This window comes from Cyprinus carpio, chromosome A3 (genome assembly GCF_018340385.1).
Source record: "Cyprinus carpio isolate SPL01 chromosome A3, ASM1834038v1, whole genome shotgun sequence".
Taxonomy (NCBI): domain Eukaryota; kingdom Metazoa; phylum Chordata; class Actinopteri; order Cypriniformes; family Cyprinidae; genus Cyprinus; species Cyprinus carpio.
In genome coordinates, this window is record NC_056574.1 from 14652226 (window position 1) to 14796404 (window position 144179).

The 144179-nt window shown below is 37.4% G+C and overlaps 7 protein-coding genes across 21 annotated transcripts in view; 3 read left to right on the plus strand and 4 right to left on the minus strand.

Moving 5' to 3' along the window:
- The window catches only part of LOC109108020 (heparan sulfate glucosamine 3-O-sulfotransferase 3B1-like), a 13168-nt gene extending 12442 nt beyond the window's left edge, over positions 1 to 726 (minus strand). Inside the window, exon 1 of the mRNA XM_042719917.1 lies at positions 1 to 726. This exon is cut by the window's left edge and continues 9 nt beyond it. Within this exon, the coding sequence (XP_042575851.1) occupies positions 1 to 479 (479 nt within the window). The 5' untranslated portion in view covers positions 480 to 726.
- Positions 727 to 13875: 13149 nt separating this feature from the next.
- Positions 13876 to 63891, plus strand: LOC109048154 (rho GTPase-activating protein 44-like). 12 transcript variants are annotated; one of them, XM_042719965.1, is made up of 23 exons: positions 13877 to 14259; positions 33352 to 33391; positions 33519 to 33638; positions 33730 to 33806; positions 35499 to 35610; positions 36305 to 36381; positions 36473 to 36590; positions 36783 to 36851; positions 36943 to 37024; positions 37171 to 37298; positions 38424 to 38535; positions 38870 to 38951; positions 39579 to 39659; positions 40312 to 40425; positions 41667 to 41758; positions 41876 to 42059; positions 45201 to 45218; positions 46313 to 46495; positions 48455 to 48985; positions 51896 to 52041; positions 53161 to 53538; positions 57177 to 57228; positions 59147 to 59285. In XM_042719965.1, exons 1-22 carry the CDS (start codon positions 14207 to 14209, stop codon positions 57182 to 57184), a joined length of 2805 nt encoding a protein of 934 aa, XP_042575899.1. In that variant the 5' UTR covers positions 13877 to 14206; the 3' UTR covers positions 57185 to 57228; positions 59147 to 59285. The 12 variants fall into 12 exon arrangements, with proteins under 12 accessions (XP_042575881.1, XP_042575899.1, XP_042575905.1 ...); XM_042719971.1 differs by having other exon boundaries at positions 59150 to 59285; XM_042720002.1 differs by having other exon boundaries at positions 13878 to 14259; positions 53161 to 53235.
- Positions 63892 to 64374: 483 nt separating this feature from the next.
- LOC109048153 (RING finger protein 222) lies at positions 64375 to 67035 on the minus strand. Its single transcript, XM_019065841.2, has 2 exons — positions 66923 to 67035; positions 64375 to 65951 (listed from the first exon to the last, which is right to left on the minus strand). The coding sequence occupies exon 2, from the start codon at positions 65761 to 65763 to the stop codon at positions 65173 to 65175; it is 591 nt and encodes a 196-aa protein (XP_018921386.1). The 5' UTR covers positions 65764 to 65951; positions 66923 to 67035; the 3' UTR covers positions 64375 to 65172.
- ndel1b (nudE neurodevelopment protein 1-like 1b) lies at positions 66906 to 77839 on the plus strand. Its single transcript, XM_019065840.2, has 9 exons — positions 66906 to 67036; positions 70203 to 70297; positions 72266 to 72419; positions 74259 to 74407; positions 74598 to 74734; positions 75443 to 75616; positions 75979 to 76070; positions 76217 to 76362; positions 76534 to 77839. Exons 2-9 carry the CDS (start codon positions 70212 to 70214, stop codon positions 76616 to 76618), a joined length of 1023 nt encoding a protein of 340 aa, XP_018921385.1. The 5' UTR covers positions 66906 to 67036; positions 70203 to 70211; the 3' UTR covers positions 76619 to 77839.
- Positions 77840 to 79517: 1678 nt separating this feature from the next.
- Positions 79518 to 88058, minus strand: LOC109048151 (monocarboxylate transporter 6-like). Of its 3 annotated transcripts, XM_042720018.1 has the most exons (6): positions 87878 to 88058; positions 86827 to 86917; positions 86237 to 86609; positions 83203 to 83346; positions 82247 to 83110; positions 79518 to 79922 (listed from the first exon to the last, which is right to left on the minus strand). In XM_042720018.1, the coding sequence occupies exons 3-6, from the start codon at positions 86586 to 86588 to the stop codon at positions 79669 to 79671; spliced, it is 1614 nt and encodes a 537-aa protein (XP_042575952.1). In that variant the 5' UTR covers positions 86589 to 86609; positions 86827 to 86917; positions 87878 to 88058; the 3' UTR covers positions 79518 to 79668. The 3 variants fall into 3 exon arrangements, with proteins under 3 accessions (XP_042575952.1, XP_042575950.1, XP_042575961.1); XM_042720016.1 differs by lacking the exon at positions 86827 to 86917 and having other exon boundaries at positions 87878 to 88056; XM_042720027.1 differs by lacking the exons at positions 86827 to 86917; positions 87878 to 88058 and adding an exon at positions 87701 to 87840.
- A 2194-nt stretch (positions 88059 to 90252) lies between these two features.
- LOC109085541 (ATP synthase subunit d, mitochondrial-like) lies at positions 90253 to 94656 on the plus strand. 2 transcript variants are annotated; one of them, XM_019100077.2, is made up of 6 exons: positions 90253 to 90391; positions 90607 to 90738; positions 92809 to 92905; positions 92997 to 93068; positions 93521 to 93583; positions 94364 to 94656. In XM_019100077.2, the coding sequence occupies exons 2-6, from the start codon at positions 90617 to 90619 to the stop codon at positions 94493 to 94495; spliced, it is 486 nt and encodes a 161-aa protein (XP_018955622.1). In that variant the 5' UTR covers positions 90253 to 90391; positions 90607 to 90616; the 3' UTR covers positions 94496 to 94656. The 2 variants fall into 2 exon arrangements, with proteins under 2 accessions (XP_018955622.1, XP_018955623.1); XM_019100078.2 differs by having other exon boundaries at positions 90253 to 90387.
- Positions 94657 to 110426: 15770 nt separating this feature from the next.
- On the minus strand, positions 110427 to 121675 carry LOC109072424 (meteorin-like protein). Its single transcript, XM_042720067.1, has 4 exons — positions 121200 to 121675; positions 117830 to 118218; positions 113016 to 113075; positions 110427 to 111282 (listed from the first exon to the last, which is right to left on the minus strand). Exons 1-4 carry the CDS (start codon positions 121295 to 121297, stop codon positions 110969 to 110971), a joined length of 861 nt encoding a protein of 286 aa, XP_042576001.1. The 5' UTR covers positions 121298 to 121675; the 3' UTR covers positions 110427 to 110968.
- Between the last annotated feature and the right edge of the window lie 22504 nt (positions 121676 to 144179).

Sequence of the window (144179 nt, forward strand, 5' to 3'; positions counted from 1 at the left end):
TCGAGTCCTTTCTCGTAGTTGCGATCAAAAAAGTGCGGCTCCGCTCCCACCGCGCGGATATCAGGATGGAGGCGCAGAAACTCGAGCAGCGCGCGCGTCCCGCCCTTCTTCACCCCTATTATAATCGCTTGGGGCAACTTTTTGGTCTCGGACCCGTTCAGGGCACCTGCTACTCCCGAGTCCTCGTCATAAACAACATCGCCCTTATTTTCCTCCCAGCCGTCTCCTTTGCTGTCAGCATCACTCTCGTTGTTTAGTAGGTCCCTGGACTGGCTTTTGAGGAACATCTCCAGGTCTTGTTTCTGGAGGGGTCTGGGTGGGTTCCTGCTGTCCCTCTCTTCCATCATGAAGGTCGGTGTGGTGCAGCAGTAGCCCGCACAGCAGTACAGCATGTACACCCACAGTGACAACATGATGCAGAAGACGAAAAGTTTGTTTTTCACCGGCTGAGTTGAGTGACAGTGCGGACTATATTCCATAGGACTCTCCTGTGTGTAATGTCAATGTCCAATAGGGCATATTGGTAAAGTTACTTACTCCTCCGCATAGGTCCCTGTAACATGGAGGCATCTCCGCGGGAGAGGAAAAATAGGAGCACGATGTTGAATTCATTTCATTTTGGTGTCTAAACGGTGCCGGAGATGTAGAAAGTCACAGCTGTTACAGTGGCACGAGCGCGTCTTTGCGCATCACCCCGTCGCCTCCTACTGGTTCACGTCATCTGAGTGAACGACGGGCCATGCACACTATATAAAGAAGAGGGGCGTGTGATTGGCAGCGGGATTAACCAATCGGAACACTTGCACAAGCCCTGAAGGCTTAAGTATTGTTTTTTTTAATCTAAGTTAAAGTTTCTTTTTTTTTATTTTTATGATTTTAAAAGAAGTCTCTTGTGCTCACCAATACTGCATTCATTTGATCAAAAATACAGTAAAAAGAGCGATATTGTGAAATATTATTACAATTTAAAATAATTGTTTTCTATTTATTTCTGTGATGGCAAAGCTGAATTTTCAGCATTATTCAGTCTTCAGTGTAATATGATCCTTTATTTTTTTATTTTATTATTATTATTATTATTTTATTTTTATTTTTTTTTTTGCAGTGTGTATATTTTATAAAAGGAATTTAATATGACACAAAAAGACAGTTACAATAACTTTAAGAGCAATAAGAAATATGAGCCCACTTTCATATTTTCAGATTTCATATCTGTTTTTTAACAAAATGTTACAAGGATGTGAACACAAACATGCAATTTTGCTCATAATTTCTTTGACAATTACATTGGCAAATGTGCCTCTGAAAAGCAGAATGATGAATGACTTAAAGAAACATAAACCAATCCTTCATGCAATGAGCTGTGCAATAAAAATGAACAACAGTTCTGTTTGCTTGTTTAAGCGTTGTGAGAGTAATGACAGCCGTCTCACGGAGGATTCCCAATGCAGAATTGTTTAGGCATGATTCCAGCAGATGTTTGTACTTCTCCCGCTGCTCACATCTCGCTCTTGGCTAGAAACATGTCACGGTGGCATCAAACACGAAAGCATGAAAAGAGATGTAGGGTATGATGTTATTCTAGTGTAGGGAGGTAAAGTTAAGGAACTGTTGAACTTGAGAACTCACTGCTTGTGTGTGTGTGTGTGTGTGTGTGTGTGTGTGTGTGTGTGTGTGTGTGTGTGTGTGAGTGTGTGTGTGTGTGTGTGTGTGTGTGTGTGTGTGTGTGTGTGTGTGTGTGTGTGTGTGTGTGTGTGTGTGTGTGTGTGTGAGTTTGGCCTCAGGTCAGGGGCCTTGGACCTCCAGCACCTGTAGCATTCTACAGGATTATCAGGATTACGCCAGAGCTGCCATGCCAGCCCAATAATCCCTTTATCTCATCTACCACACGGTGTGTATGTGTGTGAGATGACTGTATCTGCACTTCCTGCATGCACTGGTGTCTGCGAAACACATTTGCTTCCTGTCAGGACAACCCCTCTACAAATAAAAAGTGACAAAAAAACACTTACATCTGTCATAAACACAAGCATAACAGATACAAAAAGATTTTTCAAAGTTGTAAATAAAATACTATTACAGTCTTTCATGTGTTACTTGCTGTATATTTCCATTTAATTGTGAAATTTAATACTTATTTCTGAATGAAAAAAATTGTTTTTTGTTAAGTGAGAACTGTGAGGTGAATCGAATGACAGTGTTCATTTCCAGGAAAGGTGTACAAATCATGACTGATGTGAAATGTTTGATTCTGGTCAGTAAATCCATTTAAAATGCAAATTCAAATTTCATTTCAAATCCAACACAGAGCTCAATTTTATTTTAACAAAATCTCTTTAAAATCAAACTTTGAAATGTATTAAGTTTTACAAAGAACTAATAACAGACAATGTGAAAAATGATTTAACTTTTAATAATAAAGGTTCCAAAAGGGGGGTTTTGCAGTGATGTCAGAGAAGAACCATTTTTGGTTCCTCAAAGAACCTTTCAGTGAACAGTTCTTAAAAGACTAAAGGTTCTTTATTGGTATCTGGTTCCATGAAGAACCTTTTACATACATGGAAACTTTCCATTGGACAAAAGCTTCATTCGATTATTAAAATGTTTTTCACACTGTGAAAAATAACTGTTATTTTAACCCCTTGTGCGCTCCTCATTTGAGAGTCACACTCATGGTCTTCATGGTCAAAAGTGACCAGACACCTGAAATGTAACTTTTTTTTCTTTAGTAAAATCAATCTGATATATTTTTGTTCAATAATATTTTTTCTTTTGTATTTTGAGAGAATTTCATGGTACTAATTAATATTTATGCAATAATTATGACAAATTTGTATAATTTTTTACAATAATTTTTCAGTTAATGCAGTATTTCAGATTAAAATAGAAACTATGCCTTTAAAATCACCTCCTGGTGAGAGTTAAAAAAGAAAAACCTGTAATTTCATGGTGCAACCACCAGATTATACGACTCTATAGAGAGGCTTGTGAATTCCCTAGTTGTTTTTATACATAATCGTTTACTTTTATTAGGTTGTGGATTTAAATGCATATTAAGGCATTCTCGAAGACTACTTTTTGTCAAGGTTTATATTTTTTGTTGTTTTAAATGTTGATTTGAAGTGTCAGTTTTTAAATCATTAAAAGTAAATTTTGTACCATTCTGGTGAAGCTACGATTTAAAAAAATTCTAAATGTAAAATTCTCCGGTCAGAAAATGACCTAAAACCGCACAAGGGTTATTAAGAATTGTTCATCTAAAAGTTCTTTGAGGGACCCAAATTGTTCTATGGCATTACTGAAAAAAACAAATAAACAAAAAATTTTTTTGAAACCTTTATTTTTAAGAGTGAATTTCATGGAGTTCTTTTACCTGCATAGTTTTGTTCATGGTTTTTGAGGAAGGATGTCAAGCAATTTTTTTCATGTTGGCACAGATTCTAACAAGTGCCTTAATACCCTGAGTTTTATCGGACATGCAGTAATAAAACATATGGGAAATGTTTTCTCCACTATTTTAAAATCTGAAAAGCCTTCTTATTTTTCCATTAAAACTATGCTGGAACATGTTAGTTTAACTCTATTTTCACATTTTGACTTGTTTCATAACCCTACCAGAACAGATCTGCTATTGTCATACAGTTACGTTTGTTATGTGCTGATAATTCTATTACGTATTGAAGAGTTTGACAATGTGGTAAAAATACACACATGGGCATAGAGCAGCAGACAAAAGAAAAAAGTCATATATTTTGTGGTAGCGGTTTGTCCTCCTTTTGATTTGATTGGCATTTCAAAGTGACTAGAAGGGAGGGACACTGTGGTGGAAACAAAAGACACCTGAGGGGTGGGAGTGCAGAGATCCAGAACATAGACTGCTCCAGCATCCGGGAGACCATATGGGCAGATCAGTTTAGTCCGTTATGCTTCATGATGCATAGACACACACACACACACACACACACACACACACACACACACACACACACACACACACACACACACACACACACACACACACACCAGTCGCCTGTGTGTTTTCAGAGAGATTTAGGAGCTGTTCACATCAAAGGACTCGTGGTCTTGTTCATCTCCCTCAATGGAATATCTGTAACTGTACCATGTTAACGTGATCCTCTGATCTGTCATTAAATCACATACTAAAATCATTTCTACACCATTTGCAATGCTCTTCTATCAGTTATGGCCAAAAAGCTGCATTCATAACATTGTTTAACTGCGGAACAATACATGGAAATAATTTACTTAAGTGTTTCCACTCTTTTTGACCATTGAATTTCAACTGCCTTTACATTCATTTGCAATTTAAGATTTTTTTTTTTAAATAATAAAAATTCTAAATTTGAATTTGAACTTCACAAATCATTCTGAATTAATCACAAAACAAATCAGACATTTCTTTGATGAGCAATATTTAAGAGCAGAGCGTAACTAAAAAAAGTAAAAAAAAAATCATCCACATAAATTTTATTAATTTATTATTTTCATTATTTAATCTATAAATTGTATTTATTTTATGAATCCTAGAAAATAAAATTTAAATTCCCTAATTAGAATTTGTCCACATTTTTTATGTGTTGGAAATTTTCTTAATTTTAAATAACACTATTTGATACTTGATCTTTAGCTTTCTCATACCCTGTCTTAATCATTTTCATTATCATTATCATTATCATTATCATTATTAAGGGGGAAGATGTGGCCTAATGGTTAGAGAGTTTGACTCCTAACCCTAAGGTTGTGGGTTCGAGTCTCGGGCCGGCAATACCACGACTGAGGTGCCCTTGAGCAAGGCAACGAACCCCCAACTGGCTGCCCACTGCTCCGGGTGTGTGTTCACAGGGTGTGTGTTTACTGCTGTGTGTGTGCACTTTGGTTGCTGGATGTAAATGTTTGTGTTTTTTGTTTTTGGTAGTTTTACTTGGCTGTAAGTCATGTCACTTCATAATGTGTCTCTGACAACATCTGAGGCATTTTACATGTTTAATTTATCCATTAGTAAAGTCTTACAGCATTATGAGTGACTCAGATAAAAGATGGCATTAAAGCAGTCTGTGCCTTCATAAGCTGCCGTCTTCAGCAGAAGCACAAACAGCACAACAGGAAGAGCAGATTCCAGTGACACTAATGATAGACTCATTAACTATGCAGAAAAGCAGATCAAGGCACTGTTCAGGGTCCTTAAGTCATGCTCCAGAGTAATTTTCTCAGGCTAAGACTGTTTTAAATGTCTATAAATTCCCACCGGCCTGCTGAACTTCTGTCTTATCTCCTTCTCTGAGGTCCAAGTCCACTTGGATTTCAGGGCATTACCCTTTAGTGACAGCTTCATCCAGCTTTTCTGTCCTTATGTTGCCACTGGCAAATGTTATAAAGCAAAAGGCCACTTAACCATTTAAGCTTAGAGGCTCTTCAGCAGGATTGTGTGTTCAGTGTCTCTGACCTCTGACTTCTGCCCTGGTTCTCTTTCTCAAAGGCTCCACGACGACTCTATCAACCCCGATGATCCAAATCTCCATGAACACTATACTGCAAAACAATAATACACAGATAGACAGACAGATATTCAGATAGAAAGAGCAATCTATAGATAGAGCAATCTATAAACAGACAGACAGACATACAGACAGACAGACAGACAACTTTTAGTCAGCTTCAGGTTTACAATGGACCACAATCAGTCTCAATAACCACTGTGAAGTCCAGATGTAATTCATCTACTTGATGTGATGGGGCTGATTTAAGGAACACTTAACAGGCTAAATACACCCAAAGGCGTCTCAAAAGTGACATTATCATGCACTTTAGGGATGCAAATCAGCATTATTTTATCAAGGCATGTATATTTAAAGAACATGTCTGGAAAGCTTGATATTATTTGATTAATGTCATATTTTTCCCAAATAAGGGGAAAAATGAACATAGTATCCGACTGTGGAGATCATATTAAAAACATTATTTCTGTAAAGCTCCCTTGGAATAAAATGCCATTTGCTTCACTAATGAGAGTTAATGACCAATTCCTTTATACGTAAAATGCCATTGTAATGGTGTAGTTTAAAACACAGAAACTGATCATTGATCTTATCCAACTCTTAATGCTGTACAGATCTTACAGTATTCAAACAAAGCCCTAAATAAACTCCAAACTTGCAGGCGTTTTCAAAACTTTCAGATAATTCTTTGCCAAGCCAACATTATAGTTTGTCTTGGCACACCTTAGTTTTCTAGTTTTCATTGGTTGTTTTACAACTGTTCTATGTTGGCTGAGACTGTGATGAATCCTGAGATGAGTTTGACCGTTTTGGAAAGGTTTGTTGAGAAATAGCTCTGCAAAAGTTGTGCCAAACTACTCCAGGAAACTGATCAGGATGTAGAGCATAATTTTGACGTTGAACAGCCTGTCTGCAGAAGACGTTCCCTGCCAGGAAATTAGGCATCTGGGTGAAAGATACTGAGGGGCCAGGGCGAATGGATTGGGGGAAGGGGACCATAAATGGTCCCCATTATGCAAGTTACATTATCATACCTACTGTATTGTGAACTGGTGAAATGTTCAAATGCAAAATTATGGGTGGCTTTAGTGCAAGGAGTTGTGGTGAGTTCCCTCACAGTCCTGTCTCACCAACAGCAATCATCAGAGCGGAATAATATTGTTCCAAAATAATCAGTGTTGAAGTCTGGCATCAGAATCACAGTGCAATACCAATTCCAATGATTATGGCTGATTGCATTAAGTATTCAAACTCTTCCAGGATTCTTTACTGCAACTCAGGTAAATTATGTTATGCTTGTTTGGTAAATTGAAATGAATTCATGAAGCCACCTTTTTTCTGCATGTGCTTTTCTTTTCTATAGTCAATCGTCTTACAGTTTCTATGGTGGTGGGTTTTCTTCAAACTGAAGACCACCTTTAACTTCATCAGAGGCCAAACCTATTGTTCTCTTTGATCTGGACCGAGAAGAGAAACCTGTGAGGTCTCTCACCCTAAGAACTCAGCCGTCCCCAGTCAAAACATGGAAAACGGGGGCTGAGGGACACATACAGATACATAAAACCTCTCTTCATCCAGGACCATCAAATATTGACAGCTGTTTCAAGACATCTGCCATCGATTTCCACTGCTAACATGATATTAGACTCAGTTTGTAGTGTTCTCTCTAGCATTTACCCCTGCTGACATATCATACCCTGAGGTTTGTGACCATCAGTGAACCGTATGTCCCCTCAGGCTGGAAAGAGAGAGAAATGATAAGAGGCTTCCTTAAATTACAGACTGTAGTCTCATCTAAACGGAGTTCAACCAGAGGCTGAGGGAAACAAGGTCATCCATTAATGCAACACAATTAAAGCTGCAGCCTGCATTCTTCATGACAAATTTCAGTAGGAATAAAGCCAGATTATTACTAGCATTCAAGAGCCTTCCAGCAGGAGAGCTTTCATCTCGAGGTTTTTAAAAAGATGTTTTGAGTAGGTACAGCAGAGCTGGGTTATTGTGGTAAGGAATATTTCTTGAATACTCGAGTCAACAATGACCTTTTTACCCGTAAACAGAATATTAGAAGAGAGGAACAAACATAGGTCTCTAAAATGCACATTTTACTTTTACATGCAATTTACATTTTATGTTCTACCAATGATAAAACTGGGCTAAACTGGGTTTTTGTTTTTTTTGGAGGGACACTGATAGGAAGACTTTGAGCTCCTGTGAGCTTCTTTATGTAAACAGACTGTGTTTATGATTACATCTATATATTAATTTTGAAGTTGAAATCACATAACAATGATGGTAAAATATGCATTTTAAATATGGGAGTGGCATATTTTGAGTTTTCATATAGGGTCACTCGTTTTGATTGGCTACAGGACTAGTTTTGTTTGCAGACCTGGCAACACTGGCCTGCTCTAACCTCTTAACATGGGTGCAAAAAAATATGATAAGATTTCATAAGTCCTAGTAGCAGAGAATAGCACATAAACTGTATTTTTAAATATCTTTGGCTGGCTTTTTGTCCTTTTTGGAGCTTAACAATCACTGGTGATTGCAGGATTTAATTTTATGAAAAATAGGAGTCTAAATTTTAAAATGCCTTCATAGGCAGTACCTCTCTATCTTCATTGAAAAGTGTGTGGCCAGAATATGCTTCAGAAATCCATCTTTTGTCTACCATAGAAGATTTTCAAGTTTCAGTGATCTTTAAAATACAGATCTAAGAAAGATCCACATACACTGGAAAAACTACTGAATCACTTCATCCATCTTTCATTCATCTAATCAAGCATGATCCAAACACCTCTGTCTTTGTGTGCAGAGCAGATGTCTGGTACTCATCATTGGTGCTTTGGTCAATCTGGACTCAAATGGTCTTATGTATAGTTTAATGAATAGCCTCAGATGTCATCATTAAACAGCCAAACAAAGAGGGCTTTACTTTGGTTTTCATTTGCTCTCCTCTGTGTCAACATGATGGTAATGTTTTAGTTTTTCTGACCAGCTGCCCTATGTCACTGTTTTACACTTACAAACTGCACACACGCTGCCGTACACCTTCGGTCATTCCTCTTCAGGTGTGTTTTAAGGGTATGCTAGACGCTGCTAATTTAAGAAATCTTAAGCTGAATGGGTGGGCCTTGCCTGAGGATAGTATCTGTCACCTACAGACTGATTTTGGCAGTCCCAGACTGCTTTAAATTGCTCCTCAGGAGGCCCAAGTGACAACAGTGTTAAATGTCTGAAATAGATAAATATAGACATACAGATTCTTCCTTATCTGACCCTTAAAGATAGATTACTCAAAAATAAAAGTGTTGTCGTTTACCTTCAGACCCAAATGATTTTCTTCTGTTAATGAACACAAAACAAGATATTTTGAAGAATGTCCCAGCTGCCCTTTTCTATACACTTAAAGTGGAACGTTAATCGTTTTATTTCCAATAACAATAACATACTGCACCACAACAACAACTAACTGAATGAATCTGATTATTGATTAATCACAATTGCTGCATGCTGAAAACTGAAAACGATGCATTTCTGTGAACAAAATGCATCTGGAAAATAGCGAGGAACACAGACTGAGCTGCTGCCAGAAAAGTGCACCACCTAAGTTGTCCTGAAGATGTGAATGCTTTATATTAACAACTTTAAACAAACATATTTAATTTAACGCATCTTACCCTGTCAGGTGCTCTGACAGATGTGTGTGATGTAATGCATCAGAGACAAGTTTTTTCAACCATCTCGTGGCAATTTGTAAATATATGTTTTGGTGAAATGCTAGATAATTAGTATGAATTCGTATGATCTCATTCGAACATTTTTCTAAAAATTCAGTTGCATTTCCCTGTGAGTCATCAGTGCATAATTTATATTTTAAGGTTATATTCTTATATGTAAATGCAGAGCCACATTAGTATTTCCATTTTGCATAATGACAGCTAGCAAGTCTTTACAAAATGCACAAAATGAGTGCAAATATAAGGTGGTGCAGTAATTCTGACTAAAATATAAATTTTGCTATGTTAAATATACTTTTGGTTGGACATTAAATGAAGGTTTAAAATGCTAGATGTAACACAAGTAATTGTATTTTTATGAGAGCAATAAACCAAAATTCTCATATTTTGAGTTTCCAATCCATAGGTCCATAGGTTTTTGTTGCTTAATTTTGCATATTCATCCTCACAGATATTTTGTGCTTATTACAAGCAGGAAAAGGTGATAAATACATGTCTAGAGTGATGCCAAGAGCAATCCAGAGGTGACTTATCAGGTCCATCGTCCTGCCCTGCGTTTAGCGTCTCAGAGCTGTGGAGACAGCCATCATTTTCTGTTACCCAATCTGTCTAGAAACAACCTTTCCAGTTTAGACTTGCAAATAATTCTTAACGCTTCTAATTTCACAGTGTTTTCATTAGGCACGGTGAGAGGGATAGTCATGACTCCAGCACCTTTTAAAGATTGGTCTCTGCACTTCTCCAGTCTGGAAGAGCATTTAAAGGCATGTGCCATGCACAGACAGGTTAGTAATAACAGTGCTTTTGGCCTCTGACATTAGATGCTTTAGAAGTCAGTCTATGAAGCAACACACTGTTAATGAAGTTCTTAATTGGTGGTAAGAGGCACAGCTTCAAACACAACTCCTCCTCAACAGATAGTAAAATGACACTCTTTGTGAAGAAGCCGTGGTCACACATGTTTTGTATGAACTTCCCCTGTAGACGGTGGGAGGGTCCAGCTACAGGTCACAACCTGGATTTGATACCTTTAACATCACCTGTGCCTGTTAGCCACAGTTAGCTTTGTTCTTAATAATGCAAGCAGAATGAAAAGGGTATAACATTACAACATTTGCATTTCAAAAGCCCCATCATAAAGAGAAGGTGAGATATATGGTGTAAATACAGGGATTAAAGACGCTCAAATTTAGTATTATTTGGCATTCTGTCCCACTTGTGCTATACTGCATTGAAGGTCCACTTGTCAGATAATATATTAATTAAATAAAGGACACTTAATAATACTTATTCCACCCCAAAATGAAAATTTTGTCATTAATCACTGACCCCCATGTTGTTCCAAACCCGTAAAAGCTTTGTTCGTCTTTGGAACACAATTTTAGATATTTTGGATGAAAACCGGGAGGCTTGTGACTGTCCCATAGACTGCCAAGTAAATTACACTGTCAAGGTCCAGAAAAGTATTTAAGACATCGTCATAATAGTCCATCTGTCATCAGTGGTTCAACCATAACATTATGAAGCGACAAGAATACTTTTTGTATGCAAAGAAAACAAAAATAACAACTTTATTCAACAATTCGTCTCTCCACATCACCGTTGTGATTAATGACAAAATTTTCACTTTGAGGTGGAGTATCCCTTTGAGTACTCCTTTGAGTGCCAACTGAAAAATAAATTTTACTTTAAAGTATGTTTTAAATCAATTAAAAGTATTAAATTACATTAAAGATGTACTTAATTCCTAGTGGGTAAGAAGAGCACTCTAAAGTTCAACTGCATTTGATATAAATTTAAACTATCATGCAATTTAATTTAATAACAGTTAACATGCAATTAAATGTCCGAAGTTCAGTTTGTACTTAATTATATATATTTTTTTTTTACGTAGTATATTATTTCTGTAACTGTGTATGTACACAGTAAATGCTATACGTCTATATCCATCGGTAAGAAAAAGATTTCTACATAACAATGAAAACAGCAAATTTTTGCAAGGACAGGTATGTAAAAAACACCCTCTGTATTAATCACCTGAAGAGATAGCAGTTTGGCTGCTAGCAGACTTGCTATAGTTACATAATCTTCTTAATGTCAGGAACACCTTTATGTTCAGAAGTCAGCAATATCAAGCAGAAATATCTTACAGGTAAGTTCAAATGGAAAAGCAGAACACTTTAGTACGATCAACAGCAAAGGTCAGGGGTACTAAAGGTCATGAACTTTGGGGAAACAGTACTTTGAGACAATCACTAGTCACCAGACAGCAAAGTCAGATGAAGACATAATAATAGCTTGACTTTAAGGTTAGTATTTTTCATGCCATTATTTGTAAATCATAAAGTAAACGCACAGTACCATCTATGCACAAATGAAATTATTATCGCGTTGTTTTCTTGAGCTTCACGTTTTCAGTAATATCTTCACTATATGCCTTTTCCCCTTTGACCTCTTCCATTCTTCCATTCCTCTCACTTCTCAGTATGACAAGGGCATGATGAAGTGAGCTTCAGAAGGAAATTCAGAGGAAGGGGTCTTTTTAGGGAATGTACATGCTTGGGAGCCCCTTTCATATTGATTTAAGACAGTCAGGAGAGCATCCAAAACGGCTTGTTTGCCGGTGCACGGTTCCCGCACAAGTCTGGCAGCACTAATAGATTCGTCATCGATTCTTAGATGTGATTAATATTTGTCTCCAGACTAATAAAAACTAATGACAGAGTTGGGGTCAGAGGGTCGAGATCAAGGCTTATAGGATGTCCTCTCAATTTCCAGCCACCCAGATTAATGGGGCCCCTGTGGTATAGGAGCAGTGAGTGGCTATTTTTCAGTATCACTTACTCAATGAGGCCTCTGAACCCTTAGGCCTCAGTGCACTGCCCACCTGTTGCCCCATTAACTACTAATGGAGTGCACAACCGCCAGTTTGCAGGGAAGTGGGGGAGTTAGTTTTGTAGTTGCTTTGAAAAGCTTTGATTGTTCTATTTGTAGTTGACAAATAGCATGACAATGAGGTTCCATTTGTTGTGCAGAGGACTCGTTTGGTTCTCATGATCTTGTGCAATACGAGGAACTGAAAACAGACATGAGAGCAAAGCTTCACGATGAAACTTTTAAGCAAATGTGAAAAATGGGAAAGTTGATGGAGAGTATCACATCTCTTTTTTCCTGCAATCAACAAGCAATAGAGAGTGAAAAACGGCGTTGGCTATTTTTGGATATTTTTTAGTAGGCTAAGAGCTATTTCACAAAAAGAGACAAGCCGTTTGACGTGTGATGCACAATATGCTGTTGTGTCGGATGTGTGAATCAATCTTTTTTTTGTAACATTGTTAAAATGACACCATATGGTAGCCTGTCATCACCATTTCAACACCTCAATCTCTATTTTTATACTAATTGTCTTATACTAATTTAATGTTTATCATTCTGATTTCTACATCTGACAAGTTTGATTTCTCACCTTCCCCAGCATCTTCACGCTGAGTTATGCAGCTCCTTAAAGCATCTTTGAATTCATCTTTAATCAAAAGAGTCAAAATTATGTAAATATTTTTGGATGTACAAATTAAGATAAACAGTTCATGGTGGTGTTTTAGTTCACAAGATTAAAGCATAGCCTAAATGCTGTTTTTTTTTCTTTGTAATGTGTGAAAATATATCGTTGTCTAGGTACAACAAGGCTGCCAAAAGAGTTATGAATATAAATCATATCAAGCTTTAAAAGAATTCCCCAAAATTTACTTGAGATACAATCTGTTGTCTCTTGCAATGGACAATAATGCAATTGCTGGCTGTCAGAGAGCCACACGATGGCAGTGTCATCTTTATAAAGCCCCAGATTTCAGCTCGTGTTCCCAGTGGAAATAACATTCGCAAAATTTGTTCAGTTCCCAATGGGAATAACCTTCGCGAAACTAATATGTAGTGTTGTTGTTTCTTTAATATTACAGCATCTAACTGACTTGGTTACTACTGTGGTTATTTTGAGTGACGTTGGTGATTAGTTTGTTTACAACAAAAATTCCATAAAGAAAAAGGGCACTTCACATGCCCGGATGATGCACTTAATTAATAAAATAATCGTATAACTACACAAGACGGTTGAGTATAGTGCTAGATTAAGTGCATATAGTGCGTCATTTGGCACACAACTGTCTCTCAACGCGTTATGGTGCTTTCATGCAAGATTTTTCACCATTTGTGATTAATAACCTCGACAATGTGTAACATTAAGCTATGTCATATTAAATGTAGTAAATTGAAAAGGTCAGAATCTGATTAATCAAAAATAAATACATTTAAAATGTATTAAGTTGCCCTGCATATAATAAACAAGCTTATAATAAAAAAGCTATTTTTTAATTAATATAAATGCGGTTTTCTTGCGTCACGAATTTAATGAGGTAAGAACCGTGGCTGTGTTTATGATTGGTTGTCTGTTGTAAAAATAGTTCTCCCCGCTAAAAGCGCTCTGCTCAGTATTAGAATTTCATAGTAACGGTTTCGTCCAGCTGCTGTTTAAGTAGTTTACAGTTTTTTTTTTTTGTCTAAGAGCGTTCTTTATGAGTGAACTGCTGCAGTGCGAACTAAACGCCATCCAGCTCCACTGCATACCTGTCTGTCCACCGAACTAAATCAAAAGCGCTCGGCACATGGATCGTGTGTAATAAGACTACACTTCCCATGCTGCACCGCGCTCGCGTCGTTCCGCTACTGTCACTTTGCCGATGTGAGAATCGCCCAGCAGCATCTCAGCCGAGCAGCAGTGCAAAAATGCACTGAAATACGCATCTTAGGACATTTCCACCCTCTTTCGGTTTGCCATGAGGGCGTGTGATAGGAATAACGGGGATGTTCGCACCGGATTACGTCCCTTTATTTTGAGAGAAATGCGGATTGTTTTGCGCTCGAGGTGTTAACGCAGGAAAAAAAAATACAAAAATGAAGAAGCAATTCAATCGGATGCGACAGCTCGCCAACCAGACTGTTGGCAGGTGAGCGCTATGATCTTGAATGCGATCGTTTTACACCATGACGAAGTTTATTTATTATTTATTCACTTATTTATTCGCAGAAAAGAATCCCTAACTGCAGTACCAATTCACATTTATTTTCCCATTCAAACTTTAACTGTTTTCTAAATATATAAATGTATATTTAAGCATTTTTAGTAGCCATTACCACAAATAGCATCTAGCATCTTGATTGCGCAATGCATCTTAAAATAGCTTTATGCATTATCACACCCATGCAATATTAGGCATTATGATTATTATAAATGCATAATTGGAGGTTGTGCATCCGTGTTCTGTGCGTAACGGGATCACTGCAGAGGTATTTCTTCCAGCAAAATGCCTCTCGGAGGTTCCCGATGGCACTGACACTACACCCCCTGCACAAACCTCCCGGATACATTTCCATCAAATGCAGCTTAATGTAGCACTGCTGTATAAGCTTACATTGATTTAAATGAGAGGTATGAGAATGACATGTCTCCAGTGCCAGCTGATGCAGATGGATGCGGTGGATGGATGCGGATGGGAGGAAAATGGCAAAGGCGCAATGTTTTCATCGCACACTGATCTATGGGGGAAAAAAAAAGAAAAAAAGAGGAGGAGTTGGGTGCAGTACATCAGCAAGATCTGTCACTGATGGAGAAGGTCATCACTGCTTCAGAAAGCACAGCTTCGAATTTCCAAATCCAGTGCATTATAGTGCAGATTGCGAAAAAGTTGCTGCGTGTTTTTTTTTTGGTTGCTGCTGATATGCTTGCCCCATTTATCTTGTTTATGTTGGAGTGGGTGTGCGTTGCTTGACCTTTCACATGTTTGGATTGTTCTTTACATTCTTCGCTCACCCACCTCTCTTCTCACATGGTAAGGAGGGCAGCTTGTCATGCATTGTGAAAGGCCAGAAGGTGTGTGTCGCTATCGGGCAGCTCCTTGCTGGGTGATTATGCCACAGTGTTGTGGGTTATCATTTCAGATACATTCTCTGTGGGTGGTTAGAAGGGAAGCTTCTCTTTTACTGCCTCTGGCTGGCATCAGCAGGCCAGTGGAAAATGGCAAGCCAGCTCCTCCAAACCGGTTCCAGCATTGCTCGGGGCATGAGATTGTGTGTGTGTGTTTGTGCGTAAGCCCTGCATTAGTATTCTCTACCTTTCCCTGGTAATGTCCAGGGAACTGTGGCAGCGGCCCTCTGTGGCATTCTGTCTATAGCTGTGCGGTAATGAGAAACAACCTGTTTCCTAAACACCACAGATTCCTGACTCATTAATAATATGTTCCTGGGTCTGGGAGGGCATGCTGGACTGATGTTTGCTTTGGAAAAAGATTTGCATGTTCCTGTCATGTACTGTTAGAAGTACAGAGCTGTATCTCCTAATATCAGCTGAGATTTGCACTTCGATACTGTGTTGATGACCTTGACAGATTTGTGCAGAGGTAATGCAGTGTAGGAGATGATCCATGACTCTTGCTACGTCACTGATTTTTGTTATCCATTATCAACACCATTTTTCTTTGTGAATATTTAAAGTCAGCATGAAATCAAAATAGACATTATTTTCTTAATGTGTTCCTGCTCTTATTGCGAACAATTTTGAATGCATACATATATTTTTGACCAAATTTGAATCCGAAAGTCATCACTTATTTTTCTTGTGACTAATGTAGTCAAGCCAAACATATTTAGATCTGCCTTCATTTTGGTATTCAGTACTTGCTTTTCACATTATAGTCGACATGAAATGGAAATTACAATTGCTGTGTTTAACTGATAATTTTATATTTTATATTATGACACATTTTTAGTTATTTGATTATTTTCTGTTTTTATTCTGAACTTGATGAACGATTATTAACATGAAAGATAAATATTTATTAACGTATGAAGGATAAGTCTTACATTATATATTTCACTGACTCAAAACAGTGAAACCAACATTTTTGAAGCCATTGTAAAATAGCTGATACACAAAATAGTTGATAATCTACAGTATATAAATCTACAGTATATACATTTTATATAAACTGTAAATGACTAGTGTGTACATTTGTATTTATGTGTCTGACATTTGTCCAGATGCATTTATTGCTGTGCCAGTGCCACCCAGCCTCTCCGCTGCTTTCATTTCTCATCATTTGTAAATCACATTTCCTCTTGCCCACTGTGATAAAAATGACTACCCCCGGCTCTGTGTGTATGTGTTCGTCTAGTTCAGGGGCCAGTATTTGTGCTTTTTCTCCTTGTTCTCATTGTGACTATATTTATAGTCTTCTCATTCATGTTTTTGTGGCAGTGAGGGTTTTTGGTGGGGTTGAGTACTGCCTGTAGTGTTTTCTCTCTCTCGGGAAGTATGGCAGCCTCCCTTTTCCTTCAGAACTGCTGGATTGTTGTTACTGGGGAACAGTACATTGTAAGTGCTTATGGAGTTGTGTGTGTTTTTCATCGTCAGCAGAGAGGTTGGGAATAGTGTGTATGTTGATTAATGGCCCTGCGTAACAAAGGTGCTCACACAACAGTGAGTGCCAACACATTACAGGAGAATCCTTTCTTATATATACACCAAACACTTATGTTTTACTTTAGAGTGCGATCATCAGTAAGTGGTAAAGGTCCATTTTGCACATTTCTTTCCAATGAGTCTAACGTGATCCAAAATTTCAAGCTACAAAAAAGTGTATAAAGCCATATTAAAAGTAATTAAGATGAATCAAGCAGTTCAATCCATTCCTTTTGTAGAGACACATGATTGCTTTATATGATGAACAGATTACAGATTGATAAACATTGAACAGATTGATAAACATTGATCAATTCACATACACAGAGCACATCAAACAGGCACTGAAAAAATTTAGTGTAGAAACAGTTTTCACTCAGAATGAATTATGAAATAAACATATGTTTTACACATTAAATTTTGAAGTAGAAAATAGTATTTTTGTACAATTACTGTATTTTCTTGAAAAACATACTTCGAACAAGTTTTATTTACAACTTCGGAAGAAAAAAAGTACACAGTAATTGGAAGTATATAAAACATGTTATTATGAACTCTCCCTTTAAGTCATCATAAGGGAGGCAAATGTTGATATCTTTGACACCTTGTTTTGGCCAAATTCAAAGCCAGCATCCCAGAATGCATTGCGTCAACCACATTGAAAAAAAAATTGTGGGCGGAGTTGAGAAGCAAATTAATAAAAATAAATTAATTCAATACAGACAAGTGACAATAAGAACGTTCCATCTAATTGAAAAGTGATTGTTTCAGCCAGTATTTGTGTGTGCAATGCATATTAGTGGTAATTGGTGTTAACTTATAGCATAATGCTAAGCCAACTGTGAGCCTTGAGTTGAGCGGTTAGTCTCTCTCAAATATATTTCTCTTCCCTATAGTCCAGTGGCTGACTTTATATATTGTTTCTCTATGTTATCATTATTCATGCCTTGAAGACAATTTGACGCCTCCAATTTCAGATTCTTTATTGTTTTGCCAGATCTAAACTTGTGCGAGCCTGGGTTCAGAAGCCGAGTCTCTAGCCCCGCTACTGTAGCGCTATCATTAGCCGAGCCTATATTTGATGTAAGTCACAGGGACAGTCTCTTTTTTCACACATCATGGCATCTCTTCGTCTCTGTATCTGCAGTGGCCTAGTTTTTAATTAGATGGGAAATGCTTCTATAAAGAGGTTCTCCTTCCTTCTCGTCACTCCTCCAGCCTCCACCCCAGTGTCTCAGGGGGCGTGCAGGTGTGCAGTGTCAGCAGCAGCAAGACCAAACTCATGCCAGCTACTGGTGTGTGTTCAGAATGAAAGAAAAAATGATTTCCAGAAGACTAAAAGCAACTTAAAACATTCTGCTGTGCTGTTCTGTTCTACTTGTGATCAGACCCAGTAGTGAGAGACGGGATGACTGATAGAAGTTTTAGAAGTTCTAGACCTTTAATTTGAACTTGCTCTAAGATGAATACTAGAATAATAGCATAGTATTAGAACATTTGATTAAATAAAAAAAGTATACTAGATTCATGGCTGTAACAAGGGTTTGAAAATGAGTGAGGTTTGGGGTGGGGTTAAGAATTGTGCTATAATTACCCCTACAAAACTTATTATATACACTGAACACTATAAAAGAGACACACATGTAGATGTTTGTGAAAGATGTTTTCTGTTTTGGAGGGATGAACATTGTTAAATTATACCATATTTACCATTTAATTACACCATCAAAATTTGGTATATTTTATTTTGGAATATTTTACTGTAGGTTAGGGGTGGATAATTCAATCAGTTGTTTATTATTCATACAACAATAAATACTACTATCATAGCTTTCATTATTAACCGTTGCTATACAGATGATAACCTTGTCTACTGCTCTTATGGATGTTTTAAGCATGACTTTGTGAAAATTTAACTACTACATTGAATGAAATAGCATAGACTTGTGTTTGCATATTTCATTTCATTCTGTAAACTACCTGTTCTACAGATCTGTGTAGTGTTAAAAGCTACTGTTTTTGATGGTGTTTGATGGTGTTCTGACAGAATAGCACGATGCTTTTTTGCGTTATTCGCCTTACCGAATGTGGTATCCTGTCAACAATAACGAGTCCATGGGATTTTTTCAGTCAGTTTAAGTGCCGACAATGCAGTGTTGCCAGATATGAAAACAAATGAAAACAAATAAAAACCGAAAAATAAAATGAAAAATAAACCAAAATTAGATTTTTGCAAATAACATAAGAACGATATTGCTAACCCTAAACTGCAATGTCCCACTTTATTAACTTTCTAAAGTGTCAAATTAAGTGGAAAAGACAAGTCTAAAGGCACTTATAATCCCAGACGCTAAACATTAAAATACGTTTCCATGAAAATATGAAACAGCGTAACTGTTTTCAACATTGATAATAATAAGAAGTGCTTGTTTATCACCAGATCAGCATATTAGAATGATTTCTGAAGGATCATGTGACACTGAAGATTGGTGCAATGATGCTGAAAATTCAGCTTTGCATCCCAGAAATGAATAAATTACCTGGTTAAATATATTACAATAGAAAAAAGTTATTTTAAATTGTAATAATATTTTACAATATTACTGTTCTTACTGTATTTTACCGAATCACTGCCTAATGGAAGGCAGAAAGAAGAAAGAAAGGCATACCTTTTATTCTCGTTGTAGTATTTTTGTTGCTGCCGCCGCCATGTTATACAGACGCTGTGTGTTTCACTGTGAAAGCGAAACGACTTTGTTTGGCCTTCCAAAAGAGGACGATATCCGCTTCGTCATGCCTGGGGCTGATCCGTGCTGGTCGCTGAGGAAATACATCAACTTTGAATTGTGGATCGCAGAATCGGCTTTCACCGTGGATGAAGTGGAGTCCAGCCCGGGGTCGTCACATGTGGTTGCCGCAAGCACAAGGTACGCTACTTCGTAGAATCTGCCTCACTCTAGACCGTGGCTCACTCTAGGCCTCCGGCCTCCGCTCACTCGTGTGTGATGCTGTTTCACTGAGAAAGTGAAACTACTTTGTTTGGCCTTCCAAAAGAAACCACAACTAGAAATCATGTTTATATCACGTTTATAATGGGTTTTATGTTTATGTCTCGTGGCTCTGGCCGGACAAGGCATCACAATATGTTAAGAGGCGTAACATTTCCGTCACACGCTTGATGCATTCGGCCAATCACAACACGCTGGATAGCTGGCCAATCACAGCACACGTTTCAGAAGGCGGGGCATAGAGAAGAAACAACAATGTACAGTATGTGGAAAATAATGTGTTTTTTTTAACCTTAAACTGCATAAACACATTTCATTACACCAAATACACAAAACAATGTTCTTTTTAGCAGCATCATATGACCCCTTTAAGGCTTCAATTAAAGGGATACTCCACCCCAAAATGAAAATTTTGTCATTATTCACTTACCCCCATGTCGTTCCAAACCCGTAAAAGCTCTGTTTGTCTTCGGAACACAATTTAAGATATTTTGGATGAAAACCTGGAGGCCTGTGACTGTCCCATAGACTTCCAAATAAATAACAGTGTCAAGGTCCATAAAAGGTTTGAAAGTCATCTTCAGAATACTCCATCTGCCATCAGACGTGCAATCTGGATTATATGAAGCGACGGGAACACTTTTTGTAAGCGAAGAAAACTAAAATAACTATTTCAATAATTCCTTTGTCATCGGTCTCCTCTGTGTCTCTCCATATCACTGTATGCTGTGTATGCTCTTCTGTGTCATCTGCGCCACAAGGATGCGCTGTTTCTACGTGTGTTTTCAAAGCAGACCTTCTGGATGAATCCTGTGATGACATCAGAAAGCAACTTTGAAGTGTAATTGATAAAAATAGTACATCATGACTCTTTCTACGGATTCCAGAACATTCTGGAACAGAACATAATAGCTGAGACCTCTAGCGTCAAATCCTTGCACACTTTCCACTTATGTCTTTCTGTCTCTTTTCCCCTTGTCTCTCACACTCCATGCTCTTGTTCCAAAGACCAGGCCTTTTGAAATAATACTCGTTGCTGTGCAGTAATAGATGTCTGTTGAGCAATTACGGGCAGGCAGCCCCTCTCTAATGCATGGTCCAATTACTTGAACGAATCCACTGTTTGGAATGGACTACTCTTTCTCTCTCGTTGTCTATGTCAATCTGTCTCACCCCTCTGCCTGGCTCACGAAACACACACTCTCAACCCGGAATACATTATTGCTCAGTTGGCACATAGGATTCTCATGACATCTTTCTGACCACAAGCAAGCATTTGCAGTTGCAAATCGAACCCAGATTGACTAGGGTTACAGAGCAGAGACTGCTGCTTTCTGTGATGGGTTTGTTCATGGGAATGTGTGAGATTTCTCAAGGCTGTGTCAGAGCGCATGCCCTCTGAATGATAACTGTTGAAATGAGGTAATACTTGACACAGTATAATGAAGAATGGACAGAGTACTTCTATAAAAGATGATTGTGAAAAAGTGCAACACTCAATATGGCAGCTGTAAGAAAGGAAGTTTGATTAATTATTTGATTTCCAACCAGTGATTAGAAAACAGAATTAAACTCAAATTTGAACTTATTATTATTGTTTTTTTCCACTATGAGCTCTAGCTATGTATTTGTATGTAAATGTATTTATATGTATTTTTATCGTTTGTGGAAGGCATAGGACCATAAAAAGTATGTCCAATCATTTCTTTCGGTCTGAGGGCTATGATAGGCTGTTCTGCCTGCCTCTCAACGTATGTATTTGCATACCTCTGTGCACCCTGTTCAGGCAGATATGATATGTCATTAGCGCGTTCCATTACACCATTGCAGACCGAGAGAGAATGGAAGGTGTTATTATTGGAATATTATGCACTTTGTACTGTACGGTGAGGAAATCTGACAGCGTTGCATTCAATCCTCCACCGACGCCATCTATCATCGTGTCGCTGGTTAGCCTCTGGTCTGTCTGTGCGCGTTCATGTGTTTTGGAGGAGGCCTGGCTTTGGAGAGTGATTTGTAGGGAGGTTGGGATCTTATGTTTCAAGGCTAGTTGATTTCATTTTGATGCTGTGAATCACAATGTGATTACAGATTATGCAATGATTCAGTGTATCATCAACAGCATAGCAGCGCAAAGACATGCAGTATACCCAGTAATTCATGCTCAGAGCTTTTCTGTTTGGCAGCTCCATCAACACGATGTTGTTCCTTAAGCTCTGGGTGGACGCATCCCAATTTGATCTGGAGTGTTAAACCAGTTTTGGTTTGCCAAATTAAGATGGATCGGTGCCACCTTCAAATGTAGGAATGCTTTCCTGAAGCTCAAAAAGTACAGCATGAGACTAACAACGGCAAGTAAACGGGTTTGATTCCCAGGGAATGCATGAACTGATTCGAATGCAATGTCGCTTATATTCAAAGTTGTAATGGTTCTGTGTAAATGAAGTGCCACATAGAGTCACCTGAAACTTAACTTTCCACGTCTCTTCTTGTGCACAAGAACTTCAGCTTTGTGCATCAACTTTAAGCATGTGATTCATTTTTTTCTAGTGGTGATGAGCTGTTCCGAAACAGCAGAGGTGAGATCACTTCTCAGTCAGGAGTTCTTGCATGATTGGATGTTTGGTTGAATCAGGGAGATGTCACTACCGCTCAAGACTCTGCAGGACTTTTCTTACCTGCATTAGCAGCGCTCATTATTAGACTGACTCATACATTTCTCATTCGCTCATTCTGAGCACTTACAGAGCATATGATTTATATAACTGCTAAATTTCCCTTCTCCGGTAGCTAACTTGTCTTGAGGGCTTCAGGATCATGCAGGCCACAGCGGGGGGCATATTCTGTTGGTGATAAAATTGTTCAGAAGGATGAACCTCATCCACTAACTATAGTGTAGTTTGCATGCCTCAAGTTGCATGTGCACATATTTATTTGTATCGCAATAAATTTAGAGGGGAAAAAGAATAGCTTTTTAAAACTAAAAGCACAACATGTTCTCCCTTACCAAAAAGTAGTATACTTCAAGTTTATTTTATAAGTATACTTAAGTAAAGTTCAAGTATATTTTTAAGTATACTTTATGTAGCAAGTATACAAATATCAGTGTTCTAGTAGTATACTTGGAAGTGTACTGTTTCAATACTCCTTGGGACAAATTGGCCCACTTTCTAGTATATAAAAGTATACTTTTATGTATACTTTGAGTATAACAGTAGCAAACTTTGAGTACACAACTAGTTTACCTCTCAAGATTTGAAGTATAGTCTCAGTAAACTACTAGTTTAGTAGTTTTATACTGCAAGTATACTCATAAGTTTTCTCATAAGATGGAGTCGATCAACACGCCAGAGCTGGACTGTAGTTATTACCTCTTCATCAGTGGACGTTTATTCAATAACGTTACAGTTTTGATGCTGTTTCATGTCAGATGATCGTGTTACATGTGTTAGTATCTGTTGTTTCTTTTTCTTCTTCACTTGTGTGTTTTTGGAAATTCTGTACAGAAGATGTGTACTAGCGCCCTCAATCGTATAACAATGAAAACACGGATTCTAGGAGTTACTCAAAAAAATAAATTAACTCAAATTGTCCTCAAATGTTCTTTTTAATTTTAAATTAGCCAAGTTACGCAATCCACACTCATTTTAAAGGCTTTATATCTCTACAATATTTACTTTTTCAACAGTTCTTGTTTATTTATTTTTTATTTTTCTGAAATAGAGGTTTACTGTATCTACTGTATAATTCAACAATAAATTAGTCTGTTTCCTCTTGTTTTGTTAAATGCTACAGATCTGGCAGAAATCCTTCTTCATTTAAAGCTACATTTTGTTTGTTCTTAAGACCAGATTCCCCCTCCAGATCTGTATTCATCTCACTGTCACTGTCCATTTTTTTCAGAACTTTGTCTTGGCAGTTAATGATATAGGAATCTCACATTTGGTTGCTTAGTAACCATGCATCTCGTTTTTTAAGCCTGTTCATCTACAGCATGCTGCCTACTTGATATTGGTAATTACATCCTGTTATTTCAGGAAGGTGAAAAGACAAAGTAGAGCCATGTGCTTTTAGCATCCAAGGTCCAAATGCACCCTACAGAAATATGCTGTAATTAAATGGCCGCATACTATTTGTTAGGGGACTTAATTTGTGTAATGTGCAGCATAGCCTTTTAATCAACTTTTGGAGCTGTGTTAACCATAAGAAAGAAGTCACTTTGTTGATGTTTTTAATATCTCAGTTGTTTTCTTGCACTTTAATGTTGGCATGAAAATTTGTAAATGCATGTTATTAATCTTATTGTGATTGTGATTCATTCATGCATAGGTTAAATTCTTTTATTTATTTTTTAATTGACTTTTTAATCAACATTATTTAATATTTAATCTCTGGTGATGTTCTTTGATCATTTCGTCTGCTTAAAAAATTCTTTCATCATTTACTCAAGTTCCACAAAAGAAGATACTTTAAAGAAAGTTGGTAAACTGTTGACGGTACCCATTTAATTCCATAGTAGTTTTTTTTTCATACTATGGAAGTCAATGGCTACCACCAACTGTTAGGTTTCCCACATTCTTTAAAATATCTTATATCTTTGTGTGTTCAATAGATTAGAAACCAGATGAGCCATTCTGCTCAGATTTACATAATCATAATATGGAAGAAAATATCTGTCATTTACTGGAGACACCAATGAGATTTCTTTGTTAGTTTTCTTTGGATTGAAGAGATCTCAGAACTTCTCAAATGGTGCTCAAATTTGCAAAGATACAACATTATTTCAATATGAACTCAGATCAGATTCAGATATCACCAGAGTTATGCTATCCACATTCACTTTATAGCTCTGTATCTCTCTAATATTGTGATTAAGATGATTCTTAAAACATAACTGAGAACCCCATTACGTATCCTAAGCTGTGAAAGAGCAACAAAACATTCATGCTTTATCTGATGTTGTACCTTTAGGTCAGACATCTGGGCATATGTTATGTGCTGCAGGGACAGGACGGTTCAATTCTATTTTTATAAATCAGATTTTACACTCCCTGAATGAATGATGTTTCAGAATGTGTTTGTGTGTGTTCCTTGCAGTTATTCTTGCATATTTAACAGAGTGGTGACCTAGTTCACTGCAAGGCCCTAGTAAGTGGGTTTCTCTGTTTTACTCGTCCTTCAGTCCTATCATCTTAGGATAGCATTTATGTCTCTTGCTGCATTTTGATGTAGAAATTTTCATAAATATACTCTGTATAGAGATCCTCTAAAAGCAGGTCTCGCATGAAAATGCAGTTCACCGCCAACGCTCCAGGCCTGCTTCTCTTTCTCTCACACACTCTTCCTCTCCGTTTCCCAGTTATTAAAATGTAGCATCTCTTGTGTGAGAGGGAGAGTGGGCGGCACAGTGGGATAGGAGTATTACTCTCTCTAGATCAGATATACTCATCTTAGGTGAGGAGGAGGAGGAGGTATTTGAGCAGTCAGTTTCCTCTGCGCCATTTTTCTTACACACTTAAAAATAAAGGTCCAAAAAGGGGGTTTTCACAGCAATGCCAAAAAGGAACCATTTTTGGGTTCCTCAAAGAACCTTTCAGTGAACAGTTCTCAAAAGAACCATTTTTAATAATCTAAAGAACCTTTTTTCCACTATATGTAACCTTTTTGCCGTGGAACGATGCCACAGATGTTAAAGGTTCTTCCTGGAACCATCAATTCCAATAAATAACGGCTTCATAACCGCACTGTGCCGGGAGGTAAAATGTCAGCCTGGTCGAATGCAGACTAATTGCAAGTGTGACCTCTAGCAAGAAATGTTCCTCTGAGCCACATCATCTCATATTTGGTTATGAAGCTGAACCTTCTTAAGGCTGAAGTCTTAAAATCACCCCTGGGGCTAAAGGCAGGAGCTTTGAGGAGCTTATTAAAGGACATATCGTGGAAAATAGGTTTTTCTTTGCTCTTTTGAAATATATGAGTTTGATGTACTATGTAGACGTACTCTGACAATCAAAATGCAAAGCTCCTTTCCCACTCCACACACATCTTTTATGGAAAATAGTCCACAAAAAAAACAAACCGGGTAGTATTGCCATGACAACCATGAGCATGTGAACATACAGTATGAGTGCCCACGTTCACATATCAGTGCCTATTCAGTATTCAGAACGTGGCCTGGCTTGATTAACAACAGTGTGAACATAATAGAGGTCATTTACACAGAAGTCTTAAAGGTACATGAGCAAAAACGTGGTTTATTTAAAAGTCTGAGAGAGATCAGAAAATGGTCATATAGAATTGAATTATTGTTGGCGCAAGAAACCTAACAATGTATCGTCAAAAATCCTCTAAAGTCTTTCATTTTATCTGCTCATGTTTTGATTTATGAAACTGTGTACTGAAAAGTGCTGTTGTATCCCAATATTTCAGCAAACTAGTAGTGATTTAGTCACAATCAGCAATTTTTTAGCCAATATGAAGTAATTGTTTTAGTTCACTTGCATGATCCTGCCTATGTTTGAGGTCAATAAGACCACAGTATTTGGGTTTAATCCTACCCTGTCCAGAATGCAATTGGCTTTTGGCACTTGACGGGATGGGCAGACCAAATGCACATCAGATATCTCGGGAGGAAACTCCTCCCTCTGAAAATAAGGAGTGTAAAGTTTGTCTCTGTAAAGATCCATGCTGATACAGACCCCCGGCTTTCATCTTGTGTCTGGTAACAGTCCCCTCTGGCCTCGTATGTTGGAGGCTGTGGAAGACACTCAAGTGTCCTCTTAAACATATGCTTCTGTCATCTTGCTGGCTCTCTGGGGCTCATCTTCTGTCCGAGACATGGCAGCAGGGGAATGACTACCTGTCGGGCTCTAATGGCTCTTTGAAGCAGAGTTGGTAGACAAGTGTAGCCGCCCAGTGAGTAGGATGGCTTCACTTGGCTGGATATGTCTGCCTGCTGGACCCCTCCATGTATCAGTCTCTCGCAACCTTAGGGTGTCTACACACCACTGGTTTCCAGATGCAGAGGAAGAGCACAAGTGTTTGTGGAAGTGAAACTCTGTGAACTCTGTGAAAATGAAACAAAAGCAGGAGAAAATTCTAATTCAGAAGTGGATAAGAAAGAAAGTTGACTCTAAGTACTTTCTTAATACATGTTCCTGGCCATAATTTGAAAGGATCTGAGGGACTTTGAAGAGGGCCAAATAGTGATGACTAGATGACTATGTCAGAGCATCTCTAAAATGGCAAGTCTTGTGGGGTGTTCTGGTATGCAGTGTTTAGTTACCTATGTTTAGTGATTAAAGGAAGTGGTGCAAGTGAGGAGGAATAGTGGTCATGGGTGTGCGTGATTGGTTTATGAGTGTGGGTGGCGAAGGCCAACTCGTCTTGCCGATCACACAGAACAGCTACTATAGCTCACATTGCTGGAAAAACTAACACTGGGCATGACAGAAAGATATCACAGCACACAGTTTTCCGCGTAGCTGCAGACCAGTCAGAGTGCCCATGATGACCCCTATCCACCTCCAAAAGCATATACAATGGGCATGTGAGTGTCAGAACTAGACATGAAGCAATGGAAGACTGTTACCTGGTTCGATCAGTCACGTTTTCTTTTAGATCAGGTGGATGGTTCAGTGCGTGTGCGTTGTTTACCTGAGGAAGAGATTGCAGCAGATGCACGATGGGAAGAAGGCAAGCTGATGCAGGCAGTGTTTTGCTCTGGACAGTGTTCTGCTGGGAACCTTGGGTATTCCTGCATTCATGTGGATGTTATTTTGACACCTACCACCTACCTAAAGATGATTGCAGACCATGTTCACAATGACACTGGTGTTCCCTGATGGCAGTGGCCTCCTTCAGCAGGATAATGCACAATGCCACACTGCAAAAACTGTTCAGGAATAGTTTGAGGAATATGGCAAAGAGTTCAAGGTGTTGCCTTGGCTTACAAATTCCCCAGATCTCAGTCCAATTGAGCATCTATGGGCACCAGTTGATATATCTAATCATATCCATGGAGGCCTTAAGAATCTTGGTGCCGGATACCACAGGACACGTTCAGAGATCTTGTAGTCCATGCCTCGACACATCAGAGCTGTTTTGGCAACACGAGAGGGGCATACACTATATTAGTCAGGTGATTTTAATGTTGTGGCTGATTTCTTTCCATCAGAGGCTCCATCAGAGCTTTCTATAGTGTGTAGACACCCTTACTCTGCCTCACTGCCAAGGGCTGTTTACACACATGCAGGATGACAGACCCACAGCTGCACTGCTCTCTCTATCATGGGTGTAGATCTGTGGAGGATATATCGGGATGAAGAAAAATAATGGTGTAGAATACCAGTAAACATAGATTTTTGTTTGTTTGTTTGTTTGTTTGTTTTCATAGCCCTGTGTGCACACCTGTTAATTTCCAAATTTGGCATTTCGGTCTTTTGCCAGGCAGACAAAATTTCTTATTTTTTGCTCACAAGCTCTCCATATTATAGTTCAGTGGCTGCATGTAGAACATCCTTAAGAAAGAGGTGGTCCACTTCTGTGTGTGATGCCCCAAATAACTGTCCTGATATTCCACTATATGCGACTTTAAGAGACTGCTTGGATGCAATATTCAACTTAAACACACAAATGTAACCTTTCTTTCTTGCCTATGTACATTATTAGTATATTGTCCTTTTGTTGCTCTTTAAAAGGATGCCTGAAGCTTCAGAAAAACTAGCACTTTCCACAAATGCAGAACACTGGCTCCATTACTTAATTTTGAGTCATTAATCCAGCATTTGAAGCTTGTTGTTTTTAGAGCTATTAAATGTTTGAAATTAAGGTCAATATAAGTTTATTAATTACTAGTACAAACCAGCATTTAGTCTTATGCCAAATTTACACAGCAAAGATGGCACAGAAGCGCTTCACAAGTGGCATTTAGGTTTCTTTACACAGACTTTTTAATGCAGGGTTGAAAAATTTTATGCATAAATAACAGGTCATATAATATTTAGTTTGAGCACCTCTTTTCACTGACCAATTAAAATAAAAAAAAACAACTCCTAATTTTTTAAGAGTTTCAGGCCCTATTTTGTACCCTATTCTTGGAAAGTGCCAACTGTTGTAGGCCTGACAAAGTGCTTGAAATAAGATGGAGGAAGAAGTGGAGCCAAGGAACAGATGGCAAAAACAATCCCTCCACCACAGGGCTGTTGGCATCAGATAAGAGCCCCGACAGCAGCACTATTCTTCTCTGCAGTGATAAAGTCTCATTCTGTCTTTAAATAAAAGCAGTAGAATGGCTATTATGTGGATCGGATCGGCCCGGCAGCGGCGTGGCTCTGCTCGAGTCACAATTGCAGGAAGAGCTTTTACAGACAGGACAGGAAGTGGGTAGGAGAAAGGGTGTGAGTCTGTGTGGCCGCTGTCCTGACTTTTCTGAGGTCTGTGATTAGGGCCGTCCGCACACACATTGTTCCTGCGGTCCCCTCAGTGTCAGGCACCAGCCCGCTCACACAGGAAGTGCTGTGTGCACAGATGGAGTTAGGAATTCTTTGGCTGAGATTGGACAGTGCTCATAACAGACCTGAATGGCAGGGATTTCATTCACTCAGTTTTCCAGCAATTAGAGAGACGTGAATAGATTCTCATCTGAACCCGTCATGCATAAATTACCTTTTAATAAAGAAAAACCCAACTCAAGTCCAACGTGATGAAATTTTTTACGGCTCAAACTGAACCCAAATGTAAAAGGCAGCATGAATAGAGCAAAAATAGAGATGACAAATAAGGGTTATTTTAGCCACAACACTATCTGGCAGCAAAAAGGCATCTTTCTCTATGAAAGCTTTTCATAATTTCCCCTGTATTTTCTTGTGACGACTTCAGCCAATCAGCATTGTCATGATGTCATTTCCCTGCAGGAATGGGTGAAGAAATTATAAATGGCAAGCATTCCATCAGTCCAATGGAAGATTTGAATTTTGAAATGTCTTTAAAGGTTTTTAAAGAGCATAGCTGAAATAATGTGTGTGTCTGTATGTAAAGCACTGAATTAATTTCAGAAGTTTAATACTTAGGAATGAGGAGAGACTGGAGGAGAGCTTGTGTGAGTCTCCTGATGGGCCGAGTAGATGTGTGCGGGACACTCTGGGCTCTGAAGTCCCCGGTCAGTGCCTCAGCTCTGGCCCGGCCCCAGCAGGCCTGTCTTATTGAGCACTAGGTCATTCACATGCATCATCTGTTCTTCTCTGCCAGGCCGCTTGTTTGTATTTGTCTTTGCCTTGGGAAATTTGCAGTGTAGGAGAGCGGTTCAGTTTGAAGCATCTGTTGTAGGCAGCCTGGGTTTATGGTACTTTTTTTATTTTTTATCAATCAACCTGAAACAGGAGGATACTGCTGTTCAAAAACAGAAGAGGGAGAATTTCATAACACTGATTTTGTTTTTGAGTCTGTGTATTGCAGTCATTTTATGGCAACAAAAACACCTTTGTTCAATAATTTTTTAAATGTGGAAATGTAATAACTGAATTAACTGTAGGCTGTTTATGATTGGCATGCAGTGTAGCATCTTGTCTCATTCATGTAGTATGTCTGCTCACATTGGTTAGTTTAAAATGGATATGAATGTGGCTATTCTAATCACAATGCGTAGATGGAATTATTTAGCTGTTATTTTTAATATTTAGTATGACTTGGTTACGTCAGTAGACGAGAAAAGACCTTGCAGAGATTTTTGATGAAAGATTATGAAAGCAAACACTTTTTGTCTATATAATAATGTGCACTGATGAATCATACACAGTAAGACTAGGGGCATTTATATGGCAAGTCAATAGGGTCTGTTTCATGTCATCTTAAAAGCGAACAGACAGACTGAGTAATGAGTCACCAACTCAAGGAAAACCAGCATACTGATTTTAGAAAGGGCAAAATGGCATTGAAAAATGCTGTTTAGGATGATAGTCTTTTAATTATTAATTGCTAAAATGAGTCATATGGGAGTGGAGGGAATAGACCAGGGGTCACCAAAAATTGGTCTTGGAGGGCCTGTGTCCTGCAGAGTATAGCTCCAACCCTAATCAAACACCTGAACCAGCTAATCAAGGTCTTACTAGGTATACTTGAAAATCATATTTGTCGAGGCAAGTTGGAGCTAAACTCTGCAGGACTGTTTGGTGACCCCTGCTTTAGACTTTGAAAAGTCACGTATGGCCTTTTTTAACCTTCAGAGACCCTATGGAGTAAAGCTGAATGGAAAAAGGAAAAATAAATAAAAATAAAAATAGCTTAAACCTACATATAACAGCAGTTTATTATTATTTTTTATTTAATTCAAAAATATTTTAGTTAAATATTAAATGTTATATTAAGTTTTAAATAATTATTCAAATATGAGATAATTTTAATTAAATATTTAATTTAGAATATTGATTTAATTAATTATGGATAAAATTTAGTAGTCTTCCAAATAAACCTTTGATGTATGGCCAAACAATATGAGCTACATTAAGTATGATTTTTCTCACTGTTGCAGAAATACAAGATTATGTTGCAGGTCAGTTTGATGCGTTTTTTTGTTGGAAATACCGGTTAACCGATGATGCTTTTCTTACATTTTTGAGAATTTTTTTTTTCTTAGGGTCATGAAAATGCTAACTTTTTCTAATCAAAATATTAAAATGTTTTTTAAAAATGTTAAGAAATAGTTACAATATTCTTTATACACAGCACATTATAATATTCATTAGCATTTTTTTATATTTTGAATATATAATGTTTATATAGTTTTTATTATTTTTCTTTAGTAAAAATATAATATAATATTTGAGTATTTTTTTTTTTTTTTATTATATTTTTTTTATATATTTTTTATTTAGTATATGTATATATATAATCAATGCCCCAGTACTTTGTTGTTCAGTGCAGCCTAACGAAATGTCATTTAATATTTACTGTCAGGCTTCTCAGGAAAGTCAAAGTGTATGTGCAGTCTAAAATTCCTTTTTTATTTTAAACACGCACACTGAGGTCTCTGCCTTGGATATTAAATGCACCTCTTTCTACATCAAGACCCGCTTTTTTTTTTTTTTTTTTTTAATTTAACAAGTCATAGTCATCGTGGATGGGAAGGAGATGTGCTGGTGTCTATTTTCATTCGTGTTCGGCATTTGCTGCCATGGCAACCTGCTCTTCTGTATGTATGTGAGCGCCATATGGGTCATGCTGCTTATCTGAGGCTCAGCAGAAACAGAACCTGCTCTGCATCCTCGCTGTGATTCATCATGAATATGTAATGGCCAGAGTTCAATATGGTACATTCATAGGGCATCGTAAAAGTTGTTTTTATCGATTTTTATAGCTCATGATTGTATGTGGGCTGAAGGGGGTGAAGTCGACCCTCCACTTATTTGTAAAAACTTCATCTGCCCAGTTTGAATTACTCAAAGATTTTGACTCTCAGTCAGCCAGTTATATAGGGACTGTTGATTTGCTATTCTTATCATATTCTCAGTATTCAAGGCAAGATTAATTTTATGGCCTGGTATCGAATGACAGAATGTTAATAAGGGAAGAACCAGTGATAATTTTGTTTTAGTAGCTGATGCCTAGTAGTTTGTAGTTTCTTTTAGAAGTTTAAGATGTATTAGATGTATTAAGTTACTTAGTTATGTCTCTCTCTCTCTCTCTCTCTCTCTCTCTCTTTCTCTCTCTCTCTCTCTCTCTCTCTCTCTATATATATATATATATATATATATATATAAAACAAAAATTATGTTTTGTTGACATTTGTGTCAAAAAGTCATATGTGTTTTGAATCAATTTAGATATACTCTACCATTCAGAAATCTGAAGTCTATAAGATTTTTTAATGTTTTTATAAAGACGTCTTTTATGCTTACCAAGACTGCATTTAAATTAGCTGTTTTTAGTTTGCATATATTTAAAATTGTGATTTATTCCTGTGATGCAAAGCTGAATTTCGGGCATCATTCTGCAGTCTTCAGTGTCACATGATCCTTCAGAAATCATTCTAATATGCTGATTTGCTGCTCAAGAAACATTTCTTTTTATTATCAATGTTGAAAACAGTTGTGCTGCTTAATATTTTTGTGGAAACTATACATTTTTGGGATTCTTTGACGAATAGAAAGTTCAACAGAAACATTTATTTGAAATAGAATCTTTGTAACATTATAAATGCCTTTACTGTCAATTTTGATCAATTTAATGCATTCTTGCTGAATAAAAATATTAATTTCTTAAAAGAAAAAGGGATACTGACCATGTCTGATAATGTAATTTAACTTACAAAACAATACAACTTTTTTTTTTTACTTTTCTTTTTTTTACAACTCAAATTAATTATCACATTTTATGAGGTTGCTTTCCAAAGCCATTCAAAAATCTGCAGAGCATGTGTTTCTGCAGAAAAGTGTTTTATAAAGCTTGTGTTTAATTAATTACTGAAGGGATTTATAGTCATTCCCCAGGTAGAGGTGCTCCCATAAAGTGTGTTTAGCAAAATTATCCAGCCTCTTGCTAGTGCAACACCTAAATGCCTGTTCTCTCCTTTAATACAGAGCAGAAAAAACAGAGGTACTGAGTGAAGACCTGCTGCAGGTGAGATGAAATTAGATCGGTGTGAACAACTATGTATACACTCTGTTTATATTTATCTACTGCTCTAGTCTGCTCTTATTTATACTACACTGCTCATATGTTTCACATGTGTCTATTTTTCATTCAGGTGGAGAAGCGTTTAGACCTGGTAAAGCAGGTCTCTCATAGCACACATAAGAAGCTGACCGCTTGTCTGCAGGGACAACAAGGCACCGATTTAGACAAGAGATCAGTCAAATCTCCCTCGGTATGTCAACTCTCAAACCTCAGATACTTCTGTTTTCTGCAGTGCAATTAATTACACTCATAGCAACTTGATTTTGATTTTCCCTAAACAGAAAAAGTTGCCCCTGACGATACTTGCTCAGTGTATGGTGGAGGGAGCGGCTGTGCTAGGAGACGACTCTCTTCTTGGGTGAGTTTGTCTTTGTATTTTGATGTCGAATCAGATTTTTCAAAGTGTGTCCCTTGGGCCGCATCCTTATTTACAACCGGATGGGCATCAATGGAGAATTATGCTTTTAAACTCACAATGGAAAAAGTGATTTTCTTAGTATTTTCTCAGTGTTTGTGAACGTGAGGTGGAGTCACAGTATCAAAGTCCCGTCAAACGTCCCCAGACCCAATCACAAGCTCACAATCCATTTTTATAGCATCAAATAACTAATTAAAAGCAAACTTATTAGAAAACCGAACACTTGAACTTACATCGGCATGATAAGAACTACCTAAAATGATGGACACCATCTTTGAGAAAAATTTACTTGAAGTGTAATTTAAATTAGTTTGGCTCACGTCCCATTCGTTTACATTGAAAGGGCGGGGTGTATGATTAATACTGCAGCCAGCCACCAGATGGCGATCAAAATGTTTTTGCTAAAAGGCTGGAAAGTCACAATAAATTAAAATTTCTACCTATTAGATTGTGTTTTATTAATGTATACACCTACGCCTTACAATAATGCACATACAGTAACTATTGTTGTTCAGAGTGGCAAAAATCACGCAATATTGATGTGAGCATGCCCAGTGAACGTAGCTGTATCCCTTCTAGCCTCAACCGTGCTGAACACTTAATTTGCATACAATACAAAATATTCTACAAAATTACCAGCAGCAGGTTAAATGATAAAATGTTATCAAAGTTATTTGAACAGTGAACGTATAGGATATAACAAATCATCTTTACAAACCAGTTGTCATCCAGCACAATAGGTGGTGGTATCCATCTAATTAAGTTGGTTTGCAACCTGCCAGTAAACCCAGTGGAGCAGAAGAAAGATGATTTTTTTTTTCAGCCAGGTGGTGTAATTACTACAACCCACCAGCAGGGGCTAATGGGATCATGGTAACCTTATTCAGACTAATTGTGGTCAAGATTTGGTTTCTAAATGTTTCTTGTCATGCAACCTGCATTGGTTTGCATCAAATTAATTTGGATAGTTTCTACCAAGAGACACAAAAATATCATAGAGTTTGATTAGGCACACAGCCTTTGATGTCAGCATCAAAAGATGTGGGTAGTTTCTCACACATTCAAGCTCTTGAGATATTTCCAAAGACTATAGAATACCCAAGATGTGTCACTCGTATAGTTTTGAATGGGGAAAAATACAATGCTCAATCGCAGGAAGCCCCGCCTTCTGAATGAAAGAGCCAATCACTAATCAGTAAAGTCAGGGCGTCACTGCAGCTGCCGTTAGAAGCGTCCTGGTTGCTATAGAAACAGTCAGCGCTCTGAGACGTGCGATTAGGACTGCGCATGCACACTGGCTGATCTAGCCTGACAAATAAGCTTTTTATAATGCTATTTAAACAAAAGTAACAACATTTATGATATAGTTGTTGTCAGATTTCTTTGGTGATTTCAAATATGAAATTTAATCGTAAACGTAGTGAACAGTTTTGGAGAATTTGATGTTTCCCCATTCAAAGAGATAGGAGTTGCACTTGCGTGTCCGAGTGGCGTTTCAAAGATGGCCACCGAGTCACATGACTTGTCTTAAAGGACTTTGATATTTCATGATATTCACCAAGATGTTTGTGAATTAGGATGCAGCCCTGACTTGGTTGACTGCTTTGGCTAACCTGTGGTCTCCTTCTGTAGCAAGATGCTGACGCTCTGTGGTGAGACAGAGGAGAAATTGGCCCAAGAGCTCCTCGTGTTTGAGTTTCAGATTGAAAGAGATGTTGTGGAGCCTCTGTATGTGCTGGCTGAGGTGAGCATGTTTTTCCTGTCAAAGTTACTCTGTAATACACATATTGCATTCTTTTGCATCTGCATGTAACCATGTAAAGCCTGAAATATGAAACAATAGTCAGATAAATCTTTTTTATTATTTTTATTGAAAGGTTTATTAAACCTTTAGACTAAATAAAATCTTTCTAACAGTATTACTTACATTAAATGCATATAAATGTCTATTGTCACTGTATATCTCCCAATAATATAATAAGTCTTAGTAATATGATATTTAAATGCTTAGTTTTATTATCAAAGCTCTGTAGTTTTTATTATGGGACAGAAACATAAAATGCAATGTAATACAATGATAATTCAGAGATGTACATACAAATGTTCATCAAATGCCTGATGTATTAAAAAATAGTTTATCTTGAAATATTAAAAATCAGGGTGTACAACAACCTGATGGGGGACATTTTTACTTAAAGGACTTTTATTTGCTAAAAACTATAAACTATCAATCAGAAGACTAAAGGAATGTAGTAGATTGTGTACAGCAGGTTTTTCTGCAAAGTTTTGATGATGTTCATAATTTAGAGGCCTTAGAAACTTGTGTTTTAAATATGATACAGTAGACTTTATAGGGTTGGAAGCTAATTCCTAAGTGCTTGCGGTTTTCATGCATGAAGGTTGTATTGCTTCTCATATGGACACGGTTTTCTGTTTAGGTGGAAATTCCGAACATTCAGAAACAGCGAAAACATTTAGCCAAACTCGTTCTGGACATGGATTCTGCAAGGACACGGTATGGACTATAAGCAATATTACTATTGATCCCTTGACCTGCATTGACCGCCACGTTCTCTGACCGCGTCATTCGTCCTCCTGACCTCTAGGTGGCAACAGTCATCCAAGTCTTCAAGTCACCCTAGTAATGTCCAGCAGGGCGGAGCCAAGTCTGATTCCCTGAGAGAGGAAATGGAGGAGACGGCCAATCGGATGGAGATCTGCAGGGTGATGATTCCTCTCACTCTTTCTTCGATTATTCCTTTCGTCCACGTTTAATTAAAATCTTAACCAAATGCAAAGCAAAACTAACATGTTACTTTTACTTAATAGTCTCCATCTCAAAATGGTTTTGCCTTTTTTTATTAGAAATTTGAAATATTTGTGATAACGTAGACCTACATGTCTTCCTTTCTGTAGGACCAGTTATCAGCGGACATGTACAACTTTATGGCCAAAGAAATAGACTATGCAAACTACTTTCAAACGGCAAGTACCTCTGGGCACTAAAGGTGAAGTGTGTAATTTTGGTTGGAATACCTTACAATGTGTGTGTGTCCTCTTATTCGTCTTGCTGTAGCTCATAGAGGTTCAGGCAGAGTATCACAAGAAGTCTTTGGAGATACTGCAGAGTGTGCTGCCACAGATCAAAGCTCACCAGGGTGAGACTCTCCACTTCCTCTTTCATGTCTGAGCGTGCAAGTTTGGTTAAGTGGTGGCTTTCAAGTGCTTGTGTGGGTCTGTCAGTAAACTTGTTTCTGTAGCTTTTAGGGACCTGCATTTTAACGTCCATCATGATGTGTTTCAGAGGCATGGATAGAGAAACCATCGTATGGAAAGGCCGTAGAGGAACATCTAGCCATCAGTGGCAGGGAGATTGCATTTCCTATCGAGGCGTGCGTCACCATGCTGCTGGAATGTGGCATGGAGGAAGAGGTGCGAGACTGCTGAGAAATAACACAACATGCCTTATTTACTGTATACCTGGAAGCGCAGTTTGTTTCTACAAACTGAGGGATGAGTCGAAATTGTTGTTTGTGGTATTTGACAGCATGTCATAGATGCCGTTCATAAACATTATGCTGTAGATAACCTGAAACATTCTGGAAAGATCTCTTTGAGTTCACCTTGACAAATTATTATGTACAATGATAGTATCATTGACCAGGATTGTTGTAGTCTCAATGTCATGTGGAGTGTCCAGAGAACATCTACAGTCTGTTCACTGATCAAATAGTTGTATTAATATTTTTAATATTGTTGAATACTTCCCCTGTGTTGAATTATTTATTTAAATGCCATTAAATGATGCATTTAAAAAAAAAAAAAAGATTCATAATTGGCCGCTTTATATGTCATTAATGAAGTCTGTATTAACTATACAAAATTATTAAATTACCCAAAATTATTATTTTATTTTTTTCAGAAATTAAGAACTGTTATTTTTATGTTACATAATTTATAATTTATTATAGGTATTTTATAAGAAATAAATGTAATTTATTTAATTCAGTTTATATTAATTTAGTTTATCTAATTTAGGTTACGGTTTGATTATTTTAATATATGAATAATAATTTAGCTAATTAAGAGGATGAGTTGCATCTGTACTTATAATATACACTTTTCTGTAAACATTTGTCATAAAATTGGAATTTTTGGAAAAATTGATTTTTTACACTTTCAGTATAAAAACTAAAAAAAAAGAATGTTTATTATTATATATTTTTTATATTGTACAAGTGTATTGTTTTTGTAATGTGTTTTTATTTTTATATTTTTTATATATAAAATACTTTGAAAATGTATTTGAACTTTAACTGATAAAATTAATTAACCATTATTTATTAAATTAAACAGCTTTTAGTTATCTTGAGGCCCCATTGGAAGTTTGCTGAGACCCCCTAGTGGGCCCCGGCCTCCAGGTTGAGAACCACTGGTCTTTTGCAAAAAATAAATTAATTAATTAATTAAACCACGAGGGCCAAGGATGCCATTTGGGACAGGGCTTGGGATTTTATGGCCAAAAAGGTCTAAACTTTACTCTTCTTGTCACATAAGGGTTTATTTCGGGTGGCTCCCTCAGCCTCCAAGCTGAAGAAACTTAAAGCATCTCTGGACTGTGGGGTTATGGATGTGCAGGAGTACTCGGCCGACCCACATGCCATCGCAGGTGAGCATCGTAGCTTTTAAAATGTTCACTGAACTGTCCGCAGTGTCCTTTTAGTGGATCGCAGCTACAAAGTCTCAGACCCCATGGAAGTTCACATTAAATTATGTCCCAGGTTAATTTGATCTCATTACACTGGGCCTGAAGCGTGACCTAGTAGCCACCAGTTAGAAGGGCCACAGCCGACAGGTGGTACACGCTGACTGTGGCCATGACAGCTCATTTGTCAGGCTTCTCTTTAGTATTTCAAGCAGAGAATATCACACGTGCTGTGCTTCCCTCTTTCCCGCTCTTGTCCTTTCCTCTGACCTCTTTCCTTCCTCATTGCTTCCCTCAGGAGCTTTGAAGTCTTATCTTCGTGAACTTCCCGAACCTCTAATGACCTTTGAACTCTATGATGAATGGATTCAAGCCTCAAAGTAAGTATCAATGGTCTGTCCCAACACACACTCCATTACCCAGTACTAAAAGCCATTTTCAGATGCATGTAAGACATTTGGCTCGGTTCCAAAACGTACCCTGATCACAGAGTTTTCATCTGGAAGATGTATTTTTAGAGCATTTGCTTATCTGCAATATGTCTCCTGTAAGCCTCATGTAAGATGTTTCCTGTGTTGAAAAAAAAAAAACCAAATAAACAAGCTAAGACCAGCCTGAAAATCTAAAGAAGTGGACTAGACCAGCTGTTTGTACACACAGATGCTTTGCAGATGAAGCTCTCTGTAACTGAAATCTTGGAAATGTACATGTGCTTTGGGTGGTGAGCCGTCTACCTGGATTTAAAGGGATAGTTCACCCAAAATTGAACACTTTCGAGGCCCAGAAACGTAGTAAGGACATGATTAAAATAGTCCATGTGACATGCCTAATTTTATGAGGCTACAGGAATAATTTTTTTATTTATCAAAAATAATGACTTTATTCCACAATTTCTTCTTTTCTGTGTATTATAGTGTAAGAGAATGTGTAGCTGATGAACATAGAGCAGTATATTCATATAATGTATACTGTACCATAATGCATCTCTCCCTGTGTCCTTTCTCTAGTGTTCAAGATATGGATAAAAGGCTCCAAGCCCTTTTGTGTACATGTGAGAAACTACCAGCAGACAATCTGAACAACTTCAGGTGTGTGGTGCTTGTTATTTGCTTATTATTTGTTATTTCTGACGAGGCCTTTGTCTTTGAATGAGTCATGAATGCAAGAGCTCATTAGAAGAGAGGAGTGTCAAATCTCTGTCACATCATGAGCGCTGCAGCGGTTCCTTCACTGACAGGAAGTGGGCATGTTTTTGAAATAAAAAGTTCATTAGTCCTACTGAGAATATTTTTGAGTTTGGAAATGTCCTTCAGCCTAACCTGGTTAGTATGCCAACTATATCTCTGGCAAAGATAAATTCAGCCTTTTAATTTCACCCTGACTGATTTGGCCAAGGAATAAGAGCCACATAATAAATAATACATAATCAATCCAGGATTAAGTTTAAACAAAGCTTCCGTTTAAGAAAATAAGGGTGCCTGTTCATATTGATTACGCATTTTATTTACAAATCCTATGCATATTTGGCACGTCTTTACTTTTAGCCTATATTTAAAGGTTTATAGATATATGCTGTGAGTCTTTGGTTTGACTGCACCTGCCTTCTGTCAGACCTACTGAAATATTGATAATAAACAGCGACAGGAATAGCAAATGTAAGAATGAATGCCAGGGCTAAACCCTATGGTCAAACTGAGATTGAAACTGAAGTTTTCTTTTTCTTTTTTTTGTTCTAAACAGATATTTAATCAAGTTCTTAGCCAAACTCACAGAGCATCAAGATGCTAATAAAATGACGCCAGGTAATATTGCAATAGTTCTTGGACCCAACCTGCTGTGGACGCATTCAGAAGGGTGAGTGCATGTCTTCCGTTTGGATTATTTCTCACATTTATGTGGAGTGCAGCAAATTCACAAAGCAATTTAAAGGGACAGTTCACTGAAAAATGAAAATTCTGTTATTACTTAGAGTATGACTTAAGACTTTAATATTTTTCTTCTGTGGAGCACAGTGTTGTTAATGGTAACTAAAACACACTATTTTTTTTCTTAAAGAAATAAAATTACAATAAAATATAAATAAATATTCGATTAAAAACTTACAATTTGAGAAAAATAGAAGTTGCTTAACAGAAGCAAAAAAATAATTAAAAAAAAAAAGCACATAAAATTATTTAAGCTAAATGAAATCTAAAAATGTGCAAAAAAAAAAGTAGACAATTTAAAATAATGTAGACAATTTTAATATGTGACACTGGACCACAAAACCAGTCTTAAGTGTCAATTTTTCAAAATTGAAAAATTCTGGCATCTGAAAGTTGAATAAATAAGCTTTCCATTGATGTATGGTTTGTTAGGATCGGACAATATTTGGCTGAGATACAACTATTTGAAAATCTGGAATCTGAGGATGCCAAAAAATCTAAATATTGAGAAAATCACCTTTAAAGTCGTCCAAATGAAGTTCTTAAGAATAGATATTACTAATCATAAATTAAGTTTTGATATATTTACAGTAGTAAATTTACAAAATATCTTCATGGAACATGATCTTTACTTAATATCCTAATGATTTTTGGCATAAAAGATAAATCAATAATTTTGACCCATATAATGTATTTTTGGCTATTGCTATAAATATACCCCAGCGACTTAAGACCGGTTTTGTGGTTCAGCATCAAATATATGATTAATACAAAAATAAGCACTTTTGAAGAATCCATACAAAAACGGTTCATAGTGACCACGTCTGTCAAGCTTCAAGAACGATAAAAACACACTATAAAAGTAGATCATATGGCTTTTGCACTGTATTTTTAAGATGTTTGAAGTCAAGGTTTTCTGTAACTTCTGACTTACAATTAATTTGTTGGGATCTCTGCAGATGTGGTCACTGTGAAATATAGTTTTATGGAGAAGAACTGCATGAGGATTGCTTAAAGTGTAACATTTTGTGTTCCACAAAAGCAAGAAAGTCATACAGTTTTGGATCAACATAAGTTAATGACATTTTTAGGTATACTACTTCTTGAAAGTATCTAGTAGATTTATATTTTGACTTATATAATGCTCAAATGGGTCATTTATCTTCATAGGAACATGACGGAAATGATGACCACCATGTCCCTGCAAATCGTTGGCATCGTTGAGCCGATCATCCAGCATGCTGACTGGTTCTTCCCTGGAGGTTCGACAGAAAGAGTTGTGAAAACATGTTCGCGCACACACACACACACACACACACACACACACAAAAGTGTGTTCTCCTGCGAGATTTGGACTCATTTGTCTTTGCTATTCTTAGATATTGAGTTCAACCTGACAGGCAGCTACGGCAGCCCGGTCCACACCAACCACAACTCCAACTACAGCTCCATGCCCTCGCCCGATATGGACCAATCAGAGCGCAAGCAGCAGCATGACCAGAGCCGACGCCCACTCAGTGTTGCTACTGACAACATGATGCTGGAATTCTACAAGAAGGATGGGTAGGTTGTTCTGCACTCATGTCTCTGTCAGCCACCTCCATCTCTCCTCTTTTCCTTTTCCCTCCCACACTCTTCCATTAGCTTCTCATACCATCCTTACTTCTTAAAGGGACAGTTCACCTAAAAATGAAGATTCTGTCATCCTTTACTCACCCTCCAAACCTGTGTGAATTCTTTTTTTTTTTTCATGAAAAGATTAATTGAAATAAAACCAAAATCGCAATATGGCTTAGTGTGAATATCAAATCATAAAGGCTGCAAATTAATTAAATACATATATGAGCTGTGGGTTTCAGAGTGAAGCGCAGCACTGTGTTTGTTTACACACGAGCAGCTCATGATCCAGTGTTTTCAGTTTCTCAAAGCAGCTCAGTTCACAGTAAATGCATCTGCTTGTAGTTTGGGTCGCTTAAAAGGGGCACTCGGGAAAACAACATGCGTTAACCATCTTCAAACAAATGTTGATGGTTTAATGTTTGAATGTTAAGAAATTAAGACAGCCATTAATATAAGTTTTGCAATTTTACAGCAGTAATGTAAAAAAAAAATATTTTTATATTGTTTTTCTTAAATACTTAAAATTGATTTTTTTTATTTTACAGTAAAATATTACAATAGTAATGTATATTTTAATATTTTTACTTAATAATAATATGAATAATATTATATATTTATATATATATATATATATATATATATATATATATATTTTTTATATTTCTTATATGTATATGTACACACACGTATATGTACAGTATATGTGTGTGTGTGTATTTATATCATGATTATTTTTTATCTTTTTTTAATTTTTTTATAGTTATACAGATTCATAATTGCAACAATTTTGGCCAAATTGTGCAACCCTTTTAAACAAGCACAAATCTGGAGCTTAAAAAAAAAATTCAAATTAAATTAGAAAAACACAATTACATTTTCCCCCAAGATCATGGAGCAATATTTTTTATTTTATTTTTTCTCCAAAATGAGGGTGACCACAAGTGTCTTATTACTTCAGAAGACTTGCTTGTGAGTGGACCATTTATGGTGCTTTTAAAAAAAAAAAAAATAATCATTTTGGAGCTCGTCCTCATCCTCATTTATCTTAATTATATAGATAACAGTGGCCAGGATATTAACCTTTAATGTTGCATGAAAGAAATAAAGTCACATGCGATTTGATCAGCATGAGAAAATGACAAGAATTTTCTTTTTCCTGTGAACTATCCTTTTAAATGAATCATCATTGCCTATTACTGACAGGACTCGATAGTGCTGCTTAAACTAATTAGCAGTGGCGGAGGAGACAGCAGCAGATAGCTAATGTGCTCAGCGACTAATTCACTTAGACTGGGACGTCAGTCACTTCGTTATCCAGTAAACTTTCAGAGTCATTTGTTCTCAGTTGGAGTTGAGCTCTTGAAACATCTCAGTGACTCCAGCAACCTGCCCTCATTTGAATAGAGCTGGTCTCTGGCTGATGGGCTGCCACGGTCTCTATGGTAACGTGGATGGAGTGTTGAAGGAGGGCCGCGGCTTGCTTATCATTCACTGAGGGGGCTAGATTTCTGCCACTATCGACTGAGACATGAGGCAGATGTGCCAGGCTCTGACTCATGCCACCTGCAATGCTCCAGCAGGTGGAAAAATACCGCATACGGAGGAGGAGATCCAGATTTCTGTTAGACAGAGTCCTACTCCAGACTGGCGAATGACAAATATTGCATTCTGGCAAATATTTGGCAAACGTTGCTGTCAAGTTACCACATATTAAATGCAGGGCTGTGTGGAATCATTTTTGCAAGTGCTTTAATGAAATGATTTATGGAAGAAGAATGTCCACACTACTTTGTTAATTTCACTCGCCTATACTGTAAAAAATGGTGACTTGGAATTTTTTTTTTACCTATATTGGCACCTAATTTAACTGCTAAAATCTTATGTATTCATGTATTTAGGTTGATTTAGTGATATTAAGTAATATTTTTGACTTTTTTGATGAAATTTTTGATTACCTTTTGTTACCATTTTTTTCAGTGTACACTTTTTTAGGAGGTTATTTTGCTCGGCTGCATTCCAGAGAAAAGTGATAAAGTCAGAAAATTATGGAAGCTTGTTTCCACCACGGGATAAACATTATTATTTTTTTAATCTCACAATTCAGAATATTTTTCTTGCAATTCTAGGTTTATGTCTCACAATTCTGTGTTTTGTTCTTAGAATTGTGACAGAGAATTGTGAAATATAAAGTCAGAATTGTGAGATGACATAAAAAATGACATAAAAAGTCACAATTACCTTTTTAAATGCCTGTAATACTGTTGCAACAACATGAATATTAAAAAATGCATAGTTTTGTAAAAGATGCACATTTTAGATTTTTCCCCCTGAATTATTAATTTAAATGTTTTTTTTTTCCACAACAAAATAAAAAAATAAAGGTAACTGAATTTCAGACTTTTTTCTCTGAATTCTGAGTTTAAATCTCACAATTCTCAAGTTATGTCACAATTCTGACTTTTTTTCTCTGAATTTTGACTTAAAATCTCACAGTTCTAGAGTTTAAATCTTGCATTTCTGACTTTTTTCCTCAAAATTTCCTACTTTACATCTCACAATTGGTTTTTTTCTTAGTTACTGACTTTTTTTTTTTAGCTTTAGCTTTTAATTTCATATTTAATATTATATGAGTATTTCCATGACAACTAGTCATTTCTAATGTATTTCCCTCACATTTCCTCATGTTAAAGTGCCCCTGATGTCTGCTGTCATTTCAAACGCACAGACATGTTTTATAGATTGCATTATTAGAGACTCTGGTCCACTGTTAAAGGGGAGGCTAAGTGTCTAATTGTTTATGTCCACAGCTCTCGGGGTAAACACAATTAGAGTAAATGAGGCTTAATGGTGTCGCAGCAGGCAAGAGTGCCAGTTGTTCATTTAGGCTGACATGTTCTCACCTCTGGACCGCCCTGATCCCGCAAACACTGTCAAACTACATACATCCCCCACTGCATGCTACACAGTTCTCATTTAGCTGTCCTCCTCGTGTCATTTGCTTTTGCTTACTCTAAAGGCATTACTGTTAAACGTAAACTCACTGTGTTTCCTCTACACTCATTATTTTATCCACACTTAACGCAGCATTAGGAAAATTCAAAGGTACCGTCCACCTTTTCTGTTGTCCGTGACTTTGTTTTTGGTAACACTTTTTAATAACTTAATGAACAGTCATTATATTTCTGTATTGTTTAACAGGACAGTCATGCATGTATGTTTAAATATAAAAACTCTTCCATTCAAAAGTTTGTGGTCAGGTTTGTTTATTTATTTATTTATTTAGTTACTGAAGAAGAAGAAGAGAATATATATTTATTAAGCAAGGATACATTAATCAAAAGTGACAGAAAAAAAAAAACATAATGTTACAAAAGATTTCTATTTTGAATAAATTATATTTTAATATTACAAAAGTATTATATATTTTAATATTATTACAACAATTATATGAAAACAAATATTAAGCAGCATATAAGAATGATTTCTGTGTGATGCTGAAGACTGGAATAATGATGCTGAAAATTCAGCTTTACCATCACAGGAATAAATCACATTTGGAAACAATAAAATTGTAAACAATTATTTTTAATTGTAATAATATTTTACAACATTACTGTTTGTACTTTATGTTTTATCAAATAATGCAGTCCTGGTGAGCTTAAATATATATATAAAAAAAAAACAAACGAAACAAAAAAACTTACCAACCCTAAACTTTTGAACAGTAATGTGTATGAATCAAAATTGGAATCCAAATCATATTCTATTGTCTAATTATATCTTGTAACAATCACAATAATTGACGTTGATTGTAATGATGTAAGTCACTATAAAGTTTGTTTAACCCTCTGACACATGAATTATTAAATGACAAAAACAATTTATTTTTAAAAGGAAAAAAACAATATTTTTATAATAATCATAATTTAGAGAGTTACACATCTGACCTCTCTTTCAACTGACCTTCACCACTTTTGTCAGCCTTTTTTGAAATGGTAATATCACATCATAAATAATAATAAAAAAAAAAACACATGACATAGGGAACAGTTATACAGCATCATGGGTAATGGTCAAAGATAATCACCCAAGGTGGCATTATGCATCAGAGGGTTAACATTTCTGTAAAGTACATCTAGATGTTGTGTTTTCTGCAGTGGTTGTGATTGATGGTTTGTGGGTCTTTATGTGGGCAGTGTGGGTGTCAGAGTGATGGACACATCGTGGGTGAAGGGCAAAAGTTCCTCTACACTGACCCGCAAATCCTCATCCACGCCTCCACAAGCGCCCGGCTCTCCTGCGGACACCCTGACCACTGAGCAGCCCGGTGAGCTGGCCACATCTCCAATCCCCACTCCCCCTCCTGGAGACAGGGGCAGGTAAAAAACAACAACAACACATGATTCCCATCATCCTCAACCTGTTTTCCATTGTCATTTCAATGTACTGTATGCGTATTCCACAGCAGAACTAGTTGCATCAACTAACTTGTGACCTCATTGTTTTCCATTCAGCAATTGACTCTTTTGCTTTCACTGCATTTGTGTTTTAATGACATCATTTCCTCTGCTCTTCCATGCTTTCCTTGTTCTACTTAATATTTTATTTTTTGCTTCACTGAGTCTTTATCTATAAATAGAAGTGTGTATTTTTATTTTTACGTACAGTAGTGCAGTCAGTATGGCCATGTACACACTGCAGATAAATACAGTTGTCAGTCCTCTTTTGAGTTCTTCATCCTGTTTTGTTCACACAGACTTCAGTTGTGTGACATCCGCATTCTGCAACCAAATTAACCGCATTTACATTAAACAAAACCAAACTCAGCAACTAGTTCTTGCAATGTACTGTAATTAAAAGCCCATGCAAGTCTCCCTTCTCCTGATGCGAGGCAAGAAGATTTCGGAAAGAGCTATACGAATGTTTGAATGTTTGGGGTCAGTAAGACTTTTTCATTTTTTGTTCTTTTGAACTTGATCAAAGAATCCTGAAAAAAAAATGCATCATAGTATTTTTTAGTTGATAGATGTATGATTGTTTGAATCAATATTGATGTTTATAAGACATGAGCAGGAAATCAGCATATAAGCAAAGATGGGAAGGTTACTTCTGAAATGTAATAGGTTACAGATTACAAGTTACCCTATTTACAATGTTTAGCAGTCTAAATATTTCAATGACTTTTTAAAGTAATATCAAAGAATCCTGAAAAAAAAATGCATCATAGTTTCCAGTAACTGATTAAATTTGATTACTTTTCTACATTTCTAACAAGTGTTGTTTTATGTTTAATGTTTTTTTAAAATGTAATTAATGCAGACAGGTGCTGAAAATTCAGCTTTGCATCAAATGAATATATTACATTTTATTTATTACTTATTGAATTTACACTTTTGGCAGGTTATGAATATATTACTTTTCATTTATTGATTATTTTATTTTTTATTTTTTTTTTATTTAATTTTTCACAATATTACGTTTTTTAAAATAAATACCATTTTGGTGAGCTTATTTGAAATTTCAGGAGTGACTCCTGTACTCTGTTCATACCCAGAACAATAACTTGGAGGATTCACTACCGGATTTGAATGCAGTTGTCACTTTTGCAGTGTGTACAGGCCTATATGATCATTTAGTGCAGTTAAACCATCACAGTTTGGTAGGATTAGTCATTCTTGCTGTGGCTTCTTATTCATTCAATTTCACTAATAATCAACCCATAAGCCCATATGCAAATCATACATTAATGAAGCCAAGGTCATGCCATGGTTCAGTCATTGTATTTACAGTTTGCAGTGGCTGATGATTTGATTGGCTTACCTCCCCCCCTCTGAGACTCTTTCAGGCAATGAAAGGGTTTTTGTGTCTGTGTTTAACTGCTCTGGGTTTTCACCATATTTAGAGACCTTGGTTTCAGTGCTTAGCTCTTGTACAGTATATTAATGTTTGGTTGTTCAAAAAGATTTTTTCTTTCCTTGGTGCAGTGCGCAGACACAAGGTCATTTTCAGTGTAATTTTCTGTTTTCTTTTTTTTTTTAAATTTTAATGCATTGCTGTGCTTTTCCTGCCAGTGGAGTTGGATGGTGCCTCTTTTTCGTTGCTAAGCTTTGTTTGCTAGACCTGTTGCTCATTGCCGCGTGCTAAACTGGCTAAATGCTCATACCAGCTTGAGACTAACATGCAGACCAAAGGATCCTGAGAGTATTATCAATATTGTATAACGCTAGCGAGCCACAGCTGGAGCTAAGCATCCACTTTCCTGTTGCGCTGTCATGCGTGTGCAGTTGACCAGAGCTCTCTCTCCTGTGTTTGCTCTTTATTGTTTTCAATATCTGCAGCTCAGACGACGTGTCACCCAATCGGCCGGATTCCTCACATGTCTATTCGTCCCACGTGGAGGAGAGGCCACCCCCTCCGTACCCTTCCTCGTCCACATCTTGCCATCCCGGTCCTCACCACTTCTACCCCAAACCCCCTCCCTGCGCGCGGCCCGTCGCCCCCGGTCCCGAGTCCCAGCCTCCCAGCTCCCCACCTCCACCCCTGCGCTGGGCCGGCTTCGGCCCACCCCTTCCCCTTCCCCAGCCCCAACCACCCCCCTCCTCTTCTTCCTCTTCCTCCTCCTCTTCACTCGATATCAACTCCAACCCCAAGCCTATCTGCCTGTACTTTCCCAAACACGGGCCCCTGTGTGACGCAGCGCATGCCGCTCCGCCTGACGCCAATGCCTCGCCCCTCTACATTAAATCCCCTCTCGTGCTGACCCGCCACGACATGTCCCTCGGAAACCCCCCTAGCCTCCCCTCCTCCGCACCCCCGCCGTGGGCTGCCTGTCCATGTGCCCGTGAGAGAGGACCCCCCAGGCTGACTAGGTAAATACCACCTGCCTGCGGCCACCCCGCCTTCGCAAAACACATTGTGACGGCCATCAGGGCTCCCCACACTGTCTGAGCGCTCACCTCAGATCACTCCATACTGGCTCCCACTTTTTCCATCTTGTTTTTGGAACTTGCTTGTAATGTTATTGCTTTCTCAGTCCCATCACGCAGATTCCGTAACATTCTCATTGTCTGGGAAAGCCTGAGGTTGCCTAGCAACTGAGGATGTTACTGGTGTTTAGTGAAAGTGGATCCTTCAAGCAGAAATCAGTGCTGTCACTGAGTTTTTATTAATATTTTGAATCAGTTCATATTTTCTGTTATTATTTTAATTTTAATTAACTTTTTTGTATACATATTTTTTTATTTTTAGTAGTTATTTTAATGACTGTTTATTTTTATTTCAGTTTTAGCTGTTTTAGTACATCAAGTTAAACTAAATTAAAACATTGCCTTTGCAGCTAGCTGGAAAAAAAAAGGTTTTAAAATTATATTGAATTTCAGTTAACATTTGTTTTATTTCAACTAACATTTTTTAATGGTTTTAGATCCAGTTTTAGTTTATAACTATAATAACCCTGGTAGAAATAAATACATTGATGGAGCTGCATATGGTGACATGAATGTATTATGCTTACGAATGTATTGCTTGTGAAACTGAGTCATGAGTTGTGTTTGCTCACTGGGATAGTCGCACTTGATGTGCATGAACATTTACACCAGCTCTGTTCCAAACCCTAATGAGCTGCCCACCTAGGCATCTATTTTAGTCATCATAGGCGCTCCCCCAACACAAAGATTCCTCCAAACAATAGGAAACAGATTTATTCTGGCCTTATGTGATAGCTTTGGAAAATAGAAATTAAAAGACTTCCCAAAATTAATTGCAATGATATAATCTGATTGCCACTTACATTTACTCGGTTCTTAGAAAGTCCATCTAAGTAAAATGCATCCATTCTGTAAATGTCTGACACTATAGAATGCTGCAGTGATGAGTATTTTTGTGGGCCAACTTGTGGGCTCGCGTCATCCTGGTTAACCTCGACAAAACCCCAATAGGGTTTTTCTGTTGGCTTTTGGATTATTGCAGAAAATAAGCCCTAAATATTTTGCCAGTGTTTAAAAAAAAAAGTTGGGATGGGACATATCGAAGGGCTTGTTATGAATAGCTAAAAGGCTTTAGCTTTTCTATCTCCATCTTAAGCCCAATGTAGACTCACCATGCATAGTTTTTCTAGTATGCATGTGCACGCTATCAAATGAAGTATACTAAAAAGGCTTTGTGTTTGGCTTTACGCATACGCTAAGCATTTGCATCATAATTATGCGTTGGGCTTTAGCTGGAAACCATTATAAGCTACTCCCTGTGGCTAGTCAGTAATAGATGGTTTTAAAAGGAAAGATATTCTTGTTTGAGAGCAAATTAATTGCTCTCAGATAATCAATATTTTTAGTCCCGTACTTAATTTTCCCTGAAGACAAAAACTAAATTTTCAATGTATATCTACTTAAAGTTTGTTAAATTTTAGGAGTACACCAACATCTGAAAAGCTAAAGTTATGGTCACATTTACCATTGTTTGCCAAAAATCTAAATACAATTTAGCAAATGTGACCGCATCTTAATAGACATTGACTAAAAACCACAAACTATAATTTCATTGGTTTACAGAGCTGGTGCCCATGAATAGCATTTCAGATCAATCACTTCCAATGTTCATTTCAGTTACAATGCTGTGTAGCTGCTGATAACAAGGACAACAAGGGCAGCTCACTAGATTTTGGAACAAAGCAAGAGACATCTAGAGCCACATAAAATATAATAGTTTAAAGAAGATTAAAGTCTTCCCTACTTAACAGCCATCTGTATTAGAGAACTCTAAAGCCAAATGCACTGGTAAATCGTCATAAGGCTGAAACAATTACCAAAATTAAATTAGAATTCAGATGTTTCACAGCAATGTAGGCCATACATTTAATTGAGGTGGGAATTGTGTATACGAATGCTCTTTTTTGGGATCATCAGTCTCCCGGGTTGTTTGAAAGGTTGCAGGAATGTCAGTGGAATTACATGAATTTCCATCGCTTGCTGCACATGCAGACACCATCAATGCAATAAAGATCAATCTAAGATCTTTATTAGGAGCGCTAAGCATCAGTAGAGCCAGTGTTAGCCATTTTACCAATGATGTTGACTGTTTATTGCAATGGCACAGGATCCCCTCCACATCTGCCCTCATGAGCCTTCATTCAGAAGTCACAGGGAACTGCAGAGATTGAGTCATAGATGTGGCAGTCACGTAGTCACATAGATACAGATATTGCAGAATCATTCTCTGCATGTCTGCATGGATATAGATGTAGAGGACTCATGTGTCCATGTGTGCACATAGATTTGTCTTCCCCAGAGTTCAGCAGAGAGGCGCCTGAGCTGTCTCATCAGAGTAAAAAACAAGCTCCACATGCTCAGTTATATTAAAGATACATGCTGCGTGTGTGTGTGTTTGCTGGGCAAGGACACTCAATCCCCCTCCTTCTGCCGCGCATGAGAAACACTCTGTGTAAATCCACCTTCACATGTCTTTGAAAAAAATCTGCAGATTTTAGTTGTGGATGTTTAAGTAGATGTCACCGTCTTGTTTACGTTCTTGTAGCTCATCTGGTAAAGCATGACACCAGCAACGCAAAGGTCATGGGTTCGATTCCCAGGTCAGTTAAGTCAATAATGTTATGTCATGGTGCATTCAGACACAATCAAAACTAGCAGGATGTTATTTAGCAGTTAAGCGCTGTTTTTAGTTTCGTTGACGGGGGGCATGAGTGGTCCTTGCACGCTATTAGTCATTAATGATACAGTGGGTGCAGATTGATGGCAGGCAGTCATGTTTCTCTCTCTCTCCAGCACTCTGAAGAGCAAGGAGCTCTCTCCTGTTATTGGCCACAAGTCTGCGCAGGCGTCAGGAGCAACAGTGCCCCCTGTCAGTGGTCAGCAGAGCAACAGCCAGTCTCCCCACTCTGCCGAGCACAGCCCCCACACCTTACACAAAGGTTTGTCCCATTGGGATTCCTCTTTAATTCTTTTATTTATATTTTTATTCAATCTACAGTTAAAATCGAGGTGATTTTGTGACATACATCACTTACTACATCAGTATGTGCTGTGTAATTCTTTGTATTGTACTGTGAAGCCTTGTGCATGTAGATATAGGTGGACTTTTTTACACATTTTACAATGGGATGGTTGTTTTAATTAGTAAAATTATTGTTTTCTCAAAATATGCATTTGATATCACCTCATTTTCCAAAAATTCTTAAACGATTCATTCAAAGAAGTTCTAAGATACAGTCTCTCTCAACCCCTCCTCTTTTGGGTGACAATAACTTTATTTATCATGCACTTTCGGCTTTACAATATATAAAGACATTTTTTTTTCTTTATAATGAAGAAAAAGCCTCATTAAAAGAATGAAATTCTTGAAAGAAAACCTTATTAGTTTGAAAAAATTATATTTCTTGGAAAAAGAGTATTTTAACAAAAATGTTTCATTTACTGTTTACTTTTATTTAAGGAAAATTATTTAAGATATTAAGTCTTGTTTTCTGAAAAAAATGTATCTATGAAGTGAATTGACGTTTAAAACAAAAATAAATTCCTGTCATATGGTTAAGCTGACAGATATTTTTTCTTGTTTTAAGCATAAGCTCAATTAATACAATACAATTAAAACAATTGTTCATACATTTTTCAGTAAACAATACTTAATATCTAAAGTCATACTGAAGAAAATGATTTTTTTCCAGTGTTCTGGTTGTAAAATGTCTCCCTCAAAACTTAATGATATTCATGATGTAACAATTCATTTAATATTAAAAAATACTGTATACGTATAAAATAAGTGTATATTAAAAAATTAAAATAAAAAATAATGATTTATATGTGCACACTCGCATACATTCAAGGTGTAAGGAAAATGTTATAACATTTATTTTTAGTATAAATTAAAGTCATTAAATGTAAAGAAATTCCCAAGATGCATTGAACCCAATTTTCACCTTAGCACTTTCTATCTGTGATGTGATCACCCGAAACTAATGTTAATACCAGGTGTAAACAGGATCGTAGAGTAAAGTGTTTTTTGATTTTGTCTTATCTTTCTCTTCTTACAGCCTCTAAGAAACTGGCCCCTGTGCCACCCAAGGTTCCCTACGGCCAGTCGGGGGGGATCTCAGACCAATCCACAGGTCAGCCGTCTCCGGTTAGCCTGTCCCCCACTCCCCCAAGTACCCCCTCCCCATACAGTTTGGGCTGTCCCCCTGGACACGCGCCCACCTCTTCCCCTGGCCAGACCCCATTAGGGGGACCCCATACGTTGTCCTCGCCGCCCTCTCTGACTGGTACGCTCACAAAGTCCCGACCCACCCCAAAGCCCAGGCAGAGACCCAGTCTACCCCCTCCCCAGCAACCAACCGTCCCCCCTACGGACCCCCAGCCCCTGGAGCAGGGTCTACTTGACGGATTGTCCCCCGGGGAGAGCATGTCCACAGGTAAACATGCCACAGTGGCAACATCACAAGTGGGAGTCCAGCGTCCCTCTCTCAAACTGTCTGTCTCTCCGTCCTACACAGGCGGTGGACTTTAAGGAGCCAGATCCCCATAAGAAATGTGAAGACATTTGTTGGTCTTAAATATGGAGGGCCCATAGATTCAGTTGCCTTTGAGATGTATACTATGATTATTTTTGAATCCCTAGGATTATATTTTAGCTCTACAATTTTCAGAAAAAATGGAAACAGGGAGTTCACTTTAAGCCCAGGGACATACTGTATATATCTTACTACAAAATGAAGTGTGTAATTTTTGCACGACCAGTGGAATTCTAAATATAATGACTTTCCATACAGAGTTTCCACTGACTCTTCTGCTCCACCACAGACAGGTAGTTTTGCACCAGTTTCATGCTATTACTTGAGCCAGAAGTTGTTGGATGTGTTGGACCACTCAAACAAAGCAAGCAGTGTTTTAAAAGCGCCAGTAAGTTTACACTCTTTAGGTTGTATAAAAGGGTAAAAATGGGCAAGCACTTGCTGAAAATCGTTGACTATTAGATTGGCCAGCTTTACACTGAACTTTCAGGGACTGAAGGTGCTATGTGGTTCAGTGAATTTCCACAGGCGAAATCCAGTTTTTTTATAAGGATTCAGATTTCATAAAGAGCACAAATTGATCACTTGGAAAAAACTTGCGAGAACTTGCTGAAAATCATCAACTCAAATTTGATTGATTAGCTTTAGTTTCAACTTTTAGGGTTGCAGGCGCAGTCACATTTACAGACCTGCTTACCTTGGAATTTTATCAGTGTGATGGGACGGATATGGGGGTCGGGGGAGTCATATATTCTTTGATAGCTATAATATTACCTGAAGCTCCTTGATGGCTAATGTCAAAACTGTAATTGCACAGTGTGCAAAATTTAAGATTTAACATTAAATATATTCTAAAGGTTAAAAGGTCTGCACTCAGTCACACACACCTTTGTGCTATTCCTGTTATACAGTATTTCAGAGTAAAAAGTAGGGATGCAACAATACAGTTAGCCCAAGGTTCAATACATTAACCACGGTTTTCAGCTTGGCACATCAGAGTATTTTTTTTTTTTTTAGATTTGTAATTTAGAATGCTCTTTAAAAAAAACTCCAGTGCACTTTAATTAAATTTCCAGTAAACTTCTGTACACTGTGGAAAAACATGGATTACCATATGTCTACTTTAAATTTCTTTTAAGAGAAGTATTAATTTTATGGCTTGGCCATTTTTAGCACTATAAACACATGTAATGTCTGTTTCATTTATACTGGAAGCCAGAGGGTGCCCTCGTGCAGAAAATCCACATATGCGTCACAGAATAGAACTCATGGCGCTCCAGGAAATCCCTAAGGCCGGGTATATAGTGTGTGATTTTCGTCCAATTTTGTGCCGAATTCTGACTTGTGCGAGTGTTTGTTGTGTGTCTTTTGATGTGCAGACAACAGGGGTAAACATTCGGATGGTCGGACGAATTTCTGACATGTCAGAAAAAAAAAAACGCCCCTTGTGATCGCACAGCTGAAGCATAACTACGAACCGACTGCCCTAAACTCAGTGCTTACAAAGACTATAGAAATACAAAGATGATTCACTTCTATACTTATGATTGGGAGAAACTGCAACATGCAATATGGCGGAATATTTATTAGAGTCATTAGGTGCGTCCCAAACCGCGTACTTATGCACTATTCTGTGTCGTTTTTTAGTATAAATAGTGCGAGTAGTGCATTCACACTGAAAATTCGCTTTAAATATCCGGATGATGCACTTAAATAACCGTAAAAATGAAGTGTGGAATGTTGGACACTTCATGCACTTAACTGTAGCAGCTTTAATTATGTAGCAAAGGGGGAGGGGCTATCAGACTCCGATTATAAATGACAAAACAACCTTATATAATTCATGCACTACATGGTTGAGTACATAAGTGTAAGTACTTAGTGTATGAGTGCATAGTGTATAGTGCGTCATTTGGGACGCAGCTAGAGCATCACTGCAGCAGTCATTAGAAGCTCTGGTTTCCATAGAAACCTGAGGGTAGACCAGCCAATGCACATGCTCAGTCATAAGTGCGTTGGCTGGTCTAGCCTGAAAAATAAGCTTTTTTAACAGTATTTGAGCATAAGAAACAACATTCATGGGGCAGTTAATTTCAGATTTTGTTGCTGATTTGAATTATGTAATTTATTTGTGAGTTCATAGGACAGTTTTTGAAATTTCAGGATTCCCCCATTCATTTACAGCAGATAGAACTTGGTCTTGGATGAGCTGCCTGGAGGTGTTGCAAATATGGCTGCTGAGTGAACAGACTTTCCTTGAAAGGGACTTTGGTGCTTTTTCCCTCACTGTGCCTGCTTGAGAACAGATATGAAACCATGGTAACATGGCATGTGATATGGACAGAAGCGATGGATGCTACACCGTTCCGGGTTTGGGGGTCCCACGTGTTTATGGCCACATTTACACTGCAGCAGAATACAGTTGTCAGACCTGTATTTGAGTCCTTAATAAAGTTACGTTCACACACAGTTTGGTTATTTAGGGGTGTGACAACTGTATTCTGTAACTGAACTCACAGCTGTAAATTTTCGCTGTGTGAATGGAACGTTTCGAGACTCACACCTGTAAAGAAAATGTGGTTGTCAGTCCAAAAATCTGACAGTGTGAACAGCCTATTTCGCACGTATATTGTGAGCAGTCAAGTTGCATCTCAACAAATGGACCGTATAGACTGAGCAATAAATCCTGATCTTTGGTTTAACATCGCATGCAATTTACTCGTACAGTGAGAGTTGGTATTTAACAAAAACTTTACTGAAATCGCACAGTGTATGCCCGGCCATAATATGGATAAAAGCATCCAACTATCTCTATAGCTGCATAAAAAGATAGAAATGCATTGAATGATGAAACTTGAAGACAATAAACACGTAGACAGAGGCATCATCAGGTTTTTGCGTAGTTTAGTGTCAAATCGTATCAGTGTACTTTGAGGTCAAATGAGTACCCACTACACAAACTGCATACAGGTTGGCAGGTCTGCATTTAACATTTAAATTCAGCCGTTTCAATAGGAATCCAGGTGAGAGATATCCAGACATAGATTTTGCAGAGGGTTTAAACTGGTCACGCGGAAAAAATTGGCAAGCACTTACTGAAAATCGTCAACTTCAAATTGTTGGGTAGCTTTGCTTTCAACTTTTAGGAGTACAAGTGTGGATGTTTTTAGAAGTACTTTGGCTGGGAGTAGGTTTTGCCAGCATTTGTTCATATGATACATTAGAAGTCATAAGCTCAATCCAATACTTTACAAACTGCTGCTTTACAACATGAGACTGACCTAGAATGAAGCATTTTAACATGCAAAGAATTACACACTTCATCTTTAAAGTTCAGTATGAGGCCTTATTATCTTCTTAGCTTCAGTGTGAGACTGTTTCTCTAAAGTAAGGTTCTGTGGTCTTTGTATCATTCTAATGGCCCGCTGTATGGCACTGATTGTATGTTCTCTCATGTGAGGCGTGTCTGTCAGTCATTCTCCTGAGCACTGATTGATGTATGACTCTTTTATCCCCTGTCATCGTTGTGCACCTTGCAGCTGTGTGAGGCCAGGGACTGAGTGTGGGCTGAGTGTGAGGGGGATATTTAGGGTAAGCCAGAACCTGCTGTGCCCGTGCCATAGCCTCATCTCACACCGTCTGGCCTGGTGCTGTGGCTGAATCTGGGGCCTTTACTGCAGCCATGCTCTCTGTCTCATACCGTAACACTTCCTTCTCCGGCTCTGTCATTCTCTCCCAGTCGCGGGGCTGTCCTCGGCTTCTTCATTCTGTCAGTGTAGTCTGTGCATGGTGTGAGACTGGTCTATGCATGGCTTACGGCCTTACTTTTCCAAGCAACATCACACATTTGCCAATGTCGTCGCTTACGAAGTTCATCTCAATGCCTCCGGCCCTGACCTCACATCGTGAACCATTCCCCCTCCCGATATCCCCACCACTGCATAGGTTGGCCCAGGTAAACCCCAACCAAACTCTCTTTCAGTCGAGTCCATCGCAAGATGACAGTACAACTCTCCGCCCCTCACAGTCGTCCATCCGCGTCCATCTCATTCTCACACAGGGGAGGTCATCACAATCAGATACAGTCCACCAATCCACATAGTCCACTGACAAGATTCTTAATGTTACCACATCTTCGATTTGCGCCCATCTTGTTGTCTATGTGTGGAGTATTTTGTTCATTGTGGTCAGTGTTGGGGGTAACATGTTACAAGTAACATGCGTTACAAGTAACAATGTTATGTGCCAAGTATTTCTTATCGAATATCAAGTAAAGTAATGTGTTAATTTTTACATTTACTCTGCGGTACTTTTTCAAACATGTAACACATAACTAGGGATTAACGATAAATATTGACACGATATTAATGCGCATCTCATCAGTAAAGCTGGTTCTGTTATGATTCTGTTAAAACCACAATCATTTTCCTCAATAAATATTTCGCAATAGGTTAAAACTGGTTATGAGGATTTGTCACAATGATTGGTTTTTTGGTCTGGGTAATGTTTTACTTTTTAAATTTACGCTGTGATAGGTAACAGTGCAAATGTAACACGTAATGGTAACAGCACAAAAGTAATAAGTAATGTTACTTTTCTGTTAATTTTCTGATTGGAAAATTGGAAACATCTCAGATTACAAGTAACTTACGTTAAGTGTCTTTACACTGTTAAATGAAGGCTCTAAATTCTGTTATGGATAAATTGCATACAAAAGCCACCTTAAAATCTGCAACAAGCATGATACAAACAGATACATGTGTAATGCATTGTTACCAGCAATTGTTATTCCTGTCTAAAACACTTATGCAAACACTTTGTGTCACATTTAAACATTCATTGATGCGGTTATGCTATATTTGTTGCGGTGGGCAAATCATGTCAGGGATAAATACTTTTTCACGGCAAAATTACCTACAAATATCTACAAGCCAAGCAGGAATTCACCATTCTAGGAGACAGAGAGCCTTGGCTACTTGACGCCAGTATCACATTACTTTCCATAAAAGGTAGCAATGTAATCGAATTAGCTACTTTTTCAGGAGCATGGTACATGTAACGCGTTACTTTTTAAAGTAACATTCCCCAGCACTGATTGTGGTGAACTGTTGATTCTATTGTTGTTACTTTCTGAAAAACTGCAAAAAAGCTTTATGTAGAACTTTATATTTCATATGAGCATAGCAGAGATTTTGCAGGACAGGCTTTATTTCAAATGAAACAGATATTTCATCTTCCTCCCCAGTAGCTCAGTGTAACAGAATCCTTGTGCAGAATGCCAGGAAACAGTCTGATGTGCCCCTCTCCTGCTGCAACACGCATTCAACACCCTTCGCTGACGTCGCCTCTAACAGTGGTCTGGGAACTGAAATTGCTTTTTGCTTTCTCTCTCTTTGTGTCGTTTTCAACATCCTCATCATCGCCATTTCCATCATTTCTCTCTGTACTGTAAACTTGTCTCGTTGCTTCACTTTCGTGGCCATCGCTCTCATTTCCCATGATCCTGTAGCAGATTTCTTCAGTTTGGAAATTCCCTCCATCAACGTCAATCTGGACAGCCTGTTGGACGAATTCAGGGTGGTCCCATGTCGGAGCTCCCTTGCTGCGGTCAGCTCTCCGGAGGGGGAGTCCGTGTCCGAGGAGGAGGGCCAAAGCACCACGCTATGACCCCTGAGCCAACCCAGCAGCATGCCAGCTTCACATAGAACCCATCCACTCCTGCTGAGGCCCAACTGGAACCCCACCTTGACCAAACCCAGAGTCACGGATACTACATGAGAGACTCATATAAGATAAGACGCCAACCACACAACAGGTGCCACTAAAAAAAAATAAAAAATTGGATCTCGTTCAAATTGGCACTGGAGGAACCTGGGGTTTTGTGTTACGATTCCTGAATGAATTTCGTTTTGTTGTCGTGTTGTTGGTTTTGTTTGATTGGGATGTTTTTATTTCTGCCTTATCAGAGCTGCAATTACAATACAATGCACATAGGGAGCAGTCTGCTGACTCTAAAGGAACCTCCTACACTTTGTCTTGCTGGAGGCTTCGAACTGAGACGCACCCTCATGGTATGAGAGTAGGCCGTCTTTGTTTGTTACAGGGTCCATGCCATGCTTTTTATAGATGACTTGGTGGCATATAGCATGTTTAAGTCTAATTTTGCAATGCTGAGGTCTTTTTCTTTCTTTCTCAATCTCTCTAACCTACCCTAATCACTGCTTTAGCAATTCAATGCAGTTGATCTTTCGCTAAGTCCCGCCTTTAAAGCGCTACTGACCAATCCGGCCTTAGCAGCTGTTGCCGCCCATTATATTGTCAGAAAAGTGCTCATTTCTAATGTAGATCTATGGACAGACTGTATGTTTAAATAATTTCATAAAAATACGTTTAAAACTATCAGAGAATACATTATACTCTTGTTACCTATAGCTCAAACACTAGAGCACAGCGCTAGCAATACCAAGGTCATGGGTTTGATTCCCAGGGAGAGCAAGAACTGATTAAATGTAAATGTGTACCTTAAATACAGTTTGCTTTGGATAAAAGTGTCTGCCAAAATTCTTAAATATAAATGTTGCCTCACAAAAGAGAGAGTTTTTCACCCTTGTCCGAATCTTAGAAGTTGGGAAGCGCATGTGCTGAATTGAATAATGTGTCCTGAACATGTAGAACAGTAAACTGAAATCCTGAGGGGGATTCAGTCAAGTTTGTCTGAGTGAGCAACAGAAACTGAGGGGGCGGGGCTTAGCAGAAAGTTAAGAGAGTTTTGCTTGATATGTGGCAGAACATTATCAGAACTTTCTGAAAGGCACATAATGCAGTAATAGAAACACAGTGACAACTGCTGCACTAAAGTGTATTTTCTTAAAGGGACAATACTATATAATGCAGGACATGAAAGCAAGGTAGGAAATCAAGGGTTCCCACAATATCACGAAATTTTTATAGTGCAATGGAAAAAAATTTAATCCCTCTAAAAAAAATGAAATTTTCTATAGTCTGTAGTTTATTTTATTGTATTTTTTCAGTTCTGAAGTATTTCTTCTTTTTGAGAATTATCCTGGAAAGCCATTAATGGAAATGCATTGGTCAGAAGGTGTGGGAACCCTGGAAATCTCAAATCCTCACCCTGTACCTGCAAAACAGAAGCATTGCTTGTGCTAAAAAATAGGTCACTGCAAACACTTTTCTGCAAATGTGTCATAAAATACTTTTGGCAGCCACTACTGAGATCAACCACTGGTTCTTTCCTGATGCACTGCTTTGCATTTTCTGTTGTCTTTCCGCACTCATATGCCCTCCAAAGTGCTTTGAATGCAGTGCCACAGTATCCCTTCTGTATATACCAATACTGTATATAAAGATGTGTAGATAAGTGTCAACGAGAGGAGAAATGTAAAGGCAAATATGAATTATATATTCATAAATGTGACATGCCATATTTATCTTGTATAGAAAAATAATGTTCTAAGTATTATTTTGTCCCTGAACACTTTTTGTCAGGTTCACATAGCAAGTGAGTTTTTTGCACTTTTGTAAGCCATGAACTAGATGTAGAAATATGAATGCAGACGTGGCAGAAGTTTAGGTAGAGTTATTCCCAAGAGAGATTTTATCCCTAAACCGACCTCATCAATAACAGCCTTAATCAACAGCATAAATCAAAAACGACACAAACTACTTATTATTATTAGAAAATATATGAAGTCGTCGACAGACTACACTAATTGTATAACATCGGGTCAGTCTTAGTATTGTATAGAAACTGGTAGATTATATAAATGAAAATACAATGGCCCCAAAAAGTTGTAATGTGTGGAATCTGCAAAATAATGATAACTAACTAACCAGCCATTTCTTTCAATTACTTTTAGTCAACTGCTGTCGCAGTGATTTTTAGTGCATGTATGAGGTTATTTCCTCACTGATGTCATTCGTCACATGAACAATCAACATGATGTGTCCACATACTTTTTAGGGCCACTGTATAGCATATCTCACCGAAAATCAATGGAAAAATATAGATTTTATAACTTGGCAGGGATGCTTTCGAAATGTCATCTCAAAGATATCAGGCCCTAAAGGTCCTTCAAAGTCTCATTGCTTTTCCCCAGACACATTATCTGATGCCACACTGAGATGGCACATTTGTTTCATGGGTAGACAACACTCCGAGACTACTGGATGCTGCAATTTCTCTTGTCTGAACTTGTACAAAAAGCGCAGGACTTTATTAAGGTCAAATAAACATTAGCTCACTTTTGTCCCGTAGAAGGAATGGGCACAACAAACCGCCTCCGTTCTCATGCGAAGGACTCTACTTCAACAGTGGATAGCCATGGCTTGTTTTTCTCTCTTTGAATAAGCATTAGTGTACGTCAGGGACAAAAGGACTTTTCTTTGCTGAAATCTGTGATATGCCTCAGTGTGTGTTCTTGATGAAATATAGTCTAATGATTATTGGTGACTGAGTTCTAGTTGTAGTGATTACACAATGATAATTGCAAGTGCCCTCACATTCAGTATTTATAACCTGAAGCTAACGGCGAGTTTCGTGCGTACGTGAGGTTCTGTCTGTGCCGTTTCCCGCGGTGTTCTGTGAGGAGGCAGTTGTGTCTGATTGAATGTGATTTCGCCTTTACTTCGAAGTGCACTACTTGAGTAAAGGCCTCGATACCTTATAGCAGCTGCAATAGACGCATGGTTTATTTTCTTTATAAGCGTGACACTTCTGCTCATCTCTCTCTGTTAGCGCTCATAATGAATGCTTATGTTATTGTTAATGAAGACGTGGGAGGGCTTTATACAGTATGTACATTCATTCTCATCTGTTATCACACTTTTCTAAGGTGAAAAGGCACAGGTATTTGTTATCTTAATGTGATTTGTAAATTAAGGTTATCAGATTCATGTCATTATTTACAGGTGACTGTGTTTAGCATTTATATCCAGTAATTTAAATGTTCGAGAAGTGGTTCAAAACCGAATGGATGTAATAGCCATGATGGAATTTTGTAAACCTGATGAATTGTACATGCGTAATTTTAACGATGATTTGACCCACACAGAATCTGCACAGGTCATGTGTCACCCCAACATCAGAAGAAACAATTAAGAAATTATACTTTAATTACAGAGCAAGAATTCTTAAATTCTTAAATCATTTTCATGATGATTAAGCACAATATCATTCCCAAATGTCATTAATACAATCAAAAAATTCTGTAATGTGAAAAATAATATATTTAAGTCGTGCTTGTACTAGTATGTGTAGTACTTCACTGATCCTGATTTTATTTTATTTTTTAAATAGTCATCAAAGTTTTTATTTTACATATTTTTTCTTTCGATTTTGGAGTGAAATGCCCTGGCTTGGACCTGTTATTGTGATGCTTTTCATTGCATTTTATGTACTGATTGTGGGAAAACAGTATAGAATTTAAATGGGAGTTGTGTTAAATTATTATTGAACACTGTGTAAGCATTATCATACAATTCAAAATTTATGTCAAGTCAACATGTAAAGGGCAGAAATCTGCAAAGGTACCTGCGGGCACAGACTACATGCAGGCCTACTAATGAGTCAAACAGATATAATTTCAAAATTTCTCTTATTACTTGCTTGAATCAAGAAAATCATAGTACAATTATACTACAAATGCTCTTTTCAAAATAGGATTTGTAAAATAAAACAGTCATCTAATGCACCTATTACAAAGATATAATTTATACGGAATCTGATACATTTATTTCAGAATTTATTTGATATTTTCAACATGAAATGATATGTTCAAAAAGAACTAATGATACAAAGAAGCCACAAATCTGTTTTTAAACAGTTATAACAGTGACAAACTGGACTGAGGATTTCTCAACTTTTTCTTAATACACTTTTGGTCATTTAGGTCTCCCATTTACATCATCCTGTGAAAGCCAGCAAGTTGGAGTGACAGAGCATGCATTTAATTATTCCCTTTAGATAATCACACGTGTGTTCATTAAAACATTACCAGATAAGGGAGTCAACTATGAACCAGGGATGTGTGAAAACAGGTGATTCAGTGCACATTGTCCAACAATGTACAGCCCTCTTCACCCCCGCTTACTGAACTAATGTACAGATCTGCCTGTAAATCACCCTCCTCAGCTTAGCATATCAGTGAAAGAACAGTCTGTACGGTGAAGCCTGCCGCAGTCCTTATCAGAATGTCAGAAATACATAGATATATATTAAACTCTACATTTGTAATACTTCTGGTCTAAGTGCTTTGGTTTTCTTGTGTGTTGTTCACTTTGAACTACTGTCTACATCTGTCTACATCCTGAAATCGGATATTGATCATCAGTTATGTTTTTAGAAGAAAGCAAAAAGCTAGATGTTTAAAAAACTGAAGTGTGGTGATTATCTCAATATAAACTCAAACACTTACAAGTAATGTTGACTATAGGCTGATAATCCACATTCATTTTATAGCATTATATTGTATGTCAGCAAAAGAGTATATACGTAAAAGTCTGATTTTTTATAATGAACTCAAAATGTGGTTTTTATTTTTCATCCAATACTTCCAAAACCAAATGATCTATGCTACTCGTAAGGTGTGGTCACATTAGCGTCATTCCAGTGAAATTCCAAACTGTAGCAAAACTTGCATAGGGAAACTTTCGGAGAGAATGATCAAGTTCTGATCACTCAGCTGTTGTATTAGAAACATTCAGGCATCAGCTTTAAATAGTTTTCTGTAATTTAATGGCAACTAGTACACTAGTACAAACACGTGCACATATGATTCTGAAGTGCATAGCATTGCTGTTCAGGTACGTCACAGAAACACCCTCCAATCAAGTAATGACTTAACTTGCGCAGAATGTGAGGTATTAGTCATTTCAGGGCTGGAACTAGCCGAAGAAGTTCGCTAACCCGTGTGACAAGAATTTCTGGACAAGTGAGGGTGTGTTTCATTCCTTCCAGGCAATGCAAGCCATCGAGAAAAGCTCAAAGTAAAGCCTCATCACACCCTTCCCCGTCCTCCTTTCTCAAACTTGTGTCCATGGTAGTTGTAACTGAATCCCACCGTGTTTCTCCGAGATCAAGTGACAACCAGATGACCGGCTCATCTTTTCTTCTTCACGTTTAAATGACCCAGTCTCCTCACAGTAACTCGATGAGGGAAGCGTGTCAGGCCTAACATCAACTCTATCTTCCTACTGTAACAGCTTTTTGCATTCAGATCCAGAACAAAACACTTGTTATCTGTAAAGTAAGTAACACTATATATTTGACTGTTTTGTAAGGTAACCCCCTCCATATGCCTCCCCTCAAGACATCCACAAGACATGCCAGAACAAGCCTTGGAAAAGATCTCACAATAACAGTCAGTTCTTTACAAAACATTCATTGTGACTTGTGAAACCACATTTAGTTTTCGTTTCAGTAAGACACATGCGAACGTATTGATTAATAATGATATATACTTCTCTTAATGCGACTGATCTTACATGAAGTACCACACAGAAGTAGTTCTGGACACTTCAAGCCAACAAAACCCATGGAAGTGTGGCAGCCACCAGTGCTAGTAAGGTGAAAGTGATCATTAGGATCAGAAGGCAGCAGGAGATGGTGCAAAGCCTCTGTCCATTGCTGCTGTAGTCCTGCTGCATTTCTGAAGTTGTCCCAATGTCAATAACATCACCCTCTGTCATGGGCCGACCCAACTCACTTATGATAAAGACTTCTGAAGCGTCTTTAGGACAGATGAGTCTTCGTCTACATAGTCTACATGAGATTCTCCTCAGACACCTGCAGAAACAGCCAAGACCTCCGGTGTGAGACCCAACAGGGAATACAGGAGTGGGTTTAGATGGTACCTCCAGTGTCTTTCCAATCCTTTTGGCTTCAGCCGCTGAAACGGTGAATCCGTGGGGCTTTGTGATGAATGTCAGGTGTCTGCAGACGGGGCAGATGATAGTATCCCGTTTAATGGATCCGTTCAGGCTGGTGTTCACCAGAGTTCGTACTAAGCAGTCATGACAGAAGTGATGGCCGCAGCTGAGCGCCCTGGCGCTGTCCGAAAGACTCTCGTAACACACCGGACACTCGCTGTCCTGAGCCTCCTCATCCATGTCTCTCCGGTTTTAAATAGCTCCACCTGGAGCCCCTCGACTGGCTCTGAGATGCTGGACTGCGAGCAGCTCGCGGGAACGCGCATACTGGCGCAGGTAACTGATACTCCCGTGAGATAACACGCTGGCGCCATGACGACACAGCCGCAGCCACGCCAGAAATGTTGAAAAACCAGATCGGCTGTTAACTAGAAAGAAGAAGATAAACTAGAATCAGTTCAATGTAAACAGTGCAGTTGTGCAGTTTTCAAGTAGGCTATTATTAGTGTTGTTTGTTTTGTGTGTGTGTGTGTGTGTGTGTGTGTTTCATGTAACATATAAGCCTATAACATTTACAAATAGCCTGCTATAATACTACTAGTACTATTATATTCTATAATTTATAGATTTTCTTTTAAATAACAATTCAAGTTATGTATTGAATATTTATTATTACAACAATAATATGAATTCATTATTATTATTATATGGACATTATATGTTGATATTTATAGAGAAATGGGGGGGGGGGGGGGGGGGGGGGGTTTAAATCATAGAAATCACAATAGCCTACTTTCTTTATTTTATGAAATATTTTCGATGCAATAGCCTACTTTCTTTATTTTTATATGGAAATATTTATAGAGGAAAAATGAAAAAAAAATGTATTAAATATTTTCAATAATATAATAATAATAATAAGAGAGAGAAATGAAAAAAGTATCATAAATGCACAAAAAAAAAAAACGAAAACAATAATAGTCACACAAAGAAATTTGAACTAAACTGAATGGGGGAAATGAAAAGTAAATAAAATTAACTAAACATAATATGTATATTTTAAATTTAAAAAATACAATTTATAAGAACACTTAATAGTTCCAAATGCTGTAATATATAACAGAAAACGATTTAAATAAAATCTACATATAATAGATTCATATTCCATTGTACATCTACACTGGAGACCTAACGCGCCATCTCGTGGCGTGATTTCTGCAGAGGAGATTTGGTCAGTTGTCAAAATGAAACAAGAATCACGGATTATTCCCCGTTTTATTACACACCAATATCCGCATATCGTGTCCGTTTCAGACTCTATGCGTCATAAATAAGAATGTGCTTCGCATGCGTTTCACTGACGCTAAAAGGACGCAATGACGCGGTGTCGTCATCTTACCGGAAGCTGAAGAGGGAAATCAGTGGAGTCGCGTTGGCATTTCTATCAGCCGACGCTCGAGCGCAGAGGAGACACCGAGCTTGTTCGCCGACTTCAAGAGTAGGACATGATAAGGTAGACATTTATGATTTAATCAGTGATAATTATACACGCCGTGTTCGACGGGAAATGCGAGGCTTTATAATTTAACCAGACTTATCTTATGCTGTCATGTTTTGGCCAGTGAAGACCAACAGTTGCCGAAACCTGATTTTTTTTCATGTGCCGGTTTCTTCTGACGTAACGTCTTTGCTCGACCGATGTATATCGCTATTTAAACCGCCGTTGAATGTGTTTCGATGGCAGTTATTTAAAAGATACACACTCGATATTGACTTTCATGTATAAAAGCTGTTCACATCCGCTGGCCTGCCGGCAGAAACGTCAACCTGAAAGATTCAGCGCCGCTTGTATTCGATTCTCAACGAATCAAGATTCTCCCCTTTAGTGAACCGTGCTTGTTTTGCTAATGTTAGGTATTACATTTCATCCTCGTGATTGTTTTTGAATTGAATGAAGACCGCTAGCCGTCTTCTGGTGTGGTCATCTGACGTCATTGGTCTTACGTCATGTACGTCATCTCTAAGTAAATATTTATTTTAATTACGTGAACACAATAGTTTTTTTTTTGCTTACGTTATGTGATTAGGTTCTTTAATCTGTTGTCGCTTATCTAGCGCTATAACCTTAATGAGAAACAAATATCACATTTGTTATGTTTTGAACATTTATACAGAGATAAGTTGTACCTTTAATGTTTGACAACCGTTGTGTTTACATTTTGTGACATTTGTCATCTGATGCCATTTCTTTCTTGTCATTCCTAAATATTTTATAAATAAACACAAGGATGTTACATTAGACACTTGCATGTATGAAGCTGACTGTAAATATGTTCCTTGAAAGCAGGTCAGATGACTTAATGGTAGCACAGATCTCGGGTATGACACATGTTTATAGTGTATTACTCAGCAGGACGGTGTGTGCTGAAATTGTGGTTTTTGGAAATAATCTCATCCTTGGAAACAAAAATCTGTTCTGTCCTCTGAACCTCTGACTGTGCGTAGTTACTGGCGAAGAGTGTAGGTTGCGGAAAGCATTGCGTTAGACAGGAACCATCCCACTGTCCTGTGGTGCGGGACAGGCGCTCTGTGGCCGGACAGATGGCCTCACCGTCAGGAGTCAGTTTGGGAGGGGCGAGGAACTCTGCATGGTGGCTTAAGACATTATAAATGACCACAATTGAAGTGCAAATCCCACTGGAGCCCCTTTCTGCTCCAGAGTAGAAAACCACTGCTGTTTTTGTGTTTTGATGACTTTATTATTATGCACACCTGTGATTTTGTGTGGTTCTTTAGCATATGTTGTTTCTTTAAAATAAAGAGTGCGATCTATAGTCATTTTCGTTATTTTTTTAAATCAGTATTTTTAATTTTCTGCCTAATCTATTCTTTAATATTGTGCCTGCCAATAAATGGCTTAATTTGTTGGGTCTTTAAAGAATAGTACCTGACATCACTCAAAACGTGTTTAATTTATCTTTTGCTCTTTTTAATTATTTGTCTTTGTACTTGTGTATTAAACTTATTCTCAATTAAACAATAGTACTTTAAGCATACAGACCTGACCTAAAAGAAAGTTTAATATTGTGACATTGAATTCATGTGTGATTTTTAATGTAGTTTATTATTGTTTTTAGTTTTGTTTAGTGAAATCTTAATTCAGATTTTCAGACCTGACATAAATATGGAAATACGACAAGCAAACTGACAATAATGAGGGTGCGATAGGTGTTTAGTTTAATTTTCTATTTAAATGGGTCATTCGGTTTGGAAATCCCTCATAGTCATTTAGAGCGGGAATCACGGGGTCACAACACTCCTGAGAATCCGTAAAAGAATCTGGAGTATTGCGGAGATGCATGGAATATTTCTGACTGTTTTAGAAGCTGAACAGGTTTGTCTGCTGCTGGTTGGGTCGCTGATAGAGGCCTTGTGCTGAATGAAACTGATGACTTCGTTTTAGAGATCTTCATCATGTCAGATCTTATGAGCATTTGCATACAATTAGACCTATGATAGGAATTAATTGGATGACATTTTCAGAAAAACACTGGATTTCTGTTCTGCTGTTCAAACAAATGATGTCCTAAAACAAGGCAAGGATGAAGAATGTTAATAAAGTCTATAACTCACATCCAGGTGTGCTTAATGGTTTTAAAAGGACAGTATCTGTGGCCATTAATCTTATTTTGAGCAAGCTTCTATGTATTGAAGGACTGCTCTGTCCTTTTGTGATTAAATGGCTTCACGTTTCATCTCTAAAAGGCTTTTAATCTCTGTAAACTGAAACTGTTGTCCTTTACTTACTTCCATGTTATTCCAAATATGTTCGTTCTTCCGTGGAACACAAAAGGAGATCTTGCACTGGATATCCACGAGTTTACCATAAAATGATTGATGTGAGGTTGAGAAAATTAACAAAATCCAATAAGCAAACCTATTAGACTCTCATTCATCTTGAGAACACAAACATAAAAGACATTGTTAATGCAACATGAGAGATTTCTGTCCTACCAGAAAAAATCCAATCAATAAAAACATTGAAGCTTCAAATGTAATCCATATGAATCCAGGAGTTTAATCCAAGTCTTTTGAAGAGACGTGGTTTAAATTAAAGCTGTCCATCATGTAAAGCGATTGTGTCTTTTCTGAAGACTTAGATTAAACCGCTCAATTCACATGGATTACTTTTACAATATCTTCATAAACTTTTTAAAAAGTTTGAGTTTTGGTGGAACAGGCTTTCAAGTAGAGGGACGGAAATCCCTGAGGGTTTGTTAAAAATATCTTCAGTTGTGTTTCGAAGATGAATAAGTCATACAGGTTTGGAACTACATGAGGCTGACTCTGAGTAAATGATGACAGAATATTACTTTTTGGGAGAACTATAAACATTAACATCATGATTTTCTGTAAAGCTGCTCTGAAACCATGTGTGTTGTGAAAAGCACAATACAAAAACGAAACCGAAAGGCTGCAACCTGTAAAACTGTGAGCCTGTAAAGCACCAAGTCAGTCATGTGAGCTTGGTAGAGAGCCAGGCGAACAAATTGTAATTGGACGTGTGTCAAATGAGGACACACACCATGGGCCCTCAACCTGTGGTCTGTTTGTGGGGCCGTACCGGGGCAAAACTTTGTGTCTCTCAGGACTGCTCTAATTCCCATCTGCTTCCACAGGTCTCCACCATGGACACAGAGATGATGCCGAAATTCTCCTCGAAAGACGAGGAAATCGATTACTGGAAGTGCTTGTCTCTGAAATACAAGAAGAGGTAGGCTGAAGTCATTAATTACTAAATATAGCAACCAGCTGAGCTTTTTACAACCGTGCGCTGTTTATCTTCACATGAAAGCCATGGGGAGTCAACCGTTTATATTCATTGTTCAACAATAATGATTGTTTCTGTGTTCATACCTACAATCACAAGGGCTGTAAATATGACTGCAGCACTTCTTATCATGCAAAAACTGAGAAAATGCCACAACACACAGCGAGCCTTTCACTGCCCTTGACAAAAGAGATCCTCTGTTAACCTGTGAAGGTGCTCCATAGCTCCAGCTGTTATGTTTGGTGTCTCGCAGTCTCATTTATTAAAATATGCCATGCTTGAAGCATTATATTGTGCTCCTGGTCACATTGTAGGTTGGCTTGATGTCTTTTTAAAGTTTCAGTTGGTTAATGTGATCAGTGAAATATTATGTGATCTTTCTCATTCTCAAGAACAGTGGTGTTGTTAGGAAATCCATTTTTGTTTTGTAGTTTCAAGGCCCAAAACGCTAGTACGTGAATTGCCTGCATAACCTCCTCTGTTCTTCAGTGACCAAAAGTGGCCCGAGACTGTCTCTGATCTAAAACAGAGCTCACAGTTGGTGCTGGCACTGATGCTGACCGTGTGTCTGCTGGTGGTCTCTGTCTGAACTCCTACACAGTTTCAGCACGTGCACATGCTCCTCCTGAGCTGTGGTTTTACCGCCCCAGAGCTTTGGTGGAGCACAGGAAGGTCTCAATCCCAGGAATTTCCTGCTGAGGAAGGAGCAAAACATGCTTTCCTGGAAATAGTCACACAAATGAGTGGGCTTTTTAAAGCCACTTTAACTCACTTGACAGAACATCAAGTCTCAAAGACGTAAGCAACCACTCACATTTATTTCAGAAAAGGTAAAGACATAGATGCTTTTTGAGTCTCTAAGATTTTGAAAGGTTTCTTGTGTTCACTATGGATGCATTTATTTGATCAAAAGTAATTTAGTATATTTGATTTTTTTTTTTGTAGTTTTATTGTGTTTTTTATGGGTGCATTTGTTTGATTAATGGTGTCTTCAATGCCACACGATCCTTATGAATTGATTATAATTTGATATCATTTATTTGTAATGTAGCCATCTTTGTATCAATATAAATGTCTTTACTGTCACTTTTGATCAATTTAGTGCATCCTTCCTGATTAAAAATATTAATTTCTTTAAAACAAAAATCTTACTGACCCCAGACATTTGTATGGTACTGTATAATAATCCCAATTTCATAAAGGACTGAAAATGTGCTTTTGAGCAGCTTCCTGTTGTCGAGTGAGTGTTTTAATGGTTTGTGCTGAGAAGGCAGGCCCGCACATGTCTGGTATTTGAGGGAAGGAGGGATGAGGCGACAGATTTAAGGTTCCCTCTGCACATGATAGCATGAGGCTGGGGGAAGTGACTAGGGTTAAAGGGATATGTCCTGTCTAAAAGAGCTTCGGAAACGCTGTCTAAAAACAACCAAGACCATGCATTCAGTCTGTTGAGCTCATTTCCTGCTGCCAGACCTCACTATTCATCTCAGGCCTGCCTGTGACCCCTGACTTTCAAGGGGTCAAAGTGCACATTTGGCTGTGCAGATGCATTAAGAAGATCTTTTTCAAAACTGCATCATTTCTGCCCATGAGATGTTCCTGATATTCAGGAAATGCTGAATTGTGCTGTGTTGTTATTGTTGGACATGATTAGGTAACGTGTGTACTGTTTTAAATTGGTCTTAGGAGGACCTCCAGAGTGGCTCCGCTCTGAATAGCCACAGCCCTGAGTGACTGTAATTCATTATCTGCTATAGCACCAGCTGTCAAGGCCTACATGCTTAGAGCATGTCAGCTCTTTTGTTGCAGTCTGGGTGTCAATTTGCATTGCATAGTTAATGTGATGAATGTGCCGCCACTGCTCCAGATGGCTGGTGATGGGTATTTTTTGATATGTTTGTGTATCTGCAGTTATCATGACGCTCAGGAGGAGCTGCAGGAGTTCCAGGAGGGCAGTCGAGAGCTGGAGGCCGAGCTGGAGGCTCAGCTGGGTCAGGCTGAACACCGCATCCGAGATCTGCAGTCAGAGAACCAGAGGCTGAAGAGCGAAGTGGACACACTCAAGGTAAGACAAGATCTGAAATGTCTTTGCTCTTTTCAAATGACACCAAAATCTCCGTCCTCTGTCCACACAGACCATTTATGGAAATTCAGAAATCAGCATATAGAGGTAAATCTCTGACTGTCAAGTACGTCCAAGTCATATTTTATTCCAATATAAAAAAAAATTAAAATGAAGTCTGTTTGGAATCATTTTTACTTCACATAAAAACCTTTCAAAAGTCAAAAAAAAAAAAAATTAAATCAATACTTTTATTCAGCAAGGATGCATTCAGTTGATTAAAAAGTGACCAGAAAGACATTTGCAATGTTACAAAAGATTTCTATTTCAAATAAATGCCATTCTTTTGATCCTTTTTTAATCAATAAAAAAAGAATCCTGATGAAAATGTATTGCTGTTTCCCCAAAAATGTTTTGCATCACAAGAATAAATAATATATAAATATATATTTTTTTTTTAAATAATACATTCTAAAAAATATGTAAGAAACGATCATTTTAAATTCTAATATTTCACATAATTACTGTTTTGACTGTTTTTGATCAAATAAATGCAGCCTTGTTAAGCAAATGAGATCTTTCTGACCTAAACTAAAAGGTAGTGTATTTACATTGCCTTGTTAAGCAATTGATATATTTATGACCTAAACTAAAAGTTATTTTATTTTATTTATGGTTACTTTTAGTTTTTGTTGATATTAATGTTTGCTGTCACAAAGCATGAGAATTATAACATATTTAGAGAATTATAATTTACTTAGGGCTAGCCAGTCATAACAGAAGTCATCTTTTAGGTACTAGTCACCTGATGTGTTTGAGAGCACGAAGAGTATGGAGTAAGTGGAAATAAACAAATATACAAAAGTATACAGTTCAGCTTCTCTATGGGTATGAAAGCACCTAATGGTAGGGGTACCTCCACACACCTTTAATCGGCTGATTTAATTGTAAAGCATCAGCAATGCACCAATTTCCTATCGTGCTTGGTCAAGAACATTGTGCTGTTCTGTGATGCAGCACTGCCCAGTGTGAGAGCTGTCGAGGGTCTGTTAATCCCAAGTGTGCTGTAATTGGATGTCAGGATGAAGAGGAAGAAAATAGAAGGCTAATGGCTCAGCAGAAAAGTTCACATATAGCACTGTTGTTCCTCTAAGACCCTTACAGAAATATCTTCTTAATGGCTTGGGTTCAGGTAGACCCGGCACAGATGCTGAGATTTATAGTGCTTGCTTATATCGGTGCAAGGTCTCCTTTCACAAATTAAATTTGATCTTGTTGCTGTCCCAGAAAGCATGTTCATTAAGCATGTTCACTAAGACTAGTAGCCTTCGCCCACTGACCATGCATTCGTTTTGGAGAATATGGGACACCCATTATTTTGCCATGGCTCAAAACAATGCGTTTATTTAGAATAAAAGAAATGAGGTGGAAAAAGTAGGTTACCTACAAGAGAAGTCGGGAGGGTTGCCATGTGCACCAGTGTTCCTCCTTTTCCTGTTCCTCTTTAAAGGGACACTTCAACCAAAAACGAAGTCAAATGCAAGTAAAAATTGCTTTTTTTCCCTCCCCCCTTAAGAAAAAAAATCTGTTTTCAAAGATCCAGAATGACTTTAATTTGGATAGGATTGAGCTCTCTGTAGTTATAAGCTGGGCATGTCTGGATGTTATGGTTTTGACTCTTAAATTTGTATATGTTTGGTACAGGAACACAGAAGGAAAAATAGTCCTTTCTGAATAGGAGTGTGGAATCCTTAGTTTTTTTTCTCACCTGCCATTGGCAGAAAGTTGAGGTTGTTTCTGATGGTGACTCAGACTGTGTCTCTCCTGTGTCCCTGACTGCAGGACAAACTGGAGCAGCAGTACGCGCAGAGCTATAAGCAGATCTCCATGTTGGAGGACGACTTGGTCCAAACGCGCGGCATCAAGGAGCAGCTGCACAAATATGTCAGGGAGCTGGAGCAGGCCAATGACGACCTGGAGAGAGCTAAGAGGTACACGATAAGATCGCTTTTTCATTCTAAACTAACTTGGCCCTGAGTTCCTGGATTGCTAGACTATTTTTTCAGACTAGCCGACATGTTATCAATTTCCAACAAATGCAGACTAAAATACACGCTGCAAGTGTCATGCTAAAGATACATTTAGGTCAGCATGTTTAAAATGACAACCTGGATTGTACAGGGCCACCATCACATCTCTGGAGGACTTTGAACAGAGGCTAAACCAGGCGATAGAGCGGAACGCCTTCCTGGAGAGCGAACTGGACGAGAAGGAGTCTCTGCTGGTCTCAGTGCAGAGGCTTAAAGATGAAGCAAGAGGTAAACTTTACGACAGGCCATACTTCATTTCACAGCATTGCTATTAAATGAATGTTAGCTGACATTCCCTCAGTTTGACATGATTTTCTTCACTATTATAACATGTATCCGTGTGAAACGGCTTATCGAATGAGGCAGAAACATGTCATGTAATGCTTTTGGACAATACGTTAGCACAAAAAAGGTGATGTGCAAAGATACATAATTGATAAGAAACCCTACAAGTTGGGGTATGTGTGTATGTTAATGCACTTATAATGGAGTCAAGCATTTTTGTGCGCCAACCCAGAAGTTTGCATCACCCCCTGGTTCTCTTGACCTGGTTCTCTTTTTTTTTGTCATTAGCTTTTGGATTATTGTAAAAAATATCCTCTGTGACCAACAAAAGCTTGTGATTCTTACACATTTTGAAAAGAGTCACAATCTTCAGGAAAAAAAACAACACACATTTTAAGAATTTTGAAGCTTTAAAAAAACGGCAGAAGTAAAAAGCTCAGTGTAGGCTATTATATTAATTAAACTACACCATGGTCACATGACTTTAACGTCACCATCATTAAGCTTCAAATAACTCTTTATTTAAAAACAGCTTTTTTTGCTAAAACTTACTTTGCTAAAAAAATATACTGCAGATGCTATCGAGTTTAAGAACTGAACACAAAACCGTTTGTGCAGGTTTATCGGTGCTAAATATGCATGTTCTTGTAGATTTGAGGCAAGAGCTGGCAGTTCGAGAGAGGACTTCAGATGTTTCCAGGATGTCGGCCCCCAGCTCTCCCACCCTAGATATTGATAAGACGGACTCAGCAGTGCAGGCCTCCCTGTCCCTCCCAGCCACACCTGTGGGGAAGAACATGGAGCATCCTTTCATTGCTTCCAAAGGTTGGTGCTGTATTTGGTCTTTTGCGTTTATTATTATTGATCAATAACAACAGCCTTGTTAATGGATAATGTAAAATTAACATTTTTCAGTTTTCTCTTAGTTTCTTAAAATTTAAAATCTTATTTAAATGGTATGAATTAAATATTCATTAAATTTCAGCAATTTTGAGAATTGTATGCATTATGTATCAGCATTTTGTGCATGTATTGTATATTGACATTTGACTGGGGATCTTGTTCACTAATTATCATAACCTCATTAGCCATTGAAATTCATATTTTTCAGTCACACTCTTAACAGTCTGAATGCCAGCAGTTACATCTATTTTACCTCTGTTTGTTTTTGTTTGGTTTCTCCAAAGCGTTGACCAATGGCTGTGGAAACTCCCCCCTCACACCGTCTGCACGGATCTCAGCCCTTAACATTGTTGGTGATCTACTGCGGAAAGTTGGGGTAAATTCCTGAATGCTTTAATTGTGAAACTGGCCCTACATGCGTTTCACTTTAACACTTAGAAAGAGCTACTTATCAGAATGGACTCAAACGAAAATTAGATGCACATATTAATGAAAAACCCTGGGATGTCTTTTTTTGTGCAGGCTCTTGAGTCTAAACTAGCTGCCTGTAGGAACTTTGCCAAGGACCAGGCAGCAAGGAAAAATTACACAACAGGAAATGGAAACCTCATCAACAGCAATGCAACCAAATTCTCTCATTCGCTCCACACTACGTATTTTGACAAGACGTAAGTGCTTAGCTTTCTATTCTGTCTGCTCACCAGGCCCAAACGTTTGCTGATGTGCATCACTGACATGGTTTAAAATATTAAATCATATCACCCAACCCGTTTACTGAAGATTTATAATACTTACATAATTCAGTTTATTGATGCATTGCTCACTTCTGTTCTTCACAGGAATATGAATGGCCTGGATCCTCTGACGACCATGGCTTCCGCACAGACCGTGTCTCCTCCCGGCATGCTCCCTCTCAGCGTGTGAGAGACTTGCCCAGCGACCTCCACACAAGCTCGGACACGATTTGGAAACAGAGAGGACACTCGAAAGAATGTGTGAGAGTGTGTGTGTGTGAGAGAGAGACTGAGATGACGTGCCTCCAGCGTGTCTGACAGATACATGTCAGGCGTAAGGGGTCCGTTCCTGTGAGCGTGTGCTTCAGTCGACCTCTGTTCTCACGAGGTCTCACCTAAAGCCAGCAAAACGACAAAGGTCTGAGTCAGACCACAGCTTCTGTGTGAGTGTTTTAGTGTCGCACAAGTCAAAAGATGTTAAAGGGATTTTCTTTTGAGGTGAACGTCACTGTATGCTTAATGCAGATGAATGTGTGTGTTTGTGGGATCTGAGGTAAATCGGAAGGTCCCCTCAGCCAGGATTTACATGTTCACTGTTTTCGGCTTCAGTAAATGTGGAGGTCAGCAGATGTTTTTACTGGAATGGATGCCAAGAAAACATGTTAAATAGCATGGAAACACCGGCTACCTTTAAAAGCGCTCTGATGAATTATTAACCCAGTTACATCAGCTGACTGGTCACCAGTTTGCATGATGCAACCACTATTTCAGGGCTTCAAAAGGGTCGTATGTATGTTTCCGAAACTGCACTTTCAAGTCCCACAGTTACCCAATGTTTACTGTCTAGATTCACGAGCCGCAGTGGTCATGATGGCATCACACTATATTGACGCAAACGACAAATACTGTTTCACTCGTGTAACGGCTTTGACTGTAAATCAGTCTGTGTGCAGTGTGACCTTCGTCACAGAACCTCATTTCTATCCCATGTGCCTCTGCTGGACCTGCTGGTGAGTTTGATATTCACTGTTTATTTATTTCACTCGTGGAACGGAAGCCAACTTATTTTTATCACAGTATTTAAAGTTCAGTTCATTTGTGCGAGACTTTAACATCAAGTATAGGAGCACTTGTTAGTATTAAATTTCCTCTTTGAGTCTTTCATTTCACACGGTTATCGTGCACTTTGTTGGCTGTTTTGTTATATCTCATGTATATAGATTTGTAAACATGGCAACGATGCCCAGTCTGTAGATACTAAAATTGGGCTGATGTGCCGTTTAATTTATTTCAGAATCTTTATGGCATGTTTTGACACAGAGTGAATTTTACATACTGTGCATTGGTTTAAAATCATATATCAAGATGTAAGATTGGTTGTCTAATATGTGCAAATAAAGGGAAAATGCAAGTGCGGAGTTACGGTTTATTTCAACAGTCATGGAAAAAAAGGTTTTTTTTTTACAAAAACTTTTTAAAATGTTATTTTTCAAGCGGAAAGTTCCCAAAAATGTCTCTAGTGAATGGCCCAATCTATAAAATGTGCCTTTCACAGAACAATTTTGTAGGATTTCAGAAATTTAACAGGGTTGACCTGTGATGACAAGATGAAACTGCAAGGTATTTTTTTTTTTTTTTTTTTTTTTTTTTTTAACTGTTTGGCTGACATTTTAGATCAGCTCTACTGACAAGCATACAACATAGCAAAGAGAATTTTATATGTGTGTATGTGTGTATGTGTGTTTTTTTTTGTGTATATATATATATATATAGTGTGTGTTTTTTTTTTTTATATATATATATATATTTTTGTATTTATATATTTATATGGTTAGGGTTATTTACAATAAATTTTTTATTTTATTTTTTTCAAAAGAAGTCTCATGCTCACCAGTGAATAACGGGAAATAAAATGTTTATGGTCAAATGTTTTATGATGCATTCATAGTGTATTTTATTAATCGTTTTAATCATACATTTTATTGCATTAACAGAACAATTTGTTTATTAAATAAATATTAAAATGTAAATCTGTGAATTGTGAAATTGCTCTGTCATGTAATATTTAGACATCGTCATGATGAAAAAATTTTGTTATATTTATATATTGTCATGATTATTTAAATTGAGTTATCTGTTTGTCATGTTATTTTTTGTTGAGCTATATTCATGACATTGCTGCCCTCTTGTGGTTCTTAGGAGCTGAGACTAATATTAATAAAGGGAAAATGATGAAGCCCATAGGCAGCAGAACTGTTAACACCAAATTCTTATTAAAAGGACATTAAATGCAATAAAGACAATAACTAATAAATAATTTTGCATATTCATATGCAATTTTTGATCACTGGATTTTTAGCATTATCCTGATCAAACACCATGCAGTACAGTCTGATTCTGTTTATATAAAGTATACAAATTCGGCTGTACAGTACATTGGACATGTTGGGACATCAAACATCTCAGCATCTCATTAAATGTTTTTGATGGACTATTCATTTATTTCAAATAAGGGACAGATTACTGAGTGCACCTTTAAATTAGGCATTCTAATTTGGCGAGGGAGGAAGGTAATGTGACTTTACTTCCAGCTTGACTTGATCATGTGACTACAGCAGGGCAGTTATTATCATTATTATTATTGGTCTGCTTTTCTACTCTCAGCAGTCAACAATTTACCATTGAGATCAAACACAAACAGCAATGAGAGAAAATAACAGACAATTGTCTTTAATACAAATATATAAATAAGTTATTGATTTAAAAAAGCAGTATCTACACAAAACTAAAAAAAAAAAAAATCATTTATAAGATATATAACATTTATAATTTAAGGCATCTAGAAATAATAATTCGAAAAAAAAAAAAATCATTCATTGCACAATCTTACATGATCTGTTTTCTACATTCATTTGTTCCCAGAAGGATCTAAATTACAGTAATGTGAATGTCAATTATTACTAGCCTTTGTTAGCAATCCTGAAGTAGGCTAGAGTATTAACTGAAATTACATTTTCAAAATGTTTTATGAGATGATTTGAAGTGAGTAAAGTTCCCATGAGGCACCATGTAATAGAAAAGGACTATGAAAAGTTTTGGTCCAATGTATTCTTACAGCAGTGTACATACGTTGTGAAAAATACATCTGATTGTCCACTAACTAGGATGGGTAAAGACTAGGTTCCTGTGCACTGGATGAACAAAATGAGTACGGTGAAAGACAAACAAGGTGGTCATACATCACACATCAGTCTCCATGTCTCTGACACTGTTACTATGTAAAGGCACTGGACTGTAATCACAGTCTATGGTCATCTTAATGCTTTGCTTCAGTGAGTTTGTGTCTTTATGAGTAAAGGAGCTCTTAACCTCTCTGTCCTTCTGTCTGTCCAGCCAGTAGAAAGACAGCATGATGAAGAGACCAGCCGTAGAGCCGTTTATGCTGCAGGCGAAGAACACGTAGGCGTATTGCCTAGTGCTGTCAACCAGGATTCCTGAAAAAAAAAAAAAAAAGATTTATAAAAAGTCACAAAAGACACTTTTTCTTCAGTCACTGTGATAGAGTGAAACAGCCCCTGCTGGTAGATGTTAGAACTAGAACATACCATTAAATTGATTCTGTAATTTAATAAGTATTGCAAAATATTCAGTTACACTATCATTTAAAATTTAGGGTCCGTCTTATTCCCTTATGCTCATTAAGACTGCATTTACTTGATCAAAAACAGTACAAATTACAGTACAAACAGTAATATTGTGAAATATTACATTTTAAAATAACTGTTTTCTATTTGAATATGTAATTTATTCCTGTGATGCAGGAATAATGAATTAATTTTCAGCATCATTACTCCAGTCTTCAGTGTCACATGATCCTTCAGAAATCATTCTAATATGCTGATTTGCTGCTAAAGAAACATTTCTCATTGTTATCAGTGTTGAAAACAGTTGTGCTGCTTAATATTTGTGTTGAGATATAATTTTTATATCTTTGATAAATAGAAAGTTAAAAAGAACCGCATTTATTTTAAATAGAAATATATTGTTTTGTGTAATTTTCAATCAATTTAACTTCTATTGTAATTCAAATCAAAACTGTTTGGTTACTAACATTTTTCAAAATATCTTTTACGTCCCACAGAAGAAAGTAAGTCACAGCTTTTGGATTAAAAAGAGGGTAAGAGTAAATGATGACAGAATTTTCTAAAGGCCATATTAATGAAATAATTTTATAAATGCAATTTTGTGTGATATTTTTCTAAAGGCCATATTAAAAAAATAAATAAATAAATACAACTGACATAATTTTACTTTGTTTGCCTAAATCGATAGTTTTTGTGGTGAACAATTCATCCATGCAAGTCAATCCACACAAAAAAAAAATTTTGGCTTCGTAATCTTTAATCAAAATCTGAAAATGGGTGCCTGCTTAGCATCCGTAACCATGGCCCTCCAACTGACAGTAGACTGGCTGCCTGTGTGTTTGCGAGCATTGACAGTGCATGAAAGGAGAGATGGTGAGGAGGTGCATTTTTGGTTCTAGATCCAATCAGGTGCTAGTTGGAAAATAAAGCCACGCCCACTATTTTTCCTCATTTAGTATTCTGTTTCTCTCTGAAATACGTCACAACACTGGAGAAAAGTTGTTTGCAACTTCCAGTTCACGCAGACTTTTACACCCTCTCATTAAAAAACTTTATTCTCTTTGATTTCCTCATGGGGGACCAAAAAATGCCTTTTTGGTCAAAAATGACTGATAGTATTATGGTTGTAGGGACTTTTGGTCCCCATACAGCAGGAAATACCAGGTACACACTGACCAAACTTCTTTCTTTCTTCTATAAAGGGATTAAAATTCTCTCATCAATTACTCATACTTACCACACACACACACACACACACAAACACACACAAATGTTAGGCGGAAAATGTTGGGCTAATCTTTTTTGAGAGCATATAATAACTAGGGGCTGTCAAACTCCAAAAAGCAGTTAAAAAAACCACATGTAGTCCATACAACTACTGCTCAATATTTCAAACTCCCAAGGCCAGACTGGGGCAAATTTAAAATATATAATAATATACATTACATGTACATTACTATCAAGAGTAATAAAACAAATAGAGGGAAACTTTCATTTTGTTTGATCCTAACATTTTAATTTACCCCAGCTTTCAAGCCCACTGGCCTTCAGTATCAACTTACAATAAAAAAAACAAACAAACAAAAAAAAACTAGAGAAAATAACTGTAATTAATTGTATTTTTATATATAATTAATTTACTTTTATTTAATTATTTTTTAATATATTTGTATTTTAATATTTATTAATTATATATTTATAAATAAATAAAAAGTAACCTACACTGATTTTTAAAACGTTTGTTCCAACTACAAATGAGTATAATAATTTACAGAAGCCATAATATAAATAAATAAACTACATAAATAAATGACAAGGAAAAATAAGTCACAAGAAAGGCCAAATTTTCAGATCTCCTGATGGCCAGTTTGGGCCTGCCAAGTACCCTACAGGTGGAGGAGAAGAAATTTGAAGAAATACTGACCTAAATTCTGGCTTGTTTATCATAAAGCTATTCTATGACTTTAATTGTTGGATATTGTACATGAATCTACTTCAAAGGAACTACTTTTATGGTTTTGTTGTTCTTTTTTTTGTGAGAGCCACTTTGTTGTTGTATGGAAAAGAACACAGTGTATGAAGGTGACATATCTTGGCCTTGACAAATACAAGCAGGCATGCCATTTTAACCCACTAATGTAGTGCTAAAGCATACGAAAAATGCATTACATCACCTGCTAACGGCGGGCCTAGCAGCAGCATGATACTCTCCATAATGCTGATGAGGCCCAGGGCGGATGGGAAGCGGCTCATCTCCACCGTGTCCATCAGTACGGTGAACAACAAGGAGCCGATGACACTCATGGAAAACCCAAACACTAGAACATACGCCAACAGTCCTGGGAAACTGGTCACCATCCCACAGATGCAGTTGCTTAATCCATTGATCAGCACCGCCGTGGCAAACAGATATGCAAAGTTATGGCTTCCACGGAAGCGAGGCAGCCCGAAAACCAGTGCTGTCACGGGCCGAACTGTGATGTTGATCAACCCGAGGATGGCCATCAGCAGAGCGGCTCGATCTTGCTCTATACCATAAGCGGTGGCATAGGGAACCAGGTAAACTAGGGGCACCATGAAGCCCAGCATCATCCAGGACATCCCAAGAGCATAGGCACAGAAGTATGGGTTACTGCACAGCAGGTCGAAAGCCATGTGCCTGCGCAGGAAAGACATGACAGTGGAGAGAGTGGCCCGTAGACGGCCTTTCAGACCCTCTCGTTCCTGAGAAATGGAAAGGCAATTGGTTTTGAGTTGGCGATTGTTTGTTTGTCTGGTTCTGGCTTCCATCTTTGGTTTGGCCCCAAGGGGGCGCATTACGGCCCCACAAACGCAGCAGTTCAGCAGAACCCCTCCCAGCACCAAAAAGCTGCCCCGCCAACCAAAGCTGCTCAGCAGATAGTTGGCTAGCAATGGTAGGGTGCTCAGCCCGAGTGCAGTGCCAGTGGAAGACAAGGCATTAGCGAACGCCCTGCGCCGCACAAAGTAGTGCCCCACCATGGTGATCGACGGCTGGAAAGACAAAGAGAATCCCATTCCTGAGAAGGAAAGATGATAATTCAGTCCATGCGGCCTACTGAGCAATCATTTCACAACAATTTCTGAGAAGGCAATCCAGAGGCCTGCCTACCTGTGATAATGCCAGCAGTGATATACAGCTCTACTAATGTCTGTGCAAATGAGCTGGCTGCCATTCCCAGTCCGCTCAGGATCCCACCAATAATTATTGTTGTACGGCAACCGAGGCACTCCACGAGAACACTACATATGGGGCCTACGGAGAGACAAAGGTATTGTAATGTGAACAATAATGAACATGCTGGTCGCGAAAACACAGTGTCACGGTGTGCATACAATAGCTGCATCTGATGTACAGATGATCCAGCAGATGATGACAAACAATAGTTTTCCCCCCAAACACTGTCTATTTACATTTGGTATTGAAACACTCTATATGTGCAAATGAAAGTCTGTTCACTGAATTTGATACGCTCTCACAGAAAGACCTGAATTTGATTATGGGATCAGGCTGCCATTTCCATGCAGTAATATGATGCAGCCCACATAAACATAGACTAGATTTACATAAATCACTCAAATTTCTGAAGACTTACACATAACATGCGGGGGGTGTACAGTTACATCACATATGAAAATATAGTTTCAAATACAGCAAATTCATTGCCTGCTGTGTGTGATGTCACAGACAAACAGTGTGTGTTGACACTGATAAATTTCATGCATTCCATTTAAAGGATTTTGGCCCCATCCACCTTCCATATTTTAACAACTCATGTCTGTCCATCAATCACAACAGTGATAGTGCTGTCGAGTAAGAATACAACATTGTTCTGCACTTGTGCACACCCTACCAAAAGATCAATCTATTATCTATTTTTATCAACATGCCAGTGTGGTCTTGGGTTAAATATAATTATATTGTATGAAGAAAGCACTCAAACATATACAGCTCTATTACAGCGCTGGACATCTTGAGTATAAAATACAACACATGTCAGTCGCTGTGGAGAAGGACGTGAATAAGTTGCGATGAAGTTCAAAAGTAAGTACGATTAATCTGATTGCTATACTCATGTTGTCATATTTGGATTAAGTTATTGATTACATTTTCAGTAAGCAATTAGTCATTTATACTGGAATAATATATATATTTAAAGTAATCCTCCTAACTCTGATCCCGTCCCAAATTTACACCACTGGTTAACATGTTTGACCACTCAAACAAACGGAGCAATGTCCTGAAATTGTTTATACTTTTCAGGAAATCATCCCATTAGGCGTATTTATAGTTGTCTTTGCACATTAGTCTGAAAAAAAAAAAAAGAAAAAAAAATTACACACCTTTAAAAAGTTATTTTATCGATTGAGTCTGAGAAGGTATCACATCCCAAGACACCAAGAGTGAAAATTAATGTCAAAGAATATCATCATCCCCTTACGGCCTTTTCTTTTTTGTGTGTTAAATAAGAAACTTGATTTGATGTGACACTTTGCACCCAGTGAGCACAGCAGTTAGTGCAGTGCAAATTACTTCAAGCTCTTTAAAACCTCAAGGGAGATTGAACGTTTGCCCTCCTTAAATGAATGCTTTAGGCATCACGGCACTGCATAAAAACAAACTCATAGGATCACCTTAACATTGTCTTTGGCACTAACTTGACCAGCTGACAGCAAAGAGAAAGGGCTGGAAAGACAAATAAACCTTTCTCAAAGAAGAACAATGGTATCTTGTCTGTTCAGGAATATAATAACAAGCTCCTGCCTGATTCAGGGCTGTCTGGCCGAACATAAGCGATTTAGTTCATAAGGTTCCTATGAAGTGTGCACTAGGTTACACTTTATTTCAATAGTCCACTTTAGACATTCTACTAACTTTGCAACTACATGTCAACTAACTCTCATTAGCTGATTAGTATACTGTTAGGTTTAGGGCTTGTAGATAATAAGTTGGTATGTACTTGCAAAGTTACTTTTAGTCAGTATCTATAATGGATGATAATAAACTGTTACTATTCACTATGCTACACACTCAGCAGGCAATATTTCTCGATGTTCAGTACTATTCAAATTATTGTATATACAGATTAACATTAACATTAATTAATTAAAAGTGTCAGTAAAGTAAATCCTGAAAAATATGTATCATGGTTCCCACAAAAATATTAAGGAGCACAGCTGTTTCCAACACTGATAATAAAAATAAATGTATCTTATGCAGAAGATCAGCATATTAGAATGATATTTGAAGGATCAAGTGACTGGAGTAATGATGCTGAAAATTCAGCTTTGCATCACAGGAGTAAATTACATTTCATTATTATTCAAATAGAATGCAGTTATTTTAAATTGCAATAAAATGCCAGAATATTACTGTATTTGCTGTATATTTTTGATTAAATAATTACAGCCTTGAAAAACACAAAAAAATTAAAAAAAAATCCTACAGACCCCAAACTTTAGAATGGTAGTGTATGCATTATATATAATGTATATTTTTTCATACTCATAAGTTCTAAGTTTGATAAATTAATTGTGGTACTGTAAATTGATAAATCAATTATAAAAGTAAATAATTATTATAGTATTATATTAATACTCTAAATGAATTACTAAATCAAAATATTTTTTTTCATATGAAAATAAATGTGATTTAAATCAAATACAGTATGTATGATGTCTTTACTCTTATCAAAGAATGGTAATGGATGCATATCTGGTGTACTTTGTCCTCAAGCACAGCTGCCTAGTAACGATGAATAAGCTGCATTAAGCTGAATAAAAATCCCAGTGCCCCAAATCCTTTTCACCACGTCAGCTATTCTTTGAGTTAGTACTCACTGGGATGGTGTGCAATAACTGGATAAATTTCCCTGTGAAATGATATATCAACGCACACTCCTTACGGTTTAATATCTCACTTACGATGGCCAAAACTCCCACTGTCATCCTCTGACCTCTGTGTGTGTTTATCCTTCATGTCATGAAACAGATCAGTGTTGCACAACCATTTAAGTACAGTAACTTGAGAGAAGTGTTTTTCTGACCCTGTGGTGTGGGTGAATACGGGAGCACTGTGAGGATTGCGTCAAAGCGTGGATGAACTAATGCATCATGAATCAGTAGTATAAGAGATCCCTCCCTACCGCCTGCATGGAGCACTGCTATCATGATGGCTGGCACCCATGACGTTTCAGTGTTGCTGGCCTGGAAGTCATTCTGCAAGTCAGTGTAAAATATCCCAATGCAAGAAGGGAAAGCCAGAGTCATCGCTAAGACCAGAACAGTAGCTGCAACGACCACCCAGCCCCAGCCACCATCAGGCGCCACCGAGCCACCGCCGCTGTCCTCCGCTCCTCCAGTGGAATGATGCTGCACCTCTGGAAAACTGGAGGTTTCTACGGCCTCCAGAGAGGACGTCCTGCTCCGCGTTACAGAGGTTGTGGCAGCATCAGCTCTGTTTGTCCGGGCCTGATGAATCTCCACACCCTCCGTCATTATGTCTCCTCACTCAAGTGCCTACAGGGATGAGACAACAAGCAAATTATCATCCATTTTACAGTATTATCTAAACACGTTAAATATGTTTTTGGAATGTATTCTTGAGGAATAAACATCTCCCTGCATTTTATTGCATTTATGTATGTACTGTATATATATATATATATATATATATATATATATATATGCATAAAAAAATAATGCTTAAAATCAATACACACACACAAACACACACATTGATAGATTGTCACCCATATTGTGGGATTGAGTGCTGAGTAACTTGACATCTTTAGATCCTTGTTTGTGTCCCATTAAGTCATATTGTCCTGTGACCGATTTCTTTAAGAAAAAAAAAAATATATATTTAAGCCTATATATTGGGTAAAAATAAACATAATATATATATATATATATATATATATATATATATATATATATATATATATATATATATATATATATATATATATATGAGATTAGACTGACCATTATTAATGTCAAATTCATATTCTCCTCACTTCGCCTTGTTTGAAAGATTTTTTATCTATTATTATTTACAATTTTATTCGTATTACATTACATTTGAACATATGTTCCACATGCCCAAAACTTCATTATCACAGCTGTCTCTTTATAATACTACACCAGGACAAAAAAAAATAAAATAAAAAGTCTTGATATGTAAAACATCATTGCAGTCTGCAATAATCATTGGCGACAATTTGATCTGACTTCATTTGATTGATTGATCAAGAATTTGACGCGGCATACGTCCGATAGTAGGCTTCAATGTACAAGAAAGTTTTATAATTCCTCACTTTTCTTTACTGTTCCGTGACTGTTCATAATAAGCCAACGCTCACCGGCAGCATCACGCGCACAGTCAGTTCCTGAAAAGCACCGGTAAGCCGCACGGCTCACGACGCGTTGCGAGTAACATTCTCAAAAACCGAAAATGATTTATTCGTTTATAAACTTGACATTTCGTTCAGCTGTCTCTACGAGGCCATACTGGCACAGCGCGAGTAATTCATTTGACCATTACACAATTAAAGTGCTGATTCTCCAAAACACGATACAAAGTATCTCTAGATGATCAGATATCTCACCTTTATAGCACAAATCCTAATAACGCAAATAAAGCCGAGGTCAAAAGATAAAGCACCTGCTCACTGACAGTCAGTAGCTCCACACACAGAGCTCACCATAAAGTCCAATAAAGCAGCCAGCAGTTATGATGTTAGGCTGAATGCGACTAAATAAGCACCAGTATGTGTGTTCCTCACCTTTGGGACGTAGGCTAGATGACACCTGTACGTGACGTTTAGTGGTCCTCGGTGTGTGCTGCTGTTGACCACACTTTATAAACTCCATTAGGATCTATCCATCGCTGCCCCTTTGCCACGCTATCGAACTCTGACGTAATAAAAAGACAGCGTCGCAATCCCACCCACGTCACTGCGAATAAACAACAGCATCCCATCATGATAAGGTACCGAAGGTTGTTTTCCTTTTTCATACAATAGTGTTGATGTATGGTAGTTATACACTACTCCCAGTGAACACTGTTAAGGGGTTGAAGTAAAAACGTAAAAAGGGCACGGTCATTTCTTACAATTCATTAAAAATATTTTATTTTAAAGTTTGTTTATGAAAATTGAAAACACGTGATAGTGTATAAAGCTGATGAGTGTAGGCTATATCTGTTTTGTCCACCGATTGGCATAAAAATATGACATTAGCCTATTGTTCAACAGTTTGGGGTCAGTAGCCTACATTTTTTTTTTTTTTTTTTTTTAAGAAACCAGTGTTTTTATACAGCAAATGTGAATTAAATTTATCAAAAGTGGCAGTAAAGATATTTATAATGTTACGATTTCTATTTCAAATAAATGCTGTTTTTGTTTACACCAAAATATTAAGCAGTCCAGTAAAACTGATTAATAAAGTTTATTGAGCAGCGAATCATTTCTGAAGGATCACGTGACACTGAAGTACATCTGGAGTAATGATGCTGAAAATTCAGCATTGCATCACAGGAATAAGTTATTTTAAATTTACATTAAATTAAATTAAATTTCAATATTACAGTTTGTCACTAGAAATAAGATTTTTTTTAAAAAGATTTAGCATCAGATCGTTTCAAGTCACCATGTAATCAAATGGATGAATCTTTTTGTTTATGTTGCGTTGTTGTTACGTTTTTATTATAAATTATTTATCTATGCGCATTATTTAAAAACACACGTGCACTCTTAATATTTCATCAAAAACATTTCTTCATTGTATTTGCTGCATCAAATAAGTGCATAATAATTAATTTACCAATTACATTTTATCTTAAAAAATTCATGCATTTCATAGTTTTATCATTCATTTCATGGTGATACCAATGTGGTGGCATGAATGAGAACAGCGTTTCAAACATAACCACCGTGCCTGAAAGGGTTAATACCTTTTCAACTAGATAAGTGCTCTAGCATTTGACAGATGTCAGGTAAACCTTTTTAACGGGTGTCCTCTTTAGCTGTATATTTTCAGGCATGGAAACATACTGATAACACAAAAAATATCATGAAGTCCAGAAAGTGAAGACATTTAAGCATTGCTTAAAGCAGAAGGGTCACAAAACAGGTGCCTTCTGTGCTTCTCACATGTGGTTTAAAAATAAGAATCAAACTCTACAAACACAAACACATTTCACCTCTGTTTTCGTATATATCAGTTTATCTTGTGTTTCCGTCAGTAGGGGATGATCCTAAAATGTTAACTATTTCAGGCTAATGTCAAATGAAACTGTAAAACTGCCGACCCTGTTACCTTTCTGAAGACAGAATTATATTTCAAAACAGTGCTGAACAAAAATCATGAAGAAATTTACTTTGAAAATCACCTTTTCAAAAGCGTGACCTATTTCATAGAATGACCCAGAGAATCAGACGGCCACAGGGGAAATTTATCTACTTGTTTGACAAACATATTAGCCAACACAACATGCCATGGGGCCGCTGAACATCGAAAGGTTTTTGGTTTAGTGTGAACAGTCAAATAATTCATTCAAAACATGTGTATGTTATTGACATCTGATGTGTCTTGCTGGAAGGTTTTACATTGGTCTGTATAAATATGTATTTGACTCATTAAAATTGCTGTAATAGCTGATTTTTTGTTTTGTTTAGTGTTTTGGAAAAATGTATGCCTACTCTATGGATTGCCTTGTTGACATACCCTTTAGCCTAACCATAAAATGCTATGTTACCAAGTTAAGCATAGGTTCCATCAATATAAAATAATAAAAATGACACAAATCTCTGATTCTGAAAGCACTATGTGAGGGAGCTCCATAACCATATTATTTATTAAGCTTTTAAAACAACGAGAACACCATGGTTGCCATAAAGATAGCTAAAATTGTTTACGAATATAATGAACCGCTAAATGTATTTTCATATTTTAGACTAACTTTCTTATTAAAACATCGCCTAAAGTAATGTCACAGAAACCAGTGCCGGATGAGTCAGCAATATTTTAGTCTTTTTCCCTGAAAGAGTAGGCTAGTGATTTTAATGATATAAATGTTTGATGAATGCAGTTAATGGCCTGAAAACTACACAAACTAAAGGTCATGAACGACACGTCTGTTTCGTGCCCTCTAGTGTGCAGTACAGTGCATGGCAGTGTTGTAGCTGTCCTCCAGTCCGCTGGGTGTCAGTAGCGAGCGCTGATTTCTTAACCGCACTTCCGCTCCGTGGCGGCCATCACGCTTCTGTCATTGCAGCGGCTTGATCCTCGAGCAGTAAGTAAGTGTCCAAAATCAGTCGTTTGATAAATATTAAAACGCCGATTGTTTTTATTTGAATAAATAATGAACGTTAGGCGTTATCTTTCCTGTTTATGAGAAATGACGCGGCTTTTGGGCGGATGTAATTGTGTTTATCTTATAAAAGTCATACGCTGACCTTGTCTTGTTCACTTGTGTATAGTGATTCTGAATAACCATGAGATGTTTTGACAGGAGCAGAGAGATGGCAGGGCGCCGTGCAGCTATAAAAGCCATCGATTGGGTGGCTTTTGCAGAGAGGGTCCCACCGAACCAGAGAGCCATGTTCAACAGCCTGAAGACCCGCAGTGATTCCGTCGCAGCGAAGTGAGTCTGTCTGCTGCGCTCCACGAAGCACATGAGCTGCACAGTTTCCACTAGCACTAGCATTTTCTGATTTGAACTGAGCAAGGGACGATAAATAAACCATCATCACTGTGCCCTTGAGCAAAAAACCATAGGTCAGGTGCAGGTCAATGGACTGTCCCGGTAATAAGTGTACTGTGTGTGTGTGTGTGTGTGTGTGTGTGTGTGTGTGTATGTATATATATATATATATATATATATGTGTGTGTATATATAATATATATATATATACCATACATATATATATATATATATATATATATATATATATATATATATATATATATAATATATATATGTGTGTGTATATGTGTATGTATATATACTTGACTAAAGCTGTGTTGATGCACTATTTAGCAATTCTTTCTCAAGATATTGAATGAGTAATTGTGTATTTTTTATTATTATTATTATTATTTATTTTTTTACATGTTTATTCAGTGTTAGCATGTACAATATACAATGTGTCTTCCCAAGGGAAATAGAAATACCTTAACAGAAGATCTTCAAAGTATTGTGACACAGGTTTGGCTTCAAATAAACTACAAAAACACCTCCAAATCAAAAAAAAAAAAAAAAAAAAAGATACATGCATAAACATCTTCAAAATAATAAATAAATACATAAAAGGACTACAGTAGCAATAATAGAAATAAAAATAATACCAATTTTAAATAATAATGTTGGTGATTAGGTTAGACACAAAGTTTAACAATCAAAACCTACAGAAAGGCACATTAAAATATTTCCCATACATAAATCTATCATCAAAAGATTCCAGCCTAAAGTGGGGACTGATACATGTCATTTGGAACCGAAAAGAACATCAGAACACAAAAGAACCCAGACCATTCTTTGTAAGTTGCAAAGATGCAATGCCCACCTCCAGAAGGAGGGGCGCCAGACCCGAGAGAGCCCTAATTGGCACATATGACTATTTTTCTCACATCTAAAGGCAGGTGATCTATAAACGGAGACCATAGGTTATAAAAGTTCTGTGAATTACCCCTATGCACAGCGGCCAGTCTCTCATGGGGCAAAACTGTAAAGATCTCTCTATACCACTGAGGATTAAAAAAAAAATAAAAAATTCTGCATAGATTGGTTTCAAAGTTTGTTTCAGTCCAGTCAGAGCCAGTTCTGTTGTTTAGCCGATAATGGACAAAAATGTTATTTTCTGATATTCCAGTTTCAGTCACAATGTAATTCTAATATTGCAATGCTTTGCGATTTAGTCATGATGTGTACAACATACTGTGAAATATTGTTTAATATAAAATTTGAAATGACTGTGTTGTATTTGAGTGTGTTTAAAAATGTAATTTATTCCTGTGATGAAAAGCTGAATTTTCAGCATCATTGCTCCAGTCTTCAGTGTCACGTGATCCTTCAGAAATCATTCTAAGATGCTGATTTGCTGCTTAAAAATTATTAACAGTTGTGATGGTTAATATTTTTGTGGAAACTGTGATGCACTACTATTTAGATTAAATACTTTTAATTAGATATTTATAATGTTACACAATTTCTATTTCAAATAATGTAGCTATTTTGAAGTTTTTCATTAAACCGTACTGAATAAAATAAAATAAAAAATTAAGCAGCAAAAACTGTCAATATTGATAATAATAAGAGCCATTCTTAATTTAGCAGCAAATCAGCATATCAGAATGATTTCTGAAGGATCACGTGACACTGAAGTCTGGAGTAATGATGCTGAAAATTCGAGGAATAATTCTTAATTTAGCAGCAAATCAGCATATCAGAATGATTTCTGAAGGATCACGCATCTGAAGGATCACGTGACACTGAAGTCTGGAGTAATGATGCTGAAAATTCGGGGAATAACTTTCAAAAATATTCAACTCTTAAATATTCCTAACTTTTGACTGGTAGTGCTGACAAACACAAACAAAACAATATACAAAAGCAGATTTTTGGATTTAGAGAGAGATTTTGCAAATTACAGAGACTGAAATTTCATATCAAACAAGTCAATTATAACTTATGCTGAACTATTTTTACTTGCAGACTTGCATCGTTGCCAGAGAAACCAGCTCCCATCAACTGGACTTACTACAGGAGTGTTGTGGCTAAAGCAGGCATGGTGGATGAGTTTGAGAAGAAGGTGAGATCCAGTGATTTCTCGGTTTCTCTTTTTTTTTTTCTCTCTGTTTGTCTTATAGCCACCTTTTTCCTCCCTGTTTCACATTCTACAGTTCGCTGAATTGACAGTCCCTGAGCCAGTGGACACTCAGACAGCAAAGATCGATGCCCAGGAGCAGGAGGCCGTGAGTCTCTCCTCATTCTTCACTCGTTCTGTTATAGCTAATGTTTTTCAGTATTTGTGTGTTTGCTCTGAATTGGTTTCAAAGGTCCCATCGGGGGATTCATCATATTAACCCAGATTTTCATATTACTATTATTATTGTTTAGTAAACGGCACATGCTTTCTACACTGTTATTTGTTAAATGGACACAACAAAGAAATGGACATATTTCATTTATATCCAGCCATATAACAATACATGTTTATCAACCGCAACATTACCCACAACTAGTTTAGACATTTTAATACTTCAGTCAACATTTTTGAGTGCCAATGCAAATTAATGATTGAAGAGATCAGGTACTTTTACTGTACTAGGCCAAATTCAGGGCATTATTCTTTTCAGAACTGGTTGTTCCAGTAGTTTTTTGAAGTTATTTGCATATCATTATGTTGTCTTTTAATGTATTTCAGAACAAAACCGCAGCTGCTTATTTGGAAGCATCTAAAGCTCACATTGCTGAGTATGAGAAGGCGGTAAGTTTAACCTACAGCATGACTGTGTTAATAAAGTCACTTAAGCAATTTATTCTGATCTATCTTGCAAGTGCTTGTAAGTGCCAAACCATTTAATGATTGTGCATATAGACCAGAACATGAACCCATGGCTTTTGTCATGTGTTTATAATAAATAATGACTGCTTGCTGACCCTTTGAGCCTAACTCATAATACTGAGTAGTCTGAAAATGATAGAAGTAGCTAACAGTGGTAGAAGAAACACACATGCACAAAAATTGACATTAGCTTAAAGGGCTGCAGCATAAATCAAAATGAAATCGAAATCGCAATTAGACTGAAGCTTGGATTGTCATGTGTATCTTTTGGTGCTTTTCCACTGCATGGTATGGTTTGGTACGGTTCACTTTTCGGGGGTTTTACACTGGGTACAGTACCTGGTACTTTTTTTAGTATCACCTCGGTTGAGGTTCCAAGTGAACCAAGTAATTTTTTTGCGCATGTGTCTGCGGATTTTTATTTTATTTATTTATTTATTTTTTGCGTAGCTTGTCAGAGAACTACGGCTCTTTGTATTAAAAGCTGCTCCATCTGAAAGCAGATGATGGAGATTTACTACTGATCACAGAACCGGCTTTACTGATGAGATGTGCATGACAATCACATTTGATTAATCCTGCAGCCCTATTAGCTAATCAGTTTGTCTGTGAAACCCATCACTGAAATGATTAGATTTGATAAAATTCAAAATTATGAAGCATTTTACTAATTTTTCCCCTCTGACTGTTTGTCCTTGGCAGCTTGAGAAGTTCAGGAACATGATTCCTTTCGATCAGATGACCATAGAAGATCTCAACAACACCTTCCCAGAGACCAAGCTGGACAAGGCAAAACATCCATACTGGCCACACAAGCCTATTGCTGACTTGTAATTTATTAGCAGCTCCCAGAGCTTCAGTAATATATCTATGAGTCTGAGGTTGCTCTGTATAGTCTGGTCTGAGTAATGCTTATGCTGTAGAAGTGATTCCAATCGTGAAATTACTAATTACTGTTTTATTTGTGGATAAAAAATAAAGACAAATTGTTGAAATAATGAGTTTTTAAATTATTTTTGCACAGAATTTTTAAACTTAAGTAAAAAATTACTAATAGTATTAGATTAAGCAATTAGCCATGAGAGGTTGTGATTTTTTTCCCAACCAGTAAAGGCTTTTTTTTTTAAAGGAGTAGTTCACCCAAAAATGAACATTTGCTGAAAATGTACTCACACTCAGGCCATCCAAGATGTAGATGAGTTTGTTTCTTCATCAGAACAGATTTGGAGAAATTTAGCATTACATCACTTGCTCACCAATGGATCCTCTACAGCAGGGATAGGCAACTCCGGTCCTGGAGGGCCACTGTCCTGCAGAGTTTAGCTCCAACCCTAATTAAAAACACCTGAACAAGGCAATCAGTGTTTTCGGGATTACTAGATAGATACAGGCAGGTGAGTTTTTATGAGGGCTGAAGCTAAACTCTGCAGGATAGTGGCCCTCCAGGACCGGAGTTGCCTATCCCTGCTCTACAGCGAATGGGTGCCATCAGAATGAGAGTCCAAACAGCTGATGAAAACATCACAATAATCCACATGACTCCAGTCCATCAATTAACATCTTGTGAAGCAAAAATCAACTGTATGTTTGTAACCAACAAATATTATTAATGATAATCAATTACCGAGAGCCTTTTGGTGAATAGACAACATGTCATATAATATTCTTAGTGGACAAAAATGCACAGGTGGCATCTCTTTATTTTGCAATGGCCTTTTAAACTACAGTGTTCTTTTTAAAATGTATTATTTATTTAGCATTTATAAATAATGTACTACATGTCTATCATCTGCACTTTGTGGCATCATCAGCTGACTTGCCCTAAAACGCAGCATGATGCCCAGGGTTATGTTGGAAAAGCATACTTCCATGTTACTTACAATATATTTGCAATAGGCTTGGGGAAGTTGTGGCCTAGTGGTTAGAGAGTTTGACTCCTAACCAGGGTTGTGGGTTCGAGTCTCGGGCCGGCAATATCACGACTGAGGTGCCCTTGAGCAAGGCACCGAACCCCCAACTGCTCCCCGGGCTGCCCACTGCTCCGGGTGTGTGTTCACAGTGTGTGTGTGTTCACTGCTGTGTGTGTGCACTTTGGATGGGTTTAATGCAGAGCACGAATTCTGAGTATGGGTCACCATACTTGGCTGTATGTAACGTCACGTCACTTACACTGTATATATAATGTGTGCATGCATTTTCGGTATGCATGGAGTGCCTAGATTAACTACTATTTTTGCCAAAATCACTCAACTTGACCGTTTCCAGTTTGAATGAATCTGAAGCAATATGAAAGTGAAATTGAACGTGATGTGTAGCCAGGTATGGTGTCACATACTCTGAATTTGTGCTCTGCATTTAACTCATCCAAGTGCACACACACACACCCGGAGCATTGGGCAGCCAATACTGTGGTACCCAGGGAGCAGTTGGGGGTTCAGTACCTTGCTCAAGGGTCTCACTTCACTCGTGGTATTGAGGGTGAAAGAGAGAAAAAGGTATGATTTACTTGTAAAATTTTCATTATGAAATACACTGAACGGCAGTATAAAGACTGAAATAGTACTTTCTTGTAAAACATACTTTAATAAAGTTTTATTTACAACCTCTAAAATCTTTCTTTACAGTGCACTGACTGAACTAGTGGAAAATTGATTATATTTGAGTCTGTTAGACTCGGGCCAAAAAGACTGGTGTAAATGAAAGACTGCGTAATCCAAATCGTATTTCACTGAAAATGTGCGAAACTTGAATTTTCATGCATCAGCTAAATAGTTTGGAGTTCTTTGATTAATAGTCACCACTGTATAAAAATTATGAATTGAAATTGGAGCTGCACAGTGAGTGTCTTTTATGTGATGCTTAGCTTTAGTCACGGCTGCCATCTCAAGGCCACATCATAAACCTTCATTTGTCATGCTCAGAAATTTGAGAAACTCCATGTCCTTTTGGGCATGAAATATGTACTCTCTGTGTGTATGTGTGTGAGACGTATATATTTGAAGCCTCCCCTCAAAAATCCTCTTTTGTCTAAACCTTTAATTTCCATAGCTATAAACCATCCTGACCTGGCTTAGAGCCGTCTGATCCCTCAGCCACTGGAGGGCGCAGTGAACTGCTACTTGCAAAGATTAAATAATAACGAAAGTATCGGGATACAAGTTTATAGTCCGGCTCACTTATAAAATTAAAATATTAATAATTAAACGTTATTAATATCTCTGGCATATAACTAATACTATTAGTACTGTTTCTATTCAAATGTAGCGTAGCATGTAAAATGTGTTAAAAAACAACAACAACCTTATTTGAAAAACTAACAAGTCAATGACCAATGATGTCAAAGCTGAATAGAAAGTTCAAGTAAACACCTTTTATTTAAACGATTTTTCCATTAAAAAAAGTCTTTAATGTCACTCACTGAATAAAATTGTTAATTTCCTAAAAAAAAAAAAAAAAAAAAAAAAAAAAGAAAACAAAAAAAAAAAAAAAAAAAAAAAAAAAAAAGAGAGAATATATATATATATAGGACAGAAAGTATCCTCTTGGAGTTTACTTATAGAAAACATTTCCACTTACTCACATTATCTTTGTAAGTGGGGTATTCGTGGCATTTGACATTCGTGACCAGCCATGCATGTTATAGATAGCAGAGGATGAGGGAATTTTTTTGTCAGCACATTTTCCAGTTTAAGAGGCGTGTCTGTCCGCCTAGAATCAATCTCTGAGCTCACAGCAGCAAACAGCAACAACTGTTTGAGCAGCCAGGCATTCGGTCTGTCAGTGAGTGGAACGTCTGCTAATATATCTGAGGCTGTGTTCAGTGTGGCAGAGCATGACCCTCAACAACACGGCCAGAAATATGCTCATAAATGACTCTTTATCTGAGAAGACCATTCAAAACAGAAGGCCAGAAACACTGGCTACAATGCTGTTAAAGAGTGAGATTTCCTGGAGTCTCAACACATCTTGTGCGCTGCTTTTCATTTACTATCCACTCATTCATTTCATATATTTTTTGAATAAACATTTTAATGAAATTCATATGTAAGCACAGTTTGTATTGTCTACGAAAATTCATTTCAAGAATTGATGAAGCCTTTAGATCAAAAAGTTTTTAAAATCACAAGAACCATAAATTCACTTAATTTTTTGATTAGTCAAAACCAAGTTTTTCATACATTTTCATTTAATTGCTATTAACATGCAATTAAGTTTCCTAAAACATCAAACCGAGTTTGTCTTGTGAAAATGCAGTATCTTTTCATGAGATTCATACAAAAATCAAAATCGTCTCAAGTCAAGTCATCTTTATGTGTATAGCACTTTATACAATTCTGATTATGTCAAAGCAGCTTTACAGTGTCAAACAGGAAAATAGTTTGTCAATAATGCAAGAAGAATATTGATTATAATCTGCATGATTCACAGCCCCATCACTGTTGTTTACCCTCTGCTCATAATATACAGCTTATTGTGTTTACTCTGGCATTGTCATTGTTTGCTTCCTTTAGTCATTCTCCAGAGTCAAGGGACCTGATCCTATATCCTCAAGATGTTACTGTTGCTCTTATAAGGAATATAAATGCTAGGATTGTGCATATGTGCAGCAACCACTGCTGACAGTGTGTGTTTGTGTGTGTGTGTGTGTGTGTGTGCATGTGCATGTCTATGACTTGTTTAATATGTACTTTCCCTCTGCTCAGCCATTCTTTCTACAGCTGATGATTCAGCTGTCTCACACACACACACACACACACTCGTCCCTGTTCATAGAGCTGTCATCACACCGGGAACTGCCATAGATACTGTAATGATAATGATCTGACCACATTCATGGCTCTGGTTCTGCAGATATGTTACTGTTTTTTGACACATCTGTGACACATCTCAGACCTGACACTAGCAGATATTACTCATGTCCTGTTTGGAGGTGTTGGTTTGAGCTTTGAACTTGATTGGTGAAACAAAAACACTTTTCAAAAGGTTTGCTAATTTGCAGAACTTTTTTTCTTAATATAGTGATTTAAATTCATATCAGCACATTGGTTCTAGGTATTGGGGAAAACCAAGGGTTGTTTTTTTTTTGTTTTGTTTTTTTTTGAAGCCTCAGAAATGTTTTGTGCCACTGAACCTTCATACATACATACACATAAATAAATAAATAAATAAATAAATAAATAATGCATTGTACTTTCCACAAAACATATTGTTTTCGACACTGATAATAACAATAAATGTTTAAATAAATAAATAACAATAAAAGTTTGGTGTCAAAAACTTTATGACCCCAAACTTTCAAACAGTAGTGTTTGTTTGACAATACTTTTATTTTTTATTGTAATATTGTAACTTTAAATAAATAATAAAAAGGTACAACAAAATACATAAAAAGGAGTAAATGAAATTAAATAACTTATGTTTTATATAAATTGTATTCATATTTCTCTATTTAAAAAAAAAATGGCTTATTTTATTTTTTCAAATATCAGAAAAAACGTGAATTATTTTTGCACATATCATAGCTTTATTTTGTTGCCTCTTACTGTCTGTCCCTCATTTCTTACATAAGTTGTATCAGAGCGGAGAGTTTCTGCAAACAGAGCTCTTTTGTTGTGCTGGAAAAAACAGGCCTGAATTCCAGCAGGTGATCCAGTGATTGCATATGAGGCCAGTGAACCTGTGTGCACTTGGCTTGCAGCCTACATGACTAACAGTAGTAATTTGTAGTCTTTCCTGGCGGAGAGATGAGACACTGAGAGATTGGTTTCCTGTCTGAAATGACACTATTGTTGTCTGTTTCTAGTAGCCGAGACAAAGTTGGAGGATTTGCTAACCATTTCAGGCTCGTTAGAATATCAAAACAATAAGCAGCTCAAAAATCTAATTGAATAAGCTCAAAACCTTTTGTAAAAATCAGTTTCATATCATATCATATCATATCATATCATATCATATTTTTTTATATATCAGTTTCATATCATATCATATCATATCATATCATATCATATCATATCATATTTAATGTATTCTGTCTCTGCTTTGTGTCGTGACTAACTATACCCTTTCAACATGATAAAATCACTGTGAACACTGCCTTTTTGCTTCACATTAATTCACAATATCTTTCCACTATATCCAATTCTGTGACAATCTCACACACTCATCTATTGAATGACATCTATGTCTCTGTCAATGTCTTTCAAACCCCCACCTTCATCACTCTCACTTTGTCCCAGAGCGAACAGCTCACATCCGCCTCTGTGTGGCCCTCCATCTGCATTTCCCATCTATCAATCTTCTCATCCATTGTGCCCTGGAGAGATCCATCCATCATCACAGTCCGTCCGCCTGTTTCCTGCTGAGCTCGAACCAACATTGTCACTTCACAATGGCTGTTGTCTGTGTGACACTGCTATGACCCCGTCTGCCCTTATTTTAATGACTGAATTTATGCTGGGTTAGTTCAGGTCCACTCACATCCTCTATGAAGCGGTCCGGGTCAGGTTGGGCCGCTGTGGTTGCCAGGGACTCCGTTAGAGCTGCGGTAACACCACAGACGCTCTTTACTCTGAACAAACAACCGGCTTTGCAGACATACTTAGACGCTGATATTTAAGTGTGGAAGAGATGCCTACTTCTGAATTAATGGAGGCATAGTTTCTCTACAAATGCTAATGTCTGCATGCTCATCAGATTTAAGGTCTGGGAGAATCTCAAGTCTAAACTGACACCAATGCACTTGATTAAAGGAACGGTTCAATCAAAATGACAGCTGTGACGTCACTTACTCACCCTCATGCTGTTCCAAACTGGAATTTTCATTCCAATAATAGAGCTTTTGTTGAATGGCAAACTTCAACAAAAAATCAAATCAACAAAGCTTTGTGATGCACTCTAAATGTACAAAATGCCAGCATAATTATGGTGATCAGACATTCTAGTGTAACTGGAACAGTCGCTAACAATATAACTATGTCCAGGTTTAATGGGCTTCACTGACATAAATGTCATAGTTATGTAATGTGTTATCTGTCTTTGGTGTCTTCTTAATATGACACTGAATGAAAATGAAATCTCTTTCATGCAATCCATCTCATTCTCAAAAATTAGCATGCTTACATTTGCTTACGGTCATCTCCTACGTGGAAGTTAGCTTAGCTTCTCAAGTTAGCTATTTACCTATTCTAACGGCCAAAATACTGTCATGTGTCTGAAATCGTGTACTGTTTTAGTAGGTACTTTGAATTTGAATTTATTTCACAACCGTTAAAAAAGAAGTTCTATATAGTATGAATATGGGTAGTATGAATGAAATTCGGATGTACTATATCCGCCATGTTGTTACTGTCACATGACCTACAAGCGTCAGTTGCGTTGCTTCACTTCCATTCATAAATGCTCTCCTGTGGCCTCATGGGATAGTAAAGTGTCCATCCAATGCACACTCCAGAATCCGGCCGAAAGTACTAGGTCACCTGGGTACTTTTCACTTACTGTTTTTCGAAGACTTAAAGGGTTAGTTCAGCCAAAAATGAAAATTATGTCATAAATGACTCGCCCTCATGTCGTTCCAAACCCGTAAGACCTCCGTTCATCTTCGGAACACAGTTTAAGATATTTTAGATTTAGTCCGAGAGCTTTCTGTCCCTCCTTTGAAAATGTATGTACGGTATACTGTCCACGTCCAGAAAGGTAATAAAAACATCTTCAAAGTAGTCCATGTGACATCAGAGGGTCCTTTAGAATTTACTGAAGCATCGAAAATACATTTTGCTCCAAAAATAACAAAAATTACGACTTTATTCAGCATTTTCTTCTCTTCTGGGTCTGTAAATGAGCGTGAGGATTCTCTCCAACGTTTAGTGAGACATCGCACATCACGTTGACCCGCACCATATAACACTTTTCTTAGAAAACTATTATGAAGGTGTACAGTCTTCATTTCATGTGAATGCACAAGTTATTTCTTAATGGGTAAAACTTTTTAAAGGTCATGCAGCATTATTCTATGTGGTGACATAATTTCAACTGAAACAGGAAGAGAGGGCGGGACATATCTAGCAGCCCCGCCCCCTTTTTAAAATAACCCAAAGCGTTTTGTTTATATCTGCTCAGGCCCTTGAGCTAGGTAAAGCCACATTTGACAGCCACAGTCTAATAGATTACCCACTAGATTCAATATGAAACTCTTAATAAAACAAAATAGTGGTCATAATCATGCTGAGGCTGTGTAGTTGTAAAAAAAAAAAAAAAAAAAAAAATTTATGCCGACTCGCGCATATGATCCGATGCGATCGCCAAAGTCCGGATCAGACTGTGTGCGCTGCCGCGGTTCGCATGAAACAACGTGAAACCAGACCTCATTTGCACCAATCGAAAGCTTATTTACACTGTCTGAATCGTTGCCTGTCGCCTACATTGTGCACTACAAGCCATTCACTGTACAGGAAACACTACACTGTGAACAAGTGAACGATCTCAGGCGGCACTTCAGCGCCTATTTATAGTGCAGGGGGTGGATGATTCAGATTCTAGAGAGCATTTGATTGGTCAGAAGATTTGCTGAGAGATACGATGTGACGTCAAAAAAATCATTGAGCCGTTTTGGCGGAAGTGACGAACTGCAAGCTTTGAATGATTATATCTTCTAAATGCGAATTTTGTCACTGTTTTGGAGCACACTGCCTTATAGATAACCTTAAGACTAACATATTGATACTAACACCCAAAAAACTTTAAATGTGATTTTGAAGTTAGTACCAAACTACTAAATGCACCTTTAAAGGGATAGATCAAGTTCACCCAAAATTGAGCTCTTCTTTGGAACAGAAACCATGATTTCTCGAAAAAGAATCCATCTCTGCCAGTCCATATAATGCAACTGAATGGGTCTCTCAAAACTTATTATCTAGATCCATGCAAATCAAACACAACAGTAATCCAGTAATGACCCCAGTTAATAAATCAGTGTTTTTTTTTTTTTTAAGCAATAATAGGCCTAGGTGTATGAAAGAGAGAGAGAAATATTTGTAACTTCTTAAACTATGGCTTCTGGCCAACTGTCATATATATAAGGGTTCCAGCAAGTTCCAATTTGTTGGAAGCGATGTTTATAGCTAAAATAAAGTTTAAAATATCACTTAATAACATTGATATGGATTACTCTTTGTGTGTGTAAGTGTGTTTTGAAGCCACTAACAATATGTTGACAAAGCATGTCCGCATTTACGTGCATACTGTATGTTTCTGGCCTATGAAGAAATGGCAAATCCAAAATGTTTTCAGTGACAAGCTGAAAGAAAATGTTCTATTTCTTCACAAGTGTTTATTTATTTTTATTTTTTTTTATGCATTTGGCACTGCAAATGTTCATTTTCCATTGCACAGAGACATAAATCAGATTGCAGATCAAACTTAAAAGTCAAAACTTACAGACAGTATATATTTGTTTTTATTGCTTGATTTGTATTTGATTCAGTTCAAATTTTGAGGGAAGCTGAATAAAACAGAAGGCAATTTTTTAAACAAATAACACAAAATAAAATATATGAGACTAATATGAAAATCTCTCTACTTGTTCTCTAACTTTGATATAATAGATTACAATTATAATGAACTACTATTATTCTATTATTCACACAAGTCTGGTAGGAGGTTTAATCTGGTAGGAGCACCAGACAATGCAGTATTTCATTGTGCCAAGATAATGAATTCATGACATCATGAGAAAGTACTTACCCCAGTGACATATTCTGCTGTTGCCATGAGGCCACTGAAATGGCACCGCCAGGTTTTAGCAAATGGCGACTGGGGGAGGGTGAAGAGTAAACAGAATTGCCTTTGGTAGTGTGTTTGTCCAACATCTTCCTCTTCTCTCATCTAGACACAGCCTCTTTTGGGGTTGCTGAGAGGGCCGTTCTCAAGGGCCCTACACCCTGTGTATTTGCTTACAGATCCCACGTATATGACTCCATTCACTCATGTGAGGTGACAGGCACTCAACACACAGCAAGACAGGGTGCAAATCAATGGCAGAAGAGAAGGTTGTAAATCCAGTGTGACGTGATTATCAGTTTGATTTCACATACTCATAAACAAATTTTTCATTTCAGTTCAAATCAGAAATGACCCCAACAAAAACAGCACTGGCAGAGTTCATGGAACAAATGGCAGATGTGAACTGATAAGTCTACGGGTGATTTATTACGCTTTGTAAGTTTTTATAGCTGCTTTAAAGACCCCATGCAGTTAAAATTATGAGATTTGTGACTTTCAGCCTGCAGCCATGAGCCTGAGCTGTTAACCACTGACAAAATAAACAGTTAGCAAGCATATATACACATTTACTGTTAAATGTGCATTATTTCTGTAACTGCTTGTCATACACAATGCACATTTTCTAGAAAATGAGCATCCCTTACCACTAAATTGTAAAGCACCCCTCCTGATTAGCAGGTAGCAAATAGTGGTTTTCCAATGTGTCTTTAGTCTTGATAAAGTTTTCTGTACTCTTTCCTTTCCCAACTGTGGAAGTAGCTGGAATTTATTCATTTTAAAAGTGTATTCAGTGCTACAAGCTATCAAGGCTAATGGCTATCTTACAAAGTGTGAAGCCCAGACTTCCTGTTTCAACAGGGAATATGTCGACACAGGAAAGAAAACTGCACACATTAAATTATTTCACCTTTTAACCCTTGTGGAAAAAGATGTACACTTTAGCAAACTTATTGCGGAAATAATACACTTTAAAAGAATATACTTAAGTGTGAACTGAATGTAATACTTTCAGACACACGTGGATATTAATTACAATTAAATGAAAATTCATTATAGTTTGAATTTACTTTACTGAACTGAGTTACTTTAACTTTAGATTGCTTTTTTTTTGTTGTTGACTCACTTAAGTAGGACTTAAGTACACCTTAATATGTAATTTCATAATTACTTTTATTGTTTGTTGTTGAAATATGGTTAAAGTGTACTGCTGAATGTACTGACAAGCATTTATAGTAAACTAAAATATATTTTATTTTTTTTTATTTTTATGCTTATTTTTGTTGTATTTATTTATAGTAAACTAAAATATTTTGTGATGTTGTTTTTGATATTAAGTACATTTAAAATATATTAACTATACAATATCAAAAAACACACTACAGTTAAAATTATAATCTAGTACTTTACATGTGCTTTAATATGTTAGTTAACATCAAAATAAGTGTAGTTCTATAAAGCATCACAAAATAATACTGAAACATTGATTTAAGATGTACTTTGAGTTTTCATTTCACATTATAAAGTGCACTTGAGTGTGTTAAGAAGCAGTCATGAAAGAGGACTCTCTTCAGGTACACTTAATAAGTGTCTGTTATTCTTTAATATATTATCTGCAAGTACAGTTTTAAAAATCAAGATTTGAAGTACACTGTAAGTATATACCTAATACAATTAAGTGCAGTTCTTATTCACAAGGGAAAACAGAAGTGAGGCCTCCTTGACTATTTGAAGGGCAGTCTAGTGTGTGCATAGTGGAATTTCTTCACATAATTCCCCAGACTTTCATGCACTTGGTGATCGTAAAACACTAGCCAGTCTTTAGTGCTCAGTTCCATGCTGGGTTTTGGCCTTTCACAGTCAATTGCTATTTCAGACTCTGTATTTAATCGAATTGTCACAAGCTATTTAGTTTGTGCGCATACATCACACAATAGTATTTCTGTGAAAAATTTGCACAGAATAAAACAGCAAAAGGTCATTTACAAAGAGGCTGTGACAGAGAAAAGAATTAGTTTTCCCTCTCAAAGTCTTATGTGATTTACAGTGAGGGCTCTCAGATTTCTCCTCTCTGATTATTATGGAACATTTTATCATACTGCACTGTCATTATAATCCAAGCCTTCTATGTGGAAAACATATTTTTTTTACCACATTGTCATTTTTATTAGATAAAAGGCTTTAATGTATTTTCAAGAACCTATTCTGGAGGTTCATCCTCTTGTTGGAAAATGCTTTTGTACATGATATTTCTTTTAATTGTAGTATATGTATATGATAGGCCTTTAGGCCTCATTCATGGAGCACACAAGCAGAACACATTTGTATAGAAATGGTGTGTAAATCTAATGTGATGTAAATTGTTGCATTTATTCATTGAAACAATTCGTTCCTCTTGTGTTTCATGAATGGAGCTCTACATTTTGAATGGAAAACTAGTGTACTGCTTACTGCATACTGAGCAGTATACACTGAATATTGGCTGCTATTTTTTTTTTTTTTTTATAACTAGCATCAGAAGCAGATGCATTATGCAATTTTAAATTCTAAACATTAATATTCTCATGACACACTGTGTTCAGCAAGTGGCTGTATATATAACAAAAAATTTGTACAAATGATTTTGGCGTTTCATCAAAAATGAATCAAGAACAAGATGTTAAAAATGTGGCTAACACTACTTATGATTTCATACCATATACTCTTTTGAAAAAAGGAGACTTTAACATACTTTTAAAAAGTATACTTTGTATGGAAATAATATATATAATTGCAACTAAATAAAAATGTGTTACTTTTAATTTAATGCAATTAGCTTTAGACCCACTGTATAATAAAATACACTTTTAAAATTTGAAGTAAACTATTAGTTCACATTCAATATAATTATGTGCACTTCTTTTTCATTAGGGTTGGCTCTAATGCATTGCTCATTTATTCAAATATAGCAGATAATCTGGCTATTCCAATCCATGAGTGAAAAAAATTGCATGGGCTGTACAAGTACATGCTGCAGAAATAGCCTAAATAGTATGCTATTCTATCATTCAAACAAAGTCATTTTTCAGTTCCTGTATTCAAGTTTAGAAATGCTTACTGGACAAAATGCTTATAAATGCTTAATGTTGAAAAATATTCAATATATATTCCGAGGTGCTATAAGGACATTTGCTTTCACGTTCATAATCAAGATGTATGTTGTTCTTGCCTGTGCTGGAAGGTCTAGCTGGTGGGTGTCCTCTGGGCCGAGGCGTAGTGTTTGTACTGGAGGAAGCGCCACGTGCAGACACCACAGAGCTCCTATTGATTCGCCCTCATCAGGGCCTGGCTTCTGCGGGGGGTGCGCGTGTGTGAAGTCAACACATTCCCAGCATTCCTCCATTTCCCCTGCAGAAGAGATGTCAATTGCCCACAGAGCACCAATCACTTGCTTTGTTCGCTTGCCCATCTCCTCTCCCTCGGGACCCCCGGCTCCTTCTCTGGCCCTCTTGCTGCCAAGTCGCCGCGCAATTTGCTGTTACTGCAAATATCTTGACCACTCTATGTTTATTCGGTCCACCCCAAGGATGTCCTTAATGAATAGTTTCACATATTCTCATAATGCGTACGGTTGGATGTACATTTTAACATTACTTGGTCCAGTACAATTAATTGTGATTATAGCATTTAAGGGGCCAGGAAACTGTGTCCGTTGTCAGCAGAAACCTCAAACTTAGAGTGAACCGGGTGAACAATAGTTATAGTCAGGGGCGCAATTTGAATAGACACTATCTGACATGGCAAAATATACAGCTTTGCTCATGAATATTAACTATGTGTCATTTGCTTCCTGATTTGTTGAGCTTAGAAGCCATATTTATATATCTTCTTTGGTGTTGATTGTTCAGCTGCAAAACACTATAATGTATTAATAAAGCAAAAATCTGGAAAACACTGGTTGTAAAACCAAAGTCTTCTGCTTGGCCTTGAAATCGTCAGTTTATGCCAAGGTTTGGCTTGTTAGCTTTTCATTAGCGTATGTTATAACTGTATAGATTTTTTACCATTGAAACATTTTTGGAGGGCTTTTGAAAGCTTGAAATTGATATATTTTGACTTAAAATACATGTGTGTGTGTGTGTTTCAAAGATGAACATTCTTATAGGTTTGACAAAAGAAATTTTTAACAATGTTTCACCTGATTTAATTTACCATAAAACACTATGTACAAATATGTATCGGTTGTACAGTTCAACAAGTTGACAAAGGTTTCTGCTTGGTCTTAAAATCAATGGTTTATGCCATAAATTTAATAAATACTTCTCTGGCAAAATGCCTCTGTCATTGTTCACACTTCAAAAATTTCATAAAGACATCATAAAAGTAATCCATTTGAATCAAGTGGGTTAAGCCAAATGTTCTTGACTGAGTGCCTGCCTGTAAATGATGACAATTTTAAATTAAAGTTTTAAAAATTAAAGTTTGTTTTTTTGGAAGGTCATACTGAAAGACACAGCAACTTTATCATTGTGACTGGGGCATAGGTCCATTTCCTCCATTTATATATAAGTCTACATCAACAACTACACAGTAGCAATGTGGTGTCAGGGTCAGTGTCTAGTTCCAGCAGGAATATCTTATCCATAAACCCCAAACATACTTCACAATGCGGTCGGGATGCACTTGGACAGAACGTCGCCAGTGAGGCACTCAAAGCGCCGGTGCAAGTGGACAACCACGCTTCTTTTCTTTTCCCTTTCACCCCGTAGGAGCTCGGAGCGAGGGTTTGCTGCGCCGCAGCGTTGTCATGGGAACACTGTTTGCATTTCCCAGTGAGCGATTCCAGAGCTGCTGCCGTTGGACTGGAATTCAGTCTCTCCATTGAGTGCAGATCAGCCTGCAAAAGTAATTGTCTAGTTGTGGCCACTCACTGAGAGACATTATGGGTGTGTTTCTGTCAAAAGTAAAGCAGAACAAGATGGAGCAAAGCAAAACTCCCAACGACAACCAAAAGACTCTATGATTACTTTTTTGAAACAACATACTCTCATTCTGTTTGGTGTTGTATGTTGAAATAGATGGCCTGAAAATGAGCCACAGACATCAGGAATGCTCAGATTCATAGTCCACATGGCCCGCTCCTCCATTTTGTGTGGCATCACAGGGCTCTATTGAAGCCGTCTTATTCTCTCAGAATGGCCCGGCTCACACAAAGAGCCCTTTCACTCTGACCTTGACTGAGCGCCTCCCTGGGCACCGCAGCAACCCGTGGAGAGGAATCCGCTCCAGTCTGCTTCCAGTGAATGATAACTCTCCTGTATGGCTGGAAAACCAGGAGTAATGCATTTCATATGGAGCTGGACCAATAGACCAACCACCAACACCAGCGTGAAAGCCTGGTATTTCTCGGAGGGAGTCCAGACGGAAGTGAAGCCGCACACAATGCTTAATGGATAAAGCTTATTATGCATCATGTTCTTGATTTAATAATAATGGGAGAAGAGGAGGTTGGTTGGTTAATCACAAACATGAGGCCGCTACAATGACAGAGGCATTTTGTTCGAGAAGGAAGTATTTATGAAATGTTTAAAAATATTAATTTACAGTTGTTCACATCCATCTCGTGGAATCTGCAAAATGTCAATAATTTAAAAAATTGACCATTTTCACCAACTGTGTTGATGCATTTCCACAATTAGCATCATTGTTAACTATATAAAAGCAACAGGTTTTTTTTTTTAAATATTTGTAAATTAATAACACTTTGATGTAAGTTTTGGAATGGCAAGGAAACACTTGAATTTTATTTTCTTTTTTCTGTTGGGGTAAACAGGAACACAAAAATGATTTGTTGTAGTTTCTGTTTACCTCTATGAATGTTTACCCAACTATGAGAACGAAATGGATCCATAAGCAGAATGATCGGTAAAAATTGTTCTTATTTTGTCTTCTGGGAAACTTGCAAATATCTTATGCAGCTTCTGAAGGCCAGTACTAAATAAAATAAAAATAAAATAAAACTTTAATAAGTACAGTTTCCCAGATCATCCTGTTTTCACCCCCACACTTAATGCAATGTGTTTACTTTGTGCATTTGTGAACATCTGCAGCTTTTATAAGAATCACTCTATCCTCAGTGTGAAAAGGTGGATATCAAAATCATAATCAATGGTCAATATGAAGAAGGTACTGAAAAACTATATATACATTTTTGAATGGGGTAATTTGTATAAAGTCATCTATTATTTTGTATTGGTATACATATAAACATCTGTTATGTCGAAAAGCTTATTTAGGGCAGTACTTAATGAAAAACAAAATGCAATTTTTATGATTTCTCTTATTTTTCTAAGTATTAACAACTTGTAGATAAATTACATATAACTTAATCCAGAGATTACAAAAATGTTTTTGTTCTGTGAAGGTGTACATTGGAAAACACTTTGGTTTCATAGAAAATTACTGGAGCATAATATAACTCTAAACATTACTAACCGGTTATTAACCAAGTTTCCTATCTGTAACACATGAAAGGGATGTTGTTCCGGTTTTCTACTATGACCTTGACTTTTTTTTTTCCCGTGGAACACAAAAAAAAGATATTGTGAAAAAATGAGTTTCTTTTTTTTTTTCTATTTTTTAAACAAGATGTTGTGAAGTAATTAATGTTTAAATTTTGATTTTTGTATTTGTGTTATGGACATGACATAATATAAATTGTGTGGTTTGTACTTGTAGAGGAGAGGTGTGATATTACCTTTCTAAGTAATCGTATTTATAATTTTCACCTGATGGATAATAAAATTAGTGAGAGAAATATCTCACACAGTTAAATTGTAGTATGATTCAGACTTGGGGATGAGCTCTCGCATGTTAAAACCCCAGTAAACAGTGACTATATAGAAGTAATAAATAATAACACAGTTCATAGATTAAGCATTCCAAAATGGATGGTAGAGAACTACACTGTGACCTAATTTACATAAATAAATAAAAAAGTCACACGATTTGATTCCAAAGAGAAAATTACTTTTAATCCTTGGAAAGACATATTTGCAATTGAACAGCCTGAAGACAAAACACAGGCAGGAATTGCACTTCAAATTCTCTTAAAAAATATATTTTAAAAGCAGGCTTTTTCATCAATATATTTCTATCATAGAAACAACTGCAAAACTGTACATCAAGCTTTTTACAAAGCATTTGGGACTTCCATTTTAGAATGTTCTTTTCACATTTTTACACATTCATCAGCCAGATTTGCTACATTTTGACCGCAAGAAAAAAAAATCAGGAAAATCAGTCTTAAGACATGTTGGGAGAAATCGGCATTGGCTTAGTAAATTCAAGTCCAACTTCAGTTGTCTTTGTGGGATGTTTTAAGAGGATAAGTCGCGTCTCAGGCAATGCTGGGACAGCAGGTTTCTGCGTCGGTATTGCAGTCTATATGGATCTAAACTGGCTCTGTCTGCAGACACAAACAGAGACAGACAGCTGCTCGCAGGGTCACAGTTCCTCGCGACGGGGCGGACCGTGTGGTTTCCTGGAAATAATTCAGTCTGTGTCCAAATGACATGGGTTGGTCCGTTGCTGCTGTGCGTCCTGATACACCCTAAGGAAGTCCTTGTACCGTGGAGCGCAGCTGAGCCAGGCCTCCCCGAATCGCACAGTCCCAGTGAAGAGGAACTCACCCTCCCCTGGTTTAACCCTGCACTGCCTGGGCATCTTTACAAAGCCTGTCCAGCGTTTAGCCCGGCCGCCTCCTGAAACAAACACTTGTGTCTTCTGTCTGTAAAGGCCACTGAGGGACACAGTGACAGAGGTCTGGCCATCGGACTCTGTCACACCAAGAATACTGCCCCGCGCCACTGAAGAGGGAAAAAAAATGAATAAAACTATGTAAGAAAAACATAGTTGTTTTTTTCCATAATTACTGCATTATGGGAAGTGCCTGCTCGAACAATCCTCAAAGAATGTACATGAGATTCCCATTTCAATGCATAGCAAATTGGGCCACCAATCTTAAAAGATTTTAATGGGAATTTTCTTGTAACAATTTCTTAAGAAACACTTTATTTTGAGGACCAATTCTCACTATTAAAGGGTTAGTTCACCCAAAAATGAAAATTAGCCCATAAATTACTCACCCTCAAGTCATCCTAGGTGTACTGTATATGACTTTTGTTTTTCAGACAAATCCAGTCGGAGTTATATTAAAAATTGTCTTTGATCTTTCAACACCTGCTGAGTGCCATTAAACAGCTTGAAAGATCAAAAACAATTTTTAATATAACTCCGACTGGATTCATCTGAAAGAAGAAAGTCATATACACCTAGGATGCCTTAAAGAGGAGTAATTTATGGGCTAATTAAATTTTTTGGGTGAACTAACCCTTTAACTTGTTGCTTATTAGCATGCATTTTACTTGCATATTAGTTGTATATTAGTACTCATAAAGCAAATATTAATGCCTTATTCTATTTGAGATCAATTACTCCTACCCCATACCTAAACTAAGCAACTACCTTACTAACTATTAATAAGCAGAAAATTATGAGTTTGAGGCAAAAGTCGTAGTTGATATTTAATTGTGACAATTGGTCCCCAAACTAAACTGTGACATTTCTTATGATGATTAATTTCGGATTCCAACATATAACACAAACTATATCTTTAAAAGCATGTTACCAGTAGGACCCTAGGGATCTTAAGAATTTTTTCAGCATTTTAAAACTTTTGTCTAAAACAATGCAGGTAGAGCTTAGATAAATGTTACATAATTTCTGAAAGAACTGTTTTTCAGTGACATACTGATACTGGAGTGCTAATACGATGCTGACATAATGTATTTATATTAATACTTTCTTATAAGCAATTATTACATTTTATTAATAAAGTTTGTAAATTAACTTTGATGTTGGCTTGAGAAAGCCTGGTCTATTCTAAAATAGTTAGATTTAAGATAGACAAATAGATCTTTAGATGGATTTTGAAGAGCCTTGGCTCATTTAAACATTTTGTCAATTTAATTAAATGGTTTTTTTTTTGTTTTGTTTTTTGGAGTTTTGTTTATCCATTTTAAAAAACCCTAAATCCAATCTTCTAGATCAGCCATTTGTTTTATTCAACTGCCCTACATCTCACATTTTTAAACACAAAAATGTGTTCTTTGTGAATGTTTATTCTCAAAATACTAAATGATAATAATAGAATTAAATAGTAGATCAGTATTATTTCTCAAGCCAACATAATTGCCATTAAATGAATGTTTATTTTACACAATGTTTCCTCAAACTATTAACAAGGCTGTCAGTAAAGTATGGAGCTGACACAAGGGTCAAATATTGGCCTATTAACTGGCTGGTGTGTCTGTGATCCATTTATCAGTCTATAATATTCTTAAGATCCAAATCCTGCAGCAATTTTCACTTTAATCAGTAGGATCTTATTCTGATTATGTTATTCTCTTTGGAGAGTTTTATCTGAGTGTTCCTGTAACTCAGAAAGTTGCTTGGTGTGAAGGATGCTTTCAGACCAAACTATAATTGAAATTCAATTGCTAATTTAATTTGATTTCTTTAAAGATGCAACTTGTCTTACCAAAGTCACTGGTGCAAGCGGCCAGGAGGACCTCCGCATCTGTACAGGGTTGGCAGGGTGCTGTGGAGAGATAACAGAACAACAAAATCAGACCAAACCTAGCCAACGCTTGATGGTAAAGCAACAGCAAGAACAATCCCATGTGCATAATGTAGCATGTTGATTTTAGAAATCAAAAAAAGCACACTGATGTATCTACACCAGCCCCATGGACTTTCAAAGACATAATTAATTTCTGCTGCAGATGGTTATTTATTGAGCGTGCAGAAGCCAACTTATGCGTCACGGCTTGTCGGCTTCTAAACAAACAGAGATGTTGGGCGGCCTGCGAGAAAGGGCTCCTCATTAAAAAAAAAAAAAAAAAAAAAAAACATATGTAGTTGGTGGAGAGGAGGGAAACAACTCGACCCTTCCCCCTCTAGAAAAACACTGACAAACACTCACCGCGTCCTCACACCCCAACACAAATGAGATCCAGCTGGGAAGAACTCCAACAAGGAGCAGAGACCGCAAGGCCTAGTAGCTCTGGGTCCAAAACAAAAAATAAGCATCCAGAGGAGCCCACGCTACACAGCACTTCCACCTGTGCCAACATCTTAGAGTGAGTCAAACACTCTGTACTATTTTACAACCCATAGCGACACATGACAAGAGACAAACACTCTTTTGCTTTCAAGTTGCCGCAGAGACCTTTGACTGCTAGAAGGCAATCAGTGTAACCTAAACACTGGCAGCACCGTGTCAGCTTTGATCAGTGCATTTCTCTATCCAAATAAATCAGGCCACAGTCTCGTGGCTCTGGGGTCATTACAGCCCCCACGTGCAGATATAATTCAGCACGTTTGTCTGGATGTTCTCAACTCTCTCAGGGTTGCAGCAGGGCTTGGCGAGTGACTGGTTGATTCAGGTGGCTGGGTGGAGGGGTTTATGGGTATTTTACGGGTTTATGGGTAGTGGTCTGTGGGCAGGTGTGTCTGACAGCCAAAAGTTTAGCTATATATTAGTGCAGGTGGACTAAGGGGCTTCAAAAAGTTTTCCAAAACTATAACAACTACATTTTTCCTAAAGTGAGTGGTGGTTGGAGGTTACAAACTCACCGCCACAATGCTAGAGTGTTATGGGTGGGGACAAGGAATTGCAATGTGGTTGCTAAAGTATTTTGGTTTTTAGCGCATCGTGATAGGCCCATAGCATTAAAATAAAGCAAAGTTGTTGTAAAGTGAGTGTCGTATGGTGCCTGACACCCAATCTACACTGGAAGCAAGTCACAAATGACAGACAAATCAAGTGCCAATGAAAACAAACAAACAGTAAAAACAGTAATATTGTGAAATATTATTAAAATTTAAAATAACTGCTATCTATTTGAATATATTTTAAAATATAATTTATTCCTGTGATGCAAAGCTGAATTTTCAGCATCATTAGAGGTCAGTGTCAAATGATCTTTCAGGAATCATTCTAATATTTCGGATTTGCTGTTCAAGAAACATTTCTTATTATTATCAATGTTGTGCTGCTAAATATTTTTGCGGAAACGGTGATACATTTTTAGTTGCACTTTATTTTTGGATTTGCTTGTTACAGTGTAATTACACATATATACTGCGTAATGTTAATTAACAGTGTGTAAATGTTATTAAATAATGTTCCATATAATATATACTGTTATTACTATAGTAAATACATGTAGGTTGTGTAACAAAGACACTGTATAAGTGTTACCCATTTTTTTTTCTTTTTATGAAAGTTAAAAGATGAAAGTTCGAAAGATGAATAGATAGAAAGTATATTGTAAAAATTAAAAAAAGTCTTAAATGTCACTTTTGATCAATTAATTTGTCCATGCTGAATATGTATTAATTTCTTCTAAAACATTAAATATAAGTCAAGTTATTGACCCACAAAAAAACTAAATGCAATGGCCGTTTACAGTGTAGGCTGATAGACTGTTTAAATAATAGCAATCTAGATTTACTTTCACTGTATAGTGGGCGTTACCATGGAAAGTGGGCAAAACAACTGATCTGTATCAAAACCTTGATCTGTTGAACCTGACCCTTCACATATGAGCACAGTAGGTCATGTCTGTTAAGGAAACTGTGGGCGAGGAGAGCAGACTAGAGGTTGGCCGTGTTGTAACACAAGAAACATCGCACCACCAACAGGGCCAGAGGTCATCCAGGAATCAGCTACGCAACAGCTGGCAAACGCCAAAGCTGGTGATCATTCAGAACTCTAGGCCTTTCAGAGTTTTGATGTAAATCGTTTACTGCCTACAGCTCTCACATCCTGAACGCTAAAGCCGCACTTCAAGCACAGATGGGTTTTTTCAAAAGCTTTGCAGAAGATCATATGCAAAAGTTGAAATGGAACCGCAGGAATGGGCTGGCATCTGAGTCAGCAGCCCTCGCTGCCCTGAATTAATGCAACGCTGCTGGGATCACAACCACTTCACACACTGGCAGGGCAAAAAGGGGAAGATAGTGTCCCTGCTACATCTGGTCCCTCTGCATTCCATGCTAATGGAGAAAAGATTCATATGCCACTTTGCCTGCATCCCAACCACTTCAGAGAGGCGGAACGAAAAGTAATGAAGGAAAAAATGAGGGAGGGGAAGCCAGAGAGACAGGGGAAAAGAGGAAGAGGAAGGGAGTAGGAAAAAAAAAAGATGGAGATATTATGTCCTCCCAACAGCTGGTCTAAGACATTCCACAGTGATGGAAAGCAACTCAATTCCAGCACAGCAGGTCAACATTCATGAGTTGAATGCGAAAAAACCCCACAAGCTCGGAAAAAGGAAAACAGGTCACCTTTCAGATGTGCCCGCTCAGATCACTGAAATCACAAACGGCAAACACATACATTGACATCACGGGCAACATTAAACCATGCGTTAATGCCACACAGTCCCAAAACAGGGAAACTGTTTAAAGTTTCTCTGTTTTATACTGTATCAATGCATGCAAAATACAGCTGTTTATCAGAGCCAGATTTACATGGCAGTTATGAATGCATACCCCCCTGAGGGGGGAAGCACACTGAACAATACTTTTGCTTTGTTTGGGAGAGGAAAAACCGACTTGTTATATGATGGATCTACACTGCTTCAGGCCATTCATTTCTTTGGTTTTGGCAGGTGCACTGCTTGAAATTTAATTTCTGAAAAGAGGCTGAAGGTTTAACATGCTTTGCCGGTGTAAACTGCAACGAGGCGCTTGTGACGTCATATTGTGAGACTTTACAGTTCAGGACCACACGTCCTGAAAAACACATTCGGAAAACAAGGTTCAAATCAGTATCACTTTCCAGAGCAAATATGAGCACAGATCCACCATCTCAGCATCACAGAGGGGAGGACGTTTCCTGAGGTAAAGATATCATCTGTTGCTGGGCATGAAAACATTGGCTTCGGATCACATACTTTTTAAAATAAACATACCCTCTGTATTGCGTGCATTAAAGGGATAGTTCACCCAAAAATTTAAATTACCCCATAATTTACTAACAAAAACTGTCCCACACGGCTCCAGGGGGTGAATAAAGGCCTCCTGAAGCAAATCAATGTGTTTTTGGAAGAAAAATATCCCTATTTAAACCTTTATAAACTGTAATCTCTTGCTTCCACTAACTGTTGTAGCATAAGGTGCTACGGGAGCAAAGAAAGCAAAGTTTCCTTACTTTAGCAAAGGAAAATCAGTCTCCTCTTGGCTTATATCGAAATTCTCCAACGTTTTCTTTACAAGTCTTCGTTTTGTACTTCTAATTCGTGACCAGTGTTTTGTTTTGCTCTCTCCACTTTGCTTCTGCATTCGTCACTTCCCACCGGACCTTACACCATGTCCTACGTCATCCACCGGAAGGAACGCGCATTTTTATTATGGACGGATGCACTTTATTGGATTTCTTTTGGACTACTGACAAAAAACACCCACTCACTGCCATTATAAATCTTGGAAAAGCCAGGATATTTTTTTATATTACTCCGATTGGATTCGTCTGAATGAGAAAGTCATATAACCTATGATGGCTTGAGGGTGAGTAAATTATGGGGTCATTTTCAGTTTTTTGGTGAACTAAAAAAAATCCCTTTAATAACCATGTACCCAAAAACCTTGGAGTCACAGAAATTTAATAATGCTTTTTGCTGAAAGAATCAATTAATTTTGGAATTTAATAGAAAGGAACAGTAAGCATGACATTGAAAACATTTTTTAAAATAATTTTTAAAAGTTTTAAAGAAATTACTTTTATTAAGCAAGGACGCATTAAATTGATGAAAAGTGACAGTAAAGACTTTTCTAATGTAAAAAAGATGTCTATTTTAAATAATTGCTGTTCCTTTCATCAAATAAACCTGAAAAAAATGTATCATGGTTTTCAACACTGATAATAATAGAAATGTTTCTTGAGCAGAAAATCAGAATATTAGAATGATTTCTGAAGGATCATGTGACAATGAAGACTGAATTACATTTGAACATATACTATTTTTGAAACTTATTATAAATTGTAGTATTTAATATTATTAAAATAATATTTCACAATATCACTGTTTGGCTGTATTTAAAAAAAAATAAAAAATGCAGCCTTGATGAGCATAAGAGACTTCTTTTAAAGACTGTCCCTTAAAGAACCCATTGGATTTTTAGTCTGACAGCTTCGAGACAATTTTCTGTTCTAGATATTTCCAAATACTACTCTGCTCCTTAAATTTGACAAAAAACGTGTACATTTCTGTTTCAGGAAATACATCACATTAAAGAAAACACTGCTTGTCAAGCAAGTCTTTAAAGATCAAGAGAACCTCATACCAGATAATGACTGTGGATCTGCTCCTGGTCTGTGGTTGACCAGCTCGTACTGGAAGGCTGTGATTTTTCGGCTGATGTCTCTTTGAGGCACTGCCTCGATGAAGAGCGCCCCGTCCTGGATGCTGAAACAGTGCACTCTCCCCTCTGCCTGATCTTCCTCACGGAGGAGCAGTCGCAGTTTGCCCAGCCGGTCCAGGTAGATGTGGGTCCCGCTGGACTCTTTAGAGGGTTTGATGCAGATGGAGAGAAGAGATGCCGCTGGGGATAGTGTGTTTGGACGCAGGTTGACGATGATGGCCCCTGTGGGGTAAAGCCACTCCAGGAACCCCTGGGCGCAGCGGAGATACACCTGTTCCACATCCCGGGTGTGTCCCTCATGTGTCAGTCCACTACAAGAATGGAGAAAGGAGATATAAGCTCTGTTCCAGAACACCTACCCTACTTTATTTAGCAGAATCCTACTGAAACTAAACCTCATAAGTAAATAAACCAAAACACTCTATACAGGCAGCAAATGGGCATTTTTTCAGTTAGATGATGGCCAATATACATGAGAGTTAATTCAGAAATATTTATGCACACACAAAAACTTTCTTAAATTTGAAACAAACACGAACACGGTGCAGATTAGTGGCTGAAAGATACAGTTTTTTGTTGATGGCTGATGCCAACATTATAGAGAGCAAGGTGACCAGTGGCCGATGAAAAAAGTTGTGTTGATGTGCCGACACATAACGCAACTGTCCCTCCGGTGACCCAAGTTCGATTCCCGACTTGAGGTCATTTGCCGATCCTGCTTCTTTCTCTCTGCCCTATGCTTTCTGTCGATTCTCCACAGTCCTATCAAAATAAAGGTATTAAAAGGCCAAAATATATCTCAAAAAGGTAAGAAGTCAGTGCGATCTGTTAAATCAGAATCAGGGAATGCTCATTTAAAATATAGTACACAGTGAATATGAAATAAGTATGCCACTGAGATCAACAATGTCAATAAAAGTCCAATTATGACACTCATTGGCCAAACATGGCTTATAAATGATATTTAAGCCATGGCAATATATATCGTTAAACCACTAGAGCAGATCATCTCAAAATGGCTGAAAATATGGGCCACTATCAATCTAACACTGTTAAAACTTCTCATTTTAATCAGATTAGTCTCTTTTTATCAACAGACTTCAGTACTGGATGGAAAACAGTTATAATCTATGTTTCTCTTGACTTTGTCTTCCATCCTGGAGGAGTTTTGTTCACCAAGTGCAATCATTCTGGGATTGGCTTATCCGTGAATTCAGCCAAAACAAACAATTTCAAAAGGCAGCATAATTTTGCTGGCTACTGTCTGGAAGCAATTGTATGATGCCTTAAAATACTAGAAGGGAAATAGTAGACCATCCAGCAGGCTTTGGAATGGAGCAATCGTCAAACATCAAACACGCTGATGTATTACTCACCAAATTCTGACATCAAGTTATAGCTGGTTAACTTTTACAAATAACCACTTACAGGCCTTAGATTAAACAAGGCAAGCCAACCTGTTTTGAAGCAAATGACGGGTAATCCCCTAAATAATGATGGTTGGACCTTCAATCAGCTTTAGTTTAGTGGCCTTTAACGTGCAACACAGCAAAGGAAACTTCAAACATTAGGGTGATTGTTCTGAAAAGTCTGCGCCAGGGCCAAGTCCAAAGCTGAAGCTCATATGAAAGAAAAGCTTTTCTCAGCGCAGGAAGAATGAAGTTAATGTCTTTTCACACAAGGTGTTAAGACCCACGCGCAAGGCTTGCTGCATGACCAGTCACGTGCAAGCTTGCGCACACACATACACATTAACCGTCTCTCATTTTTCTTCTCTCATTTCCAACGTTTTTGGCAAGATCCAGCACTGGCATCCTGCCGTGGGTAGGATTTTTGAAACGTAAGTCAATGGTTCCTTGGACACACAGGCCTCTCTGCAGACAAGTGCAGAGACAGTAGCCGAACCCGGAGCATGCAAGTGCAAATGCAGGTCACGCAGTGAACCTCCCCTCGCTTTCAACTCCTCAAAAAGACGAGGAGCTGCATGTCCGGGCAGCAGTCCGGCCGCTGTCCACCGGCCACACAAAAGACTCTCTCCGCTACTTTCAGGCATCATCTGTGGTTCTGCGCCTTGAGTCTGCTGTCAGTTGGGCAGAAAATGAGCCATCTGCTTCTGAAGCCTCCAGCGGTTCTTCAGTCAGAGATGAATTTAGGCCTGCTGCAAGACCCCATATTAAACTCTCACCAAAATGAGAGGTGAGGACCAAAACTCATGCGGAGCCTGGGGTGACACATGTGCGGAGCAGACTCGCAAGCCGCCATGTCCTCATTTATAAGGGCTCCTCTTTAATTAAGAGCATTTGAAATTCAACTCTGCCGTAATGAGAGGCCGAACTCAGACCTGGCAAATCCACACCAGATTATGGCTGTGCAGTCAGAGTACAGCACATTAAACTGTATTACTGTAAAAAGACTTCACAGCAACCCTAAACAGGCCCATTTAATTTTTTTGAAGGAAGGGAGCTATTGTTGAGGAATAATAACAAACGTTGTTATGAGATGATGTTATGTGGCAAGGAAATCTGTAGCATGAACTAATCTCCTCGTCAGTAAAAGATTTATGACCAACCCAGACAATCAAAACATCTGGCACATCTAGCTACACACTGAGCTTGAAGGATTTAAAAACCACTTTGACACCATATTATTACTGAAAACTAAAAGCTAGAAAAACACAGTATAAGCGTATGTGCAATAGCTTATCAACTTAAAACGCCTGTAAACAAACAATAGAATAATTATGAGGGACATGAGGGATTATGAAATCACTGCACGGATAGTTTCTGCTTTCAGGTTATGCCAGTGAGGTTCAACATAGAGCAAAGCAGTAATTACAACACAGTAAATCTGAGTAAGAAAGTAAATACATACGTACATACTATTCAGACCAACAGAATAATAATAATAAAAAAAGAGAATATAATAATAAAACGTTAATTCATTGAGACAGGTGCTACAACCACTCCTTATAGCCCACCAAAAATCCACTAATAGTAAATAGTACTATACTCAACACAACTCATAAACATAACTATTACTCCTCATATTAACCCTAAAAATAATAAAAACACTAATAATGGTAAATATTATTTATTGTTATTATTATACTTATTTAGTATAAAAACGTTTGTGTTAATTTATAACATTAACTCGCCAATATTAATTAATCTACAGATTTAATCTTACACTTAAATCTCTAAATATAATTCACTAAATTACATTTTTATTTTACACTGACAAGCTAGTAATATGGAATCACTTGAATAATCTAAATGTTTGGAGCGTGTCTCACCTGCCCCTCCAGCTGCACTGGTCGCTTGAGTACTGGGAGCGCGCAATCCGACTCAGAAGCACAACCGACAACAAATACGCCAAGAACGGCGAGAGCATGTTTGCCCCACCGCTGTCTACTTCTCCCCCAGCGCGATACTATGTAGCTCTGCTTTGCAGGTATGGAATAAAAAAGTCCAGCGTCGGTATTTTCTTTACTACATCGTGTTTTTCCTAAGTATTGGGTCACTTTTTTTAGCTCGTAATTTACTCAAGAAGCGCAACTAAAGCCGAAAGTCCGAGAAGCGCGTTCGCTCGCTCACTCCATGTCGCGCGCAGCCAGCAGCACTGAACAGCAGCGCTCTACTCGAGTGAAGACGGCGGTGACGAGCTGAGCAAACCGAGTACAGCCGCTCTCTCAACTTTGAAGAGCGCGCATGCGCAAACAGCAGCAGCGCATTACTCCAGTGGAGGCGCGTTCCTCCAGAGTTCAATGAGCGCCTCAGCTCGGATTCCTCTGCGCGTCACCGCCAGCTGACTGACACAGGACGCATGCGCAAAAGAACTAAACACACCGCAATTTGGCTGATTAAATTTGCTAATTTGTTCGTTCAGAATTATGGCACATTCATCACAATAATTAATATCGATGGTTTAAACATTCATTCATTCATCAAGGCAAACATACAGTGGGGTCCAAAAATCAGAGAAACTACTAGATTTAGCATACTCCACCTGCTTGTAAAATAGCTCTAGTTAAACACATTTTTCATATATATATATATATATATATATATATATATATATATATATATATCTATATATCTATATCTATATATATATATATACACACACACACACACACACACACACATATATATATATATATATATATATAGTATATATTATACACACATATATATATATATATACATATATATACACACATATATATACATATATATATATATATATATATATATATATATATATATATATATATAAATATATATAGATATACATATCTATATACACACATACATACATATATACACACACACACACACACACACACATATATATATATATATATATATATATAATAATCAGCAAAAAATGGGACTAAATTAATTAATATACTGTACCTATGTTGTTGGAAGTATGTATAAATCAATGGAATTTTGAAAATTATTATAAGAAGAAGAACTGTAATATTTTAACATTTAGCCCTATGAAGAAAAGCAGCTTGCTAAGATAACTGTGTGTAATTAAAGATTTAAACAAATCTCTTACCGTCAGTAAGGCGTGTCATGTGCTATAAACACGAATGATGACGAATGATGAAAAGCCTGTGGTTTTGAGGAGGTGCTTTCATGATATCATTTCTAAACCAGATTACAAAGAGTTTTCCCTAAATAAAATAAATAGTTAGTAAGGTAGTTGTTAAGTTTAGGTAGGGGATCTAAAATATTGTCATGCAGAATAAGGCATTAATATGTGCTTTATATGTACAAATAAACAGTAGTCTAGTAATATGCATGCTAAAAAGCAACTAGTTAATAGTGAGAATTGGTCCCTAAACTGAAGTGTTACTGATACTCTCTATTTTGCATTGCTGTAACAATGTTTTGTTTTAAGATGCCTGCTTACTGTTTCATTACAATAATATAGAAAATATATATATAAATATATTTAAATACAGATTGAATATATTTTGAAAATTAAAAAATATGTGGTTTATAAGAAGAAATTGGTAAATATTATTTTAAAAACAACAAGGTTTATGTTTGATGAACTTAAAAAAACAGTTTGTAAACTGAAAAAAATGAGTTGCAAGTTTGTAACATGTAAAATCTAATAGAACAAACAGATTAAATCAGTTAAAAATACTCAAAAAGCTATGCAAATGCAAATAGTTGCCTCAATTTTATTGAGTAAAATGGGCATAACATTTTTTACAGTGTGATGGTTGATGAAACGGATATTAAAAATTGCTCAGACATGCATGAAATAGCAATATAGTGACCACCAGAATATCAGAGACTTTGGCTTAGGTCATATATAACACTCAAAACACACTAGTATTTTGGCAACAACTACCAATAAGCACAACTAATACTTCTTCAGAAAAATGTAATAATCTAGTTTTCCACATGTAATGTGATATTCTATTCCTCCATCATCTTCAAGTGTGATCAAGAAACCCGTTAGACAGGAGAGACTAGAGGTGTCAGAGACAGTTATTTAACACTGGTTTCACAACACGTGATTAAGAGCTGTTTGGCACACTGCTGGCCTGCTGCTGTCTCTCGGGATAATGATACAGCTCCTCCTAGAACAAGAACAACGTGCATGTCAGGACAAGGGAAGCACAACTACAGACACCTGCAGATGTTTTCCCTTATTATTCCCTCTCTTTCTGTCTTTTAAGAGGGAACAAGCAGAACAGAGCTTCTATAGGAGAGCATATGTATATATAAACAGTTCATATGTGTTCATCTTATAGGTTTCATAATCTGCAGAGTACCTCAAAACTTCCCACATTTCTGGCTTCTGATTGCAAGAACGGATTCTGTTTTGTATGTGAGGACCTCATTCTCAGTTTTGGCTGACCGTGCCCCTCTGTGTTTACTTGAAGGAAAAATTAAAAATCTGTCATCGTTTATTCACCCTCATGTCATTGGAAACTCAAATCCTCTTACTTTTTCCATGGAATACAAAAGGAGAAATTTTGAGGATTCTTAATGCAGCTGTTTTCCATGCAAAGACCAGTTTTAAATGAAAATTAGAAATGAAGACTTCAAATGCAAAAGCCTGAAGTGGAGATTTTGAGGGACACAATGACAGCCTGAAAACTGCAAGAACCACATCTCTAAACTAACAGGAGATTGAAAAGGAAAGAGCTTGAATTTTGGGCAATCTGTTTTTGGTTTCGGAGTTATTGCCTAATTGCATGCAGGGATTGAGTCACTGAGCTGTTGCACGGCCAGTCCCTGATCTGAAAAACAAATGTATCGTTGAGTTTAATTTTGTGAGTTACTGTGTTTGTGTGCAGGAACAAGGAAACCAGAGGATCAGGGAGAATTATGCATCACAGTATGACATCATTACTTACTGATTCACTTCTCCAAGTTACGAGAAACTTTTTTCTCGCTTTGTAAATTGAGAACTAAGCCCTCATGGAGATAAACATACCAAAATAGTGAGGCAGGAAATGAACCAACCAGCTGTCCTGTTTAAATGCATTGCTCAGAGAAGATGGAGGGCATGCTATTCTGTTGTTTCACAATGCCAGTAATCACAGTAAATGTCAAACAGACAAGTGCGTCTGATAAAATGCTGCTAGGAGAGAAGTGCACTTACAAACAAGGACTTAAGCTATGCATACTTATCATATTTCTAGCACCTGTACAGTATGTATTTACCAGATACCTTGCATTCTTTAGTATGTTTCAAAAACAAATGTTTATCTCTCTGAAAATGAAAGACAAAGTGTATTGAAACTTTTTGGTTGAGCGTAGACCTGAAGTGTAGTGCAACATATCAGCCAAGGCACATTTCAACACTTTGATTGCTGCAGTGTCAATCATTACTTTGGTTGTTGTTGCTTCTGGTAAAACTGCCATTCACTCAGACATATGTTCAGATCAGTGCTTGTGTGTTTTTGCCAGGACTGAGACACTTCAAGAAACAGTTCACCCAGAAATGAACAATCTGTCATCATTTACTAACGCTCATGTCATTGGAAACCCACATAACTAGATTTTTTTTAAGAGCGCTTAGTTGTATTAAATGTACATCTAGTGTACTTCAAGCCTTAAAATGATATAAAAACTGTACTTGCAGATAATATATTAATTAAATCAAATGCCACTTAAGTGTAAAGAAAGAACAAATTCTTGACTGCTTCTTAACACTTAAATGCACTTTTTAAATAAAGTCCATTAAATGTCAAAATATATTTTTTAAGTACAATCATTGTGCTTTAATAATCTTTCGTCATGCTTTAGTAAAATACACTTTTTTGATGTTTTACTAACATTAAGCAGTGCACTTTAACCATATTTGAAAGAAATTATTAAATTGCATAAAAAATTTAATGTACTTAAGTCCTAGTTATGTCAAAAAAGCACTCAAAAGTTCAGAAAATTGCATTTAATAACAATTGTATCTATACTACATTTTCTTTTAATTGCAATTAACATGCAATTAAGTGTCCAAAAACATTACATTAAGTTCTTTTAAAGTAAATGTACTATTTTGATTACAAGTATGCTATTTCACAAGCTAAAACTTAAAAAGGACAATAAAGCGCTATAAAAGTAGTCCACAACTATACTCAAAGCCATCTGAAGCTGAGTGAGGAAAATGTTGTTGAATTTGAGAATCTCAGCTGATAAGAGATTTGTGATTAAATCATTATTAGATTATCAAATTCATTAAAGACACAAAAGAAAAATCTATTCATAACACGTACATTAATATACTAAGGAGAGCTGGGGTGGATGTCAAAGTTTTCGGTGAATAACAACTGAAGTTGGTGGTATTTTTCTCACGCAAAGCGACGGCATCAGGTCCTGTTTAAAATCCTCTCCATTCATTTTAATAGCATTAAACTCTCCTTTTGCGTTCCAATGAAAAAATAAGGTCATATGGGTCTGGAACGACATTGTCACAGTTATGGACATTTTGTTGTGTTTTTCATTCCCCATGTTCTCTGTGTGACCTAGTTTCTATCTCCTGTTGATTGTGTCATTATGTTCAGGTGTGTCTAGTAATTATCCTCATTTACTGGACAGAATACTGGACCATAAAAGTTAAAGTAATGACGCCCCTTCTCTCCTTTTGTTTCCATTTTTTGTCAGTTTTTATTTTGTGTATGGATTATTTGAAAGATCTTCTTCCCCTCCTTCAGCACGGACATCGCCCAGATGTCCTCCTCCTACTGCTGGAGCAGGGGAAGATGCCTCTCGAGGTCCACTCGGCAGTCTTCAAAAAGATCATCAACCAGTCCAGCAACCCGAAGAGCAGCCTCTGCACGTTCTTCCAGGCGAGCCTCAACGAGGAGGCACCATCTGCTCCGCCTTGGCCCTCCGGATCCTTCGTGTCGCCCTGGCTCATCGGCTCTCCGTCTCCGCCCCCGGGCTCCTCTACCACCTGCTACGCCGCTGTCTCCCTGGCTCCTCCCTCCATCATCACCTCCCTGGACTCTGTTTATCGTCCTCCTCCCGGTCATTCGGCCTTTTTCCTTTTTTCATCCCACATCAACTCCTTTTTCCTCCTCCGTAATCCCCCTCTGTCCCATCCCTTTTCCTCCATGGTGCGAGGTCGCGCCTTCCGGGAGGGGGGCGAACTGTCACAGTTATGGACATTTTGTTGTGTTTCTCATTCCCCATGTTCTCTGTGTGAACTAGTTTCTGTCTCCTGTTGATTATGTCATTATGTTCAGGTGTGTCTAGTAATTATCCTCATTTCATTCCCCTTATAAGTTGCATTCTGTTCAGTATTTCTTTGTCCTGTATTACATTTACGTCAGTGTGTACGTGTGTACCTGCCCTCTCTCTGTGGATTACCCCTTTGTGTATTATTAAAGAATGTATGTCGTTATCTTCCTTGTCTTCGTGCATTCCTTCCTGCAAAACACTGTGACAGACATGAGGGTGAGTAAATAACATACAAACATTAATTTTGGATGAACTAACCCTTACAAGAATGCAAGTAACGGCAAAGTTTCTATGGGAGCATTAGTCAATGCAAGCTCAAAAGATACACTGTGCGCACCTAGGATGACATTTTGCATACGAATGTGTGCACCCTGTATTACTCATCCTGCTGTGCTCTATCGGCCCTTTTAATACTTTCAAGCTGTGTGTCAGTCAGCCATCAGCGAGCTCATACCTCACTCCCACTCCTTTCCATAAATCTCACCCATCCCTCTCCCCAGAACCCTCCACAGAGGAATTTTCTGACAAAGAGAGACTCACCCTAGCAGGTGTAAGCTGTTGTTTCATGATGCCGATGCCACGTTAGTTACGCTAATCATAGTTTAGCACAGTTTAATAGTGAAAATATGGAATTTAGTGTAGCCTATGCCATCACTCATTAATTTTAAAGGGTTTATGATGAAATTCCATTAATGATTTTCATTTTTTTCCAGATAATTTGTGTTGCTTGAGAAACAGTGCTACATTAGTAACAGCTGAGTGTGGGCGGGAGCTTCACTAATGGCTGTTGTCATAGAAATAGTGTTAGTAATCTTGGTTTGACTCATCATCTTTAGGAGGAGCTCTTCCTCTTTTCAGATCAGTATCATTGGACGGATTTTGATACGGCCCCTGTGGTGAAGAAGTGGCCCCTCTTGGCCAGCATTCCAGCCCTGGTGTGGAAGGAGAGATCAGAATTTGTTTGCTGAAGACAATCATTTTAGATATGCTTGAACTGTGAAGTGGGCAGACCATAAAACCGTCAACCATTGGAGCAGCTGATGGCAGTGGACAGACGTGGAGATCATAGCGAGTGGGTAAACTGTTCAGTTACTCGTAAAGTCCCAGAAGCTTTCCTCATCTACCATGTAACATGCTTCTGTTTTAATTCAGCTGCATTTGCAGCACACCCCCCCCCCCCCAAATTAAGATACAAGAGTTTTAGTTTTTCACAAAGACATCGCCAAACTTCTGGTTTCAGTCTATGACTTTGTTCCATCACTGCAATACAGGCCAGTGATGTAGATCCTGGCATTTCAGCCCGAGCCCGACAGGGCACTACTTATTGGATTCGGGCCAATTTTCACATCATCACTCAGATGTGGGCCGGGCATCCTGCCTGTTTGAGGCTTCTTCTTATTTTTATATTTGAGACATCCATCAATTTTTGTGGTGAAAAAGATTTGCCACGCTGGTGGAAACAACACAAGACCTTACTACCAAGACTGTCAAGACCAGCTCGCATTATTTAGCGTCCCCGCCAGCAGCAACAGCAGCAGCAGCGGCAAGCGTGAAGGAGGTTCATGTGATCGCACCGGTGCCTACATGCCCTGCAAAGTACGCTTTAGCTTCCACTCTCCGCACAATGCTTGGATATGCGCCAAACAGCGCACTTTTATCTAACATTTAAAATTAACATTGTGATATGCTTGAAGTGGTTTATATCTATAGATTTTATTTTAGACAAGTTGTGTTGATTTGAGAAGGCTAAATTGATCAAACATTTGGTAAACTCTTTGTCTGCCGCTATAAGTTTAGTTGTCACTTTAAAAAACAAAAACTTAAATTTAACAAACAAAAAATGTTCCAAACATTTTTCTAAATTAACTTAATATAGAAACAATAAGAAGTATAACCACTTTGCCATTAAAAACAAAACTGAACTACAGCAGCTGTGTAATGGGGAACTGAGAGAGAAAAGATAGGCTCCAGTCGGACTCGGGCTGAGAATTCTGATAAACTGTCGGACAAGGGCCGAGCCAGAGCCTAGATCTGAGGCCCGTGCAGGGCTCTAGTGGTGAGTTTTTTGAAAACCAAACTCCCAAACAAATGTTTTCAAAAGTTGTGTCTGATGGGGCCATGCTATTATAGAACTGGAAATGCTTTCAGATTTTCTAAAGAAAAGCCATTCATAAACATAAAAAACATAAACGGATCTACAGTGGCCTTATTCTGGTCAAATTCTCATGAAGTAATGCATGAAGGAGATCCCAGAATGCATTACAAATAATTCAACCAAAAATCCATTTAAGAGTGGATGAAGCGACAGAAAAATCAGTTATAAAAATAATTAATATACCAAACAATAAGTAAAAGTATAAAATAGAATAAAATGGACTGTTTTACATTATATGTGAGAGCAATAGGTAATTATGATTATTATTGTTAGAGATGAGAATCTACTGTATATGCAGTAATGTAAATTTTGTGAAATAACCAAAAACAGATATGATTTAAAGGGGTCCTATTATGCTCTTTTACAAAGTCTTGATTTTGTTTTGGGGGTGTACTAGAACAGGCTCTCAGACTAGGTTGTTCGAAAAACACATTATTTTTCACATATTTTACATTATTACAACACCACTCTCGCAAGTCTGGCATGAATGGATCGAAAAGTTCTTGTATCAAATGAAGGCCTGCCTTCTGAAACACGAAATGTGCTGTGATTGGTTAGCTGTTGTGATGGGTTAGCTGGGTCAGTGTGTGATGTGATTGGTTGTAGTAGGAGTGTGGTGGGTCTTAGCATAGCCGCCTGCTGCGAGCTTCAGTGTAAATATTGCATCAAAATCAAATCAATTTGAATGTGATTTAAACCTGGATGATTGTAATCACACAAGTTCATCTGCCTTGGGAAAGCTATGTCTCCGACATAGTGATAACACTCGTTACCTTTTCTAGTGCAGCTCAACCAGGTCTTGTCCCATTCGTCGGCAGTGTTGGGCAAGTTACTCTGAAAATGTAATCAAATTACTGATTACTCCTTTTAAAAGTAATCACGTTACTGTTCTGATTACTTTATTTTAAAAGTAATTAGTAATTAGTTACATTACTAGTTACGTTACTTTTTTCTCCATGAAATTTATGAAATCCCAGCATACGCTCCCAATAATTATATGTTATTAAAGCGTCAACATTAACAGAACACTGTTATTTTTAATTAAAAAGCGAGCGGCTGCTGCGTGCATGGTTTGGCATGGCAGAATGCCAGCAAAGAGCGCTGCATTTATAATCTCTAAATTAAAAGACATCTCATTTCATCGCAATCTCACACATCTCTGTTATAACAATAAATATATGCATAATGAATCTTTCATAACACAATTCGTGTGTTATATTGAAAGGATTCGTGAGCACAAATTTCAGCGCTGCATTGCTCAACGCAGCAATCATGTGTTAGCCTAAATAGAAACTATACACTTGCGCCTGGTAATCGTTTATATTTTATATTAGTTAATGTTGCTTTTGTGCAATGGATGAATAACAATTTATTTGTATTAGATATTTTATGTTTAGATATTTTGCTATTTGTTATTTGTTATTTTATGTTTAGATATTTTACATTCCCTTATTGTATAGTTTTATCTTATATTTTATATTTGATCTAGATTTTAGGCTCTACTGTTAGTGTTATCTGTATGCACCGGGGGTCTGAGAGTAACGCAATTTCGATTCTCTGTATGTATGTACTGTACATGTGGAAGAACTGACAATAAAGCAGACTTGACTTGACTTGACTTGAGAGTCCCGTGACAAGTCTCGTCCCGCGCGCTGCACTCTGTTGCGTCGGACTCGGGTCTCGCGGGAGCAGGTCTCTGATCCACTGGCACTTGACTCGACAGTGCATGTGCTACATCCTTTTTACAATCTCTAGATTATAAAACACTGCATTCTGTCAGCAATTTAACGTGGCAGTAACGTATAGAGACCTCGGCTTGTAACTATACTCTAATTACTATTTTGAAAATTAAAACGTGTTAAATTACTTCATTACTAAAAAAGTAATTAATTTACAGTAACGCGTTACTAAATAATAGTTACTGCCCAACACAGTTCATCGGTATTTGTGATATCATTTGTGATATCGTTCGTTGTAGTTTTTGAAAATTGATTTTTCAAAGTGAAATATCTCCTTTTTAAGTAGACTTTGAGCTTTGTAACTTGGCAGATCTTTTTTATGCTCAAACAACAGCATTAAAGACTAACTAAAGTTGAAAAAGTGAAAAAGCATAATATGACCCCTTTAAAGTGTGCTAAATGTAACGTCTATACTTTGTAAAGCCAATACACACACACACACACACACAAAGGCTAATGAAAACTAAACAAGACACAGGTGTACAACGTAATCAGTTACTATGCAAACAAACTACTGACTAGAACAAAATGAAACAGGAACTAGAGCCTTGTCCGAAACCGCTCCCTATCCCCTATAGTGCACTATATTGGGTGTCAGCCATTTTGTAGTGCTGTCTGGTTTCTGAGTGAACGATTTAATTCCCTGCATTCGTTCACTACTTTATGCCCACAATTCTCTCTGATTTTGAGTGTTTTTAATGATTATGAACATATTAAGCATTACAAAACAAATTAACAGCTATGAAACCACAAAGCTGGTGCAGAGGTTTGTAAAATTACAATGTAAAGTCATTGTGAGCTTTATTGTCATTAATAGTATCTTCTAAAATAAGGTACATGTATGATAAAAGTACATATGTGACGATGTTTCTGCAACAGCTCTTGCTCACTGACGCGCAGTGTATACGTCACCGACCGAATTCACTACCTTCAGTTCAGTCACTCCATTCTGATGTAGTGCACACAACTATACACTACATAGGGATTACTGAATAAGTGAACAAGAGAGCTAATTCGGACACAGCTTAAGACTGAGGAAAACAAGGGTATACAAACTTTTTTTTTTTTTACTGAACATAAAGGTGACAGTTACATAATCACATTGATATCTTAGCAACATACTAATGCTAAACTTTAGGGGCCATTCACACAAAACACGTTCCAGCATTAAAGGGAGTCTTTACACAACACTGTTTTCAACTAAAACCAGAAACCTTTTTTATGCATTTTGGCTGTTCATTTAAATGACAACAGCATTTTGGGGCCTGAGAATGTAAACATTTGAAAGCAAAAATGTTATCGTCTCTGTGTAAATTACAAACTGTGTTTGTAAAAACACACCTTGTGAAAACTGTGATGTCATGTGCATACGTATTACCTGTTCAGTCTATTTGTACAGTATGCGTGAGTAAATGAAAAAATGCATATGTGTGCAGGTGCGTAATGTTTCTTTACAAAGTGACATCGCCAACTACTGGCCTGGCAAAATTTGAATATTTAAACATGTCTATCTAGGGCATGTTTACAGAGAAAAACTACAGGAAACCACTGGAATGCAAAAACGCATTTTGTATGAACAGCCCCTAGTTAGCTAATTGTCTAACTAACTAGTAGGCAGTAGACAACAATGTAGCTGACTAGGCATTCTAAGTCATGTTCTAAGTGACTAGGTTTTCTAAGTCAGTTTGTGATTTTATTTTCTCACAAAATAACATTCATACATGTTTCTTAGGTGTCTGAATACTGCCTGCATGCTCTTTCTCAACTGGTTTTGCATGCTTTCTGTAACAGTGTTCTGTCCTCATCAAGAGCGGATGACAGATAAACACGCACATAAACAAACCCTTTCTGGAGAACAGTGATTTCATTGTGCGCATGTTTCATTCAGAGGAACTGTAAACAAATGATTTAGTTCACAACCAGGACTTGGCGCTCTGGACCTTTGTATTTCCTCAGAAAGCTCTCTAGATTGTTTGTCGGGATAAGTATGCCAACTTTACCTATAAAACTTTATGACTTTACTAGAGTCAAAATTCAGGAGCGCTCAGTTACTGGAGTAGTAAGTAAAACATTAACCATTGTAAAAATGTAAACCCGGTCAATTTTAATTTTTTTTATCAACTACACCATCAGATATGTCCTGGGACATCAACAGACGCACATTGACTTTGGGGTCAAAGGTTATCATAATTCATTGAGGCGGCTGTGCCTTTGTGTAGTCTTTGGATTTAAACAATTGATCTCCTGTTTCAAAGATTGTGTTCTGCCCTGCTTGGAGACTGGCTGTGAGTCTGCTGCTGTTTTACAGGTGGGTGGACACCTGTTTCATTCACTCGACTCAGAAAAGGGTGACGACAGCTCTGTGAGTAAATATCTGCCGCGCTGAGATGCGATGAGCGTCTGTTTGCTCATCAAAGACATCAGTGATCTATGCAATGAAACTAGATCTTGGTCTCACTGTGTGATATTTCAGGATTACTTTAGTTTAGGGGAAAAGGGGAGGAAGCAGCAAGCAGTATCACTTAGCCAAAGTCAACCAAATCAAGTTCAAAGATTCAAAATAAATTGCTAATTCAGCGTTTCATTAACAATCTCCTTATTCATTTTTGTCCTCTTCTTCTTCTTTTTTTTTTTTATTATTTTTTTGGTGAATTTCTTTAGGGCCATGTATGTCACCATGTCCTGGTGGGTCTTAAAGTGAACATCCTGAGCTCTCAGTCATTTAGCAGGGTTTACCTCAGGTTTTTTTTTTTTTTTTTTTTTTTTTATTAAAAGGGGAAACAGTGGTTATATAATTGATTACATTTTCTTTTTTCTTTCTTTTTTCTTTTTTTTAATTGCTTTTAGTAAATAACAATGTCAAGAAAATGTCAGTCTGTTATCAAAGCAGGGTAACATATTTTTTTTCAAATAAAATAAAACTATCAAAATGTATGCATGTATGATATTAAACAAGTTACTCATTTTAATTTAAATTTTAATTTTAATACTGATTATAGTAAATTCACTGATGTTGAAATAACACAAGTTAGTATAAAAAAATCACATATTAATATAAAATATTAAGGATTATTTATAAGGTTAGAAATTTTTCAACACATAACACAAACCTCTGCTATAAATCAATAAAAATTTTGAAATATCTTTCATAATATTTTTAGGTCTGGTTTTTGTTAAAAAAAAGTATCTATTAAAATAGGCACTGCTTATACAATATAAATGTATATAAATGCATATGCATTTTTTTTCTTGTCAAAATGTGTATCATAAAAGTGTTAAAAGAGAACAAAATGATTTGTGAATTAAAAAAAATATGATTTTTGATCCACATTTCAACATATGCAAAAAATCCCACAGGAGCTAAAAGTAACAGCACATTTCATGGATACACCATTTACTAAAATACAGAATCAGTCAGCAGTGAGCTGAGAAGAGACATTCCTTGAGTTTATAGGTTTTTTAGAATTCTTCAGACCTGATCAGCTTTAGATTAAACATGACCACATTTCTGTATCATTTCATGTCTTGGCATCAAAAAGAGAGTTCATCTTTCTGTTGAAAACGGAGTGAGTGAATACCCAGAAAACGTTGGCCCAATTGCTGCCAAGCTCTTGCAAAATACTTAATTTGTCCCACAGAAAAACAAGTGAGACTTGCCAAGGCCTGGACCATTACATATCAGAGTGACAAACACATAACCTGCAGAGACAGTACGGGAGAGGTTTTGTTATGAAGGGGACCTGTGCCAAAACAGCCCTGATAAAAAAAAAAAAGAAGACATTTTGAGTTCCCCACGTACAGCGAAAAGAGCAGAAATGGCTTCCAAACTGCTGTAAGGAGTGTGTGTGGAACAGGACAAGCACTATGTCCAAAACCAAAAGCAGCAGCATGGCTTTTCTTCCAAAGGAAATTGGTTTCAGACAAGCATCGAAGGCACTGCAAAATCATGTCTAATGGTCTAAAACAAATTCAAATCAGCTTCACACACAATATTTTCTGACTACAATGCCTGGATCACGTCTTAGCACAAGAAGAATTAATCATAATAAAGAAAGTTAATTGCACGTTAAAGCACTTTTAAGTGCTTTTTGACCCAGTTAAGTATGACTTAAGTACATATTCGAATGTAATTTCATAACTACTTCTATTGTTTTTGATATATGGTTTGGAAAATATGGTTGAATTATGGCAAATATGGTTACTGCTGAATGTACTGAAAAACATTTATGGTACACAAAAATATACTTTGATGTAATTTAAATATATTGTAATTACAGATTTATAATGATGAAGTTGCAATTTAGATACATTTAAAATATATTTATTTTAAATGTAATTTTGAATAACACAATATAGTTAACTTACAATCAAGTACTTGAGCTTTAGAATGTTAGCCAACACATCAAAATAAGTATCCAACAGATTAAAACATGATATAAAATCTACATTAATATAAAACACTCAAACTAAAATTATTACAAAGTGCACTTTTTAGTGTACTTTAAGCAAACTTCACAGGGGCATTTCAGTTTACAGGTTGTGAAGCACATTTCAATGCAAATTGTTTGATTTTCATATTGTCATTGGGGCATGTAAAAATTTTGAACAGCAAACCCGCAGTTAGCAGCAAAGTGCAGTATCTCATTTCACATGCAAAGACATTGTACATACAGTTGATGTCTTAAAGGCACAGCAGCCAAAAAAAAGAAAAAAAGAAAAAAACAGCTTGTTTAATTTTAAGGGTCAGATAGAGAGTATAAAATGCTCATATAAAACTAAATATAACTTTTTTCTGGTTAAAAAAAATGGAACTCATTTTAAACATTATGAGTGGACCTAAGGGAGAAAAATTAAATAGGAAAATCCACGATATGACCCCTTTTAAAAATGAAATCATGAGCAGGTGCCGAGGGAAGTAAGCAGTGCAGACAAGCACTTGGATGCATATGAGGTTTTTCTTATTAAGATCTTGTTTCATGCACGCTGTGCTGACAACGTGGAACAGAGTGACCGCAGCAGGTCTGCTCGAGTCCTGCATGATGAGGGAGCGGAGGCCAGCTGGAACAACTCGATGATATTCGTGGCACTGGAAATGAGAATCAAAAAGGCAGTCTGACCAGTTCATAAGCAGCACCGCCGCAGGCCTCAGCACCGCACCGCGCACACGAAGTCACACTCCTCACACACCTACAGGCGCATGTCTTCATGCTCCAAGTCTCACATGCAGCCTCAAGCGAAAAAACACACATGCTCAGGTTCACAAGGTCATCAAACACAAGAAAGCCTCTGAAGTATGGTTCTCCCACAGTATGGTTTTTAGTTAGAATTCATTTTCACATGCTTGGTCAAATACAGTTATGTTCATGAAGAAAAAACAAAAAAAGAAAGAGAGCAACTCTTCCAGTCTTGTCAGTGATTAGGCAGTTTTGTTCCAGACGCGGTGATGAATAGAGCCATGGCACAATGCCTGCAGGGCTAAAAGAGGTTCAGTTCTATTGCAACGTGTGGAGAGGTTTGTCTCTGCAAACACCTGTTGGATCACATTAATCACCAATGCAAGATCAGACATGAGTGCAGGTGAAATGTGAATGAGAGAAAGAGAGAGAGAGAGAGAGAGAGAGAGAGAGAGAGAGAGCTGACAGGTGCTTCAAAAGCAGACGCCTGTTAAATGAGTGTGACAGGCTGGATTCAGGTTTTCAAAAACTAAAAAAAAAAAAAATGCAGTAGTGTGAGAGTAGCTGTTTTCAAACCGTGTAACTTTACCCATACAGAGAGCTGCAGTGTAGCATGACAAAACAAGACATTGTTGTTTATGTTATGCTGTACAGAGCACAAAGACGTTCACACATGCAGTGATTTAGCAAGCAGGTACTGTGAGCGACTGCTTTCTATGGTTTGTCTTTGCCCACATATAGAGAAATAATAAAAACGTTGTCAGAAAAAGTGTCAGAAATTGTTATGATGCATTATACACTGCTGCAATTTATACACAAGCAAATTCATCCATCCATAATGTAGATTTTAACTGAAAAAGCTATTTTGTTGTCAAAATGGAATGATTTATTATTTTTACCGGCAATATATGTCATTTATAATCAGATTTACAAAATTACTGTAAATTTTTGTTGTTTATGATATTTTTTTGTAAAGAAGTATTCAGTTTTGAAGATGTATGTTATTGAGTATAGTAGCTTGGATGCCCATTAACACCAATTTTTTTTTTTTTTTTTTGGTTCAAAAGGTTTAGATCAAACAGTTAGTTATGTAAGCAGTCCAACTCTCAGTTATGTTTATTACTCTCTCTGTCTTTCTCTCTTGCCCTGAAAGCCACTCTTATACATACATACATACATACATACATATATATATACATATATATATATATATATATATATATATATATATATATATATTATATATATATCTGTATGTACCGTCAGGTAGAAAATATTCCACATAGTTTTTTAGATTTCCATAAGATTTGAGGAGACAAGAAAAGAAAATCTCAGCTGTGCAAGAAAAACACGATCACACCTGCAGGCAGGATTACACCGCCAGCAGAACAGTGTTCCAGACCACTCTCTGGGATCAGAAAAATCCTCCCGTGTGCCTGCTTTCCACTAAAGCCATTTAAAGGAGTTATATCACACAAAAGTGGGCTGTACTTGTTCTTTTTTAACTTTGAGAGCTCAAAAGTCCACATAGACCTTTTACAGAAACTAAGCTCATTCAAAAATCAATTGGATTACATATTGTATGACCGCCTACATTTACATATCAACTCTTTATTTATTAGCCAAGTGAGGTAATAAGGAAAAAGCAGGTACTATTATTCTCAAACAACAGAGGAAGTAATGATAAGAGTAAAGTCTGCCAAACCATGTGTTGTTCCTGGCTGTGTGTAGCACCTTCAGCTCGGCAGATCTGCATGAAAGATCCCTTTGTTAGAAACAAGCAGATGAACTCAAATGAAAACAAGTTCTAATATAATGTATATTACAACAAAGTCTACCATATTTTAACTTAAAAAAAACACACAAGCTAATCAAGCTCTTCAGGATCACCAGATAGTTATAGGCAGGTGAGTTTGATCAAGGTTGTTGCAAAAATCTTGAGGACCAGAATTGAAACCCCCGGGGTAGATGATGGTCATGTGAAAAAATGTATTGGTGCAAGCAACCTTGCCTAACTGTGTAAATGGGGGAGAAAAATGGTAGGATATAGTATTAATGCAGCATGTTCCACTTCTGAGCATGAACATTTCCAAATCATCCCAGCCACAAAAGACTGGTGACATATATTGTACATCTTTTGTACATTGCAATCAAACAAATGTGAAATTGTGGTGTTTTCAGATTTATTATTTTCCAAACAGGCTCTTATCAGAAAAGAGCACACCGAATGATTGGCCTGTCAGCTCACACTTCCTACCAGTGTCCCTCACAACATCCTGAGGGAATAAATCAGAAATATTGGCAGAGCGTGGCATGGAGTGGCAGGAAACCCTCTGGAAGCGTGGATAGTTTCTGGTGCGGGTCCAGCCTGATCCCAGCCTCCCATGGAGGGAGCTTCTCTGACTTTCATCCGTTAAGGAAACATCTGTACACCAATGACCCAGACTGATGTGTGTGTCTGTTTGTGGAGGATGCTGATATGTGTGCATGTAGATGAACAGACAGTACATGGAATGCTTAGGCAAGCATCATTACTCATCATTACTCATCATTATTCATAAACCGGAAACCACCAGAATACCTTATTATCTGCATAGAAATACACGTAAAAACAAAGATATTTGAAAAAACTGCAAGTTTCGGGCACTTGCAGTCCATATTCAACACCCGTCGCAATATTTTAGCAGGACATTCTTAAATGCTTAAAGTACTGAATTGAATGGCTTAATGTACTAAGAGTGATATTAATAGATCAAATTAAGTACACCTTATTGATATTGATGCATACTATATAGGCTACAGGTAAGCAGATGAGCTTAGAATGTTAATGCAACACACAATATTGCACTTTATTTTATTTTTATGGAAAACATGAAATTTTGTGCATTGCACTTATATTCTGCTTGCCTGTATGTATGCAGCAACAATAAGGTTTATACAGAATTTTTGTCTTTTATTATCATTAGCTATGTTTCCATTCACATATTTTTGTGTGAATTCTGCAATGTCATTTAAAAAAAAACATGTAAACAGCATGATGCATAATTATATAAATGCACATATAATATGCACGTTTCTTAAAATGCACATTAAAAAACAAACGTGCTCAGTTCAGGCAGATTTTTTTATATAGCTGATAGGAAGATGTGAATAATTCAGTAACACTTTAACCAAATAAATTCCTCAGTGCACAAACAAAAAACTCATGTGACCTACCCTGCGCACCAATCACACTACCTGAAATTTTAATAATTCTGAAACGGCTCAAATGCAGATTGGATGGAAACGTTTGCAAAAGTTTTAGGCAATATTCATATTTTTTTGAATAAGTTAAATTAAATTTGCAACTTTGGATGAAAACATAGCTACTGTATTAGTACAAAAAAAAAAAGTTTGCCGTCCACTGTTGTCTCTAGGTGGCTATATCTGTGTGTGATGTCAAGTGAAAACTATGGTTTCTATCTATGGTTTCATGAAGAACCTCTAACAAAATGGAATCTAAAGGTTCTTTATAGTGGAAAAGGCTCTTTAGATTGTTAAAATGTTCTTCACATAAAAAAAAAAAAAAAAAAAAAAAAAAAAAAAGGTTCAGTGAAATGTTCTTTGAGGAGCCCAAAAATGGTACTTCTATGGTCATTTTGTAACCTTTATTTTTAAAATTGTACTGTCAGATTGATGATTAATAACTGATGGCAATGATCACAGACCTAGTAATGTTTAACCTAGCATGGTTAACGTCCTTCTAGGTTAAAAATACCTTGGTTTGTTTCGGCTAGGTAACACTTATTGAATTCTTCCAGATCATTCATCACTGGTGTCTCCTTCTCTTCATCTGTCACTGCAGACAGATAAACTGGTGTAGAGAACTGGACATGCAGAGACAAGGGTTGTGTTGTTTTTGAAGAGGAATACGTTCTGTCTGTCCACCAGCAGGTGAAGGAGACAAAGAAGAGTTGTAGCATTCATCCTCATGTCTGAGTAAAGAATAACCATACAGTGCGTTGACAGAGGTGAGAGGGATGGGGTCGAAGGTCACACCTGCTGATAATTCAACTGTCTGAACAGACAATTCTCCCACATGGATGTACCTTATTGAAACTGACAAAAATGTACTGAAAAAATGTCAAAACAACATCTGTTCTTCTTGAAATGCTCTTAAAACCCTTGAATAATAAATAATAAAATGCAACTAACCATATGCAGTTTGCATAGTAAGGAGTGAGCAAAACAAAGTGGCGAAAAAGTCAGAAGTCAACAGGTCAAAGGTGGTGCATCAACTTGGAGGAAGTTATCAGGTTGCACAGGCTGATAGGTTACATGATGCACTCACCCTCAAAAAAAGGTCATATTAATACATTACACTGATTGATTTTAAGGACATTTTGGTTTACTTGTATGATAATTAATACTGATTCTGTGTTTGGTACTGCAGTTGAACCCATAGCTATTCATAAACTTATTTCACAGGGCTTTGTATCCCATAAGCATTGTAAGCTCATACACTCTTAAAAATCTTTATTAGCATCTATGGTTCCATAAAGAACCTTTACATTCATGGAATCTTTCCATTCCACAAAAATATTCTTTATAGTGGAAGAAGTTCTTTAGATTATTAAAATGTCTTTTACACTAAGAATTATTATTATTTTTTTTAAATAACTGTTTACTGAAAAGTTTTTCTATGAGGAAATGGTTTTTCAATGGCATTGTCAAGAACCTATATCTTTAAGAATACCAGACTAACAGTGCCAGTGGTTTCTATGATCTACTTTTTATGATGCTTTTAGGAAATGCATCCCAGAACTACATCTACAAACTGATATTTCACAATGGTGTAAACAGAATGGAAGCATTAAAGTCACCAATCAAACCCACTTTTTTCATCAGGCGGTATTTGGACGTGATATTTGGGATTTGTTGGGAGGATGTTGTGCTTCCTGTGTGAATCAACTTCTGACCCAGTCCATCCTCTCTACCTGCAGCCAGACCACATCCCCACGTCCCCACTTTTCCTCTCTTCTCCTTTCTCACTATACTGGACAGCTCCATCCAACACACATAATTGTTGCCTTAGTGCTGCATGACTGACTTGCCAGCTAAGACAACAGCCCGTTCTCCTGAGCTGCACTGTATAAAATCTGCTATTCTCTGTGCCCATGGTCTCTCATCTCCTCTAATGTGGGCTGACACCCCCCACTTTGAAGTCCATGGGTGCTGTGAACCTGGGCTCACCCAACAAAAGCAGGCTGATCCGTGGCTGACGCTCCAGCAGACCCCCTCATGCTGACATAGGATTGGAAAAAAGACAAGTCCTCTTTTTCCTAAGAAGCTTTCACGCTAGAGCTTCTCCTGCACACCCGACACAGCAATATGTTCCAAGTTGTGGAAGTGAACTGCATTAGACCACACCGAATAAATATTTTGCTTCAGCAAGCAGTTTGCATTCTTTACATTTCTTGCAATGCATACATGGTAGACAGACACTGTGTATGTGTAAAGTTTTGGTGGTGAATCCAGTGGAAGGGATTTTATATGTACAATGGAAAAACAGCTGCTGCTGGAACTCACAATAATGATGCAAACGTACCGTTTAGATCCAGATAGTAAAATCTGAGTAGTAGACCCAAACAGTGTGAACAAGATGCGTCCATGTTCGTTCAGGTCTGTTACCATTTTGAGTCAGTAGCAAGAGTAAACAAGTCTGTTAATATGTTCATTGTTCCAAAGAAACCCTGGGTTATGCCATATGTGTCATGCACATTCGAACAGAAAGCCCCTATTTTTAAGTGATTTTTGAAAGCAACTTTGAAAAAAAAAACCTGTTGTTCTAACAACGTTTGGCAGAAATCACTCATTCATGTGTCTACATTTGAAATGCATCTTTCGCAGAGAATAAGCTTTAAACTTTGATTTATTTTGAAAGTCAAAGCTGCTCTTTTCTGTAAAAATCCATAGTGATCACTGGCTATCAAGGTCAATTGCAATTCTGCTTGTTATTATTATAATAATTATAATCACATACTACAGTTCCAGGTGACCCAGAAAGGCAATGCCACTAGGGGTCTATAGTATTTAAATAAAAAATAAAAAGATGAATGAATGAATGAATTCAACAAAACAATTAACAAAAATGTGCATGAAGCTTTTGCATCCTTGCATAAACCTTTACCAAAAATAAAACATTTCAACCTTCAGAGTTGTTTCAACCACTGTAAATTTGGGTAAAAACATAGTTTCATTTGTTCAATGTATACCAGTTCCAAAAATAGCTAAGTATATGGACTGTACTTCTTTCTCAGTCTTGTTTTTGTCAAATTTGTGTCAATGTTGTATGCTTACTAAGGTCTAAAGCATTTGCATGATGCTGTGGGCCTATAAAAACTGTGGTTTTACAATTTCCTCCCAAACACAGGCACTACTTGTTGGTGATGGAACATTGGGAAGAGCCGGGATGTGGTTGGCATGAAGAAGGATGGGATGGGCGATTGAAAGGCCCATTCATACCACGTACCACTGACCTACAGTTGAGGTCTGTTTAGCTAAAGCTCAGCGAAAATCCAAATGTCAAAAAGCGAGAGGGGCAAAGAGCAAGAGAAGGGTGTTGTGTTGATAAGTGCCCTTAGCATCAACATTTAATCCATTAAACCAATAATAATGGCCATTCATCAGCCTGACAAAATGAACGTGTTTAACTCTACAAAACAAAAGAATGTCTGGGAAACACGTCTGAATTGAACGGTGTCAGGCCTGAAAGACATGCATTCTCCCATCTCCCCAATCTCTGATCTTTCTCTCTTTGCAAAACCACCACCCTCGTGATTTGCATGTGGTTAGAGGCTGCGAGGTTACGGGTAGAAGACTCTTTGTAGTCTGACGGCACAGGAATGTGTCTGTGTTCATGGTGTTAATATGTCCGCGTGAGGAAACAAGACAAGTTCCAACAGTTCGCCCCCTAAGGTCCTTTGCTGGCTTCGCCATGTGTTTGTTTTGAGAGCGTTGAATGAAACCATGCACTCTAGATGACACAGCCTGCACATAATGCCGACTATCCTCCAGCACCTAGAGGATTACTTTGTTTCTTTATTCACCCCTCCACCCATCACATACAGTGCAGTGGACGCAAAGGGTTTATCCACCAACCGCTTTTATCCCAGCACCCTCAGACCCACACAAATGAAGAAAATAGAGGTGTGGAAAACGCAGCTTTTTTGCTGATCTGTTCCCGAGACCATTCGGCTCAGTTCTGCAGCCAAAACAAGCCCGCTGTCAAGTCTCTGAATATTTTCGGGACTAAAATCAGAGAAGCTGATATAGCACCATCCTGCCAACTGGTACACGGCTCCAGAAGGGCTTAGAGAAGAAAATGACGGAAAGAAGAAGCGGGGGAAGGAAAGCAGAATGGGTAGTTCTAATTTAGGGACTATTCATTTGGGCTTCAATCATTCTCTTAGACCAGCAGATATCAAGACCTTCTAAGATCTGCCAAAATGTTTAATTAACAAGCATTTCATCTCCATTGCCCAATTATTGTGTCTCAGGGCAATTCAAGTCAGCGTGGCTCAAGGTAAAACATATAATGTCAAAAATAAGTTATTTGTATCTGGTGAATGAGTCCTGGTAGGGCGGTGATGCAGAGTTTGTTCATAAGAATAAGACCGGGTGTTGAAGAACGAAGTGCTGCTTTTTTCTCATGAATCATTCCGTTTCTAAAACCGGGCAACTTGTACCAAGCAGCAGTTACATCTGTTTAACCAAAGGCCATTTAGATGTGGAGCCTTGAGCGAGCTTTGCATATGGAAATGATAGCGGTCTTTAGCAGCAGGGTTGTAGTAGTGTTGCCAGGGGCTCCTCTGGACTACTGTTAAACTATGATGTTTTGCTTCGGGGCTGCACTGTGACAAATGATTGCCTGATCGCCTCTTTGCATATGTGAATGAGCACAAGCATGGATATATCATCCTGCAATAAACCAGAGAATTACCTCAGCGTGCAAAAACTCAGCATGTTCCATTCACTACATCTGGTTCACTTTAGCTCCAGCATCCCAAGGAGCGTTCACCTCCAAAAGCATGCACACACACAGCATATTATATTTGTGAGTGCGCAGGGCTGTGTTGCAATGGATTACGTTGTATACGCTCAACTTTTTCTTGAGGTTTTATGGCTAATGTTTTATTTATCAATAACTTTACTGTGTTATGCTTGCAAGAGCCATCCATATTCACAGGAAGAACCAAAGGGAATAAGAACGTCCAACTCCACTTTGTTGGACCTCATCAGCTCATCTCCCTTTCATGCACTCAAGTGCTCCTCCATACAGAGTTGTGGTTTGTGATCCAAGCTTGCAATAAATGAGGAACTGTTGATTAATTTTCTTGAATGTTTTCTGCATAAGTGCAGCTGGAACTTTTTGGGAGCCATTTTTAGCTCTAAAATGCGAAGTGCAGAGTAACCGATCATGATATGAGGCCATCACGGCAATTGCAAGAT

Coding starts and splice junctions, on each gene's coding strand:
- LOC109048154 (XM_042719927.1), top strand. CDS start 14,207: ATGAAGAAGCAATTCAATCGGATGCGACAGCTCGCCAACCAGACTGTT. Junction 36,591..36,782: donor ATCGGATGGAGATCTGCAGG/GTGATGATTCCT, acceptor TCCTTTCTGTAG/GACCAGTTATCAGCGGACAT. Junction 52,042..53,160: donor CCCCCACACCTTACACAAAG/GTTTGTCCCATT, acceptor CTCTTCTTACAG/CCTCTAAGAAACTGGCCCCT.
- LOC109048153 (XM_019065841.2), bottom strand. CDS start 65,763: ATGGATGAGGAGGCTCAGGACAGCGAGTGTCCGGTGTGTTACGAGAGT.
- ndel1b (XM_019065840.2), top strand. CDS start 70,212: ATGGACACAGAGATGATGCCGAAATTCTCCTCGAAAGACGAGGAAATC. Junction 74,735..75,442: donor GCTTAAAGATGAAGCAAGAG/GTAAACTTTACG, acceptor ATGTTCTTGTAG/ATTTGAGGCAAGAGCTGGCA. Junction 76,363..76,533: donor ACTACGTATTTTGACAAGAC/GTAAGTGCTTAG, acceptor TGTTCTTCACAG/GAATATGAATGGCCTGGATC.
- LOC109048151 (XM_042720018.1), bottom strand. CDS start 86,588: ATGACGGAGGGTGTGGAGATTCATCAGGCCCGGACAAACAGAGCTGAT. Junction 83,347..86,236: donor AGCAGTGCTCCATGCAGGCG/GTAGGGAGGGAT, acceptor GTCTCTCCGTAG/GCCCCATATGTAGTGTTCTC. Junction 83,111..83,202: donor CACTGCTGGCATTATCACAG/GTAGGCAGGCCT, acceptor TTTCCTTCTCAG/GAATGGGATTCTCTTTGTCT.
- LOC109085541 (XM_019100077.2), top strand. CDS start 90,617: ATGGCAGGGCGCCGTGCAGCTATAAAAGCCATCGATTGGGTGGCTTTT. Junction 90,739..92,808: donor AGTGATTCCGTCGCAGCGAA/GTGAGTCTGTCT, acceptor TTTTACTTGCAG/ACTTGCATCGTTGCCAGAGA. Junction 93,584..94,363: donor TTGCTGAGTATGAGAAGGCG/GTAAGTTTAACC, acceptor TGTCCTTGGCAG/CTTGAGAAGTTCAGGAACAT.
- LOC109072424 (XM_042720067.1), bottom strand. CDS start 121,297: ATGCTCTCGCCGTTCTTGGCGTATTTGTTGTCGGTTGTGCTTCTGAGT. Junction 118,219..121,199: donor CAGTGCAGCTGGAGGGGCAG/GTGAGACACGCT, acceptor CCATTCTTGTAG/TGGACTGACACATGAGGGAC. Junction 113,076..117,829: donor AGATCCACAGTCATTATCTG/GTATGAGGTTCT, acceptor ATCTCTCCACAG/CACCCTGCCAACCCTGTACA.